This window comes from Clinocottus analis, unplaced genomic scaffold (assembly GCF_023055335.1).
Source record: "Clinocottus analis isolate CAN_PGR_092001 unplaced genomic scaffold, fCliAna1.0.p SCAF_16, whole genome shotgun sequence".
Lineage (NCBI taxonomy): Eukaryota > Metazoa > Chordata > Actinopteri > Perciformes > Cottidae > Clinocottus > Clinocottus analis.
The window spans coordinates 5,192,582-5,332,943 of NW_027175887.1; the positions used below are offsets into that span (position 1 = coordinate 5,192,582).

A 140,362-nucleotide genomic window follows, 5' to 3' on the forward strand; every position below is an offset into this window, starting at 1 on the left:
TTCTGTCCCGGCCCTCTGTCTCTCTGCGACGAGATCAATCTTTCATGATCTCGGTTGGGAGAAAAATGCCACATCGCAGCAGCAAGCTACAAAGAAAATGATTGTGAAAATAAGATCGGTATTAATAAAACAATGCTATGAATTTAGTCCAAAAATGTACGACATATGAAAAAAGGTGACCAAGCTAGGCCTCATGGGGGTGTGACAAACGGCCAAAGGAAATGTGAAAATGTGCTGCAGTGAAAAGCACACCGCAAATTGTGTGTAAAGCGGAGCATGAACGCAGACAGATAGAGATAGTTAGCATACGAGCATAAAGATTTTAATCTCTGTAATACTGGCTGTGTTTATTTATGTATGTCCCTCCCCTCAGGTCTGTTTCTTTGTGTGTCTCCTCTATCTAATTCTGTTTGTGTCCCCATCCTCTCATTCTCTTGACTCTGCCCTGTGTTGTTGTTTTTTTTCTGTGCGGCTTCATATCTTTTGTTCGCTGCCCTGTCACTTAGTTGCTTAGGGCTGCTTGTTCCAGCTCATCAGTGAAGTCAACGAAACGGCTCCCTGGCTTTTTACTCACATCTGAGAAAACACCCAAACTTTCTATAGACCATGCACCTTCTAATTGTATCCAACTTGAGCCACTGCACCACAGTTTGAAGGATTTTACGCACAATACATTTATTTTGAAATGACCATTTTACAAATATCTCCTCTGAACAGTAATTGTCTTATGTGACCTCTGAGAAATGACCTCTGTGTTGATAATGATTGGCACAACAAGTGTGATATGGGTCATTATGTCCATTATTTATTTATTTTTGCAAGTTATTTCATCATCCTAATTTTAGTGTTGTATAAATAAGATGTATTTATTTTAATAATCAGTATATTGTTGCTTTTGAAAGGAAATGAAGTGGATCAAGTTTATTAAACTAATTAAATATTGATTGGTTTATTGGTTATTGCAGAACACAGAAGGCAACGAGACGCAGCGTTTTTCAGCTGCTCTGGTTGCGTCAGAGAGTTTGTTTTGGATCAAGCGGAGGCTGAGAGGAGAGGACGGACCCTCTGGTCTATGTGTATTCATATGTATTCCATTGTTGTTGTTCAGCACTTGTAGCAAATCTTTTTGTGTCCGTCTATTTCTCACACCGCACTCAGCAGACACACAGGAGGATTGTGGTTTGCTTGAAAAAAAGACAATATTTTGAGCAACAGCAAAGTTCTATAACGCAACTTTCCTAACGTAACTTTTTGGAGGGGACATATCCTTAGTTCATGTTAAAAGAATTGAGCACAACAGACAGATGTTTGACGTTGTAACTTGAATGTTTGCCAGTTTCTGTGCACCCCTCAACTGCTAAAGCTTCTCTCTGTTTCTTCTTTTTGCTCCGTATTTGTTCTCTATTTCTTGTCACATCTCCATTACATTAATGCATTGTTTTTGACGACTTCTTTTTTTTATTTATGTTCTTCAACTCACGTTCCACTCCTCTGTGAAAGTTGTCTGCCGTTGTCCATGTGGTAATTTGTCCCACAAGATTTTAGAAACTTATCAGCATCTCACCTTGACTCCAGCTGTGTCACCGCCGGACTTCTTTCAGTTCTCTGCCAACCGTGTGAAACCGAGTCTGTCAGGATGCTGTTGTGTGTCCTGCCCTCGTCTCGCCGATGGGCAGACTCCAAACCGCTCCCCTGCCCACCTGCCCATGCAAGTCTTTCCCTTTGGTCCTCTGTGACCGACCCTTCTAAAGTTCAGTAATGTTCTAGTTGGTTTAATCCAAACAAAAACAGGAGGATAAAAACAAGTTGCGGTTTTCCAGTTGACAGTTATGTCTTACGATCAGGAATTTGTATACAGTTTGATGTATTTGGTGGATTTAAAGCCTTTAAAATACATATATGTGTAGCTCTATTTATGGATGTATGCATCTTCAGCATGAAGCTAGTTAGAATGACCTCATTAACGTTAGTAGGTATTAGGATTTAGGGTTAAGGGACCAATCCAGACTGCCAGGTTGGCATTAGTGCCAATACCTTTGGATCAACACATCCCCATTAGGCTTAAGGTTTATGTAATGAATGCAGCTATCCGGGAGTCCGAGTGCCTTCAAGGTCACATTGAAGTTGTAGTTTGAAGTGATTTTCCAAGCATCAACACAACGGATGTAAATTAGAAGACTGATGTTTTTTGTTGTGTGGAAGAGATGTCCATTTCTTTGTCCAAGAACATAAATGTTCAGTCTAACAAACAAAGATATACACACTGATAGCACACAAAGGTCACTAGTAAGTGCAAGAAAGTTTCACAAAGTTTGACAAACCTGGAGGTTTGTTTCTGTAATTGTTGACAGTTTGGTTTGACATAATGAAATATGTATTGTTACTCTGACAGCTCAAACTACTGACGAGGTGTTAACCACCAGATATGATCGAGAGTCAGTGTGAAATGTTATTTGCAGCTACTTTTTTCTGTTCATGACAACGAGAACAGTTCCCGTCACACAAAGCTATTGCGTGAAGTTGCAGTGCATATATGTGCACCTTCTAAAAATGACTGCTTCTGGCAGATGTGGAAGGAAGATCTGACAGCAAATGTGCTCTATTTTTGATAAGAGAGGTGCTGTGTGGATCTGTTTTTACTTTTTTATCTCATTATTATTCTCTTTGTTACGGTGTATTTGGTAAATCCTCAAATTATGTGACCTAATTTTGAAGTGGAGCTATATTTCCACTACAAATATCGTTGTAATAGTCCCACACTGTATTTTCTTTACACAGCTGATACTAAAATGGAAGAATTAGCACTAGCCATCAGAATACAAACTAATTGTATTCCTTAGAAATACGTTTCTCATATGTGCTCATGCTGGTGCCTCTCACCAAACAAACTGTTGTAATTACAGCTAGCAGACTTGGCATCTCTCTGAATTGGAGCGTTTTGGTTGCCAGTGTTTCTCGTTGATCTTGCAGGACAAAAGAGAATAAAGGGTGCCGTTGTGGATACTGATTCTATTTCGTGTGGCTTTTTCTTTTCTTTTTTTTTAACTATCTGGAAGGTTTTCTCTGAGGAGACATTTGTGGGACACGGAGAATTGCCATAAGGACTGCCAGTTGGCTTGAAACTCGTGTCTTTCTCTAAAACGTCCCAGCAGATTCTGTCCAGTCTCTGGTAGCTCCTTCCTGTCAGAGATCTGATAGCCTCCCAGTGGCTTTCTTAGCCCGTCTGCATCAAGCCTGCGCTCAGGAAACATCCTCTACAAACAGAATTAAAAAAAAATAAATTAAGATTCCACTGCATCAGTCAGTTGAATCGGCATTTAAATCGACATGCATATATGTGAATGACAGTGCAATGGGTTTTTGGGTCCGGTACACTTGTGTGCCCTCATTTCACAGATGAAGGATTAATAGTAAGTACTGTTGTATTAGATTGTACAAACTGTACAAAAAACTACAAGCTTTCTCCTCAGTTTCTCCTCTTTCCGCTGGACTTCGGTCTCACATTCTTACCCTTGGTGCGCCTCTACTCTCAGCAAATAAATCATCTTCACAGCTTACACTCCTGTGTGCGCGTCTCTGAAGCAGTGGACGCTCTAGTAGTGCCACGTCTTTTCACATGGTTTAAAACTCGTAGTGACACCTCTTAGTTACAGGTTTCATGAGTGCAAAGACACACAGCCTCCACACCAGAGAGCACATGCATGCTGTAGATGAGTCTGCTTGTTCAGTTTTTTCCTCAGATTTCACAAATTAATGGTCCAAATTATAGTAATAAAGATATATGTATTACATATAAAAACCCAAATAATTTGAAATACACTTAATTATAAGAGCGTATTGGGTCTCCAGCGTTATAAAGAAAAGCAGAAACCTGCTGTGTTGGAGTCTTGTTTCTTATGCAAGACTGTCAAGGCTTACATTGGAGAAGAAAACCCAAATAACATTTTAAAATAATAAATCTTTATTATACCTCCCAGACGAACAAGCATGTTCAGCTGTAATGACCATCCTCACAGCATATTACTTCTGTCACATGTGTTCTGAGCTGGTGCCATCAAGTGGAAAATGTGAGTATTGCAACATCACAAACCATCTCTGTTGCTACTGAGGAATTGTAAGCTTCCAGGCTTGTTCTAATTTTAGTGAGCCATACAAAAGTCTGAATATCTACGATGCCAACATGACTGAGACACCCTCGATATGACGTTGAGCAGTTGCGTTTAGGAAATGTGCAGCGTGTATTTTTTAAGAGGGAGTCCCTGTGTGCAGAACGACTTCTTATGCAATCAATGTAAAAAGAGGTCTTATGTTGCAACAGCCAATATGTCCATTAAGGACCCTTCAAGCTTTAGTTCTCAGGTAATTAGTGTACCTCCCTTTACCTCCTGCTCTTTTCACTCTCTCCTGACCTCCTTTTCTCCTCTCCACCCTTCATCACTCTTCTTCTCTTCCTCCCATTCCCCTCTCTCTGCCTGCAGGTCTGCAGGCACCAGATCAGGTCCCTGTAGGATCAGACACCACAGCTCTGCAACTACACACTTCTCCTAATGAGCGACAAAATGAGTTTGCAGCCCAGGTTCAACTGTAACATTGGCCTTATAGTGGTTACGACAGAACATTGATTGAAGTGTGTGTGTGTGTGTGTGTGTGTGTGTGTGTGTGTGTGTGTGTGTGTGTGTGTGTGTATAAAGGCAATTTCCTGTACAGGGCTATACAGTTGCAATGCATTGCTTTTTTTGTTTTTCAAAATAAAAGTGAGACTAATGGCTTATGCTTTTGGTTTGCATGCTGTTATGCAAACCAGTAATGTGCATATAAGTAGTAATAGTGTCTACTCAGGCAAAAAAGAACTCACAACCTGATAAAGTTACGTTTCCATGCTTTAGTTTAACAAGGCGATAGCTGAAAGGTGGACAGAGCGAGGCCAGCTGCCTCTATTGGTTTCCAGTCTAATGCTAAGCTAAACTAACCGACTGCAAGTTATAGCTTCATATTGAACAGACACGTTATCAGAGTCTTCATGTAGCTCTCAGCAATAAAGCAAAGACACGTATTTCCCAAAATGTCAAACTATTCCTAAGTGACCCCACTATGATCGAAAATGGAGGCCACTCAAAGTTCAAAATGCTATTTATTGGCACACAGGCCCAGATAAGTTGTCATTTTCACACTTACACACACATGTAGGAGGATACACATGAACTCACCGGCACACGCACCTTGATTCGGGGGGACAACCCAAGGGCATTGCAGGAAACGGCTGCCAATGGTGACTGAGGCGACAGACGGTCTTGTGGACAGTTAACATGTCTCCAAAGATTTATGCATCTATGTAATTATGCAAGGGCACGGCAGTTGCCTTGGCTTGACACAGACAGGGAACACACAACAGCTGTTGACCTGAGTCATTTTAAAAGGTGACCTGTCCAGCTGGTTGGCCGTCTCCAGTTGGTCGCCTGTGTGGAGGCTGACAAGTTGGAGAAGGAAATAAAGGAAGGGGATAGAGTTGGTCTTAAGGAAGGGTAGACAGTATTGAAGTGGGGGGAAGGGCAAAGCAAGTATTTCACACCTTTGTCCTCTTGCTTCCTTCTGCAAATTAACATCAAACTCTGGTTATGTTCTTTCATTAAAGTCTTAATCTAACACCCTAATAATAAATTGGTTTCCGCATGAGATGAAAACAGAGTAAACGCTAGTCATACATAACTCCCAAATTAATTCACTGTTTGGGAGTGTGCTTGCAACGTGACAAGCATTGTTTATACACTTTTACTTTGCATGAGAGCAATTTTCTTTTAGTTATCGCCAGAAAAACTCAATGGATTACTTTGTAAAAGCTGCACAGTCTAAGCCCATTAAGACTAGAAAGAAAAATGGATGATCAAAAATGATAGGAGTTAGGGAACGAGGTCAAGAAAGTCAGAAGAGGAGGCAAGGAAAGAAATGAGAGGAGGCCTGGAAAGCGGAGGGAGTGCAGCCAAGCAAAAACTCCCAGGGTAATTAAAGATTTTGAGAAAGGAGTTCTGCAAAAGAAGGATTTAGGGACGTGAGAGGAGAAAGGATTAGCAGAGAAAAGAGATCTGAGGTGAAACAGGTGATAAATCAACAGAATAGGAGATGGTAGGCACATTTGGTAGTGATGAAAGTGTTCGAAAGAGGTAGCATGAGAACAAAGATACAAGGAATGAACAAATGACAGATGAGCTGAAGTAGAAGATGGAGATGGAGGAGTACGGAAAAGAGGGAGAGAGGGTGCAAAGGAGGATATCCTCTTTTTTCCATGGATGCTGAAAGAGACCGCCGGGACAAATTGACAGTCATTCAAACTGACATCTACAGCAGAGATGAAACCATGTCGGAGCAGGCTTGATTGGACAAGAATAATTATCATATTTACTGATGTGGCATAGAACATTTATCCAGACCCTCATCAGACTGAACTTCATTAAATGTGGAGACAATTGCCGGTGTTACGCAAGATAGTCTGTGATCGTGAGCAATGCATATTTCAACACATTATTATAGCATCAGCAAAGTTTGTATAGTCTTTATAAAATAGGTAGCTCAAATGAAGCAATCTGATTGGTTCATAGCCGTTATCATGCATACAAATGCTATGACGTCAAAGTCCTTCACACTTTCATTATCACGCGTCACTAATAACTAATATACTGTCATGGTTGCTCTAGCTATATATCTATCTATCTATCTATATCTATATAGATATATCTATATTTTTATATATATATATATATATATATATATATCTACATATCTATCTATCTATATCTATCTACATATCTATCTATCTATCTATCTATATATATATATATATATATATATATATATATATATATACTTTTTTTTCTTCAGGCATGCAGATTTGTAAATGAGATTACATAACGTCTCCGTGCAAAATATCAGCTGCAGGAAACGTGACCAATTGCAGATTTTCTGTTCCTCAAAACTAAGAACCTGACACTCTGTTACTGTGGAGTGCAAACTTTAATTATTCGGTGCTCGGTGGCAGGGTAACCTTCAGAAATGGTACATGATTCCCTTAATTATGCATAACAGTGCTGAATGAAACATTAAGCAGTGGGAATGCAGTTCTTCCAGCAAAACCTTCAAGAGAACTGACACAAAATTCAGCTTTCAAACACTTAAAAGCTTCATCTTTTCTCTGTCTCTCACCTTCTCTCACACGCACAGTCATCAACACACACTTTGAGGACACTGCGTATTGAGAAGCACACATCAGAAGATTTTGAGAGAACTGACATTAAATCTACATTTTATTCATTTGCAATACCACAACCCATCTATGGTTGATTTATGATTTATCTCAGTATTGTCACTGCCAGTGTAAAGGTGTGTACTATTTTACCTCTTTAACCAACATTTGTAGGCATGTGAGCGGTAAAGCTCAATGGCCGAATGGTGCAGAGCATTAAAATTTTGAGATGATCGCAATCACAAAATGAAACTGGATTGATCAGCGCATACGTTTAATGTAGTTTAACTCTTTGTGTTTTGTGCTTATTTGCAAATGCTGTTATTCTAACACACCAAACAAAGATGTTGAACCTGAACACATTACCTGCTTACCAGCATATTAGCGTTGTCCTTGTTAGCATGCTCCAGTTAGGATTCAAGAACATTTTCAACAAATAAGCTCCAATATACTTAAAATACGAACCCTAATCTGAAATGCACAAAACAGCAGACGGACAAAGATGGTGACATTATGGAACATTTAGCTGCTAAAGAGCAAGAGAGTTCCCTCAGGAGTCGGTGGAGACCAAAAATGAGAGTTAAAAGGGGATTTTGTTAGGAAGACCAGGACCACGGGAGGTTGGACCCAAAAGCAGACACGAGAGACCAGGTTGTTTGTTGCGAAAAACAGAGTCTTTACTCTAAACGTTCGTAACATCACATGATACACTGGCACAAGACAGAGGGTAGACACAGACTAAATACACAGGGGAACGAGACACAGGTGGAAACAATGAGGGCGGGGCTTGCAATCACACATGAGGCTGGCACTCGAGGGGGGAGGAGTCTGAAATGAGAGACGCAGTGAGTGACAGCCAACACAACAAACATTGAACACAAAACTACCCAGGTCTGGGTGTAACAGATTTGAAATTAAATTCAAAATGTTACTTTGAGCCTGGTGCCTGTGTAAAAAACAAACTACTTGCTATCATGTTCACAATAGCAATTTCATCAGATGATGATATGATATTGATCAAATATAATAATAATATTTACAGAAATTAATTCCAGTATCGGCTTATCTTATTCCACCTGGTTTACATCAAAGTAAGATGAACTTTGCACCACAGAGCCAACAGGAAGAGAAGTCCAAGTCACCCCTGTGTGTCATGGAAGACTTTGTCACCGCAGCAGGAGGGTCGGTGTGACTTACTGGGTTTTGTCATGGAGGTATTGCAGCGCTAACAACTTTGGCCAGTCTGACAGTACCCTTGTAGGAGAGAAGGTTAACGTTTGTCAAATGTCACACGGACACTCATAATTGTGCTACTAACTGAGCTGATTCAGCAGCTGCAGGGAGCAAGGACAGGCTAGGTCTGTCTGCATTTATTATCCAGTCTCTCTGAGGAGGGGTGCTGATCTTAAGGCCATGGACCAAGTATGCTTCACATCTGTATGCACAACAGTTTTGCTGCACAGCGAGATATCCGCCATCTGGAAAAGTTACCTACCTGCTCTGCTATGATGCGCTGGCCCGTGCCTCCTGCTTCTAATCCATGTTTCCCTGACTCTCTCATAAAGCCGTCCTTGCATCCTCCACCATCTCCTCTCCTCGCCTCACACCAACCATCCCAAGCCCTCACTGTATTCACCATCTGGAACGCATGCCTAACTCTAACCGTGTGTGACCTTTGACCTCAGTTAATTTTCCACTACAAACAGTGGGCTGCACTCGTATCGCACGCGGAGAGTTAATAAGGTTCATGTAGCATGCTTTGTACAAGCATCAACACACATCCAGCTACATAGAAAACTTAGGATAGACATATTAATCTAGTGCAAAAGTTTTGTTAGTGAACTATTCCTTTAACATTGTCATAACATATTAATAACATGCTTTGTCTCGTGTTGGAAGAATGCAGCATTTCACATAAGTTAAGCCATACAGACTGGAGCCCACAGCATACTTCATATATATATATATATATATATATATATATATATATATATATATATATATATATATATATATATATATATATTAGTGTCTTTTTTATCACCCCAAAACTTAATTAAAAAAATAAAATAAACACTTTTTTCCCCATGGTATCAGGAAGATAATGGAGCAACATATCAAAATTAGACATTAGACAATTAGACATAGACATGTGGTGGTTAAATGCAATTCTCTTCATGTGTGTTTGTGCAAAGACACTTTGCTATTAGAAATGGTCAAGAATAACACCAGATATTGTCAGATTTGTTGTCAATGGCTTTATATGTAGGTAGCTTTACAAAAACAAAACTATTACACAAACAATCCAAATAATATGCATAAACATATCCACTATAGGTATATTACTTAAATAGATAACACTATCCATTACTATCTGTTAAAATTTCACATTACGGGCAGCAGCCAGCATCAACACAGACTATCAGAGCAACAAAGGGTGACTTGTGCAGGAATACATTTCACTGGTCTGGTTCAGCATGTCACTCAGTTGGTTAGCAGAAGGCAAACATAACAGAACCCAGATTCACCTGCAGCCTTGTAACCTCTCACAGGGAAATCAACCTCAAATAGCCAAACACTTACACATATTAGGTTTGAAAATAAATTAAGTTTTAAATAGATTGCACATCCAAAATGTATGCAGAGGCGCACAAGATACATGTGATGGCGACTGCTCGAAAGGTATGCGAGGTGTATTTATTGCAGGAGAACACAATGAAAGTTAATGCTGGTTTAGTCATTCTTTCAGACGTCTTGTTTTTCCTATGCTTCTTTGATCCTCCATTCAGCTTTGACCCGTGAGGCTCAATACGGTTCATTTGTGTAACACTGTCGTAATCAGATCAACCTGAAAACATGTCGTCCATGCATTATCTTGAGGGTGATCTTGTTCTTTCTGATGGCGGAGTGCAGTGAGAATGCATTGAGATTACAGACTGTGAGTGTTACAGGATCCAGATGTTTAATCTGGAATACTTTCAACTGCTTATGTTAACTACAGCTTCCTACAGAGTTTGGTTGAGGGTTCCTTACTACTTCTTACCCGTTTCACCTCACCTGTGTATAATTCGGACCTTCATACAATACACTAACTAATAGATTTGGATGCAGACTGCACGTGACGTTAGCATATGTGCTATACGATAACCATGCCAACTCCAAACAGGGTGACTAGCTAAGCAGGGAAATGAAGGCACAGAGGTGTATTGTACGCCCAACACACTCTGGTGGCTGTTAAAGGACTCGAGCAGGTTGGGATTAAGATTAAAGTACAGGGCATGGCCCTGATTATGGTCACATCTACATTTTAAAAAACGATGAGATGCAAGCCGTATGTCATATAACAGGGCTGTGGTGCAGTTCACTTTCAGTTATATCAGAGAGAAGATGTAATTACGTTCTTGTTTTTTTTTCTGACACAGAAAACTGTTTTAAAACCTTTAAACTAGGATTGTCTAGAAAAAGTAGACTTTTGTAGTCAGCCATTAATTTCATATAAATGGGACTAACTGAATTCACGATGAACTGATCCAAGTACTGCTATAGAGACACACACAACGTGTTTCTATATCACCTCTAATCTTATAACCTCAGTGTAAATTAGGCATCAATCACCTGCTCTACGTCATATCACAAATGATGTGACCGTTGAAATGATAATGTCAGGTTGAATTCAACAGAACCAGTTAAGACAAATGTTGCAGGTATAAAAGGATCACTGATGGGAATTTGACTACAGGCTAGCAAATAACAAAACAAATCATTAGCGCAAAATAAAAAATATGATTGACATTAAAAGATTTTCCAAACATCTTACTCCTATTTTTCATCAACCGGCATCCATAGAATTTGAATATATTAAACGCATCTATATATCTAATAGTGCACACAGATTAATTCCATTGTAGTCAACAGCAGATGATTTTTACTGCAGAAACCATGAGGGAAACCTCATATATTGGTAATAATAACATAAAAAACAGAATTCCTTCTTAAATAACTACACTGAAGAAATAAAATATATTAGATACACATTGCAACACTAAAATGGATTTGTACTTTGTGCCCTAGTACAAAAGCTAAAGCACTAAGTAAGCTGAATGCACTAATGTGCGAGAGGTATTTTAATGTTGTAGGTGGTTAAGTTACAGCCATCAGATACAGTAGTGGAGTAAAAAGTGCAATAGGCCTATGATGAAAAGTAAAAGTATAAATTCTTGCAAAATCGAAATAAGCCTTGCGATACGAGTATTGAAGATAACCGTAATAATAACTGAAGGAAATATTAATGTTATGGTGATAATACAAATATGATATTGTGTTAATAAACCAGCACCTCTTAAATCATTTATATACAGTTAATTATCCTTGGCAATAATTTGCCAAAACACACAAAGTTAGAGTTGAATTTGACCGCTAGCATTATTAATATTATTTAATTTTTTTAAATGTTCTGTAGATAACGGGATAATATAACTGTGAATTATTTTTGGCCCCATGTAGTGAACATCTGATATCCTGGCAGCCCTAAATGATGAATCACGCTGCGGTGCCAAGAAATAAGTAAACGTAGTTACACAGTTTCACAAGGCAACATTGATCATAATCAACTTTTAGTGTTAAAAAAAAACTATGTTGATTTACGGCTATGCTGCTAAACCCAAACGTGTGTGTTTTGCAAGTACTTTGCAGTGTATTGAATTTGAATAACCGATGCACCGTCAGACTTCATGAAGAGGGCTCCGAGTTCCCCCTCAGTGTAATTCATGAACCAACTCAGATTAAAGGAGGAAATTATATGTAGATGAGGATTTTTAAGGACTTACTGGTCAGTTATCAGTTATAGCTTACAAAATGGCCTTTAGCTTCAATGCTAATGTGTAGCTTATATACAGAAAGAAAGAAGGAAGAAAGACGATTAGTTTGACTGCCTGACTACAATAAAAGTGACCTGGTGAGCACTGCAGGAACTCTGCTGCTCCATCACATTACATGTTTCTTCCGCCGTTGATGACGTTACCTCCTGGAGGGGCGATGTGGATGGAGTCCAGAATGGGCCGCAGTATCTGGCCAAACGGTCTGAGGAAGAAAGGAAAAAATGTTTTTTAGACTAAAAAACAATATTAATTGCTTTAATTGCACTTTTATGTAAACCCATATAAACAGACTATCGTTTCCAGGTGGGTCAACAAGGTACAGTATGTATTTTACACTGTGAACAAGTTTAAAATGTAGAGCAGATTGACGCAGAAACCCAGGATAGATAGTTCACATCTCATCAATACATTTTCAGTGTACGTGAGAATATAAGCATATAATGAATATTTAAGCTGTTACGTTTCAGTAGAAAGACAGCATCTACTTTTAAGTAGAAAGACAGCATGACACAGCAGAATTGACACAGAAACCCAGAATAGATAGTTCAAATATAATCAATCTGTTTTCAGTGTATATAGAAGCATATAATGAACATTTAAGCTGTTACTTTCAAAAAGAAAGACAGCATTACAAATGTTTAGACGGGCAAAGACGACAGATTTGATTAAAGTCCTGGGCAGTTTCACACTCACGTGGAGAGGACTTCCGATGGAAGGTCGGTGATGTATGATGGGATGGACCTGCCCGTCATGAACTGGGCCACCTCATTGGTGAAGGTGTTGCAGTTGTGCTCAAACAGGCGATACCTGTCACCTCTGAACAAGGAGAGAACGGAAGAGAGTTAATGCATCAGGGAACAGCTTTCATGCATTGTGACTCGTCAGTAACAAGTGATTCTCGTTGTTCTGAGTTTGTACTCATGGTTGAATGCACGTATTGTAAGTCGCTTTGGGTAAAAACGTCAGCTAAATGAAATGTAATGTAATAAAGTAAGGTCAGACTCGTGAATTTAGCCACACATTAGGAAAAACACAGTTTGAAAACTTATTGGGAGTCCAAATTATTATTATTTTTTTTTTTTCGGTTGGAAAACAGCTACTCGACCTGTATGTGCTTTCTCCCAGGGAAGTGAGGTAATCCATGAAGATCTCCTCAGATACTTCTGTCTCGCCCAGCTCTACCACTGTGTCTGGAGGGCCCAGCATCGTCCCGCCCTGACCAACACACAGCAGGGAGATGGAAAGCGTTTACACATTTTATGAGAGCTGTTAAAAAGTTGTCCAATAATTAAAAAAAGAACATATACTTTAGAGTCTAGGCTCATTGTGTTGGAGGTGTTTCTCTGGTTTTCATGAATAGAATTTCATGAAAGATTGTTAAAGGTAGATATAAGGCTCGCAAGATTTTTTTACTTGTTATATTTTTCTTAAAAAAACCAAAACCAACTATGCATTTATCCTTTGAACAAGTATTGTCTGCGCTGCCAAAGCAATGATCAATCGCTGTACTTGGACAGCGGTTGATCATGCACAGACAAGATGGATTTTTAGAGGTTTAGTCTTAGCAGCACCAACGCCAAGTTCCAAACTTAAAAGTATTTTATTTTTCCCTTGTCAATTCAACCAATCATAAACACTCCCACATCAAAATGACATGTTTGGTTGGTTTGACCCCATAAAACATGGAGACGTAGCTGGCTGGCTACTTTGTATACTACATACACGCTTATTCTTCAACAGTGTACTGTACTGTACACTATTCCTTTTAGATAAAACAGCGGCCGTTTGAGCTCAAAGTCCAAATGAACACTGATATTAACACTCATTGGCCCATTCAAGGCAGTCGAGAATCAGCCTGCGACTGTAACTCTTGGTTTGCAAGCGTTCCCTTTATGAGCTTGTTAAATGAAACGTGTAAATGGAGTCAGTCCCCTTGTTACAGACTTACCGGCGAACAGCTGGAGATCCCCTCCCCTCCGAAGAAGAACTCATCACCGTATGCCACTATGGCTGTGTGCCTGGTAGAGAATCACAAAAGGAACACAGAACAACATTACCTGCATTTATTTAGAAAGTGTAAGTCTGTGCCTTTTTATAACAAACCACAAACTAGTGAGACAACATAATAACTCACTTGTTACACATTAATAATGCCTTAGTTACTTGATTAATGTGGGATTAGTTATTTGAGTTATACTTCCTTTACGGTTTCCTACATTTTCTGAAAGTATTTTATGCAAAATAGAAACCAAAAGCAATAAATGCATTACTAAATATCAACATGAGACTATCTTCAGACACGTAGTTTGTTGTTTTATCAGGGTTACATCTTATTGTTCATGGATTATAATGCCTATCTGCTCTGGGATCATAATTGGCTTACTGGTCTACACCTGATGGAGCCACACATGACATGAGAAGCAATGCTTTTATGACTTAGAAGATCACTCTTTTAGATCCAAATGCAGTAAAAGAAAGAAAATCCGTACCATATACCATCCAGTTGCTTTCCTGTAACAAAAAGGGAAAAAGTAGTGAGGTAGGTGATCTTCTCTGCAAGCAGCTCCGTGGAGCTGTAGATTGCAAGTGTATAGTTTCTTTATCAACACCCTTTAACATAACTCACTCACGCTTCACAGTATATTTTCAAAATGAATGTATTTAAAATAACTAGACCTTGGTGAGTTGACCAAAGACCGGTAAACTGCACGGCAACAACTGCATGAAAGCGACCTAACTATGCAAGCCACAGAGAGCATCTTCTGCCCAGTATGTATTGTTATCACTTATAACTCCCCAAGGCCCGGATGCATCGGATTTCTGTATCTGAATACTCACCTAACATGATGGGGCTGAGGCTGCGAGCCATCCCTCTCGATAGATCATAAATATAGAGTTGTACATTGTATTGCGTTGCATTCGTGTCCATTATGAAAACCACCAAATTGTTTATTTTTATTTTCTATCTTCGCTTGCCAAGCGACGGACATTGAACGGCACAGCTGACTGTGAGGTTCTCCGAATTATGTCATCACGTCTCAGAATACGTGGTCCTTTTCCGGTTCCACTGCCTTCAAAATAAAAGCTGTTAGAAGTGGCGTCCTCGACAACACGTCGTAAGGTTGAGCGTTCATTGTTTTATTCTGAAATCCAATTATATCTTTTCCGATTTTACATTCACTCTAAATTACTTGATATTTTAATTGTAGATATCGGCAATTGTGCCACGATTAAAACACTTGTCACGAAGAAATTAATATCACAAGCCCTGAGACTTTAGTTTCGATTGAGTTAGTGCCCTGCATTTTCAGCCCAGTAGAAAAAGAAGAAGAGAAGAATACGAATACAATTAAGACGTTTTTTGTGTGTTTTTTTTTAAACTAAAGACCATATTACACACACGTATTTATTTCAAACAAAGACTGCTTCTAAACATTATGGCGTATTGAACAACGATGAAGTCCTTATAGATATCGGGAAGCCCACACGACCCCTGGACATGTTGTAATCCTCGATGACCACTGGATGGCGCTAAACACACATTATTTTAATCTGCGGTTTACATTCCGAAACAGAGGGGCAATGATGCACCCAAAACTGGTTCTGGCTACCGCCGCTAAAACCCAAAGAAGAAGAGTAGTTCGCTACAACGCCTCACTGCCCCAGGACCAAAATAGACAGTAGAGGGCTGAGCAGCTGACATAAACCAGAAATGGCTTCCACCGGAGTTCTTCCCTTCATTAGGGGGGTAGACCTCAGTGGAAACGACTTTAAAGTAAGGAACTAAAGCAATATACGTTGATTTATACGCTAACGGTGTTGAGCAACTGACACGTTTAGCTAGCGTTAGCTAGCTCGCGTTAGCTCACAACAAACGGCTAACGCTAAAACACCAGCTTAGCTTAACGTTACTAGCATTGGGCGTCAGCCAGTTGTCAGATTTTTTGACATGGACAAAATTACATTCTGGTGTCGGCCATAAGCGTCCTGTGGTTTACAGATGTCTGTTTTGGGGAATGTTGTATGTTGACCTAATACAACACAGCGCTACTTCTTTACTTTGTACGCGGTTTGATACTTCTGGGTAGTTTGTGAAAACGTTGCTCTCGTTTCCAACGTCACGACAGACAGACAGATAGCTAGCTAATTTAGCTCCACTGTTTGCTAATTTTGGCTGTCTGGATTAACAAGAAGCACAACCTCCGTGTCAGAACATGTCATCTTTATTCAGCGTTTAAATTAAACAATAATAAGGCCATACACGTTGTTTTTTTTGACACACTTCGCGAGCTCAGTTTGGTAGACTAGAAAAGCACCACTAGTGCGCTTATCTGGCATTTATTTGAAACATTTGCGTAATGTTGCTCAACGCCACCTTCCATGTTAGTATGCCAGTAACGTTGGTAAAGCTGTGGAAATAACTTGTGTTAGTGAATGTTCTAATTTTAGGTAGTGTTCGATGACATCATTTCCTCGGACAAGTTGTGCCCAAGATTATATTGACTGGAACATTTCAGCTTTCTTATCCTGGCTGTGAAAGATCATATGCTGAACGTCACACTTGGCAAATATCTGCTGCACTTACTCATGTATTTTTTATTTTTTTTAAACAAGTTTTACTGTCGCGCCCTCCCATAATGACAATGAACATAATAAGGGTGATGTCAACTTCTAATTCAGTATGGAGACACATGTTGGATTTACTGTTCTCATTAGTCTGTATTCACAAGGTTCATATGCAGCGTTTTATACATTTGGGTAATGCCTTAGGAATTATGTTCAACTCTCTTTACCAATTCCATCACAACTGGACACTGATGTCACCGCAGTGGTCATTCTCGCTCCTCTTCATGTCTTTTTCCTACCTCTCACCCCTGTCTGGCTTCACAGGGTGGCTACTTTCCAGAGCATGTCAAGTGTATGAGCAGTCTGCGATGGCTGAAACTGAACAGGACAGGGCTGTGCTACCTCCCAGAGGAGCTGGCCTCTCTGCAAAAGCTGGTGAGACATTTGGGGGTGTTTGATATTCATATTGGCATATCCTCACATCTTTAAATATAAAGGCCTTGACTCGTATCATTTTGCTTCTGTTTTGGTATCTGTGTTCATTTTAATGAATGGACACTCTTCAGTTCCCTTTTAATATTTTTTTATTTACCACAATGGTAGTTATTTTGTTTGTTTTCTTTTTTTGCCATTCATAGTAACAGTGTTATACATGTTATTTCTCAAAGTTTATTGTAATTGCAGTCTTTTTTTTGTCTCAACCTATATTCATCTCATTTGATGGGCCATGTATTACTGCGTTGTTGATAACATAGTTGTTTTACTCTGTTTGGGTAACAAAGGAAATCAAATCATGAGATTGGTGCATTTCAGCAGCAAAGCCTCACTTGATTAAGAACCCACACAGACATACTATAATCTCTAATATATTTGATAGGATTTACTTATCTAAACCTCTAAAGCTGTAATCAGCAGGTCACATTTGAAAGCTGATTCATGCTAACATTCTTGAGCTTACCAGGTGTTGGTAAATAAGATTAGTCTGTTATCATGGCTAGGAGTCACATTGTCTAGGTTTGTTTATCTGTCTTCATATTTTCCTGTTTGCAGTTAGATCATTTTATTTGGCGACAAATGACTAATAAGTATATTGCACAGCAGGGCCAGGGCATTTTGTAGAGTGGTTTTAGATCATGCTTTGTTTGTGTCATGCAATGCATGACTGTAAACAAAACCTCTGTTTTTTTCTTGTTTTTTAGGAGCATCTTTCAGTGAGTCACAACAGCCTGACCACTTTGCATGGAGAACTGTCCAGTCTACCAAACCTTCGGGTAACTGACACCTACACATGTATAAGAAAATACACATTAAGCACATGCCGATTTCTTCCACTATCAATATGAATAAGCACTGTCATTTAATGCTTAGACTATGGCCTGTTTCTACTTGTAAAAATGTGCAGTTATGATAGAGCCCTAAATGTGTTTCCCTATGTGTGCAGGCGGTGGTAGCCAGAGCCAACAACCTGAAAAACTCTGGTGTACCAGATGACATCTTTCAGCTAGATGACCTCTCTGTGCTGGTACATAATCATTTATCACAATTTGTTTCAACAACGTTCTTCCTTTCCTTGTTTTCTGGTCTGCAAGCATCTTTACAACTATTACCGTCCCTCTTTTTCAATTGATTACAAAAACAATGCATTTCCTCCAGGACCTGAGTTTCAATCAGCTGTCAGAGATCCCCAGGGACCTGGAGAACAGCAGGAATATGCTGGTGCTGAATCTGAGCCACAACGATATTGACGCCATCCCCAACCAGCTGTTTATTAACCTGACGGACCTGCTGTACCTGGACCTGAGCGACAACAAGCTGGACAGCCTGCCACCGCAGATGAGACGCCTGGTTCACCTGCAGACACTCACACTGAACAACAACCCCTTGATGCACGCCCAGTTACGGTAGGAGGAATCTATTTAGTTTATTTTGTGTTTTCTCTAACCTTTAACCTTAAATCATAGGCCTCATGTTAGGCCGATAGGTTTGCTGTATGTTTATTTAGAGAACGGAAATATTCATGAATAGAATGCTGCTCTCCTTATAATATTATTATTATGATTTTAATTATCATTTTCTCTGTTTGTCTGACCAGCCAACTGCCAGCCATGGTGGCATTACAGACTCTCCACCTGAGGAACACCCAGAGGACCCAGAGCAACATGCCGACCAGCCTGGAGGGTCTGACACATTTAGCAGGTAACTCACTCACTCTCTCTCGTTTCTTTGACTTATTTAGGGATTATTTTCCTTCCTACATTGACTGAGCAATGCAATTTTTCACAAATGTGGTGCTTTGTGTTTGTTATCATACTTGTACTTTTTACGAACACCTGTCCTTTTTGTCTCTCTCAGATGTTGACCTGTCATGTAACGAACTGACCCGGTTGCCAGAGTGCCTCTATACACTGAGCAGTTTGAAGAGACTCAACCTGAGCACTAATCAGATCTCAGAACTGTCCCTCTGCATTGACCAGTGGACTCAGCTGGAGACGCTTAACCTGAGCCGCAACCAGCTCACCTCACTGCCCGTAAGGACTATAACAATTATGCGTCTTTCTCTAGAAGCCGTGCTGTTTTACTACCAGTGTTTAGAAAGCTGTGTAAATAGAGTTGTTTAAATATTAAACCACACATTTTATTTTGTTTGCGTGGTGGCAGAAATATGACGGATGAATATCTCAATTTGGATTTTGATGGTTTAAATTTGCTTTTCCATCTTCAGTCTGCAATCTGTAAGCTGGCTAAACTGAAGAAGCTGTATGTCAACTCTAACAAACTGGACTTTGATGGTGTACCGCCTGGCGTGGGCAAACTGTCCAGCCTCACTGAGTTCATGGCCGCCAACAACAACCTGGAACTCATCCCAGAGGGCCTCTGCAGGTGAGTTTAACAAAACGTTTGAGGTTGCTGTGATTGATGAGTCTATCAGTGGACATCATGCGATTTTCAGTCTGCATTGCTCGGCGGAATTTTTTTAAAATTGGCTGAATCAAGTCATCACAATGTTTTAAATCTTGATTTGGATTCGCACAAGTGTCCCTAAAAGGCAGAGACTTTATGAAGAACCATTCAAGGTTAATTTAACAGCTATATAAAAATGTATTCTGTGGAAGACACACTTTGTTACCACACAAGAATATGCTATCGTGTGAATATGTGGTTTTGTGTTGTTTTTCAGGTGTGGCAAGCTGAAGAAGCTGGTGCTGAATAAAAACCGCCTTGTAACACTGCCGGAGGCCATCCACTTCTTGACTGATTTAGAGGTACAATACTAAAGCCACTTGTAAAGTAATCAAATAATGCTGTACTTTAACAGCATTTATGTTGGTTAAATGTTGGATTAACGCAGGTTTGATTATTTTACTTGATTAGAAAAATAAAAGTAACGTGGCTGTAAGCTCCCTTATTACTGGAATGAAAATGTTGGACACGTTTTCATACTTTAGACTAAAACAATTATGTCACAATATATGTAAGAAAGAAACAATACAGTTATGTAAAGTATATGTAATAATATGTGACATACCATAGTAACATGATGCAGTTTTTTTGATAAATAATGTATAGTGATATTGTAACAGTACAGTACATTTGAAGTTTGTAAAGGAATATACAAATATATGATATACAGGACCTGAAGTGATATAGCAAAAAAAAAGTGGAAGTACTTTTGTCACGTCACAATGTTATCGATGTTTACAGAAAATATTAACACAAATGTTGATCTATTCATATATCTCTCTGTAGATTCTGGATGTACGTGAGAACCCTAACCTGGTGATGCCTCCTAAGCCAGTCGACAGAGCAGCAGAGTGGTACAACATTGACTTCTCCCTGCCAAACCAGCTCCGGCTGGCCGGTGCCTCACCTGCTACTGTAGCTGCTGCTGGAGGGGGTACGTGTATATAATATATTTCTGTAGGTAGAGTAGGTACATGAATGCATACAGTATCAGTGCCTTTTTGTTCTTCTGTCAGTAAAACTTGAGTATTTTTTAAAGGGTTAAATCTCTTTGTGTATGCACATGTGTCCAGGAGCCAGCACCCGAGATCCCCTGGCAAGGAAGATGAGGCTAAGGAGGAGGAAGGACTGTTCTCAGGACGATCAGGCAAAGCAGGTGCTGAAGGGCATGAGTGATGTTGCACAAGATAAGAAGAACATGGAGGTAAGAGAAAAGATAAAGAATGATGTCAACGCAGCCCACAGGAAGAATAATAAACACATTCATTTACATTTTATTTACTAAGAAATCCACTAATTTTGCAGGAAAACGGGGATTTGAAATATGCTGAATTAAAGGTCCGGCGCTGGGACCAGAGTCTAGAGAAACCTCATCTGGACTACTCTGAGTTCTATTTGGAGGATGTGGGGCAGGTAATCGCTTTCTCTCTCTCTCTCTCTCTCTCTCTCTCTCTCTCTCTCTCTCTCTCTCTCTCTCTCTCTCTCTCTCTCTTTCTCTTTCTCCCTGTGTGCGCTCTTTCATTTCTACGCTACAACCCACCAATGTGCTAAATTAGATTTTTCAGTGTACATGTTTCCCCTTCTACAGGTTCCAGGTGTATCAGTGTGGCAGATAGAAAACTTTGTTCCGATGCAAGTGGATGAAACGTTCCATGGCAAGTTCTATGAGGCTGATTGCTACATCATCCTCAAGGTAACTCCTCAAGTCTGCCATAATTTACAGGAGATACCTGTCTGTAGATTGTACAGGCTGTCTTTTCTTTGATTACAAATTGGAATAATCAAAACAACATGGATCATTCTTAGCAACGACTATAACATCTGTAAGTTTTCAAAGACATCTTTATTTTGCAATTGTAGACTTTCCTGGATGACAACGGCGCATTGAACTGGCATATCTACTACTGGATCGGGCAGGAAGCCACGCTCGACAAGAAGGCCGGCTCTGCCATCCATGCCGTCAACCTTAGAAATTTTCTTGGAGCGGAGTGCAGGACTGTACGGGAAGAGATGGGCGATGAGAGCGAGGAGTTCAGTGCTGTATGTATAAATAGATTATGCTAATATGTCAGGGTGCCCAAAAAGACATACAGAAAATAACCAACCACTACGTGCAGTTGTAAATGTATTTTTGGCTCATGTGCAGGTGTTTAACAACGAGATCTCCTACATCGAGGGAGGAACAGCCAGCGGATTCTACACTGTGGAGGACAACCACTATTCTGTCAGGTAAGCTGAAGGGAATTTATTTTTTCCAGAAAACTCATATTGCATCATTTCTATTAGTCTTCTTTTCTTTTAAGTTGTCATATGTATAATATTATTTATCTTTGCTTTAATTGATTGTAATCTTGTCAAAAGCACGTTTGCAACTTTGTTGAGAAAACCTGATGAAAATCCAGTTTATTCTGAGTCTGAATGTATTTTGTCTGCTGATATATTTCACATTCAGCTGTAATTGGTTCAAATGAGATGCTCTTTGTCTGGAAATATGTTTTAATTACGGTTTTAATAATGTTGTGTGTTCATCAGGTTGTACAGAGTTTACGGAAAGAGGAACATCAGACTGGAGTCTGTACCTGTGAAGGCCTCCTCCCTCGACCCACGGTAACTCTCGCACACCCTTTGTGTCTTCTACACCACGTGACGTACATTTGTATGGTTTGCCACAAACTCCCTGCTTTCTAATACTTTGCTCCCTCCTCTCTCTGTTTGGCATAATCACCACAGTCCACCAGGTGTTTTGTTCCTGCTGCTTTATTGTGTCCATGACATCCTGTCTTTCTTTTGGGCAGATATGTCTTTCTGTTGGACACGGGCCCAGACATCTTCATCTGGAGAGGCGCTAACGCTACTCTGAGCAGCACCACAAAGGCGAGGTAGGACACGAAGCAATAAGTAACACAAACTTATTGCCAATCTCAAGTCGTATTCCATGTTAGTCACAATTTAACATGAAGAAAAAAATTCACCTGCAGTGATGCAAAGTGTGTGTGCACATTGTGTTCATCCTTCAGGTTATTTGCAGAAAAGATCAACAAGAATGAGCGCAAGGGGAAGGCAGAGATCTCAACCCTTATGCAGAACCAGGAGCCTCCGGGGTTGTGGGAGACACTTGGAGGACAACCGGAGGAGATCAAGAGACACGTACCAGATGACTTTTCTCCCATTAGACCTAAACTATACAAGGCAAGTCTTTTTAAGTGTGTATATATATATATATATGCAGTATTGCGGTAGTGTAGGTGTAAGGCAAATTGGCCAGTGTGGTAGGCGGTGTTTAGGATTCACTGTTGAGCTCTCTGCTATAATCACAGGTTGAAGTCACTGTGTTTGTGTTGCTGGCCTGTAATGTGCATGATGTGGGATAGGCCAAATACCAAAAGTGCTTTCTGAAACATGGAGTCAAACCGGTGTAGTGATTGATCTGCTATCCCTGTCACAGACACTACCCACACTGTAGACATTTACTTTTCTTATTTTTAATCCACGTTATACGCAACAGTGTTGCAGCTGTAAACTAACCCAGACTGTCCGTGAAAACACAGACTGGACTCGTATGATCTTAAATTACATTTCGTTATCTTTTTTTCGAATTTGTGAGTGAATTGAACTAATTGTGGAAATGGAAGAGCAAGAATTCTAAACCCAATAATCTGATGTTTTCTTTATCATTGTCCTGTAGGTGGGCTTAGGGCTGGGCTACCTGGAGCTGCCACAGATTAACTACAAGCTGTCAGTCGAGCACAAAGACCACAAGATAAAACTGGACACTTTGCCAGAGATGAGACTGGTATGTTCATCTGCCGCCTATTCACTAGAACAGTGATTCCCAAAGTGTGGGCCGCGGCCCACTGGTGGGCCGCGAAGGTACTGCAGGTGGGCCGCGAGAGGCCATTTACAATAAATAAATAAAACGTTTTTAATTTTGAAAAAATAAATGGGGGGCTTTTACTTTGAAGGCAATGTATTAAGGTTCTCGCGTGTACTTCCGCAGCCTCACTGGACGATTTGCTGACGTGAAAGCACGTATTGTCATGTAGTTTCTGTTCTCAGCTGCCGCGGGTCGCAGAGTCGCTCCCCTCACAAAGCTTCACAGGCGCTCAGTCTACCTTCCCGCAGGCTCGCGCGGCAAGCTCATCGTTGGATTTAACATGAATCGCGCATGCGCAAATCCGCCGCTGATGCCTGTCAGCAGAAAAGCAGTGGTTTGTCCCTAACAGGGACCCTTACTACTGAACAGTACCAGTAAAATAAAAAAGAAAACTGATTTATAAACTATGTATGCAGGGCTCTCTAGTGTCACTAATTGAGCGTGACAGTCACTCATTTCGACCTTAAATCACGCCCTCCCGCCACACATCATATTCCTCACGCTGAAAAAAAAAACTCCAGGCTATTTAATGTGCCGCAACGCGCAAACATGACTTAGTCGCGCTGCCCTCACGGCGGAGGAATCAACCCCCTCCTTCCCCATGAGGAGCCACTCATCAGCCAATCAAAGAAAGAAATGGGCTACAGCCAATCAGAAAAATATATCTTTTGTATCCGGGTAAGATGTAATGACAGGCGGGACTGAAGCCATCCGGCGGCGCGTATTTGTCGTCGTCATGGTGCGTCCCCATGACGACGGAGGGAGGGAATAGTTGCATCAGGCAATCAGCGAATCAAACTGCTGCCGGTCACCCGGAAGTAAAAGAAGGAGCGCTGATAGCGGCTTCATTCAGACTGTTGTGGAACTACGGATACTACTATGAACCCAGACACCATGGAGTTTATGTTCACACGTTTTTGTGACTTCCACAACAAGTTTAGAGCAGACACTTGTAGATATTGAGCAGGTAAGTAAGGAGTTTGATGGCATTTTCATCAAAAGGTGTTTTGTTTTTTATTTTGTCTTTGTAGGCTCCTGAAGCTGTTCTCCCATCCCCAATTAAATATTAAAAAACAAACTCAAAGTTGGATAGTAGTCTCGCTCTTTCCTGTCCTAAGACCTGGTCAAAACATTAGTGTTGCAAATTTCTGTATTTTACTTAAAATGATTGATAATTGATAAGATACCAAACGCACATCTTTTTCTCAGTTTAAGTATTATTTGAACAATTCTAGCGTTAGTTATGTGAAACATTAATTGATGAAGCACAAACAATTTGAACAAACAGATTAATAAAACAATAAGGCTCTCGCTCGAAACGGCTGTTCTTGTCCGCCTGTTGTTATTCAACAAAAGGCACCGCCAAACAAAACAACGTCAAATAAGGCGCGGTTTGGGTGGGCCCCAGAAGATTTTCAGATTTTAAATTGGGCCTTGGCATTCTTGAGTTTGGGAACCACTGCACTAGAAGGCATGATCGTGCGACGAAAATAACGCCACAAAATGTTTACAATGTAGTTTTTCTCGTCTTAATTCCATCCCTCTCCTCAGGTGCAGTCTCTGCTAGACACAAAGTCTGTGTACATCCTGGACTGCTGGTCTGATGTGTTCATCTGGATCGGAAGGAAGTCTCCGCGTCTCGTCCGAGCCGCTGCCTTAAAACTGGGTCAGGAGATCTGCTCCATGCTGCATCGGCCCAAACATGCCTGCGTCACCCGCAACCTGGAGGGCACTGAGTGCCAGGTAATAACACACCACTTCATATATATATATACGTAGCAGCAGCAAAACGAGAGTTTAGTGCTGAGTATGTATTCATGATTATTTGTTTCAATTTGTTACAGACAGTTCTATATGTGTTTAGCTGTATGATGTAAATTGGAATTATATTCCACTCTCTTAAATCTCGCTGACTGGCATAACGTAACTTTTTTGCGACAGAATCGTGCAATCTCCTAGTGACACAATTAGTATTCTTTTTCTTTAGATATGGACTATACGTCTATATACTGTGTATTCCAAGCACAAGTTTGCATGTTTTGATAAGGTCCTCCAAATGTATAATCTGGGCAATAATGGAAGTGCTTTGTTAGTGTGTTAAGTGCTTGTTTGTAAAGTGTCTTGAGTGGTTTCAGTGTAATTGTTGAAGGCACTAGTTTGTCTATTTGTTTTGCAGTAGAACACACTGACTGTTGTAGACACATCTAGTTTGAGGCAGCACTCTTAAAGCAGTGATGTTGTGACCTGAGCCACTGAACTGGTGAGCTGAGCCACCATATTTGCTTTGGTTCTGCCTTTTAAACATATAACAGCATCGGCTACGTGCATTAGGGTTTCAACTTCAGGACAAACAAATAGAGGGTATTTGATGTTTAGACTGAACAGGAGGGGATCAGGTATGAAATGTGAAGTACTGCCTGCATATTGTTATTATGCATATGCATTCCAGTACAATGGTAAACACATTGGTTAAATGTTTGTATTTAGTTTACTTTATATTCTGCATATAGTATGATTTAATGTTAGTTACTCTTCTTCCTCTTCCTCAGGTGTTTAAGTCCAAGTTTAAGAACTGGGATGATGTGTTGAAGGTGGACTACACCCGAGCAGCTGAGACTGTACATAATGATGACAACCTAAAGGGCAAGGTCAGTGATACATGTTTGTGTTTTAATAAATCCAAATGTTAATGCTACCAGTCAAAATATACACTGACCAAGAACCAGAAAGGTGTGTGTGTGTGTGTGTGTGTCCTCCAGATTGAGCTGCTTGTGTGTGGTCAGCACAGTAAGTGTGTGTCTGTCTCTCTCAGGTGAAGAAGGATGCAGAGAAGAAAGACCAGATGAAAGCTGACCTCACAGCTCTCTTCCTGCCCAGGCAGCCAGCCATGCCCCTTACTGAGGTAACAACACACTCATGGTTACTCATGGTTGATGGGTAAAATAAGCAAACCTTTCACTTCTTATATATTCATCCTTTCTGTCTAGGCTGAACCACTGATGGAGGAATGGAATGAGGATCTCGATGGCATGGAAGGATTCGTGTTGGAGGGAAAGAAGTTTGCTCGCCTGCCCGAGGAGGAGTTTGGGCACTTCCACACCGAGGACTGCTACGTCTTCCTCTGCAGGTACGGATGTGCCATGATGTCCAGAATCAAACGTGTGGAAACCGTAACAAGAAAACATGCATACATTTACACAGAGAAGAGAAGTTGCGCTGCTGGCTTGAGACGGTCAAAGTGAGTCTCTGTCTTGCACTAATCTCATTCTGCTTTTGCAGATACTGGGTGCCTGTGGAGTACGAAGACGAGGAGAAGGAGAAGAAGGAGGGTGAAGGCGGTGAAGGACGACGAGCAGCAGCAGAGGAGGAAGAGGACAAACAGCCCGAGGAGGACTTCCAGTGCGTTGTGTATTTCTGGCAGGGCAGGCAGGCCTCCAACATGGGCTGGCTCACTTTCACCTTCTCGCTGCAGAAGAAGTTTGAAAGTCTTTTCCCTGGAAAACTGAAGGTATCTGGATGGATATTTATTTATGTTTGTACTTAAAGCATAAAATGTTTTTTTTATTTTTTTTAACAATGTTGTGTCTTTCTCGCTGTTTTTAGGTGGTGCGTATGACCCAGCAGCAGGAGAACCTCAAGTTCCTGTCCCATTTCAAGAGGAAGTTTATCATCCACAAAGGGAAGAGGAAACAGAAGACCGACCCCCAGCCCTCCCTCTACCACGTACGCACCAATGGCAGCGCACTTTGCAGCAGGTAGACGGAGTAATATTTTCACTATTTATCAGATTTGCACACACCTGCACCCAAGCTTCCTCCCGAGAAGTCTGATTTACAAGTTGTTTTTTCCCCCTATAATTTTTTCTTTTTTTTTCCCCTTTCATCTCTCAGGACCATCCAGATTGGAACAGATTCTGGCAATCTCAACTCAGAGTTTTGCTTCATTCTCAAGGTTGTGATTTTTAATTATCTTCCAATAATTTGTATTGAGTTCCACCAGAGATGTCTCCTGTGTCGCCTTCCTACTTTTGTACTTGCATGAATACCAACTATACCAAGTGTGCCACGTGTCATCGCTGATGAGCAGTTTGTGTTTTCTGCAGGTACCGTTTGAGAGCACAGACAACCAGGGCATCGTCTACACCTGGGTGGGCAGAGCTGCTGACCCCGACGAAGCCAAACTGGCCGAGGACATCATGAACTGCATGTTTGATGAAACGTACAGCAAGCAGGTGTGTGTGTGTGTGTGTGTGTGTGTTTTGAAATGCTCAACAAATACCAGTATAAATACCAAACTACCGCGTCACTCCCACTTCAAAAGTATATTTAAACTGATGTTGTTGCTGCACATCTATACAAAGTTTCTCACTCTTGACTTGACTGCTCCCTCTGTTCTCTTACGTTTCCGCATACAAAGACGCTGCGTTCTACACTTTCATATCAACAAGCAGTTTCACTGCTTTTATCCCATTGTGTTTGTTGTTGTTAATAGTTTAAACTATTTAAATGGTTTTAAAATAAATGTGAAGTATTTGCGCGGTTAAAATGCACTGACCTCTTCCCTCTCTCTGACGTGAGGTGAAAAACTATACGCTCATCCCGAGTCGAGTGGAATACTTTAGCTTTCTGTATTTTTTTTAAATTTCTCTCAATGGATTCTGCCTGAAAGCATATTTCGTCAAACTTCAATAAGTGTGTCTTCTAGGTAATTAATGAGGGGGAGGAGCCAGAGAACTTCTTCTGGGTGGGGATTGGCTCTCAGAAGCAGTACGATGAAGATGCAGATTATATGAAACATGCTCGGCTCTTCAGGTGGGTCAACGTTATCTGTAAGTAATATGTAGTAATGAAAAATGATTATGCAATACTAATACTAACTTCTTACCTCATCTTTCTGTATCCATCTCCCCTCTCTCATTGTCCCCACTATGCACTTCTATCTCCTCTTCTCCTCCCTCAGGTGTTCAAATGAGAAGGGCTACTTCTCTGTGTCGGAGAAGTGCTCCGACTTTTGTCAGGACGACCTGGCCGATGATGACATCATGTTGCTGGACAACGGCAAAGAGGTAATACTTTATCATAGATTCATCTGAACGTCCACAGTGAAATCACTATTATGTCATCATTTAATGCGTTACTGGATCATTGTGTTTTATCTTCATTTCTCCTGACTTATTTGTGTTCCGTCAGGTTTACATGTGGGTCGGCACTCAGACCAGCCAGGTGGAGATCAAACTGAGTCTCAAAGCCTGCCAGGTCAGTGACAGTTTGTGCACGTACATTTATTGCGTTTGTGTGTATATTTGTGTTCAAACATTTCTTGATGTATTTATGTTATGTGTCCATATCCACGTCTTACTAATGGATCCTTTTCCTCTCTAGGTTTACATCCAGCACATGCGCTCTAAGGACACTGAACACCCGAGGAAGCTGCGACTGGTGCGGAAGGGGAACGAGCCCCACTGCTTCAGCCGCTGCTTCCACGCCTGGGGGGCTTTCAAAACCACCCTTTCATAGATGAACACATGCACAGAACCGCTCATACGTGTATCAAATGTAACGCTGCCATGTCATTTTCTGCCAGTAGGATGGTGAGCATGATGATGTCTATGCCTAACGCAGCTTTGCCTGAGCTCAGATTCTCCTCCTCCCTCCCCTTCCCGCTCAGCGCTGCTGTCTTCCAGCCTCTGAACCAACAGGTTACAATCGGAGTTACAGAAAATAATTCAAGTTTAGCACAACATCCCAATCAGTGGACATTGTTCTGGTTAAGAAGCTGTTGGCTGTTTCCTGTCTTTAGAACAAATGACAAAATATCACTTTTTCTACAATTCTTTTTTAGCAGCAAGTCTGAATATCGTTGTTAAATGAAAGAAGAATATGTCTACGGTGTACAGAGGCTTTATATAAACTCAAGGGAGTTGAATGCCCGAACATATCAATCCGCTCTGCTGCTTCCACGGGGCTCGTGCATCACGGCCAATAGTTTTCCTGGAGGAGGGTTAAACGGTAACTTTGGTATTTATATAGTTTCCCTGGCTGACTAATCGTGACAACAGATTCTGAGTGTTGAGGAGAAAGTGCAGTCGACGGCATTGTTTGTCGCCATTGTTCGTCTCCAGGACGCAGTGTCATTTTAAGTTTCAGACATTTTGGAAAGAGTCAGATTCAAAGGAGAAGTCTTGTTCTAAACTCTTGCCTGATCGGCTACTAGTAATTCTGGATCAATTAAAAAAAATCACTTGGACTCAAAACATGAGAAAATAGGGTGCAGGTTGAAAAGAAAATACCAAATTTACCCGTTAAGTGCTGCGGGAGTCCCTCCTCCACGCTTGGCTCCATCTTGCACTGCCGCTTTCAGGCAGATAAAAGTTGATTTTAAAGTTTGTATTTTTTTTCCAGCATTTAGGGACTAATCAGAAAACGGCACTATATTATTTTTTTTCTGAAGAATGTTTGTTTATGCGTATATTTCCCTGTTGTGCGGACTATACAGCACATGGTATGTTTGTGTCTTTACCCAGTGCGCCTTCAGTGAAATAGGAACGGGCCCCTCCCCCACAGTCTGACTGGTCACTGTTCTCTCCTCGTCTGCAGAAACCTTTTTGTGCGTTTCAACCCAGAAAAATTTCCAGTTCCATTTATCTGGCCAAATAAGTCTTGAGCAGAGGTCCAGGTCCAAGTTATAGGCTGAGACGGAGCTTTATGGACACATAACGCACTCAGTAGTCAAAAGGTTTCTCTTTTTTTTTCTTTTTTTTTATCTTCACAAAAGGAGAGAACAAAAACATCTGAACAGCTTCCAAAATGTAATCGCTTTTTGAAAAAGTAAAGGAATCATATTTACATATTAACGGGAGAAGATATTTTAGTCCGAGATTGATTTCAATAAAGAGTTTTTTTCCAATATGTTTCTCGTTTTGGAACAAAACTACATTTAGTTTTTGTCAACAGATTTTAATGGGAGTTCCTATGCACCGTATGAGAGATGTATCTAAATGAAAGTGCTGGTCGGTTTAACTGCTTCTGGATCAGTTTCTCCAGGAACAGCTTCTAAGTACAGAACTGCTGCAGTGCTTCTTGGTATCATGTGACCTTTGTGGTGTCAGGCATTGGTCCGAGCGAGATCTGTCCATGTACTGTATTCTCAAATGGCTGCAGCGGCCATCCTTTGTTTTCTTTATACTTTATTTAGTGGGGTGAATTGTATGCCTGATGGTTTGAGTCCGACACATATAGTATGTGTATTTATGAATATGTGCACATACTCCTGATGCCACCTGCAGATGCTTTATTTATGTATTTTATATTAAAATGATATCTCACATCACATGTTTTTTTTCATCTTTCCTTCATATGGTGCTTTTCATTCAGGACTGCACACGGGTGTTTCAGGTGGACCTGTGCTGATAAAACAAACCTGTGAGCAGCACGGTGCTTCCAGCAGTCTGGAATTTGCTTTTCAAAAAGAAATTTCAAAGTCTTAATTATTTAAAGCGACGCCTAATGCAAGAATAATATCAACCCACGGAAGTCTGTTCACTGACCTATGATTCAGTACTTTGTACCTCGTTTGATTAATTATTACAAAAACGTTTAAGTTATGACATGTTATGTTTTACATGTTTATCTTTTTATTTTACATATACTATTTTTTTAAACCTTATATCCTTTAACTTAATATACCGTTCTCTGCTTTAGGAACTGTCTCGAGAGCTTCATCTGACTCCTGTCACTTGAAATAACACCCAAGACAGATTTAATTGCAAACATTTTATTCAATAAGATTTGCACATCAAAACATATCAAAACCAGTTACAGAGAAGAAGAGACACTACGATGTACATTACAATAACAAACCGACTACAGATCACTCGTACTGAGGAACGGACTCTTCTTGGAGCAGCAATGAGCAACATTCTGGTGAACTGAGGACCTTTTGTCAGCCTAAATATCCCAGCAAAGTCCTAAAAAGTGCACAATTATATCTACTTCACATCCCGAATGTGTCCAGCAGTTTGTTTTTATTGTGTTAAATATTTGCTTCTGTAATTGTCCTCTCAAAATATCACGATTAAAGTGAGCAAAGCACTTATTAAAAAGTCTCTTCTTATCTTAATAAATCTTGGCTGTGGCTTAAAGTTGGAAGTGCTATTTCCACAGTAAAGCATTGTCATACTGACATGGTTTGTCCACCGAACGGAAATCAGGCTGACCAGAACATGAAAGCCACATGAAACCTTTACGTACTAACACTTTAAAATAAGGATATAAGGATAACTTTCTATACCCAATTTTGATGTAAACAATGTCCTCCATTAAATAGTAAAAGATCTATGCATTGAAGAACATCAGATTTTTCTCTTAAAAAGTTCAGCATGACTGTCAACTACATGGACTAAAAACTTAAAAGAAAAAGAAACTTGATTAAATATTACTTTAGAAAAAAAACACACAAAGCTGAGGGCTCATTCAAGGTATTAAACATGACATCATATGCTATTGAGCTGTATTAAAAGGCAGGGAAATTAAAAATCTTCTGAACATACGTAGAAAAAAATAAAACAGACCTTCTCCTGGTTCATGAACACAATGAACGACAAAGTGTTCCTCCAGGTCCGACCACGTAAGACTATGATGGGACTTTCTTTAAAAAAAAAAAATCCCCGTATGTTCGACAGCAGAAAAAGAAAAAAGTAAAGAAAATCGTACAGAGAACTAAAATTTGTATGCAAATATTATAAGTTATGGAAGAGAATCACTGTCCAAATTCACAACTGCTGATAAATAAGGATAATTAAAATCTGTAAACCTGGAACAAAATGAATCTCTCAGATTGGTTCTTTGAAACTAATTTGACAAACAAATGAGGGGTGCACTCAGCTACATCAACTAGTCCAGTGGCTAAAGAAACTTTAGTCACGCTGTTCCATAGCGTTGTTATCAAAGTAACGTGGCTCAGCTCAACCAACAGGAATGTCATATTTGGTCCCATGTTAAAAAGCCCTGTATAGTAAAAAAGATTTTATGGGCACTGTTCTGTAGTTTTAAGTAATTCACAAGTACCCTCGTAACTTAAGGGTCTACATAATTACAAGACTGCAACACGGCTCAATGATGCTGGTTAATAGTAATGTCTGATTGTGAGTCATGTTTGTTGTTGCATTTCCTATTGCTCAGCCTACAAAGTAAAAGTCTGGATAATCAGGGTTTAAAAGTAAGGGAGGAAACAGCATGAAAAGGTAGAACTAAATAAATTCTTCACAGTGATGATCTGATGCCAATTAGAAGCCGAGCCGCTGGAACCTCAAGTCCTCTCACACAATCACAGCTCATCACATGAACACTGCCCGTGAAGTTGCCCTCATGCATGTACACACACACACACGCACACGCACACGCACACTACTGTGGTTTACCGAGCAGGCTAGACAAGAAGTTAGGCCCATGGCTCTCCCCCCTTCTAGTACTCCCTCCTCCCCCAAGGGGATCCATCTGGTTCAGTTCAGACTGATCCAGCATTTCAAAGTCCTCTACGTCGAAGTCTGTGTCCAGCTCGGAGCTGGACTGCTTGCGGTAGCCTCGGTGGGCTCCGGCCCTCGGGGGGCCTTCTCTGCGCTGGCTCGCAGGAGGCCGAGGTTGCAGCGCCCCGGCCAGCGCCGCCTGGATCATGTTGCTGGCGATGACTCCGGCCAAGTCTCCGGCGAAATCAGAGGCAGGTGGCAGGCCGCTGAGAGAAAGTTCTGTATCCAGATCCTCCTGATCCGAGTCCAGATGATAATCCACGTCCAGCACCGAGGCCCGGTGACTCGCTAGCCCAGACAGACCCAGGCTCGGGAGACCGATGCTCGTGTCGTCGTCGTCGTCGTCCATCAGAGTGGCATCGGGGTTTATGGAGGGGAAGCCCTGAAGATCTCGAGCAAATGATTCCTCAGCGTCACTGTGTCTGTCAAAATCTGACCAAAAAGACAGGGACACAGTGAGGGAAATGAACAAACAAGAAAATAAAGGAGGAGGAAATCTGGAATCCCTGCATACTCACCCTCAGAGCCCTCGGTCAGCGGGGTCTGGCCACGCGACAGGTTGAATGTTCCATTGTCGGTGTACACCTCAGCATCCGAGTGCTCAGAGTCAGTCATCGCGAGTTCTTTAGCAACGATGGCATCATCAAACTAGGAGAGACAGAAGGTTAAAAAAGGTTATATATTTTACAAGTTGCTGTAGGTACATAGGCATATATATATATATATATATACATATATATATATATATATATATATATGCCTGAAGCAATAATACGGATAATTCAAATATCAAGAGACTTTGGGAGTTGAACCGACTTACTGTTGGGCAGAAAGCAGCCAACTCCTCCTCCTCACTATCACCGTCTTCCCCCGAGGCTAAACCACGGAGAGGCCTCCGCAGGACTGCAGAGAGAGAGATGAGTCATATAGACAACATTTCTACATTTACAGTCACAAACTGTGCCGTGTAATTGGTTTCACAAGTGCCACCAGGCGGCACTTAAGCAATAACAATTTGTCAGTTCAGTTGAAATAGATGGGTTGCTGGCTACAAATGAGCAGCCTGAAGACATCACATATATATATATATATATATATATATATATATATAAACGCTGTAAAGGTTGAACTGTTCTTCGATCAAACATTGATGCTTAGTAGAATAACACGCTGTGAAAGTAATCTGCACAAGACATTTCTTCGAGGCTTTGAGTTCATTTCTATTTCATTTGCAGTGTCACATCAGCACACAGAATGTTGGGAATATAAAAAGGGAAGAAAAAAAAAAGAAAAAAAGGGATGAAATACTTACACTGATTATCAATAGGCTTTGACATCATGTAGCCACAATTGCTAAAGTCCAGTCGCTGCAGGACCGGATCCAGCTTCAAGCACACATGCTGGAAAACCCTGTGATAGAACCCCAGAGGAGCCAGGACCGTCGCCCACACTGGAGGAGAGCAGAAGAATACACGTCATTGGAAAACAGGTGGGACCTCTGCTGGGGTTGTTTAGTACAGTGGCTGCAGGTCTGCTGAGACCCTCAGCTCCTTTACATCCAGATTGAAGACTTTTCTGTTTGCCGTTCCCAGTAATTGAAGCAGATTCAAGGATATTAACTTCTGCATCTCATTAATGTATTTTATTTCTTAAACTGCACTGCAACTTTTCTTGTATTTTTGACTGTTATTTAATGTTTTAAAATGAATGTTCTTCATTGTTTTTTGATATGGTTTTCTTCTGCATTATCTTTTCATGCTTTTAACGGTTTTATGTAAAGCACTTTGAATCGCCGTGTTGGTGAAATGTGCTATACAAATAAACGTGGCTTGCCTTACAAAAATGGAACGACAAAAGCTGTGTTTATTAATGTTCGGTACAGATTCAGTTCCTAGTTTACTGTCATCAATTAAGACACAAGCCTGTGTGAGCTTCAGTAGAGATGCAGACATGGTGGCGTAAAGGGAGCAGCTGTGGGTAGTTTCAGACGTCAGTAGAAGGCTTTAGCAGCTCTTGCCTCCCGGGTTCACCAGTCTACACTACATTAGAGGTTCAGCGATTAACCCGATCGCAGTGTGACCTCCTTAGCTTTCTGCCTGGCTCCATTCCCTCCCTCACTCCTTCCCTGTGTGCCTCATCCCGGCTTTAATCACCACAGAGGCGAGGCTCTGGTACTGGGGCACCACCGATCTGGTTTCGCCACCCATGTATTTTTAACAAGGACAAGTCACGCAGAGTCCCCCCTGCCAACGTGGCCCTGTGAAGGAGCCGGGATCGGTAGTTAGAACTGAATAAACTGCTGGGACTCACTAGCGGAGTAGGAGAGCGCCAATCCAGGAATGTAGCTTCCAACCACAGCCAAGCAGGTGAACACTCCACAGGTCAGGAAGCAGAACTGACGGAGCAACGACACACAAGGAGTCAAGTCAGCACCTAGAAGGCATGTCAACTACGGTCCAAGTCATATCTGATGCTTACAATCAGAATAGGGCTGGATAGCATGTTGACGTTCACTCATTCATTCATTATTATCATGATCACAAAAACAGTAATTGTATTGTGTGTGGTCTTCACCTTGCCAGGGTTATGTTTCTTGTATTGCATCACACTGGATGCGAACACTGCTCCACTGACCCAGGCCTCAGCGATGTGGTGGCACAGTTCAGGCACACTGAGGATGCCAGGCTGCACCAGACCCCAGCTAGAAAAGAAAAAAAAGAAAGAAGGGAAAAAGAATAATACCTTTATCTGCATTCTACTTATTATATAAGTATTATTGTTGCCCTTATCTTTTAAGGCGGTTGGTTACAGTAACAAACCTTTCATTATCCGATTCATCCAGGTTTCTGACTGTGGAGAGAGAGAACATTCATAACTTTAAGTACCGATGTGCAACTTATAAACAGTTTTCAAAATTGTGTTGCATATACTTCTTTGACTTTTCGAAACTCTTTGATCTCTTATACACGTGGTGTGTAACACAAGTTCAAAATGTTCCCGGTGAAACAGAAATCCTTCGCAAAGTCCAGAGGGCAGGACTGATTACACATCTATTCTGACATGTCACAACGGTTGCGATGACAGCAACTTGGGGAATAACATATGGTACATTTAATGCAAAAGGGAAGGAAAGTACAAGTGCAGAACATGCAAGAGTCGGCTACAGAAAGATATAAAAACAACTTAAATCACCTCCAATCTCTGGCCAGATCTTATTTCTCCAGGTATCAACAAAGACAACCACAGCCAGACCAGAAGCCAGCAGGAACAGCAGGTTCAGTGAGGTCAGGGCAAAGAACCTGCAGGGCATCAAAACCAGAGCAAACACATGACTGACTGTACCAGACAGACAGTAGTAGCAATATCAATAGATAGTTGTATACTTTATTCATGCCCAAGAGGAAATTTGTTTGTGGCAGCAGCAAACAAGGTTACAAAGAAGACACAAAAATATTAGGTATGAAAAATACTCAATATACAACGAAACAGCAGAGTGTTTTAAATTTAAGAAATTGAAGATTAAAGAAAGTGAAAAAATGCAGAGTATATGCCGTTAGTATGCAGCTTGTTAGAAATCATGAAACCACAACACCTGCGAGTTGTGACCTCCTGTTTCCTTTAATCAGAAATAAGAAACGGGGAAGATATAAATAACATTAAAGCAGAACCAGTAAAGAAAGTATTGACTGTTAAACCCCCCTTACACCTACAACGGAGAAGCCACTAGCTGCATCTAGATATCGCAGCTACTGTTTATTGTGGTTCTATCTTTGAAGGAGTGTGGTCCACTTTCACCTCAACAACTACAGTCTCGATGAGTTGCTCCACTTTCAGATCACAAGACCTCGAAATATGTTGACAACAACAATAATGCAGGATTCTGCCAATCAGCAGGATTAACAAAACAAAGAGTTAGTTGGCACAGTGAGGTGTGTTGGTATTAGGGGCAGCAGGGCAATTAGTACAGTTAGTTAAAAAGATAAACGGCAAATGTCTTCGTAAAACTAGCCCTATACAAACACAACTATATGTTGTTGTACTACAAATTGATGCAAAACAATGAAAAATACCCTTTGACTTTAACTCTCTTAAACAGCACTTTTTGGAGATGTATTTCATTGTGTATTTATTTTGTGCGTTATGTCCATTTTGTTTACAACTTTAAAAAGGAAAAACAAGACAATCTCAGTGAGAAATGCCTCCCTGTCTCCATGTGACTTGCTATCGGCTTTCAGAATCAGAGTCACCTTTATTGGCCAAGTCTGTCTGCACAAACTAGAAATGTGACCCTGTTTTCCTCCATTCTCTCGATATGCACCGACATAACAGGGACAAAGGAGAACAAAACTGGATAAATAAAAAGGTAAAGAACAGACATGCCTATAACGCACAAAGGTATTTGGGAGAAAATAATGTGTATATGTGATGTGTATATTATATAAAATAAGTATTAGATCATAAGCGCATATCTTAACATAATAAATGAAGGTTGAATGCTTGAGAACCAGGCTGGCCAAACCAGCTTCTTCTCTCTTATTTTCCAAGTCAGTGATTCTCAATATGCAACAATAACAACGTCACCTAATTTAGCCAAACCTTGACCTCACCTTGTCTTGTCTGGTAAGTTTGTTGTCAGAGTTAAATTCTGGTTTTAGGGCTGATCACACATGGTAAAACAGAGACATGCCGCATAGGTGTGTTGTTCCTCTCACATGTAAATCCTCTCACTTCTGCAGCAACAACACCCTGACATGTAAATGTGGAGCCTCGCACGCTCACAGCAGCGACCCCATGTTGTCAAGATCAGACCAACGTTACGGATGAAATGTGTCTGGTGTCTATAAATAGTGCCGCTAGTCGGCCATCTGCCTGGTCTTCAACTGACAGGTGAAGCGGTCGCGTTGCGCAAAGCACCAGCTGCTCGCGCCACAGGACCAAACACAGCAACCTGCATTTAAATAATATTGACTAAACACGGGGGGAAACACAACGAGTGCAACCTCAACATGTACAAAGTGTCAGGTGAAACTCACCAGAACACCACGTTGACCACCGTGTAGAGAAGCACACACTGTAGAGGTCTCTCCCACACCAGCACGGACTGTAGGTAGGTCAGGACGGGCTCGTAGGGCCCCAAGCTGGACTGGAGAGCCGCCTTGACAGCCCGCACCTGGCCGTCTCTTTCGCTGGCGCTCGGTCGACTTCGCAGGCAGACATCGGACCCTTGCGGGACAGAGCGGTCCTCCGCGGCTGCGTCTTGCATTGCGCCAATGTGCGCCATCTTTGCGTCGACAGTCGATAGAGTCCACCTGTGAAATAAAGCCATCAGCGGTTAGTAGAAGCAGTTAACGACATGAGGTGAACCACAGCGCCGCTCACAACAGCATCGGCTAACTGATACTAGCTTAGCTAGCTAGCGAGGCTAGCTGTGTCCTCCTGACATCGTTTCAGTCAGAACGTCTCATTACAAGTTTTGCATTATCAAAAGACAGCGATGAAATGTCTTACAGTAAGATGACACGTACTATTTGGGCATTTTTGAAGAAATAGAGCGGTCCCTTCGGCAGTTGACAATATGGCGTAACCTGTTTTTCTGAGTCCTCAGCGGGCCAATCAGAGTCCCTCCACGCCCCGCGTCATGCTGCGTTCAGGTGGAATGGGAATCGGTTGTTTTTGTTTACTTTAAAGCAGGAGCCTACTTTGACAAACGTTTTCAGCAAGTCATCAGTACAGCATATTTTAGGTAAAAATAGTAATTGATCCATTTTATTTTTATTCCTGTTTGTCCTTCATACTTTCCATGGCTGAACATGTGTATTTGGTTCAGATGCTCTGTTGTTCAATTAAATATAAAGCAGTTTTTTGTGCAATACGTTTACATTCTACGTATTATAAATCAGTCAGAGAAACGTCCATTAATCTGTGACCCATATATTTAGAGATGTGGTTACAAAATGATCTTCAATGTAAAAGTGCGCTATTGTGTTAATTAAAATATTGATTTGACATATTTTGGATAGTAAATCGAAAAAGATTGCACGCTACCGTGTCTGCTTTTAGATTTGGCACCATACAATGTGTATACCAAACATGGTACTGCAGTTTATGATTTATTAAAAGCGTTGAATGTATGAATAATCTGTCTACATATAGTAGTCACACTGTGTGCGCTTTATGACCACGAGGGGGCAGAACAACACTTAACTATGAATGACATATCTATAGTTATGACTCTCTCTCTCTCTCTCTCTCTCTCTCTCTCTCTCTCTCTCTCTCTCTCTCTCTCTCTCTCTCTCTATATATATATATATATATATATATATATATATATATATATATATATATATATATATTTGTATATATCATATCATTGAAAACATCAATACTTCCGGCAAAGACTTTCAAAGTAAAACGTTCATAGGGCACACATTCAAACAAGATAATGGGCACTTCCTCCATGGCATTTATCTGAAGTTGGCTTGTAAAAGCAAGGAATTTGTACATCTTGCTTGAATTTCCTGCCTGTACTATGTTTTTTAATGTGTTGAAAAGTCTGCTTTAAGACTCGACAAACTCCGAGACATGCTCATACAGCAGGTGGCGGTAGTCACTTTATCACCGCGAAACTACCCGCGAAGAAACAGCAGAAGAAGAAGACTCGGAGCGTCACATCAGCACCAAGCGGGAAGCAGCGGGCTGGTGGCGGAGCAGTTAGAGCAGTAGTGTTTTTTTTTTACCTTGTATTATTTAGCTAGCGAGCAGGTGACTAGGCTAGCTAAACAAGGAGCAACATGCCGCGAGAAATCATCACGCTGCAGCTCGGACAATGTGGGAATCAAAGTACGTGAACCTTTAACACGTCTCAGTTAGCTAGCGAGGAGGATGATCCGTCACGTTACGTTAAAGGCGTTAGCTAGCCAAGTGCTCGTATCTAGTCTAGCTCAAATAAACACAGAGCTAACGTAAACAGCGGATGCGTGACCGAGCGGACTGGTATCTCCACATAGCGAGACAAAAACACGTTAAGTGACGTCACCTGTGTGTTGCCAGTCAGGCTACACTGCAGGTTACGAGAAACCTAACGCGACCTCACCTGCTTCTGTGTGTGTGTGTGTGTGTGTGTGGGTGTGGGTGTGTGTGTGTGTGTCTCTATAGTTGGTTTTGAGTTTTGGAAGCAGCTGTGTGCGGAGCATGGCATCAGTCCAGAGGGGATTGTTGAGGACTTTGCAACAGAGGGGACCGACAGGAAGGACGTGTTCTTCTACCAGGTAAGCTCGTGCACGCGGTGACTTGCCTCTCTCTCTCACTGTCCGTTACCGCGCGCATCTTGCGTTACAAAAGCAGCATCATGTTCTGCTCACCAGGAAGATAGAAGTTCAGTCTGTGCAACAACGTTTTGTGCCACTGGGGGGAGTTGTTGCAGTGCAAACTGAAGTCACTCAGACTCTGAGTGCATGCTCACTTCAGAGACTGTGCAGTTCCACCAGCTGACTCCTGGTTCTTCCTAAACCCCCACAGGCCGACGATGAGCACTACATCCCCCGCGCGGTTCTCCTGGATCTGGAGCCGAGGGTGATCCACTCCATCCTCAACTCTCCGTACGCGAACCTTTACAACCCAGAGAACATCTACCTCTCCGAGCACGGAGGAGGTGCCGGGAACAACTGGGCTAGCGGATATTCACAGGTGATTGCTGGGAATGACGCGTCTTTTTGTGACCCCTGAAAACCAAAAATCAAACGCGTCTAACATTCCGCTCTGTTTTTTTTAAACTTTCCCTCCCAGGGGAAAAAAATCCAAGAAGACATCTTTGACATCATTGACCGGGAGGCAGATGGCAGCGACAGTCTGGAGGCAAGTCTGACTGTCCCCGGGGCAGGGATCGGGCCTGTGTGGCATTTTAAAAACTGATTTAAAAGTCATGTGATGGTGTTGCATGTCAATTTACACTCTTACCCCAAACAGAGCCCCCAAACACTTCAGATTTTACATCTGTTGAAACGGCCGAATAATGGACACAAACACGTAACAAACCCACCTCTCCTACAAAGGAGCACGGTGCCCAGACTGAAAGCGGCTCAATTACTTTTTGAGCGGCATAAGGGAACACTTGTTGGTACTCAAACATGACTTTGTTTGGCAGGAGGTGTCGTTATTGCGGTCAAATATAAATGACTGACTTGATCAAAACTGTTAAAATAGTGCAAGCGCCTGACATCTATAAACTAGCAGAGAACTCAGCCACGCCTCACTATTATTCTTAGCCTCTTTTTTTTTTTGGTAAACTTAATTTTGCTGCCAGCCTCCCATTTAAAAAAAAAAAGAAGAAAAAAAACACTTTCATTTCCTCTCAAGGTCTGCAATTTCTGTAACTCGTTCACATTATGACCCCACATTATTATTTAGTGTGTGCATTCCCGTGTGCAACGGGTAAGAAGGTGGGCCGAGCTGCCGTGAGCGTGTGTATGTTGGCAGGGTGTGGCGTCTCGAGTGTCTGGTGATAATAGCCGGGCGAGTGAGGAAGGCAGGTATTACAGGGCTGCGTTGGGGGGAGAGGGAGCCTATTTGTGAGGCGGGGCTGCACTCCCATTTATATAACTGCCAAGGCCGAGAGGCATTGGCTCACCCACACATTTGGCTTTCTGCACCAGTGGAGTTTACAGTAGGCTTCATACACACGTGGCACATACTGCAGCGGTAAATGTGACCCGTTTGTCTCCGTAGGGATTCGTCCTGTGCCATTCCATCGCTGGGGGGACGGGCTCGGGGCTTGGATCCTATCTGCTGGAGAAACTCAACGACAGGTCCGCAAACACAAATGCAACTTGTTGGAAAACGTTTTTGGAGGGAAAAACATTTCTTCCTGTGTGAATAATATACATTCTGATCTGCAGGTACCCAAAGAAGCTGGTGCAGACGTACTCCGTCTTCCCCAACCAGGATGAGATGAGTGACGTGGTCGTTCAGCCGTACAACTCGCTGCTCACGCTGAAGAGGCTCACTCAGAACGCCGACTGCGTGGTGAGCCGCAGCGCCCATGAACGGATGCTGATTAATCCCATTGCAACATTTTTGCTTCACAACGCGGCCACGGCTCTAAATAACCTTACAGGAAGGCGTAAAACACACTTTTATACAAGCCCCGGGTCAGCTCGTGCTTGTGACACTTGCACTTACAGAAGTAAAACAAAAACACGGTTGCTAAACTGCTTCACTATCAATGAGCTGAAACAGAGACATTTTTTTTTTTAATTTCAGGGACGGGAACAATAAGCTGCATGTAGGCAAGTTACACAATTAGACATCAAACAATAAACAGAAACGGTAATACACGTAGATAAATACACAAGTAGCTCTTCATGACATTGTGACCACGTTCATCCAAATGTATCAAAACTACTAGTAAAAAAAACTGTCCGCATTAAACGATAACATATCTAAATATCTTCAGTGCCACTCTCCTAATAAGGAACTCCTTCTCGTTTTGGAGAGCATCACATTTTAGGCCGCCCCAGTGATTGTGTAGCTCAGTGGTTCTCACATAGGGTAAAAAAAAAGGCACTCCAGGGGCTAAGTAAGATTTAAAATTAGCATCCATTCAAAAAATCCTTTTTACATGGGTGGTACATCACTGAAAAAGGATTGAGAACCACTGGTGGAGCTGGCTAATAAAGAAGCAAACTGCAGTGCCGGCAATCAAACTTAATAAGACTCAGTCTTACGTTGCTGATTCTATTAGTCCGAGATGCTCGAGCAGTCTAATGGTGTTTTCTCTCTAATACCTACTTCCTCCAGGGTCTTGCATACGACCCTCAAGTTGATTAAGTTAGCCAGAAAGCTAATAGAATCTGCCCCCCCCCCCCTGCTGCCCGTTGTAACTGTACAATGTGTGTTTTACATTCAGCTCTGCTAACAGCAGCTCACTGTGTCACTCTTTAAGAGTCCTTCACTGATACATTCTTCACTCTTTTTGACCTACGAAGTTGTTTTGCTGGGGGAAATCTCTCCCCTCTTTTTTCTTTCTGTTATTATCCATGTGTCTAATATTTGCCCTCCGTCTGCATTTCTTGCACATCAGGTGGTGTTGGATAACACGGCTCTAAATCGCATCGCCACCGACAGGCTGCACATCCAGAACCCCTCGTTCTCCCAGATCAATCAGCTGGTGAGTGTTACACACCTCCGCTTGTTTTCACAGCTCGTCAGTCAGCAGGTTGTAATCGTGCGTCTAGATGGGCCGACTACCACACAGGCAAGACGGGCTGCACTAGACACTCGTCACTCACGTCGAAATTGACGAGATTCATGAACTAGTTTGGCGAGTCGGTTGCACGTCAGACTGGATTTCAGCTTTCTTGGAAATCGGTCGCACAAAGCCGCGCTGAGCCGGTGCGTCAGCCGACTTGGCGGGAGCCACACTTTGAAATCAATGAATTTGCCGCCCAGCTCTCGCTCCTTTTTATAACTTCTGTGGAAGCTCTTACCAGACTGTAGTACATTTAAACCTCTGTGTCTGAGCTGAACCTTCATACACGCAGGTTTCCACCATCATGTCTGCCAGCACAACCACGCTGCGCTACCCGGGCTACATGAACAACGACCTCATTGGCCTGATTGCGTCCCTCATCCCCACACCCCGCCTCCACTTCCTGATGACCGGCTACACACCACTCACTACTGACCAGTCGGTGAGTGGAATGAGAGCGCCGGCAGATTGTAATGGAGCGCAATCTTGCAATTCGCAGCTAAAATGAAAAACACTGAGATGTTGTGACCGTGTTTCAGGTTGCGAGCGTGAGGAAAACCACAGTACTGGATGTGATGAGGCGGCTCCTGCAGCCCAAGAACGTGATGGTGTCCACGGGACGGGAGAGGCAGTCTAACCACTGCTACATCGCCATCCTGAACATCATCCAGGGGGAGGTCGACCCCACGCAGGTACGAGTGCACACGCACACGTTTCAATCTACGTTTTGTTTGAATTTCAAACGACTTAAATCCCTTTTTTGTACTGTAGGTGCATAAAAGCCTCCAAAGGATCCGGGAGCGTAAGCTCGCCAGCTTCATTCCCTGGGGTCCCGCCAGCATCCAGGTGGCTTTGTCCAGGAAGTCGCCGTACCTGCCTTCGGCCCACCGAGTCAGCGGCCTGATGATGGCCAACCACACAAGCATCTCCTGTGTAAGCGCCGCCGCCGCCATCTGTTCACTGACATTCTCCTCCAGTGTGTATTCATACAGCCGAGACCTGTGTTTGCTCTGAGCCAATATTTGAGGATATGTATTATCCTAAAACTGAAGTTGAGCCACCACAGCAGCAGTTGGAGGGGAATTCCACCCCAAAAAAAGTTAGGTTTTGGATTGTCATCCTGTCAAATTTCTCCGCTTCCGCTTTTTAGTGGTTTAAAACATGAAGTATGTAGTTGAGGGAAAATGCAGCCTTGTGATGTCATTAAATGACTTACTCTCCGTACAGACAAATTATAATGCCCAAATTTAAGTATGTACAAGTAAGGGGAACTGCAATCATCCAAGGGAGTTTCAGTGAAGTCATACATGTCATTTTCCCTTCTGGTAAAATAGAAGTTCAAAACAAAACAAAAAGGGTTTAGGTTTCAAATAAGTCAAAGGAAGAAACTGAAACTCATCACTTGCTTTCCCCTCTGACGTCGTCTCTGTTGCCGGCCCACAGCTGTTCGAGCGGACGTGCAAGCAGTACGACAAGCTGCGTAAGCGCGAAGCCTTCCTGGAGCAGTTCCGCAAAGAGGACATCTTCAAGGACAACTTTGACGAGCTGGACAACTCCCGCGAAGTGGTCCAGCAGCTGATCGACGAGTACAGCGCGGCCACGCGGCCCGACTACATCTCCTGGGGCGCGCAGGAGCAGTGAGCGGACTCGTCTTGTACCTCAACTACAGTTGAGGCGGCACACATGCGTAGATGGTTTATGCCAACTCAAGTTCTTCCACTTTTTAAAAGTATTTTCTCCCACATTGGTGTCCTAAAAGACAAGTAGTTGGCTATAGCTGCTTCTCTGGGAAATAATGTATTGGCTTGTTATGGCATTGAATAGTTTAGCTTCCCATTTGAAGAGACTGATGGATGAGTGTTAACAGCCACTATTATATTAACCAAAAAGTCAAATGGACTGAACTGTATCACATTCTTAAACCGCTCTCATACAACAATCCTCAACAGTCAATGTATCTTGTACAAAACAATCTATAAATGTCTGTTAATAGTTTTATTTTTTCCTATATTCAGCTTTCCTGCCTTGTAGCTTATTGTTTAACAGCACTGTCAGACAACCTGTTGCCTTGTTTGTCTATTTTTGTACAGTAAGTTTTTGTGCATTATATTTACAGTGAAACGTCCACAGCCTACGACATGCTTGCCTTGAAAAATGGGAGTGAGCTTGACAGACTGTTGCATGATGGGTAATGCAGGCACCCCAGGCCTTTCTGTCTTGGTGCTTTGTGCTGTCTGTCAGCTGCGGATACACATTACTCATTTGTTACCGCTGTACACGACCAACAAGAATGTCAAGTTGAAGTTGGGCGTGAGCCAAAAGTGATGTTGACATTTCAACGGCGTTCGTCAGGTACAATGGAGAAAGTAACAGTTTGCACAGCTGAACATGATGTACAAGGATGGATTTCATGTTGACACTTCATCTCTATGCTTGTAAATATACTTTAAAGAAAGAGCTGGTTCACTGACTTTCTCTATTACATTAATGTACCGTTTCACGTTGCTTTGCCCATTGGACCTGTTTTGAAATGACGAATAAACACTTTTTTTAAATAACATTTTTTCCATTTGTCAAACCCATCTACAGAAAGATAAACCACCACCTTCCCTTCACCTCGAGCTGCAGTGTTCTGGTGGCTGTTCATCCAGCTCAGTTAAGGCTCATTACCACAGGGGAACGTAACGGCACTTAGCAACGTTTGCTCAACCGGTATTGTTTTTTAACCAGAAAAGCTTCGGGGGAGGCGGCTCTCGGCTCTGCTGCCGGCGCCAAACTTCAGCCCTCCACAAAGCGTCTGGTTGAAAACAATGGTCTTGCACTGCTTCACCGCTCGAGACACAAGAAAGCACATTTTCTGAAAATGGAACGAAAGGAAATGAGGGCCGAGGCCAAACACTAGATACGGTAAAATGGTGCTTTTTTTATTAATTACATACAGTATTTATAGTTTTTATTGCACTTTCAAGTTAGTTAAAAACAAACAATAGTGCAATTAACTATACACACACACAAACTTACATTAAAAAGGTACCATGCAGCGTACAAACAAGCTTAATACAAAGCAACATGGGCAGTTTGATTTATTTGCTTTTCAAACTCGGAGCTCGGAGCTGCCTGCAGCTGCAGTAGAAAAAGCAAAGGCCCGCTTGTGAGCAGGAGACGGGGCTGTGCAAGGACTCGGCAAGGCCTTTCATGGTGAGGCGGGTTATCACATGGGCTTGTGTAGCAGACAGTACTCTAAAATCATATTTACAAAGCCTATCTATGGTATCAAATTCTCCAAAAGGTAATCTACGACATTAAAATAAGGCGTACAACGTATACAACAGGATGTCTTCATATCTGTCTGACATTTGAGTTTAAAGGAAAATAAGTAAATGTGACGACAGTCTAAAATAGATTGGGGCGATTTTACTGCTTTTGGATCATTTCTTGTTATAAAAGCTTATTTAAAAAAAACAAAAAACATCTTTGGTCCATGCTCAAACCCATGACTGGCAAAACTTTGGCTTCACAAGAATACCTAAACAGTGAACACAAAGACGGAGCTACACAGGAGTTACACATCTGAACTGCTTTTAAGGAGCAGAACCAACAGCACGCATGTCTCTTGGTTAACTTTATATCAAAACACATCTGGGTCGGCATTAAAGACAAAGAACAGTAAAAAAGCAAAAAAAAAAAAGCAAAGTGTGCATAAATAATACTACAAAAGCACACATGGCCTGATTAAAGAGGTGTCTGTTTAAATAGCAGGGGACTGGTGTGGTGGTAAATATGGCATCACTTCTTTAATGATCCAGATCTCTGACTACGGGTTTTAGGTTTAATTCCTTTCATTATATATATTTTGTGAAAATAACAATAATAAACAGAGAAGCACCTGTTATTTTCAGCAGAGCAGAGCTGGATTAGGAGGATAGTAACTGACATAAGCAAAATGATCCAATCAGTCAAGTGTTAACCAAGTTTCGTGTCGAGGATTACGGCCAAGACGAGCAGCACGACAAAGGACACGAGGGAGAATTTCATGGAAACAACGTAGAAACGGCTCCACAATCCTTTGGTTTCTGTGAGACAAAATAAATCAGGTCCTGAACGTGTAATCCAGGAAACGGTCTTCTTGATCAAATAGACACACACACACACTGATAATCCCCTAGGTAAGAGTCTCGATGGCGATGGCAGCCAAAGTGACTGAGCCACAGAGTCCAACATCTGTTTCCAGTTCCAAGTTCACATGGCTGACTGCATCAACAGTTCCAGGTAATGCAAACCGGGCTGAGACCTTATGAAAACTGACCCGTCTCTGATGAACATGTCAGCATAAGGGCACGTGAGCGAGAGACAGAGAGTGTGTGAGTGTGTGTACGAAAAAGAACGAGCGCTAAAGACAGGGGTGGGTGTGTGTATCAGTCACTGAATGTTCTCAACACTATTCCAGCAGTGCATGAGGGACGACCGCCTTCTAGGAAAGGCAATACAAATATGGCACACTTTGAGACAGGAGAGAGAGAGAGAGAGAGAGAGAGAGAGAGAGAGAGAGAGAGAGAGAGAGAGAGAGAGAGAGGGAGTAGTGTTTTCACGCTAAGCCGTACCTTCATGAGCTTATTGTCATCATGAGGCCTCGCTCTCGTGATGCCATCTCTTCCTGATGCAGCAAGGCTCATGCCAACGTCTCACATTGTCGAGGGGGAGGCGGGCGGGGCCGGGGGGAGGAGGGGGCGTCGCCGTGGAGGGTAACAGAGGCGGTTGCGTGACAGGATGGGGTGGAGGGTGTGTGACAGCTCATCAGCGACCACATTGGTTTCTGTGGGTTTCTGACCTCACTTGCAAAACAGAACCCCCTTCGCCTCCCGCCCCCCCACTCGTCCCCCACCGCCCTCGCCCTCCCTCCTCCATCGGCCAGCCCCTTCAGCTGGAAAGCTCAGCAAGGGTTTATTTTCACGGATGGGGAGCGAAAACAGCCCTCTCTTTGTTTTGGCTGCCGTGCCGTTCACAGCGGAGGAGGCGTGGTGTCTTGAGGACCGGGGCTGGGCCTCATGGGGGCCACGTGGAGGAGGAGGAGGAGGAGGAGGGTGGGGGGTTGGGAGGGTGTCCGGGTGTGGGTCTCTTTCAAACTGGGTGCGAGGGCAGCTCCAGGAGGGCGTGTTTCTGTGTCAAGGCAAGGTGATGGAATCCCACCTCTGTGCTCTCCGTTACGGCGATGTCCGCATCTTCCCCTTTCCCTCGCTGGCGACGGATGGCACTGAAATACGCATTCATCAGCTGCATGATCTCAGTCAGCTGTGACAGAGAGAGAGAGAGAGAGAGCCAGAGAGAGAGAGAGAGAGAGAGGTCAGATTGGTGGCAGTCTCAGTGTCTGTCTGGCACTGTCACATGAGGGTGGAGACGGATGATGTCATCCAGCTGGATCCTCCAGAAGCCAAGGATGATGCTGTTTAGCAAATTTTGGAGGAACACGCTCACCTCTTGATCAGAGTAAAATTACACGGACCTGGATGTTTCATTACTTTGACATATTCTCTCCAGCAGCTGTTGCAGAAAAAGGGCACTGCGGAGGAGTTCATGTGTCCCTCCGTTAGTTACTCTGACCTTGGTGGACATGACCACCAAACCACCGTGACCATTACCCGTACTTTAGTCCGGCTAATGCTCGGCTAAACATGGTGTGTGTGAGAACACAGAGTGAAACAGTCTCCAAGTTTAAACCTGCACCTACTCTTCAACTTTAACTGTCACCCTCGAATGAGCAGCACATCTCGCCCTCTCCCTTAACTCCAGGCCCAACCATAATCACCCCCTGCCATTCAGTTCTCTCTCTCTCTCTCTCTCTCTCTTTTCTCTCTCTTCTGCCCGGTAGCTCAAAACGCCTGCACATTCATGTCAGGGCAATATGAGACCTTAAGTTCATAAAAGTAGGAGCCGTACTGGGCTCCGCTTCAATTCGCCTGTGCGTCCAATAAATAAATAAAAGCCACTTTTGTGCCCCGTGAGAGATCACAGAGGGATTTTTTGTTCCGCGTGGGAAGATGCAAGCAGATCTGCCCCGTGAAAGGCTAGATTTGTTCTCTGCTGAAAAAAAAAAAAAAAAGGCTGTTTGGAAGAACATCCATGTTTCTGAGAAATGTTGCCTAATATTTTAATCCAACCACTGCAATAAAACTCACCCCCCAGTTGCCATTTAATGCCAGGAAGTTAGACTTTTGGTGGTTAGCATCGGTCGGAGAGCGGGGGCAGGTTGTGTGCTCTCTATTTAGACCAAATTAATGAGTGTTTTTAAAGTGGGTCGGAGAGCTGGAGGCAGGAGGGGCATCATGAGCAGACAGCGTGCTTCTTTCACTTACTCTGCAGAACATTTCATGGTGATAAGGTACTTGGCCCTGCACTGTACACAAACTGAATCCTGAATACAGCGATGGTAGATTTCACTTCCTTTAACTGTGAGATTGTATATAACGACCTCGGGCGTGAGCCGCCATACCTTGGTGGTTTCAAACAGCAGATCCCGATCCCCAGCCGTGATCTTGAAGGTGTTGCTATCAGACACGCCGTAAGAACAGATCTGGCAATAGGGGAAGGACTCCAGGGCCTCTGCCTCTCCCTGCCGATACAGAGACACGGATGTAGCGGCAACACCCAGCCACAACTTCTGGGAAAAACTCCCCGTCGAACTCTGGGTGGAGGAAAAGGTAAGGAGACGTCAGGAGAGCTCACGGTTATGCTTTGATTCATCTCAAGTGACTCTTCAGCACTGCGGGAGCACAACTGACGCGGGCCGCACAAATACTCACAATGTAAAAGTCCACTTCGTAAAGAGTGCATCCAAAGCCCGACCACTGGCGTGCGATCGTGAGGTAGGCAGCCATACTGTCCCTGCCGCTGTAGCCGGCCAGGCCTTTCCAACGCTCCAAGATGGAGCCCATGACAGCCGCCGCCTCCTCCTTCAGCCGGCTGCGCAGACGCATGTCCTGCTCCACCTTCTGCTTGTGCGCCGCTATCGCCGTGTGGCTCCACAGCGTCCCCGCCAGGAGGCCCGTGGAGAAGCGCTGTGCCGTGGGGCAGTCCTGAGCCGCCAGCGGACAAGGCGGCAGCGCTTGGGGCGCAGAAAGGGACATGACCACGCGAGCTTCGAGCATGTGACCGGGGAAAAGCTCGTCCAGAGGAGGGCAGGGGGCGTGTGTGCTGAAGTCCCCCATCAGACACTGAAGCCGCAGGGAAGCCAAGGACTGCAGGTCCTCGTCACAGGCTGGCAGCTGGCCACGCACCACCATCTCATGGCACTGCAGAGCAAAGGTGATCGTGAGGACAAGCAGGGAGAGACCCAACGAGCCGGGAGGAAGGCACAATTTGTCAGTTATCGCCTCAGTCCTGCCATCAACCCTTTCTACCCCACCCTGTTTTATTTTGTCCCATAACTCTTTTATGGGAGTCCTCGGGAAAAATGTTCTAATGAAGCCGGTGCTGGCTGCCTTTTGCCCTCTCTGCACTACAGCCAGTGTTCTTAGTCATGCTTTTTTATTGCAATCACAGCCCATAAGACATTAATGATTGTAAAAGCATAATAATCCAATGAAATGCGAGGAATGAGTCACTGCAGAACAATGAAGTACATCTCATTATCAGCACTGGAATGGCCTCTCATACGAAAGGCTCTCTCCAAGGAGGACTCTGCCCTTTCACGACTCGTGTTCTGCTCCATTACCTGCTCGAAGAGGAAGAGATACTCAATGCTGTCCACTGATATGCTGTCAGCATCCAACAGGCAGTAGAGCTTGAAACACAGTTTCCATTGGGACTTAGACTCCGACTCTTTAGTGGAGAGGCTGCACAGAACAGACAGGAAGGGAACACGTTTACAAACGGCATAGCACGATTTAAAAGCCTCAATGCTAATGTTTCAACATGTTGCCTCCACACTGTGTAGTACTGTTGTGTAGTAACTTTGCGGTTCACTTGTTTGCATGTTTCCTTTGTCCACCATCGCAGACATCCACCAAAAACAAAAGGTCCTTTCGATTCCAGCTCCACCATTATCGTTTAAATTTAGACTTTGCCTTGTGCAACCAAATGACATCAGCTTCACCTTTGCGATCCGGCTACTGGCTGTCTTGTCTGAGAGAAACAGTGACCCAAGTCCAGTTTCCCAGTAGGGTGTCATGTTTGACCAACAAGACCAGACAAGGTCACCAGTTATCAAGGATACTGGATAACACCCAGCATGGGAGCTGGACTAGCTAAGATAAATATACAATCCAGCGCTCTGTTGGCATTCATCTAACGGGTGACACATAGATAAGAGATTCCAGCCAGACGGAGACAAGGTGTTTTGATAGCGTGTCTGCTAGGTTTTTATTGTGTCTGACTTCCTCTGGGTGTCTGTCTGCTCTGGTTTGCAGGCCGAAGACTGACTATCGCTTTACAAACCTGGTCAGGGTGTCTGCGATCAGAGCGCTGCCAGCGACCGTCTGCTCCCACAATGCACTCTGCTCGTACAAGGCAAACGTGTTATTGCTCTCTTGCAGGCCGAGCTTCACCTGCATCATTCGAACCACCTGGCGAGGGGCAACAGGAAGTGCGTTGAGAAGACGGATGCACACACAAACGGTTACATTTTAAGAAAGAGATACGATTTCTGTAATGTCGCTCGACGGCAGGTCGCGCAAAACAGTTTTAAACGGGAACGTGTGGGAAGCTGAGAGATTGAGAAAGTTGTGCTAGAAAGTAGAATGCAGTGAAATGTGGCCAGACCTCATTGGCTGTAGTGTGCGAGCTGATGTTGAGCTGGCAGGACAACGGGCCAGGATAGTGCACGGTGCACAGCATCTCCTGTCGGCTCATCAGCATCTGGATCTCCTCCCAGGATGGCACACACTCCCGACACTTGGTCTTCTCCAAAGCCTCGCTGATGAAAGACGCATAGTTCTCCATTTCAGACTCAGGACTCTGGCTCTGGATCCTGCGAGAAAGTGTGGGAGTGAGACGGGTGGATACACGTTGTGTGTGAGCACATTTAGACGTCCTAGAATTTTTGCCAGCAAAAATGACATTTAATACTTAAAAAGGGAGAACTTGTTAATGCTCGAAATGTTAACAGCGATTCAAAGTCAGTGAAGTGTTATGCTATGATTATGGCCTTTACGTCATCCTTTTGATTCAACCGACTTCTTTATTTTCTTTGCGCTGGCAGTGCTCGAAAGTCAATGGGCCGAGGTATGGCAAATGTTCTCACTTCAGCTCTTAGGGACATAAAAGGCTCAACATCCGTCGATCCTTCAAAGAAAAAGGAAAACGGGAAAGAAAACATGTTGGACTTTGGGGAGCGCACGGAACAGGAAAAGGTGTTTCCGCTCCTGTGAACCGGAGTGACCTGCCACTTCCTCCCGGTAGAGTGTCCAGGAGTAGGTGAGTGTTTTAAAAAGAGGGGACACAACACACTCCGACTGCAGCCTGAAGTGTCACACACTTTGCACAGCGTGAAAGGTGTGAAACACTCCTTGATGGAGTACTGAGCTCAGTCCCGTGTAAACAAAGTGGAAATAGGAAGGAAACAATCATACGACGATCGTCTAAAAAAAACAATGCACAGGACAGGGAGAGGGAAGCAGGAGGGCCCCAAACTTTCTGCCAGACATAGAGAGAGGCCCTCTCATTCCCTCCAACGTCTCGCTCGCTCATAACTATATGGCCACAGGGTGGGATTTGCCCTGCTGAAACATAATTAGGAATGTTCCACTGGGTCTGCGTGATCCTTCCTATACTCTCCTGTCTTTGCCCCTCTTCCTTTCTTGCCCCCGTCCTCTGCTTTCTTTCTGCTGGCCTGTTCTCTCTGACAGCGGACATTCCCCGGGGGGTTTTCTCAGGGGTCTCGGGCAGCGGAGGAGGGTTTCTGGGCTCACTTCCCAGCTCCAGTCTTAGTGCTGCCCAGCTGCAGCCTCACACAGATCCAGAGAGTGAGAGAGTGCGTGAGAACGACGGCAATACGCATCCAAACACACGGGCAGCGAGTTCCACGGCGTCATTATGAATCGCCGTCGCATGCAACGGTTACATTAGCTAAAGGGGGATACCCATTACAGACATATAGATAGAAAATTGTCGTGGTTTGATGGTATGGCGTGAGACAGAAGGTTTGCAGCGGGAGATTAGCACTGTTGATAACTTAGATTAGCATGCTTGACAGAGAGGCTAATTCAGACCTGTAAATCCAGCCCTAAAACACTGGATCTGTCTGGCGAACACGCTAACAATGTGAAGGCATATCACGCTACTATATCTAAACTGGTGGTCTGCGGTGCTGGCGCCTGCTGCTTGTCCACTGTCTAGACCCCGCGCTTTCTCTGCTACTACACACTACTGGTTCACCCAGCATTCAACCTGTTATAACCGACAACTGAGTCCCGGGCTGATGCACCGTACTTAAGGAACTGGGATTGCATCTTGTGGCTACAACCTGATTTGGATCACGATCATGCAAACATTATTTTCATTCATGTAAAAAACTAAACACTGCAACATTACAACTGTGGTTTCCATTACTTAAAACTGGATTCACTGTTGTGTTTTTTCACCTGTCTTCAACAAGTCATTTCTCCCATTTGGATACATCTGAGCCAGAAAAACAAGAACGGTTTCCATTTTTAATTACAAGTAGGGGGTGATATTAAACCTAAAACTCCAACCTAAAACTTTATCTTAAAACACATCAGACTTAAGCTGTGGCCAGTTATTGATCGCAAAACTGACACACATGCATGTCAACTGTATTGCCTCCTCAACAATCGAGGATCCCTTTAGTATCTCACCTCTTGAGGTGGAATCGCAGGTACTTGAGCACAGTCTGCCCGGGCAGGAAGGTGCAGCTCATGCAGGTGAGGAGCTGCCAGTAGCGGAGGTGTGCGGCAGTGTACGGGGCCGGGGTGTAGCTGGTCTGCTTCACGAGCTGGCAGTAGACCTCGTCGCGGAGGGGCCGCAGGTCCAGGCAGGTCTGCAGCACGCCCTGGATGATGGGAACCGGCTCCCGTGCCGACTCCAGCTGCTGCAGGCAGTTGAAGAGCTTCACGGCCTCTTCGCGCACCGAGCCGTAGCCTTTGTCACTGTGGTCTGGAGAGAAGAGGAAGAGGAGCAACATTGTCACTGACTGCCTCGGGGTATCAGTGTGATACTGACGTATGTTGTTAACATTAAGTCGCAGCAGACGTTTTAACTATAATACCATAATTTATCACATAATACAATATCGTATTACATAATATGCGCTTTTTAAATCTTTTTGTTCTGTGGGGGCCCTGTTTGCACTTGTTTTACTGACACAGACGAGCCAAGAAAGGTCCTGCATTACATTGTGCTGAAAGCAGTGAATACACTTAAGGAAGCTCAGTTCCAGAAAAGGGTTGCTAACTGCATATACATGCAGGCTTTAGTGGTCCGTTTCTGTCTTTAGTCTGACAACTGCTTCAAGTAAATCTATGTTTCTCATTATTAGCATTTTTACGTGCAACGATACTGGAATTTCTAACGTCGATACAATAACTTCAAAAATCTTGATATCTGTTTCTGTGTTCGACACCATGGGGAAAAATGGACTCAACATTGAAGCCATTAAATTTGACGTTTTTACGAGAAGTTGAATAACAGGAAGGTGACACACGCACACAGACACACACAGTCGGAAAGCATAAAACGCAGGTGGAACCCGTCTATCGTTACGCTGACATTTTTGTTTTGTAACCGTTGCAAATATTCAGTGCTGATACGTATCAATATTTTTTACAACACTAGTGCAACGTCAGTCATGCTAGCCTGGATAACATGGGATGGGACAACGTTAACTACTTACATGTGTGCTCCAGGCTGCCGTAAGGGAAGGGCAGCAGAGGGGCGTACAGGGGGCCCTGGGTGTACTTCAAGATGGGGTTGTGCTGGTAGATGTGCTCCACTACCTCGGGGTTGAACTTATTCTCCTAAGAGTGGAAAAAAAAAAAAAAAAAAAAAAAAAACGTGACGATGACATCAATAGACACAGTAAAGCGCAAACTTTCATCTGCACTCAATGTGCTTGCAGCCAAGTCGGAAACAAGTCAGTGAGCGGGTGATTGAGTATGTGTGTTTGTCTGTCCGGGGTGACTGGGGTCGATTCGACCAGGGTCACAATTTAGCTCTGGCAACTTTCAAAGCAGCACGAGGGTCAAGTGATGACCCGGCAGACCGCACTCGCACGACCGACACGTTATATTTTATCTGCTGGTGTCAATGAGTTTAGTGTGCGTGTGTGTGTTTGTGTGCGTGTGAGGCTGCCTATGTGGAGAGATGCCTTTCAGCGGTACAGATGGCTTCCATGCTACTGCCCTCTAGCACCTGTTGCTCATTAGTAACGTCGCCACTGCTCTGGCTCTCCTCTGTCTCTGCACACCCTCAAACCAGCCAGCCTTTCTCTCTGGCTTCAAGACAAGCCTGCTCTCTCCCCTTCCTCCTCCTTAGTGGGGTAAAGTTGACACATTCTTCTGAAGTGGTTGGTGCACAATAGTGACGGACTTGTCTGTTTGCAATGTGGGAATGAGACGCTGCCCTGTTGATCTTGTGTAGCAGGGATACAGCACAACAGATTAAATGCATACACTGTACGCACATGGTTAAGCCCAAATCTCTTAGTCCGTTATGTCTTCTCCTTTATTTTTGAAAATATGCAATGATGAGGGGATTGATGCCACTCTCAAGTCTGCACGGTAGATGAAGCTACAGCCAGCAGCTGGCAACGTTAGCTTAACACTATAGCACAAGGCCTGGAAATAGGAAAACAGCTAGCATAGCTTCATACATAGCATGTAGATATATACGAGTCAGCCTTCTCATCCAACTCTCAACATGAGTGAATAATTCTCATGTATTGTGTGTCAACTGTGATGGATACGGACAACGGACAGTGTAGGTAGGTTTATAATGTTACACTGTGTTTGTCCTTTGTCTTTGAAATGTGACGTCAGATTCACGACCATCGGTTCACTCATCTAATCTGTCCTTCAGATCTTCTCCTCTTCTCTCTCTTTCACACATGGTCTCTGGCTGGACGTCCAAAGCTAACACTGCAGTCCTTGCTCTCCCTTGTGTCAGTGGTTGGAACATGAATCTACATTTGAAAAGATAAGAGGGCAGTCCTGTTCACACAAAGCCTCTCCTGTTCCCTCTCTCTTTGATGTTGGCTGCAACAGTTCTAATCTCGCTCCTCGAGAGGGGAAATACGCCGCCTGTTTGAGAAAGTGTGCCTTTGTGGCAGCTTCTCACCTGCATGTAAAGGTGAGGGAGTAAGAAAGCAACGGCCTGAGCGACAACGTGAGAGAGGAAGACCAATGAAGAGACTTCAGGTGGGACAAGCAAAGCAATGAATGGGGTGCACTTTAAAAGCCTCCTCCAAAGGACAAAGTTGGCCCTTTCTGGCAAAGCAGACAGGGGGGCAGACTGAGGCAAGCAGATTAACCACTTTCTTTGAGATTAGAGACTCTCGTTGGGAGATTACCGAGACAGGAGGCCCGGCGAAGGACTGCTTATCCGGCCCTTCTGCTTCACGCCAAGCCCTCCTCCACCTCCTCTGCCTGAACTGCCCCTCTCTCCTCCCCAGAGGCTGCAGGTCGAGTCATCCGTCTGCTCAATGAGATTCCAGCGTGCTGTGTTCTCTAGCAACCGCTGGTCTAAAAATATGGCCGTGCGTTATAAATACACTTCACTCTCCTCGCATGCGAGAAGGTAAAAGCAAAAAAGCATCCTCTCAAATCCCCCTCGTCAAACATTTCGGAGCGCCCAACAACTGGAACTAACTTTATCTCGAAATGACCTCCCTGCTTCAGGTCTGTTATTACGTCCTGTCCTGGTTTGGTGGAAATAGGATGAGATCATTCAAAAAGAGAAAGGCGAGCAGAGGAAACTTTGGACTCCGGGGCTAATGAGGCCGTGTGGTTTCCATGGTAACCGGACGGAGGGGGGAGCAACAGCAACTGTGTGTGTGTGTGTGTGTGTGTGTGTGTGTGTGTGTGTGTGTGTGTGTGTGTGTGTGTGTGTGTGTGTGTTGCTCACCTCGATGTCTCGAATCAGGAGCTGTGTTGGTGTTTCCACTGGCGCTTTGGTATCAATGATTTTCTGGATGGCACACGCCCAGTGCACTGCCTCGTTGAAGTGCTTGGTGTACAGCCTGTAGCAGTGCTTACGCCCGTAAACCGTGATGCTCCAGTGGCCTGGGAGAAAGGCACACACACACACACACGCACACACACGCACACAAACAGAGCGTTTGATATGATTGCCACTTGAAATTCAACCTGCACTTCATCTGAAGTGTTGATGTGAACAGAGAAGAGAACAGTGAACTGGTCTCTCCATGGGACACCCCGCACATCGGGTGTGAATCCCTTTTCCCAACTTCCTCTTTCGGTTTCATTAAAACTCAAATGTCAGCCTGAGAGAAACGTCAGGCCATGACATCGCCAAACAACATCAGATATGCCATCGATGAGCTCGAATGCAGGTGTTCAACCCCTGAGCGGTACTCCTCGTGCACAAAAAAAAGGGAAAAAAGGCGCACTTCCTCCCCGTGCAGAGGAAGTATTAGATGTACTGTTGGCAGCCTGGCCGGGTCTGCAGGCCCACGGCTGTTATCGGCCTTTCCTGCTACGTGACGTGGCCCCGCGTGCGTCTTTGTCTAGGTTCTTGTTGAAGTACAAACCCCAAATTAAGAGGTTTTACAACTCAGATTATGACGTGGTGATGTTGCCGCTGCAACTTTGAACCTGTTCGGTTCCCTGACATTAAGTCCGCTGTAAAGTTTCAATAATGCTCGAGATGTAACCCTGAAGGGGAACTAATATTTTATGGTAAGAACCTGAAAATACACAGAGGAAGTAAATGCTTCATGCAGCCTTCTCCGTGATTTAGGAGGAACATAAAATCATTCCGTAGTGAAACATCCAACAGTGCTCGTGACAAAGCCACTATTGATAGTGCATTTCTGTCCAGAAAAGTCCCCTGGCATATCAGTTAGTTAAAACTAAGTTTGGGTTTCGGTTTATACAATGGTTTAAACATTTTAAGCGGTTTGGGGAAATCAACAGGACATAATGCTCTCCATTGATGGGCAGGCCGATCATGTTTGACTCATCCCTGTGTCTCTTCCTCTAGAGAATATACTTTTCCTCTATATTCTCTACATGTCCTTTATTTCTTTCATCCCAGAAAGGGAAGGGGGAAGGCCCCGTTGATTACCAAGATGTGAGGTTTCTAGACCGACCTTGAGCCACATCTTGGACCAGACACAGCTGGGGCTTCCCACACTTGCTCAGAATTACAGCACTCACGCCACATGAAGTCACTTACATACAATACAAACAAAATGTCTCTGATACAACGCATAGGGAATTACCACAGAGGGGCCTACTGGAATCTACAGAGTCTGCGGTATGCATGAGCGCGAGTCAGCCGTCTGAGTGCTCCTCACCTGTTTCCTTGTACGTCTGCTTGTCTGGCCAGATGACAGAACACAGGCTGGTGAGGACCAGCGTTCCCAGTCTTCGGGCTCCTTTCTCTGGCCCGCTGTAGTAGTCGAGGGAGTCCTGGCTCAGTGCGAACCAGTACCGACGCTGCTTGATCCAGTTTCCTCGCACCTCGCGCAACAGCCACCCTTTAAATAAGATACACACGTGTATCATGTGACAAGCCGACTTCAAACATGGAATAACACAGAGGCTCTTGGCGGTTTCAAATTCTTGCCGTCGATGATGGTGAACCAAATATCTGTACGTCCTGTACTGTAAAATACGAGGCATTTAGACACTTCAGACATCCGACTTTGGTATTGGTTTTCACGGTTTTATAATCTTTTGTAGAGAAAACATCTAATCAAGAAAATAACTGGAAGATTAATCAACTTGCTGGCAGGATATGCGTCACTGGGTATAGACTGAAATGGATCAATGCTCACGCAGAAACCCTAGTTGTGGTATTAATGACAAAGACTTTTTCCAAACGTTACTGTGAGAAATATACTTTACACCCGTAGTATATTTAACAAAATAAAGCCAAACTTATAGTAATTTATTGCATTTATTTCCACCTGCTTTACGTCTTGGTGCATCAAGTAAGTTGTAAAGAAAATGCATTTTAATTCCTCTTAAAAAAAAAGGTGCTGAAATCCAAATACAGAGCACATTTAAGACTGTGGGTGTTACCGCCACGCGGCTCTCAACATAACGAACCACGACAATGCTGACAGAGCCACCGGGGTCAACCTGAGCGGCAACCGGATAGTGGGCATTACACTTCTGCAACAAGTCAGGGGGTTGGGACGGCGTTATCAGCTGTAACCGCAAAATGAGTGCAGTGTAGAGCGATGGCTTTTAGCTATCCGGTGGGACGGACACACACACGTACACACACCTGGACCGGCTACATACAGACAAAGCACAGAAAAACTTGAATTACAACACACACACAGGGATCTCTGCTCAGGTATACATTACTATATCTTCACTGAGCAAATAGCTGTTTGCTTCGATAGCAAATCTGGATTTCAAATATAGCACCTTTAACCCATACCTCTGGCACGCCCTCTACTATGCCTTCAGACAAAGGCTCATGTACACATTAACTACACACCAGGACAAGCATTTCCCTTGAAAGGGCTGGGTGGTAGGTGGGCTAGTCGCGGAGCTACTAAACCAGTGCTGCCACACCATGTCTTCACTAAGAATAATCCCCAAGGCATGTAATTGTCCATAAGGTTTGCAGCAGTCTGGATGAGAGTGCCTTGTTGGGGTAAATACTAGGGGATAAAAATACAGCCAGCTAATGGTAGAGGCATTAAAGCCTGCATGCAGCCAACATAATTACCACTTTAGAGGTTGACAAAGTGAGAAAATGAGAGAGAGAGAGAGAGAGAGAGAGAGAGAGAGAGAGAGAGAGAGAGAGAGAGAGAGAGAGAAGCAGACATGCCTAGTTCATAATAAATATTTAATCTCAGAACAAATGAATAAACTAGTTTGAAAGAGCTCTGTCCGGATGGCTTCCGGAGAGAAACCATACGGAGGAGCGTTGAAGAGTCCTGTAGGGGTCACAGTTCATCCAGAGGGCTATGGGGGAGGACGGCACTAGCAGGTCACCTGGATCCCTTCTAGGCACGGCGGGACTATCTGCAGAGGCCGGGCACCGCAACACACCGGCAGTGGGCTGCATGTGTGTTGATATGGCCGTGGGTTTTAAAGAAACAATGAGGCAATGTACCTTCAGCTTCCTATCTGTGAAAACGACAAGGACGCCGCGCCAGCATCGCAGCTTCCTCTGTGGCTGGCAAGCTGCGCGCCACCTGTCAGACAGCGCTCACTTTGTCTGCTCCTTTCTTCCCTCTGCTCTCACTTACTTCTCGTGTACTTTCATCTCCCCCTTTTCTTTTCTCTTCTCTCCCTGTTTTCGTCCTCGCCTCAAATAGGTTTTCCCAGGCCGTGCAAATCCTCCACCGCCCCACTGCTACTCCAAAATAAAAAATGAAGAGAGAGGAGGGGGCCGAAGGCTCAGCCTCTCAGGCCATGTTTCCTGTTTAAGAATGTGTCTATATGATGCAAGTGGAAAGTTTAAACCCACCCAATATAGCCTAAAGCAAAACCCCTGGGGGCATTTAACACCACATCAGAGGGGCAAAGCATCAAAACCCACCGTGAAACGGATAAATAAAAACCATGAGGTAAGTTGGGCTGAGCTTGCTGACAGATTGAATGTGCGATGGGGGAGGCAGACAAGCTGACTGGGCGAGAGACATGGAGAGAAGGGCATGCCCGCTACCGTGACGCCTCTGTCACAGACATGGGACGTCCGACAGACGCTGCTCTTCTCGGGAACTTTAAACAATACGATAAGGAAAGGCAAAAAAGGAGAGAGACAGGAAGAGAGAGAGAGAGGAGCACAGTCCCCTGTACACCTCTCCCATGGTCTCCCATCTGGATCTCATCTCTGTGGCCTGCTAATGTCTCCCCTGAGGGCCACGGCTCACATTTAATTTGTTTCATTTGTGACCCCTGACCCCAGATGCCCTGCCCCCGCAAAAACACAGATTGTGCAAACAATCTCTCTCTGTGCATTTCCATCTCTTTACAGCAAACCTCCTGTCACGCTCGTCAGTATTTAGTACAGAATGTTTGTTCCATTAATTTTGATATGATATTTTAATGAAATATTGCAACAAAAAAAAGTCACTTCACTTCAAAGTTTAATGCTAAAGTTTGATCATGCACAAAGTTGCAGGCATATGCATGCTGGCGTTTTAATTCAGGCAGTTTTTAGTTTTGTAGATACAGTTTAAAATCAGACAGAAAGTCTAATTCTTTACCTTGTCCTGTTAAAGTCTACACTTTGTTTTACATCACTAGTGGTGACAACAAAAGATTATTAGGTCTGCTAATGTTGTTGGCTCCTGACAAATTTTAATTTGGAATTCAACATTTTCCTTGTGCATATTATGAATTATAAATTGGATCTGAACTCAAATGTTTTGGACAAGAAACTCTGCTTGGCTTCCCCTTTTGGATCCAACAGAGCATGAGAATCTCTGCATCATATAACGAGCAGCTCATTACAACTGTCAACCATCAAGGATATGGCAATAACCCCCCCGTCTTCTTAACATCTTTTTCTGTAAGCGCGCCATGGCTTTCACAATTCATCCTCCCATCATTGGTCTATATCTGCAATGTTTGCAGCCTACATTACATAGTGGGGGCATATTAACCCTCATGTAGCCTCAGGATGTCCTGCTGGGAAACAAAAGAGGGATTATCTAACGCCCCGAGATGTTACGGTGGCTGTGATAGCGTAGTCAGCTGAAGGAGAAATCCCAAGTGACAGTGTAATCAATGGCCCAAGGAAAGTATCTGCCCACTGTTTTGGAGGGAAACTCTTCTCTTCCAACAGCGAGAGGGGGGCAGAGAGGGGCCAGCAGTCAGGGAGGGGCAATAGCCAGGGGCCCATAGTAACTGCCGTCAGAATTAAGCAATCTGACTAACGCCATTCCAAACAGGACGTAATTTATCCAAGTGCTGGCATTTTATTGCTGCCTTTCAGAAGCAGGCCAAGTAAAAAGAAAATAAATTCACACAGAAATATCCTATGAGATCATTCCTCAAAAGCACCAGACACCCAAGATGGCGCTCCAGATGCCAGTAGCAATTATTTCATGAAGACCCAGTGGGACGAGGGGAGAGAGGCAGCAGCTGTGCCACATGTGGTCAGATAGGAGCCGACTTCAAGGCGACAGCCCAGCATGTAGCAATAACAGTACTTATTAGGAGATTATTAGGGTAATGAAATCTATACTTTAATTAATGTATACAGCCGGGACCTGCAGGCCCTCATTTATTAACTCAGGGAAAAAGTAGTAGTATTACATGTTTAGTCTGCAAAGTGTAGAAAGAAAAATGGAATGACGTAATGGATTATGTAATGTATTGTAAAATGCTTAAAGGAGTCCAAGCTGATGTCCTCAAATTGTAGGTTGTCTCACTAACAGTCCAAAATGCAAAGATATTCAATTTGCATTTCTAAAATTGTATAAAATTTAAATAAAAAGTCATTTAAGAAGCTGGAACCGCTGAATGTTTAGCATCTCAGAAACAAAGTCTGTCGACTGAGTGAGTCATGTTTTCAGCTGCATGACAATGCTCCCCACAACTCAACATGGCAGGTAGATGCGTTCAGGCGACGGAAGACCAGAGTAACGGTGGTGTCATGTGACTCACCTTTGACGAGCAGTTCAGGCTCTTCCTCCAGGCCCATCTTATTCTTCTCGATGATCAGACTCTTCATCTCTTCAGACACGTCTGAGACCGTGTGCCTGTGTGGAGGAGCAATAAGAGAATGTAAATAACTCTGCTTCCCTCTCAACTCGAGTCTTCCCCTGACTACTCCCTCCTATTGGATAGCTAATTGGCCCAGAGACACACAGTTGGCTGTGAACCCCCCTCCCTATATGTGACACAGTGCCAACTACAAGCCCCTCAGATACGCTGAGGTGGGGGTTACACAGGGGGGACTGGAAGAAGTGCCATGAATATCTGTCCTCCAGCGTTCTCCCACTTTCCCTCTCTCGCATGCAGCGCGCGAGCACACAAACACACACTGATACATGCCACGCCACCGTGGACAGCTCGTCTCTCTTTTATCACTTTGGCCGCCACGCAGAGCGAGCGGCTGAAAATAAACGTGACAGAGCGACGCCGGCCTGACTCGCGGCCAGCCAGCTCTCACCGGTCAGAGGAAGGCAGACGGTTCAAGAGGTCACAGCCTTGGATAGTTAAAACCAGAAACATCTGAAAACATCTGTAAATCTGTTGAACCGCTGTCCTTTCTTTCTCCTTTTAGTGCCTCACAGACACATCTGCAGCTACCTCCATAAACATGATGCTTCGACATCTGGTCAGGCAAGGTTGTGGACTAATTCAGACTTTGTTATCTCAGGGCAAGGACCACGTAAAGTTTTTGTCGGTTTTATCTCGACTCATTTATTTATCCAATTGCTCATTTATTTTCTCCATTTCCTGGGTCTAATTAGCATGTGAGGTACAAGTGACAAACCCCTCCTTCCTTCCTTCCTTCCTTCCTGTCCTCCTGCTGGGATCATTGCTTAGGAAATGAATCAAGGCCTTCCTCGTAGGGGTATTTGGCCTCCTGTTACCTACTGCTTCGCCAGCTGATTCATGTCCTTATTGATCGGATAATTCCAGAAGGTTCCTCCTCACGGAAGCCAGCAATAATCAATGAGTCCAAATATAGCCTTATCTTTTTTGACTCAGCTTACATGACTGCAGAGGTCCATTTCCTTTTGACTTTGAGTGCGCCGACCTGATCCTGTCCATACTATGGTGTATCACATTGACCTCTTTGACATGCCACAGTGCCCATTATGCTTGAACGCATACAATTTATGAAATGTACTTGCTGTTGAAGATTCTAACTGATTGGCATCAACTTCTAATTCAGGCTAATGTTCAGACACGGTGAAACTCTATATTGTGGGCCATTCATCTGCATGTGAAAGTGAACTGGTTCACAGCGTCACATTATACTCAGTCAGGCTGTTTAACTGAGCCGGCTCGCCTGCAGCAGCAGCAGCAGCCTATGGGGACCTCCGACAGTCCCTGCATCAACAGAACCCACTAATAGACATTAAAATAAACAGATATGTGGCGACGTCTCTTATTTGAGGTTATTAAAAAACCCCGCTACATAACGGAGACACACAGGCGGAGAAAATCTAAGTTTGGCCCATATGAGAGAGGAATTAGATCTAAAGAAAAACTAAGCCTTGACTGGAGAATATAGCCTGCTGTGCAGGTGTTTATATTCCTTGGATTATTGCTATTGTCTGGGATGGGCGTGCATCCAAAATGTCAAGAGCAATAAAAGCGTAGCCCAATATCCCAAATTAGGCTTTCTTAATTTCAAAACTTGTAAACCAGCAGTCTTGCAGCAAATAAAGAGGTGACTTTTTAAATGTACAGTCAGTTTATTGAAGAGATCATGTGGTACACAGGGTTATACATCCTGGGGGAATTTTCTTGGAGTTCAAAATTGAATTTGGCTCTCACGTGTGCAGATTTCTACGAGTTAGAGGCATTTTGCCATTCTGCTCAACAGGGCCTTAACGAGCCTGCCCCCATCTTCAACCCTAAATACTTCTATACTACTTCACTGCTGCTTTTAGGCCACGTAGAGAAGGAGGAGGGATTAAAATACAGCGTTTGACCTTTAGCAGCACAAACTAGCCTGACCTTCAATATAATGCTGCCTTAGCAGAGCCAGATTGATCATTGTGCTCAAAACCAGCCTAATGTTGATGTGGGGGCTTTAGATCTCCACAGCTGTCCAGCAGCCCTCCAACTCCACTCAGCCCCCATGCTACCGCCCCCACATTCCCAGAAGCCCCAGCAAAGGCTGTGACGGTGGGGCCTTTCGTGGGCAACTTCCTGTGGAGTGCAGGAAACAATTTGACATGGGGATTAAACTGCACGGAGAATAGGGCTCTCTCAGAGAGAGACAGAGGAGCAGTAAAAAGAAGAGTCGGAAAAGAAGAAAGGAATATTTCCCCAAAGTAAAACCACACAAAACTGACTCTATAACACATCTGAAGCATATATTTACAGCCTGTGCAGTTGTGTGAGCGTAAACATCCTCGAGCTGCTGTACAGAAGTGAGAGACTGAATGCTGTGAAGCAAGTTGTGTGATATGTGGCTGAAGAGTTATCATCAATAATCACTCAATGTCATCACTACTGGTTTGTTTGTGCCTTACTTTCTCGATTTCACACATACAAAATTGCATGTCTTTTGTATCTAAACAACACAAAAACAATGTGGAGGGGACAAAAGACAAACACGGTACTTGTTGGAAAAAAAAGGAAGCGAGAGCAACACAATACAACTATTTAAAGGACACACACTGAGGCCCAGTGTTATACGCAGTAGCTTCAGGTATTGCTGGACTCCCGTTGTACATATCATTTTAGAAAAATAGGTTCCTTTTTTTCTCTTGTGCAAACCTAATTACTCATTGTCACGCATGCTGCATGGTGGGAGTAGGTGCAAATTGTCAATTGATATCGATATGCCAAAGAAAACTGACTTGCATTACACGGCAGAACTACTGGGAATTACATGAAGTCACCAAATCCCATGGGTACTTGAAAGAGTGATTAGGTGTACATTGTCCCGCCCTAACAGGTGTGACAGAATCAACAGTAGAATAGGAGAGACGTCAGTCAAGCACGGTGCGTACACGCCCACACAGTCCCGAGCTTTTTATTATTGCAGTAAAGATTTTTGCTACTTCTTGTTCATCATGTCGGCCTTGACCCTGATATGTCTTCCACCGGGAATGAGTGAGTAATACATGCAGTTGTTGTTGAAAACAGAATCTTCAATCATCAAAAATATCTCAGGAATCAGTGGGTTTCCTCGCTTATGCTATAATTGCAGTTCGCACCAGCCTATACGTAAATCACAGATCTGAGATATTGGGAATATCTGACATCAATAATATCTCCCTCTTGGTGTAAAGAACTATTTTACTGAAAACAATCCTTTGGCAAAATAGAGGCTCAGCCTTCACAGCAAGCAGCTACAACAACACCAACACAAGTGATTCACCTAGGGCTGCTACTCTCTTGCAACTCTTTTAAATGTCAGATAATAGTGAAATATGCCAGCTTGGATTTCCCCTAGCTTTGTTTTGGAGTCCAATGCCCAAAGATATTCAGTTTAAAGCACCGAAACTTCACATTTAAAAAAGGTGGAACCAGCAAAAGCTAGGCATTTTTGCTTAAAAACAAATGGAATAAATCAGTTTCTCAAAATAGTGGCAATAGTGTTTTTTTTAATATTGTACGATTAATCAATGAATCGTTGCAAAAGGATAAATAATAAGTGTATTCATTATACTTGTTTAAGAATGTGTAACGGCACAAAAGGCAGCTAATGCTCACAATGGGCTAACCATATGTAAATGCACGAGTCTGAATAACGGGAGGTTCTCCTGTTCTTCCCATCTTTATAATTTTGCGTGAATGCAGCATTAATTAAGCTGAAGATTGACACAAACCAACAGCACATGGACCTCCTGTACATGTTGTAATAAGGTCACCACAGCTGATAAGCATATTGTCTGCTGCCCGTTGTGGTGACAATGACGGTGACACACTTAAATCCACCAAGTGTGAGCGGCACAATGAGTTGATTAGTTTGCGAGTGCCTGTCTGGTGGTGGCTGCTGGAGCGATGAGTAATTGATTTCAGTTCGGGGTCTAATCAAAATGCCGAGACGCTAATTAAAGTCAGAAAAGTTGTGTCCTTGCTCTCGGGCTTGCATGACCGCAGTGGAGACATGTTCAGGCACACAAAGCGGGTCTTTGTAACCAGAAGAACATGCACAAGTTGCAACAGTGACCCTCGATGTGTCACTGAACTACTTTAAGATGTATGTGATGGATGCAACATGTTTAGAAGGCATTAAAACAAATCAACTCAAACCTCACCAGGAATTGATGAGCCCTCATATATCAATTACACAGTTTATTCGACATCCGAGAAACAAAAAAAGAACAAAGGCTAAATAATCTGAGACGACCTTCATTAAAATACATTGGGTCAGACTGTAACGCTAAATAACCAGTTCCTCTTTGCAGAAGTCCATTTCTCTAAAGTCTTGATCTCCTCCTCCACATTCAATGGGCCTCTGGCTGACGCTGGTGGGAAAATGGGAATGTGGTGATTAAGACTGGGCCTATATGACCTCCCAGCTAAAAATACGCTGTTTACTCAAGACCACTGCCAAGAAACTCTGGACTAGGCAGAGGGGAGAGGGAAAAAAAGCAATGTTTTGAAAAAGGAGGGGGTGTCTGTGACAGGAAGTCTGAGTTTGTGACTGAAGGAGCGTGAGCGTTGATCAGCAAGACATTTCATGATGGAGAGTAAGTGACTTCTTAGTTTGAAGTCACTCTGATGGTGTGACTTAGTGAATTCAACCTTCTTAGACTTGCTAATGTTGTAAACATGGCCAGTGTGTGATGGTTGGATGTTGACAGACGGACAGACAGGCAATTACTAGGGCCCCACTTCTAAGCTTTTTCAATGCAAATATCCACATGGTTCATGCGTGCTCACACTCACGTCAATTTACACACATGAAATGTATTCTGAAACATTGGTCTCTTTTAGGAATTGCAGCAACACCAAAAAAAAAAGAGACTGTGTCAAGCTGTCAAAGCAGAAGGGGGGCTAATGTGAAAGAGGACGGCGCAAATGGTGAGAAAGGGAGATTAGAGAAGTTCTCAAGTGTCTACATTCCTTTTGGTACAGTTTGTACTCTGTTCTTTGCCCCAGCTAAGAGAAGGAACTACTCAGAGTCAGGAAAGCGGGGATGAAAAAAGTGTGATGATGTAAGACAGAGTTGAATGTGAGCACAGCAGGAGGGAGCAAGCTGCTTGGCACTTTGTGCTGGCTGAGAGACAGACAGGAGGGACCACGAGTGGCCCGCCTGAAGAGAAATGTCCATCACCCTCACCCTCAGGAAGCTGCCTGCGACTGCGAGAGGTCAGAGCAAACACAACATATCTATTACACAGGACTCCTGGCATCGGCCAAACTCATATTATCATTTGAAAACTGGGTTTCCCGGCACTCCAGATCTGTGTCTGGGTGGGTCAGCTTATAAAAATCTTATATTTGTTCTCTTTTACGACCCATCAAAAATCAATAATTCAAATGTTCTGACAAAAAAAGAAAGAACATTTACCGGTATCTCTGGCTGTTGCTGGATAATCATTTAATTTGGCTTATTTCCTTGACTCACCGATGTCAGAATGGCTACCTGCATAACCAGGTCGTGTTACTTATTACAGCCCCGTCCAATCTGTTGAAGCTAATAAAGTCCAATGGCAGTCATCACAATGATAAAAGTACATCTCGTAAAATACAAATCTCTCAATAAATGTGTAACTTCCCCCTTGTTCCTGAACATGTACCCTGTGCCACATACAGTAGATAGTCAATAGAGTTGACTGTGCATGTGCCCTGCAGCTGTGTTTGTGTACTATAAATCCTGCTCGAAGCCTCAAAAAGGCATAACACAGACAACATATGGTCTGTTCAAAATTGAACGTGACCCAATTTGAGCATACGGTCTACAAAATACATTGGTGATTCTCCCTTATAAGTATTCTGGGTGAGCCCTGAAATGGCTCACACTCACATCTGCCTGACTCTGTACCCACCACTCATTATGAACAGAGGCCGGCCTCGCACCTCCCTAACCACATCACGCTGGCAGCACCATGAATTATCCAAGCATTACCATATTAACCTCAGTCTAGTCTGACAAACATAAATCCCTCCGATTCATCACCATCACATCTGGGCCTTTATTTAAACTAATAGTTGAGATTATTTTATTAAGCTATTGAATTAAACATTAAAGAGAACCAGAGCTGCCTTGTCTGTGACATGAGACTGAAGATGAAACGATACGGGACCATTTGCAATGTCACAATGCCAGACTTATCAGAGCCCGGCTTGGCTTTCCCTCAATACAGTTGAACTTCTGGGCGTGACCAGTCATTGGTCAGGTCATGACCACGCACTACGCTCTTTAATCTCGGCACTCAGTGTGATAATTACAGCCAGGCTTTTAACACACTCCTTCAAAACCAGTAGTTAATTAGGCCATGTGGCCCGGGGCCACCTCCACTACAATGTAGAAGTGACACACATCCGAGCCACACCTCTTCTAGGAGCGGTGCTAAGGTAGGACTGAGTCACCCTGTCCAGTAAGCCTGCTTCCCTTCTTCCCTTCCTTCTTTCCCTTCACGATGGAGAGACAGCTACTCCTGTAGGACTGCCACAAAATGTCACACCTTTAGCTCCCCTACGCACGTCCTCATGCAGCTCTTCTCCTGCTGAGTATTGTTGCAGGCCCTCGTCTATCCATATGTGGTGTCTGCGATAGTCCCACAAGTCGAGCTTTGTGACTCACTGCCTGTGAATCGGCAGATGTACAGGAGAGATTGCAGATGAGGGAAGTGGGGAAGGGGGGATGATATGGGCATGATGCCAGCAACAGAGTGGAGCAGAGCCTGGCTACATCACTGTCTGAGATCACAGCCCTGCACTAATAGTCTGGATCTAGCCTTCCATGAATCACTCCTTTTCATTGGCACTAGCCTTCACTTGTCAACCACATGACTATTTGAATTTCATTATTCATGAGACGCATAGTGGTTCCTTGTAACGAGCAGTTTGAGCATACAGTATTTTAACTGACCAAGCCATTGGATATATCGATTTAACCTATAATTGATCACACTATTCTAGTTTGAAGATTGGCCAACGTGGCCCCGAACTCATATCTGATGTAGCCCCAAACGTAGCAAATCAAACAGTCAAGAGGTTAATGAGAGAAAACTGACAGCGGCAGAATCCATAAGCAATCAAAGGTACCCCTGCCAGTACCACAGCGAGCTCAAATGACTGTCAATATACATGCGAGTCTGTATTGAGCATATAGGGGTGGACTTGTGGTGAGGCACATATAGCATGACTCGACACATGAGGAGAGCCCCGTGAGAGAAAACACACACTGCAGATGAAGTCAAAAATCAAGTGATTGGCCTCACGCATGTGCCTGTCGGCTGATACAGAACTCCCCAGCACTCAGAGGAAGTATACCAACAGAATAAGGAACCATGACTTCCTAAAATTCAAGTTCAGAAAAATTCTGTTTCTGTTTCTCCTTACCCGTTGGTTCCGTTGGCTGTGCGCGTTGGTTGAGAGACAGTCACTTCAGCTGGACTCTGTCAACAGAAGAGAGAGAATAGGTAAATAGATGGGAATGCAATACAAATAGCAGTCTGTGCGAGGAACTAGTCAACAGGTTGGAGGGATCCCTCAATAGTTTGCCTTCAGTGGCCATGTTACAGTAGAGCGTGCAGCCGTTCTTGGCAGTCTCAGCACATAGCTGCTCTGTTCCTGCAATGCTTGGCTTTCACTTGCAAGGGGTGAGCTGGTGGGGAGAATTATGGCATTCAAAACAGGCTCATTTAATATAGGAGTGGGGAACAGAGGAACCATTTGTGTAATAGCTATGTGCACCCCAACCAGCAAACCCCAATAGGCTTTTTATTCAGTTAAGTCATTTCTCTGAGAGCGTTGTGAACCTAAAAATAACCAGAGTCTTTACGATTGCACTCATAACAGGAGCTGTTGCCTTCATCTTTTCTATACACATGTTTATAATGTCACAAGTTGGCTTTAGCGTGATGAAAAGCAGCACTTTGTGAGGTCAAATTATGGCGTACTAATGCTGATTAGCCAATGAACACAGCCACAAGTTCAAAACCTGTTACGAGGTAAGTGTTAGATAAATGATCTCAACAGTGCGCCAGCTGCTCATATCAAATCACATTCCCGCTTTCTTGGACGTCAGTTTTGCTCGGAAACTGGGTTTAGCGCGTCTACTGACTACAGGGGCTGCCACTGGCAGACACGTAAAAATCTAATTTCATGGCTGGAACAATTCACTTTTCATTCATGGGTTCCCCTGTTGAGCAGAGGATCGGAAAGGATGTTTCCTTTCACGGCACTCAGGCCCCTGGATTCCCGACCTGACCTTGGAAAACCCCATCAGACATCAGAGCTCGCCTGTGTGCATTTTGAACAGAATCCCTGGTGTGCAGGCCACCACTGTGTGTCCTGACTTGTTGTCTCTGTGAGCCACAGCCTTGAGCCAGCTCCTGTGTCTAACCCGGTCCAACTCAGGGGTGTTGGCCTACCTGAAACTCTATCCAGGTCAGCTGTGGGCCCCTTACAGTTCACACACCACACTTTACTACTGGGCAAACCAGCCTAAGTATAGCCGCTGCCCTGCAAACAAAGTCTACTCCTTTCCCGATTGCTCGGAAATATCAAAGAAAACATGAACTGCAAATTGAAGACGAGTATGGAGTTTGTGTTATAGTTATAAAAGGCAAGGAATGAAATTTCACTAATGTTTAACTCAAACCAGACAAGAATAACTTAAGAGTGTCAAAAAGTGCCTTGTGAATGGAATAGATTGTTTATGGGAACTCTCCCTCGCCATAAATTATTTTACTAAGCCTACAGCCTCAGAGAAGAACATTCACACAGGCAGCCGTGACTGAAAACAACACAACAATACTAATCACGTCAACAACTGCAAAGTTGTAATTCCATGATATAAACTAATCAGTCAATCAATAAACTAATGGGTCAAGGAAATCAAGTTAGAATATTTTAAATAAGTCCCCACAAGACGTGCCGATTTAAAGAAAAATAGCTTTCCAATGGAGTTAATGGGCTGTGGGATGAGGAACAAGGATAGCGTGCGATGCAGAGCCCTGGCAAAAGCTTTCCCTTTGGCCGGGAAGGGGATGAATCACTCCAGACTAGAGCAGAGCATGGAGGGAAAGATGCCGTGATGTGTTCGTTCCGTGGCCGACTTCCGCTCTCGCTCCCCCCCACCCTCATCGACTCTCTCCCGCTCTCTCTCTCTCTCTCTCTCTCTCTCTCCCCCTTCAGCTCTCCTGGGAGGCTGAGTAACCAGGAGGAAATGCTTGGGCTTAGCCAGTGTCGGCCTGAAGACCAGATGTGTGGCCTGGAGGTGGTGAGGCAGAGACGCAACGGAAACCAAATATAAACCAGCGTACCGTGACACCTCTGAAGACAGAGGGCAGTAGCGACGTTTAACAGGACCCGTTCCAAAAAGGCCGGACTGTGCCCATTTGTTCCAAGAAGCAGGATGCGGAGCTCATGCCCACACTCACAACTGCGCAGGCCTCAGCGCTCAGGTGGTGGTAGTTTACGGTTAACGTGACTTAACGTTGGATAAGAACTGAATAAAGTTTGAGTGGAAACATGGAAAGAAGAGAGAATGACGGATGTCCTGTCCTAAAATTAGTTCCTTGCTGTCCCAACACTGGAAGCATTCAGCTCAGTTTGACTGTTTGGGCAGCTGTTGGAGAGCCGTTTCTTTGAATGAGGACTGTAAACATGCAGCGGATTGGTTCTGACATGGCCCCGCGCTCTCGAGGGCCAAGCCTACACAAACGTCAGCACTGACTCATGATTCCAGCCTTGGTGGGACAGAGTCCTGGCAAAGAACAGGGTGTCTTCTATGGCTTTGGCGCTTTGGATGCTACGCATCGTGGCATCCTCTGGCAGCTTGGAGGAAAACGACGCAGGAGATGGTGGTGAAGGTTTTGGATGTCTTCAGTGAGGGAGACTCCACCAGACCTGTGGGTTACTGCGGTCCACGCTGGCAGGAGCTGGAGCTCTCTACTAAATGGAGTATTTTAATGTTACAAAAGCCCAAAAGAGACACACACACACACACACACATACACCCAGGGCGGTCTGACCTGATCTCTGAAAATGTGGCTTCAGAAGTGAAGCTCTCTGGTTAAACGGTGGAACGTAGCCTTGAGGGGCTTTCCCTGGGACATTGTAGACCATCTTCAACCCTACGCTCCACCTCCTCCGTTGCCACCATGGAAAGCCAAACAGTTGCACATGGTTATGTACATTTTGAGGGCAGGGGCTGAGAGGTGTGTAACAAATTGCGTCGTTTAAGAGTGGGTCAGCTGATGATATTGGCTTTGCTGAGAATGGTTCAGCTGTGGTTTCAATTATTGGCTAAGCGTGAACTATTGACATATCATTACAACACCCAGCATGAGTCAGTGACAGATCAAGAGGAAACAGGATTTGAGGAAGTGGATTGATAACCTGTAAGCGAGAATCAATAATCAATAACTTAAGGACGCTTACAAAAAACACTTAAGAACACTCTGGGATCCAAAAGTGCAGTTTACTTTGGTTACCAGAAAAACTGAACAGGCCTTGTGATGGATTAATAGTAATTAATAATTAGTTTATCAAAAGGGAAATATGTCATATTAGTACAGGCAGACTATTAGTGTATAGCAGTTTAAGTCAATTTCATAATCAGGAATATTTACGAGTAATACATCTATAGAAGCAACCCTGTAATTAGTGATGCAACACCACAGTGGGGCAGAGCAGCTCCACAGACAGAGACGCCTTATGAGCGTCACATGAGTCAGTTGTGCACTGCCACACATAAGCACTGCCAACCAGCTTTGTTTAAGGACATGTTCTTGTGTCAAAATCAAACCACTTCAGAAATTTGAACAGTTCAAATGCAACATATAGGACTCATCTTCGAGAGAAGCGAAAGGCAGACCAGAAGCCATCTCTCAATCAAAGTCACAATCTCGTAGAGCCACACTCTTCTCCAAACAACACAACAAGTTAATAGACCGAGCCACCAAGAAGGAGCAAAAGTGGAATTTGAATCCGGCATCGGGTAGGAAAGTTACAATCAAGGGAGATATCTGTCTCGCTTTAACAGGCCATCAGGCGTCTCCATTGAGACAGGTCACTATGATCTCATATTGATCAGGAACCTGGAGCGCAGTTTGCTGCCTTTGACTGCCAATTGCCAGGCAGATGGTACATTACGACCAAGGCAGGGATGTTTGCCAAGAAGAAGGGTGCTCCACACTATCACCTCTCTGGATACCCCCGAGCAACAGATGTTTCTCTTATCTGGCAACTGCTGGTACGGTTAGTTTTATGTTGAGGCAATAACTGTGTAAAATGTATTCGTTCCCAACGTTTTCATGCAAATCTCTGGAGGTATCGTACTGCTCTGGTTGCAAGCTGGCAAAAATGGCCAGTTAATAGATAAGCGGGCTTTGCAAGTTATGACTCTAGGCGCCATTACTTTCCTCTGCCGAATACCTAGGCCCATGACACCATGTAACACATAATGCAAATTAAAAGGCCAACATTCTGCAAATACAGAGTGAGTGTTATGTGAGGAAAAGCACACAGCTCCAATACATATTTAAATGGTGGATTTTTACATAAGACTGTACATAACGATCTGTACGTTGGGTCATACAGATAGAGCCTACCTCAATTCAAGGCAACAATGCCCCCTCACAAGTGGGTGGACAATGCTGAACTCTCTGTGCCTGATCAGATGACTAACATTACAGAGAAGACAAGGCCGCAGTCTTATTTGCAATTGAGCGGACGGAGGCCAAACAGACAGGATCACTTCAACACACTGGGTTTTTTACAGCTTGCATCAGTGTGTGCGAGAGTTTGTGTGCGAGTGTGTGCGTGTGTGATTGCTCAATGTTGCCCAAGCCTCTAAGACTGTGCAAACCTAAACGTCAAGCTTACCAGCAGCATCACAGTCTCTATTGCATCAGTAATAAAGGCGAGTATTTTAACAAGTGTATAACTACCACAAACAAACCTAGCACAGCTAACATGTGGACACTGTAGCTTGTAACTTCTAAATATTGGCAACAATAAAACATCAGTTGGCATGTCTTATGATACCCTGGGGTTCAAATGCATCTTTACTATTCAAAAGTTATCATTCATATAAAAAACTGAAACCACATCCGTTTGTACACAACTTAAATGATGCTCCTGAAGTTGAGCCCACTTGAGAAAAAGTTCAAAGTATAATGTGCAAGTTGTACATGGCAGTTCTAAAGCCATAATTTACTTAAAATCTATACAATTATGCATTGAAGTGTGTCAGTAAAGTATTCATTCATGCACAGTCGTAGTCTACTGCAGGTGGAGATTTTTTTACCCGTCCATTGGGAGTCAAGTCCTCCTTGTTGCGCAATTCAAAAGACTCTTCCTCCTCTTTCTCCCCATAGTCTCGTCCGAGCAAACTGAAGCCCTGCCTGCAGCACAGAAACCAGCAAACTCCTTGCAAAGGCATTCAAATTAAGTTAAGTGTGTCGTCTTCTGCTATCCAGGTCGGTGAATTCAACATTCACCGTGCTGGCTCGGCCGCAAGTCACTCCAAGAGCTGCGTGAGAGCACACAGGACAGCCTCTCCATAGATATCCAGCGAGGAGGATGAAGAGCAGCATAAGCGTACTCTCTCCTTTCTGGCAGAGCAAGTCTAGTGACTGGACATGACAGCAGTCATACTCCAGCAAAAGCAACAGAGAACTGGTTCAAGGAAAATCCACCCAGGACACCTTTGCTGTGTGTCCCTGTGTGAAACAACTTCACACGACCAAAGTACAGCAAAAACAAATGTAGTTTCCGAAAGTGGCACTGTGGGTTAAAAAATGCATGAAGTTGAATGCGCCAGACTAAAGCGACGGTGCTGATGTCAGCGATTCAGAAATACGTTTGAGAAACGTAAAGCGCGCACCTCTGTGAGGGACCGACTGTCTGACTTGTGAGCTTGAACAAAAGCGTGCTGCAGCTGGGACAGGGTAGTGTGGGCGGAGCGGCCACGCCCCCAAACCTCACGTTCAGATTGTGATTGGCGGAGAGGAGACACTCCTCGGAAAGACACGCCCATGACACACGCCCCCTCCACACTGACAAAGCGTCACATGTCCTTCATTACAGTGGATGGTAGTAACGCAACACATCTCTATAGTGCTCATTATTAAAGATTTTAAAAAAATAAATCATTGCAGTAGTATTCACACATGCAGGAAGTTATTATTATTTAATTCTGTGCATTGAAGGAAGGCTAAAAAACTAAAAACTAAAGAAAGTATTATTATTATAGAGACATTTATTAAGTAAAAGCAGCAATGCTAGAGCTTATTAGAAGTAAATCTGCATTAAAAATTCAGTTTCATTCACTATAGAAGTTTGTAAATATGAAGTAGTGTTAGTAAGCAGAATGCCCCCTGCATGTGATTATTGTGCTATTTGGATCAGTGCTTCAATGTAGAAGTAGAAGAAGTAGAAGTAGCTGATTACTTTTGTTGTTAAATATGTAAAATGATCACATGTTTAAATTTTGATTGAGTATTACAGGACTTGACATTTAGTTACTTTCCACCATTATATAGCTATAAATATTAACTTTTGCTGTCAGATATTTTGCATGAAAGATTTTTAAAGTGTGAAACTAAACTTTAAATCATTCTCCATCAATGGTGAGCGAACACTAGCATGACAGACTTTAAATCAAACTGTAATTGAAGGGTAGATCAGATATGACTGTGTCACAATATCACAAATCACCTCGAGCATTTCGTTACAGCCCTTTCATGTTCCCTCTTTCATTTTTTCTGCATATCTCATTATTTCTTGTACTTTACGTGTTCTTTCAAATACACACACACACACACACACACACACACACACACACACACACACACACACACACCTCCCCCTCTCATTCCTCTTTCACTTTGCTGAACAGCCTACAAAGATATGGCAGTAGGAGGTAGGAGGACTGGTACTAAATCCAGACACGTGATATATCAGAACCCTTGTATATGCAGCCCCCTCGGCGCTCGTGCTTATTTCTCCCTTAATATCCCTTCATTTCCCCTTCTCTGCTCAGTGCTAACTCCCCCACACACATCTCAGTCAGCTGGCTTTAACTCGTTCCTCACCAAAAGAGCTCTTAGCTGCTGGTCCTCCCACTTTAGCTTGATGGATACGCTCCTCTGATTCAGTCACACACACACACACACACGCACACACACACACACACACACACACACACACACACACACACACACACACACACACACACACACACTATGCCTTTGCCATGTGTATGCATAAGCCCAGTGCCCCTTCAGATACTTTTAACCCTTATCCCTACTTGTTCCCTGAGGGCTTTTGTAAATCAATAAAAGGCCTCATGGCTGCACCTTTTCAGATGGGGTGTGCTCTGCATTATGGACAGTAATCCTGACCGCCCCTCACCCCATCAGAGCACTCACTCAGACACTTTCAAGTAACACACATACTGCCCCACATACCTCCAACGGCTACAGGAGAGGAGAGAAGGCGATCTGCACCACTGAATTGAGTTCACTTTATTTCATAGTTTTCTTTTCTTTTGACATGTATTCATCTGCAATAATCTTTCAACTCTTTTCATGAAAGTCTAGCAGCCCTGCCCCCTCTGCCTGTACTCTGCAGTATCTCTCTCTAGGCCAGATCTTCCCTGTCCTCCCCCATATCCCAAAACAATATGCTGGGGCCCCTGCTTCCACAGACCTGGAGGAACATATGGTATATTTTTAGAGCTCACTCCCTCAGCCCACGCTAGTAAAGTGAAAAAAAAGAGAGAAAAGCCCTCCCTCCACGTGGTTTCTGAAAGAGCTGAAGTCAGTTCAAATAAAAAAGCACAATCTTAAAAAGGCAGTAACCGTCACCCAAACACCGTCTGCGATTGCCTGTTTATCATTTAGTGAGAAAAGAAATTACTGACGATAGTTTCTCTTATAAACTCTCGTCTTTCAGTCTTAGTCACTGTCCTCTTCCCCTTCCTCTGCCATTCTCTTCCTCTCTTTCCAGGAGATGACACATGACTCTCCATTAACACACACACACACACACACACACACACACACACATTTGGATGCACACAAGACAACCTGATACAGTGTGTCAGGTGGAGGCACCAGATCAGGAAAAGGGCAAATTATTTGGTTGGGCTCCCAGAACACAAGCCAGACTGGAGAGACTCAAGCTACATGAGAGGGAAGTGTGAATCTGAAATACAAGAATAGTTATTGAAGGCTTATAAACATGATGGGATGTGGATGCTGGATGTGGTGAAGCGGCAAAATTCGGCAACGAAAACGAAACGAGAAGAAAAGGCTTATTTTTTCTTGCAGATTGAAAGAGGTTGACATTACTCTTTCGCTTTTGATATCGTAACTGCGGTGTGAATGCAACTTTGTCCTTCATCTTTTATCTTACGATATGTTGGTCCGACCCACATCCTGCCTGCCATCACATGACACCCCTTGTCGAAGTTGGCGTGCAGGGATTTCAACTTCGACGTAGAGTAGACACAAGTTGCACATGTCAACTTGATCGGAGACAGAGCAGAGCACTGCTCTCTCTCTCTCTCTCTCTCTCTCTCTCTCTCTCTCTCTCTCTCTCTCTATGTCTTCCACTTTTTCCCCTTTGAGTTTCTTCCTGCAGGATCCTGTTTCACTGCATCCCGCATCACAGTTGCACTCTTATGTTGGTCAGCCAGATTGATTGTTATGAGAGATCTAGTCCGCCGAGGAGCTCCCTGCATGGTTCACATTCGGGTGTGTTGTGCTTTTCTTTCATTTGTTCTCTGGGGGATGATTGATCATATCTTTTGAGATGTTTCAGGAGTTCTGTGGCAGTTTTGCATTTGAGGTTGTATTTGAAAATGGGCCAATGTGGTCTGCTGGCACACACGATAAAAATCAATAACAAGTTCTGCGCCTGTTCAAGACAGCTGCTCTGTCTTTGGTGAGCTACACAAATGTATTTTCAGAAGACCGGTCCAAGGTCAGAGTTTATCTGACAACCCCAAGCTTAGGATTTAGGATAGGAACTGACCTCCGGCGACCCCTCACCCAAGAGCCAGACAGGACATCCTCCCCGCCGAGTCCAGTGTTGGACTTAACCCTCATCCTGCCGTGCCATCGCCCCCTTTACCACCAGCCCAGTGTGTTTAGGTCCAGCAGAGATTTAGGCTTTGGGTTAGTGAACAGAGGACTGCTGTTTGACGGCTGTTGGCTCATGTAATGGGATCGGGCCTCTGCGGAGGCCTTTAACGCCTGCATCACTTGACCCGAAGTTCCCACTGTGAAACATCCAGCTGTGGATGTGGATCGTTTGTGACCGACAGGCTTTATACGCTCAAAATAGGAAAAAAATGATGATGGAAGATTCGTCTAGTTGAATGAATTATAAATAAATTGGGAAGATCTGCTTTCAAACACACACACACACACACACACACACACACACACACACACACACACACACACACACACACACTGCTACAGACTTAGACTCTTGTTACACAATTAATAAAAAAGACTGTGAAGCACGCATCGCTAGCTCGTCCATCACCTTCGGTCTTCCTGTCCCTTCCTGTGCCTCAGAAGCAGTGTTTACCAGACCAGGGACAACACGGGGAGGTGTGTGTAACCCTGTGGGCACATCTGTTCCTGGCGACTGTGTGGCACACAGGCGTATGTCAAGGAAAGGCCAGGCTGGAGAAAACATTCCCAGCTTCAACTTCTGACCCTCTCGCCCCAGTTAACCCCTCGCATTCCCCCTTCCCCGCCTTGCCTGGCTTCATTACAGTACCCCTAACTCTCCAGACTCTTGCACACTGGCTCAGTCTGTCAACACATAAATTGCCTGCAGAATTTGTGCAATGGATGAATAATTGTGTTGGAAGGAGGCATCTCAGGTTTTAAGAGACTGGGTGATATTCTATACCTGAGGCATCTGTCTTGGTTACCATTAGACTATGGATCCATTATTGACCGCATATTACAGCACCAAGCTATTTTTCTACCACACCATGGAAAAAACACACAAGCAGCACTGACATATTAGCTCTTGCGAGGTATTTTTTGAAAGTCCTGGTTGTTTGTTTAGAGCAGCTGTTGGTGGGCAGCAACTTGCAAATGTCAATGAAATGCATCCTATCATCACTCTTTAAAAAGATTCAAGCCTGCAAGCATTTGGACATGCCAGAACCATCCATTAAATTAATGTTGTTACATAATTCACATTTGCATAGCTCTGCACCACAATTCATTTGAAAAGCAGACATTCCTCTGCGTGGGGGAAAAAGAAAATGAGAGGAGCCTCGTTATCTGTAACCGTCATCAAACGCCAAAGTACGGAGGAGTTGTACTGGAAGCAGAAAGGCCGAGAGGAAGATGGGGGGGATTGTTGGCGATGGATAGTCAACCAGAGCAGATAAAACAACAGGAGAGCTGAGACGAAAAACGTGCAGAGGAGACACAACAACTTACAGCTCAAACAAACAGCAGAGATATGCCCTCATGCTGTCTGGCATTTTCACATCAAAGAAGGAAGAGAACAAAAACAGATAGTCTTCCCCCGAAACAGCAGTGCAGAACAAGTCCTGTTAAGGATTTCTAAAAGGCAGTGAACAATAAACTTAGTCCTGATTCCCTTCATTCCTCATGATTTTAGGGAAACTTGGATCATCACATACTTTAGGCAGTTTACAATTAACTTGTGTTGTTTCAGAAGGTTAATGGTTGTGGTACTGTAGCTTCTAACGTTGAGCGTTCGTGCGAGGGAGATAACTTATTGACAGTTAGGGAGGCTGGGCAGAGAGCCAAAGTCCTTCAGCTATTTTTAGGATGCTGACTGTGTGAAAGCCCGCTGAATGCAGTATTGATGTAGCATTGCCAAAATCTGAACCTGTGCTGGATTAGAGGTGTCTGTGTGCACTTGCATTTAGAAATGTGCACAAGAGCTCTTGAAGCACATGCATGCATCCAAAGATAAGAATGCAACACTGGTTGCGTGTATCTTTGTGTGCAATTGACGGCGAGGTTGTGTGTTGGATTTCCCCCATTTCACACTGAAAGATGGACATGTCAAAAGGATTTGTAGAACCATTGGAAATGGTCTGCTATTTGTGAGGGAGTCTAGTCCTGTGTGTCTGTGCTCGGTCTCGCTCTTGTTTCCTGTGTTTAGATATCAGCCTTGAGAGTGGTTCTTAGACGTACAAGCAGTATAATTACTGAATATGGAAAAAGTGGCCACTGCTTTACCTCAGTCTGGGCTGCAGCCCTTCACAGAGCAACTGAGTAAACTGCTATCCTTTTGGTCCAATTTGCGAGTATGTAGATCTGGGTGTCTTCACAGGGAAGACCCATCCAAAAACATAATAGTGCACGCCTGTGATCTTCCACACGTCAAACATCATTGTATACAGGAACGCTCTCGGCAAGAATTAAAGGTGGAAAAGCAAGGCGTCGGTGACAATGAACGGGAAGCAGATCTCCTGCATAATTATCTTGTTTGATTTGATTGCACTTCAATTAGCTTGGTTCAAAAGTTCAAAAAGGCAGGAAATCATATATGTGACCCTGCACACAATGAAACTGTGCCGTTCATAGTCAATAGGTTTGCTATAAGAGACTATAAAGGAGACGTAGCCTTTGAGGCATTTAGGCTTCATAGTTTAGTTCAAAGTAGAGAGACAGGATGGACAAAATAATTTAAAATCTAAGCAGGACGTTCAGTTAATCTCATACACCTCCAACACTCTTGCATTGGTCGATAGACCAGTCTCCTTTTCAAATGAATGCTCTTCTTAGCTGATAATACAATTCCTTTATACAACTGCCATCTTCTCAAATTAGCCCACACAGTCTCAACTATGCTCATTGTCTGAAGGGTAACAGGTAGGGCCGTGAATAGACCAAACATAAATAGTGTTGTGCCTTCTAGATGAGCAGCGATTTGATCTAAGACAACCAATCATGCTGACACGTTCACAAAACAAAAGGAAACTTGTGTCCCACACTTTACTCTAACAGGTTAAATCATATAGCATGTCGACAAAGTTAGTTTAATCTTGATATGTTTAGGAAAATGCATGCTACTATATACAGTGTGTGTGTGTGTGTGTGTGTGTGTGTGTGTGTGTGTGTGTGTTTGCCTGTGTGTTGTCTCATGTTTCTTTTAGGACTTGATCCAGGCTGTTGCTAGGTGCCGTGACCTCCAAGAGCAACACTCACGGATGCAGAGGGTGAACCCTGCAAAGGAGTGGAGCTGTATTTTATTTTTGCACCCTCCCCCCCACCCCTAACACACATCCTGACCCACACACTGTACACCACAAACTCTCCATGGGCCTGGCCTGTTCACCAATGGTTCATCATCAGGCACAATATCCACTCCAACCACAAACTAATGATCTGTCTTTCTCTTTTTCGACCACAGGAAGCAGAGGAGTTTCTGATTTTACGAGGTAGGATATTTCAGTCTTTTTGAAGAAAGGTTTATGCATGACATCATTGCAAACTGGTCTTAAACACTTAGTTCCTACACTACAACTGTTGGAAGGAGTAGGTCTCCCCTCCAGTAGCTGGATGGATCACTGCCCTCCTGAGGCCTTAACCCGCGCCCCACCTGCAAGCTGGGAGTGGACTGGGGCCCAACATGGAGAGAACAGGCCGTTCTGTTGCCTCGCTGCCAAAGGCACTCCACTCCAAGGAACGGAGCTGGGGAGGGGAAAGACACAGTTTGTCTGGCCAGATATTTTGTGTGTGTGTGTGTGTGTGTGTGTGCATAACACAGCACACTGGAGTGAGCCAGCAGAACTTCGAGGCCTGCTCGCAGACTTGAGAACCACTTTTGTCCACGTTAATTTGTACGACTTCCCAGTGTCCTCCTGTAACTGGATGAGAGAAGCAGTCAGCTCTTTGAACCCAAGCGCAGACACTTTCTGGACACCTTTATGCTCTGTCACTTAGCGTGACCTTTTTCATCCTCACTCATCATCCTCCCAGCTGCAACTGTCAGTTGCTACAGTCAGCAGTTCACATCAAACAAAGCCCAAGGCAGAGCAACAAAAGAGAGAAGACAGTGGGCAAACAAACTGGAAGGCAGACTAAATAACTGCGGCTTGTCTGCTGCGTGAGGGAAACAGAAACCAGTGGTGTGTGTGTGTGTGTGTGTGTGTGTGTGTGTGTGTGTGTGTGTGTGTGTGTGAGCTTTTCTGGGTTGTGCGGTCGTGTTGGCAGCAAACAACAAAAAAAGTGCCTCAGCTCCATGCATCTCTACTACGTCGCAGCTGTTTTTGGTCTTTAAACTTAATGCAGGTGTCCGTGCCGTAGTCTTTGTGGAGCCGTCACTGTGTATACTGTGTAAACTGTGCACACTGTGTATTGTGTGTATATTGTGTATGTATGTATGTATATCTTCTGTGTGGGTGAATCCACTTCAGTCACAGCAAAAGGTGTCATAACTTGTACTTCACACACATGGTTATTTTACACGGTGTAGTGAAATCTGATGAGATGTCTTGACCAGGAACTCACGCAGGAATAACCATTCAAACTGGAGGCAGGACGAGGATGTCTTACTGACACAGCTCTTGTATTCCCAAAAGAACAAATAGTGGAAACAATGTTGCTAAATAATACGATTACAAGATGGGTAAATATGAATCTAGAAACTCAGATTAAAGAAACAAACATGAAATTCTGTTTTGAGTGCGAATCATTTTTTCATAAACCTCTGATCAAGGAAGCAAACAAACAAAGTTCCCAAAATCTCAAACTGTTCCTTTAAACAAAGATATCCAGCAAAGGTTTCTGTTAAGTCTGGTAATTCTTTTGATTCTTTTCAATGTTTTGCCGTTTTTATTTGTGCTCTAATGTGTTTTATACTTTCTTGGTCATGACTCCTTTAGAATAGATGTCACACCTCAATGGGACTACGCTGGATAAATAAAGGACATGGTTTTGTAACATTCCCATCACTCCCGTCCTGTGTCCTGAACCAAGTTTGTTTGTTTGTCATCCCTGAAGAGTGAGAGGTCGAAGCAGCTGTCTTGGACACACCAGTTGAGCTAACATTGGCGTGAGATCTTCCGAGGTGGGATCCCAGTCTGAGCTTCTCCAGCTGGGCTTATTTTCAGATTGGCCCTCGACAGCAGGAGGCCATACCACTGTATGGACACCTGAGAGCCAGCTGCTGGAATAGCCCTGTTTACAGCCGATCACCTGCCAGTATTCAGCGAGGGATGTCAGGTTCCCATAGGTGGTGGCCAAAATAAACACCTGTCTTTGAGTCCAAGAATACAATCTTGCTGAATAACCCATTTTCTAACACCCCTTTTCAAACCAGCGACAGTCAGCGTTCCTCACTCCTGTTTTGTGTTTGACACGTCGGATACACATAAATCCGGCGCTCGCCACACACAACTTCATTCCACCATCCATCTTCATGACAGGTAGCACTCGGCCATGATAACACATCAGCAGCCGCTATCTCTTGGAAACATCTGGCCATGAGTCAGGACTTGACCCCTGTTGGTGAGTGTGTACTGGTGGTTGTGGACTTGGCGGTTTCTGTCTATGTGTGAAACAGCTCAGTGTAAATGTGTGTTGTCGTCCCTCAGCACATGTCCTATGCAATGTAGCCTGCAGTGGCGCCCACATGGAAAAACACACACGATGCTAATGGGGGCAAACCAAAGTACAATCTGATCCCACAAAAAAAAAAAAAAAAAATCCCTGTGTGAAACAAAGCCCTCACGGGTCTTCACCTGGGAGTTTGTTTGTGCGTGTGTGTGTGTTTCGAAAAGAAGTTAGAGGAAGATAAAGAGTGTGACCTGTGTGTGTCTGTGTGTCAATGAGTTCAAAGTGGAATGAAAACAAAAAGTAGGAGATCATATCTCTTAGTGCATGTGCATATTTTAAGCCTTGCTTGGGGAACTCGTAAATGGCTCATTTGGCTCGTAAATGATCTGTCAGACTAACTTCTGAACCCAAACACAGCTATTCATTTATTATTTAACGTACAGAGATTAAATATAGCTCATTAAATGTGCAGGTTCAATGCATTTTGGTAACAAGAAATGCAGTTTAACCTGCAGAATAAAGTTAAGTGATGAATAGACCACAGAGAGAGAGTTGGACCTCAGCAGCCGGGTGAGAAACAGAGATCCATGTGTGAGGTCAGTCTGACATCTAGTGGTCAGTTCTGCTTCAACGCTGCGACGCCTGCAAAAGTGCCAATTTAGTTCAAATAATAATAATGAAAGATATATTTATCGATAAGTTTTTATTTTAATAACAACTCATTGAGTGAATCTATGTTTCCATTCAACTTAAAGTATTAGTCTCAACAGGTTATTTAATTCTGTCGACTTTATGGGGAAAGTTAAAAAGTCATTTAGAAATCAAAGTGACAACATGATGTGAACTTATTTTGTGTTGTATCTTGTTTTAAAGGATTTGAAGGGCTTTTTTTTATTTTTATTCTTTCCTTAAAACAAGTCAGCTTCATTGTGAATAGGTGGAAGGATTTCACCCCATTGGCAGAACTACTCCTCTAATGAAAATAAGAGGCTTGTGGTTTGTGTTACACTGTTGTACAGCTAACACAATAACAAAATAACTACTACTTTGTGCGTGAGGTTTGGCGTTGAGAAGCCTGAATTACGTTTGCCAGGAATCCTGCCCCTGGTTGCTCTCGTTAATCAGTTTATCACTTGAGCTTTTGTGTTGCCCCCCACACGTGAGGTTTAACCCCTCACAGACCTCACGAGGACTCCTCTCAACCGGTCTCTATGGTTACTGTAAGGTCAAATATAAAAGGTCAACGAGGAGGCAGATGGTAATCCAGCCTAACCACAACACACACATATAAGGTGCAGATGTGTGGGAGCATAACAATCTACGTGGTGTGTGCATGTGTTTGTGTACCACATATGTTGTCTGAAGAAAACAGAGCAACAGAGCATTTATTTAAAACACTTTCCCACGTTGTCTAATCGTCTAATAGAAACATTTTACTTTATACCCGAAAGTTATGCCATGTTGATTTACTTTTTAAATTGGGGAAATTAGTCTTTAATAATTTACATGGCGATCTTTTGAAATAATAACACTTGAAAATGTCATTGCACCTTGTTTTGTGTATATTTATATTAAATAATACGTCTCACTGTACAACAGCAATAAGAAAACATCTCCTTTATATCCAGAATAGTATTAATTTCCACTGCAACTGAGAAAAACACTGTTTGAGTCCATCTCTTGTCAGGTAAAGGTTTGATGTGCGACTTTACATTCTCGTGTGTTTGCCATTGTTGTCTCTGCAGATACAACTCTATACTCTTATGGTATTTCAGGGGGAAAGCCAGTGGCAGGGAGCTTACAAACCACCAATCTGATTTGATTGAAAACACGGTAAATCCCACGCTGGCCCAGGCATTCAATCTCGCATCATCACTGACACACTGCCGTCCCATAAACCCACTTCTTAATCCCAAAGCCTTTTTTATTTTTGTGGTCAATGTGCCACCCATTGCCACAAATCCCCCTCTGCCTCAGTCTCACCCCGCCCCCACCCCACTGTGTGTGTGTGTGTGTGTGTGTGTGCATGGGGATGAGTCTGTGTTAGGCACAGCTGGCATCATCATCCTGTAACCTGTTCTTCTCTGGTTTGTGAAAGCACTGGCATGAACAGAGTACCTGCACAAGGTCAGACAGACGACCCGCATGAGCTTTGCAGCCTGCTGGTCTGCCGTGGTTGTCGTTCTACATGGTTCTGCTGCTGATGCAGGATATCAAACTTCCATTTTGGGGTTCCGATCTGTTTTCCTGGAGGACAAGACTTCTTAAACCGTCTCCGTGTGCAGTGCACTCCTGTTAGCAGCCACGAAAAGTGAGCCGAAGGACGATTTGAGATGTCAGGGATAAAGAGAAGATGACTTTTTTGTACATTGGTGATATGATTCATCTCAGGTGATTTTGTTTTTGACCAGTTCCAAAAGACTTATTTGGAGATTGAAGACGACCTTCTTCTTGATTGTTTTGGAAAAATACTGTCACTGCGTCGGACCGCAAAAGTTTTTTTCATCCCATCCCCCCTTCCAGTCTCCTCGTGCATCCAGACTCCTGCAGGAGAGGGGCAACATAATCCTAATTCTACCTGGCCTACAAGGACTCTGCTAGTTAACAAATGATATAATGCAGGAGCCACACCGTTACATGACGGTCATGTGAACTAAACAATTACAAATCTCATAAAAGAAGAAGTGCGCGCTCTCGGCGCAGCATCAGCACCAGCAGCCAATGCGCGTCCCCGCCCCGGTAGAGGCTGCCCGAGATCCCGGGAAGAGGAGTTGGAGCTGCGCGAGTTAAAGTTGGGCTAAAGGGGGGTGAGAGGATGCTGCAGAACAATCTACGATTTGATTGACATAGCCTATTCGGAGAAACGTGCACTAAGTGAAGGATGACTTGCAAAATACTGAGCATATGCCTCTTATTTTTGGGTTTTCAACATTGCTCATCACGTAAGTCTTGTAAAACATAAATTGTTCCTCTATTATCGATTGCTAGAATATGATTAAAATATGTCAAAGTGTATGTACATGCCTTATCTGCATATTGTTTATTGTCTGTGAGAAAAAAGTTGCAAGATACCATGCGGGTTAGAAGTGGAAAATACCACTGGAGGGCAAAATGGTGTTGAGATCGTTGAAGGGCATCGCACGTTGCGATAAAACCAGACAGCTTTTTAAAGCACAGGTCGTTACATTTCACTGCTTGTCTCGGCTGCTGTAATTTCAGAAAGGCATTGTTTTGTGGGATCAAAAAAAAAAGAAGTGGAGCTGCACGCCGCGTGGGTCCTGCGGAAGGTGCGCATGGTTCTCCGCGTCGCACTGTCTGCATTGCGGTGCTTTCGCTCAGCCAACACGCAAGTTTCTGCACCACGAGGTGCAGAACTCTCGACTTCTTTTCAAAAGCACGTTGCTTATCTAGAGCCTGTTATCGTTTCTGAACGTAATCTCCAAATCGCTAAAGCCGTGTGTACATGTGTGTGTTACGGTCATAAGGTAAAAATCCGCTGAACACATCAAAGTGGAGGTGGCAGGGCACAGCGTCCTGACCGGGACCAGCCCACTGCAGTACTTTTTATTTTAGGGGGGGAAGCCCGTTTTCCCTCCACCTCTCCATCCTGCATCCATTCCCACCACCTCTCCATGGATGCCTGCATCCTGCGTGCAAACGACGCGCGTGGATTCACCTGGCAGGGAAACCATTCCTCGCTGTTCATTAAGTGAAGCGGTCATGTGGCGGCTTTAGTCCGAACAGAGGTGGGGCTGATGTGTTAGGGGCTAAAATTAGGCTCGGGAAAAAGGTGCCATGTACCTTTCTATCATAGAGAATGTCTGCATATTAATAAGCTGCATGTGATGTGAGTGTCAGGATGACTTCACAGGGCCCTGCTGTTAATGAACCCCATAAGCTTTGCGTGACTCATTCCTTTTTGATATCAGGGATCAGGGGGAGGGATGCTTTGTCATGTGACTTCCTATTAACTGTGTTTTCAAGCTGAGCCAGTTTGAGTTCTGGGTGTTAATGGGGATCCACGTAACACATTGTGCGCCTTTCTGAGCTCTTTCTTTCATGTTATTTCTAGGGATCCATAAACCGTTTTACATGTGATGCCATGCTGTGGATTAGAAGCTCTGGCACATGCTGAGAAGTGAATGTTGCTATTTTTCTGTGGTTATCAATAAGTGAACAAACAGAAAAAGGCTGCCATAGAGTGGAAGTTTGTAAACGTCATGGGATCCCAGAATGCTTTAAGTGTGGGCCTGTGGGTTTGGCTTGTTCGGTGGAAGCCTGCCAGATTGAAATGGAGGGCAGTGACCCAGCCCGGGGTGGGGCTGAGGTTCACTCAGTAAGTAGTGTGTGTGTGTGTGTGTATGTGTGTTTGAATCAGGACAACGTGATGCATGAATCTCAAGTTCATGCTTTGTGCATCCTGTCATGCATAGCAGCACGAGCGGCAGGAGACTGTTTGCTCCATGTGACGGGATTTGATACCTAGAAGGAAGAGCATGTTGCTTTGCGAGGAAAGTTAGCTGATTTGTTCTTTCGGACAGAAAATAAAGCTGTTCGAGGTCTGAATTGAAGTGAATGATTCTGATGTGCTGCATGGCAGTCGCCACCCACTGTGATGCCGGCCAGAGTATGAATGATTTATTAAAACCCCTATAACAGAGCATGATATCGTTTGACATCCCCAATGTGCTCTTCTGCTGCAGTCTTTGCAGCAGTGGTTTGATATATTCTTGGTGGACATCCGCATTCAGTTGACATCTGCACACATACACAGGATGGCTGTCTGAATCCTCAGCTGTCACGCATCACAGGCGAGCGGCAGGCAAAGGAGGTGCCCCTCTGCATCTTGCAGCAGTAATGATGTGTCAGAGCGGCCGACACTTACAGCAGACTGATGACTCAGCAAGAGTGGTGCTGGAGCGCTGCACAGCCACACTGCTCCCCACAGCTCCTTAATGATAAATGGAGAATCAGACTGCTCTGTGTGGTGCAGAGAAGAGGGGGGGGGGGGGTGAAAACCTGGTGGCTGGATGCTCAGCACTGGCTTCAGGTACACTTTTGCTGCTGCATCATGACAACGCCCACTCGGTTTGAGAGAGGCAGAGAGAAGTAAAAAATAGCAAGATGACGAGCGAGAGTATGAGGTAATGGGGCAGAGTTTTAACAAGAGAGACGGTAGGATTTAAATGGAGGTAGGAAAAGAGAGAGAGAGAGAGAATCCACAGTGAGGCAAAGGAAGCGACGCATGGAAAAGGGGAGTGTCTTGTGCGTGGCAGTTTTGCCATGAGGAGGAGCTGAGGAGCTGCATGGCCTGGATTAACCTGCAGTCGTCAGGGATGGAGCCGCTCACCACGTTTAAAGTCAAATTCCCCTCCTCTACTCAAAATGTAGAGCTTAAAGCACAATCAACACACCTTCAGGCATTAGCTGCAGGTACGTTTAGCCTGCAGCATGTGGTGATGAAGTGTTTCGCGTTTGAACAGTGACTCATGTGAAATGGCTCTACAGCGTAGTAACGGAGTGATGCATCATCTGCAGCGTAGCAGGGGATTCTGTATGATGAAGATGGAAAGAAATGCTCTCCGTGAGGCAAGACACAGAGGCAGAGAGTCAAGGTCACATTTCACTTGCTCAGCACATTTCCTCCACCTGAATGAGCAGCGTGTCCTTGCATGAGAGGTGACAGAGCTCCAGCTCATGTGACAAAGAAAGAAAAGAAAAACGGTGTGTTCACGCCGCATAATGGCTCTCATGTTTCATCTGTTATTTGAAGCAGTGTAAGACAGAGGGTAAAAGCTCTCCACTTTCTTATTTCTGAAGGATTTTCTGCCTTCTGCGTAGTTATTTAAAATGTGAATCTGCAGCACCTTCCTCATCCTGCTCCATCTGCAGCCTGCATACTAAATCTGCTAACGTCTCCTGTTTCCAGCCACTGTTTACTGCCCATGACCTCTGGGATCGTGAGATCAGGAATTACAATTGCAGAACTCCTGTTTACCAGTGACCAACTCCAAAAGTTTAGAGGGGATGTTTATTAATTAGGTAGAAGGGAGAGGAAAGGAGAGGAAGGCCAGTTTGGATCGGCTCCCATTCTTATTTAAGTTGGTTCTTTCACTCAGATTCAAACTTTCAAGCAACACCGATAGACTATCTATGGTATATATACATCTTTTGAGAGTGTCAAAGAGCATATTTTGACACTAAGAATGAGACAGTGTTTCTCTTGCAGCTCGAGGTGAGTGCCTCGTGCATTTATTCACAGCAGTGACACAAGCAAGATTAGGTGGAAATATGGTCAGTCTTAATAGCCGTTGGCTGCGGCGCGAGCCTGAGCAGATGGGTGTTGGTCCTATCAGTCAAATAGCCTCATGCAGAACAGCATCTCAACATGACAAAGACACATTTGGTGTTTGCCTTTGACTTTACTGTTTATGAAACTTCACACGTTTCCCAAAAAAAAATAAAAAAAAATTGACAGACACACAGGCACAGACACCCACTAAGAAATTCATGTGACGCAGCAACATTTTTATTCTGCCTACTACACAGGACCAGACCTCTTTTGAAATAGGGAGCAGGTGCAACCGCATGACTTCCACAATAGTTTATCTCAAAGGTAGCGTGTATAACTAAGCTGTCTCATATTTCTCCATCCTGTGAAGAAATGAAAGATGATAACGCTCAGGTGTAGATGCCTGGACGTTACGTCTTAATAGGAAGTCATTTAGGGACTTTGCTTTACTGTGGAATCTGAATCAGTGACCTCACCATCTGTGAGACTGAGTGTGTTTTTCTATGCTCTGAATTTAATTGGATTGATGGGTCCAAATTAGTATTGTATGTCTAATGGAGCGTGAACTAGCCTCTAATTCAACTGCAAATGGTTGGGTCTTATCAAGCTGTGCAGCTGTGCAAGTCTTTGTTGCTCAGAATTACATCATTTTGAAAGTGATGTGAATATTATGAAAGGTCCTTTCTTTATTTACTCCTGCTCTTGGTGTCTTCCTTGTTGTTACTGCAGGAGAATGTGTTGATCCGCTGGTCTCCAGCCTCTACGCCTCCTCCTTCCTGGCCTCCTCCAGATATAACTTTCTTTACTCTGCCAATTTTGCCAAACTGTATGGTAAGTTCCTGATTGTACTGTTTTTGAGTTCATCCATGATTTTACACCATTCACCTGACAGACCTTTGTAATGGCAGGTGGTTTATCTTATCACTGCAGGAAAGGCCCAGCTGTACAGTAACTAAAACTATTAAAACAGCTCTGGTCCAGTTAGGTGTGCGTCATGCATGCACAGTAATGTTATAAGTTGTGTTTTACAAGTCAAAATGCACATCGTGAGGATTTTCACCATGACAACATTCTTTGTCTTCTTTATAGATCCTGCAATATGCGTTTGGGGCTCTTGAAACTCATTGGGGATCTTTAACTCTCTTTATGTAACCTACTTTGACTTTAGCACAGAGAAGAGGAGCTCGGATGACATAATCTATCAACTGAAGGAGCACTTATGTGAATTTATTTGGGGTATCTGCTTGTTAGTTAGCTTTCAGATAGAGGCCAACGGTATAGTTGGCCTCAAGGTAAACACATTTGCGTTATATTGAAGGCCTGTCCAATCCCTAACAAAACAGTACAGTAGATGGACTTTACTATCTTATTAGAGTCCCCCAACCCACATACACACATTAGTACACGTTAAAATGGCTGCCACAAGTTCAGTTGAAGCTCATGTATCTGTCACCCGTCCAGTCAAACTCTCTTCATCTCCCCCTCAGGCAGCAGTGGCTGGTCCCCCTCCCAGAGGGACAGACAGCCGTGGCTGCAGGTCGACCTGGGCAGGAAGTATCGTCTGGTGGCCATCGCCACCCAGGGGACCTTCAACTCATATGACTGGATCACCAAGTACACCCTGCTCTATGGAGACCGACCGGACTCCTGGACACCGTACATCATGGATGGAGGCAACTCTGTAGGTGTCACTGAGCCGGGGTGGTTGGGACGGGGTGAGGGCCATATCGGGGACGAGGCGAGGATTAGCTAGTCAAACCTAATCTTTACAGACGATTCACTGGGCGTTCTATTAAATTCATTGTCACTGGCACTGGAACGAAGACGGCGCAGCATATTAGCTCTCTCAACAATGACGAAGCTAATCTCATCATCAGTTCATCTCCAGTCCCTTGATAAGGCGCTAACACCATTGCGGTGACTCAATAACTCTCTCCCCTGTTTCCCGCTCTCATTTGTTTGCAGACGCTGCCTGCGAACTGGAATTATTATCAGGTGAAGAGAAATGTCTTCCATTACGCCTTTACTGCTAAACACATCCGTCTGCTTCCTCTGGCGTGGAACACAGAGAATGGAGGGAAGATCGGTGTGAGGCTGGAGCTGTTTGGCTGCTCTTACGGTAAAAATGACTGGTGGACTCTACCCAGAGATTTACAGTCTTTGATTCAATTCCAGGGACATTCTGCAATCCCAGTGTTTAATCGTATTTGATAACATGCCACTAAATCTGAGTGCCAAATATGTTACATATGTTCCTAGTTAATAAATGACTAAGCACAGTATCACCTGATGCATACTCAGAAACATTATACAATAGTTGGACGCAAACACAGATCTGATGAGCTCCAGGAAATGTGCCATGAATCATTTCCTCCGATAATCCTTAAAACCTCAAATAAACCCCCAATGCTACATGAGACTTATATGCACGCCATATCCTCTCTTGTGTATTTTGAACTGTTGAACCCACTTTAAAATGTTGTCTGCAGATTCCTATGTGCTACAGTACAACGGGGACGACTCAGTGGTCTACATGTACCCCGAGAAGAGGTCCCGAACACAACACGACCACATTGCCATAAACTTCAAGACTCTGGAGCAGGACGGCCTGCTGTTACACAGCGAGGGGATTCAAGGAGACCTCTTCACCTTGGAGCTGAAGAGAGGCCGTCTTTACCTGCACATCAGCTTAGGTAGAGCCCGGGTTGTTTGATGGATGAATTATGTATTTTAAAATTATTATCAATACACATGCCCAAGTTGAAATTTACGGTATGGATCTTTGGAGAGTTATAAGAATGTATTGAGACGACGATGTCCATCTCAGTGGGTTTATCTTAATCTTGTAAGAGCCGAGTTGTCTGTGGGAGACATCTTCGTAGGTTGTTTGATTGGTTGACTTTAAGTTGAGTTAATTTAGAGTATTAGTCAAATGATTTTACTTCCTCCTGTCTTTGGTTTTGTTTTTTCCAGGAAGTAGTGTGATACACAAAGTGGATGGTCGGACCACACTGACAGCTGGCAGCCTGCTTGATAATCTGCACTGGCACTATGTCACCATCAAGCGCTACGGCCGACAGGTGAACTTCACCGTGGACAGTCACACGGTCACAGCCATCTGTAAAGGAGAGTTCACACACCTGGATCTGGACACACAGGTACCTCATAAACGGATCACATCTATGTGTAGTTACAGTATAAATTGTAAACTGAAGGCTATGACAAGTGACATAAATGATCAATGAGCTGCATGCTGAATACATAGACAAAATTCCTCTTTAGAGGTTACTTCCAAATGCATTTTTCTTACAACTTGAAGGCAAATTGTTTCATGCAAATATTCATTTTTGCATTTATTTATACTGCGGATACATTTTCTTGTCAATGATGATGATGATGATGATGCCTTTATCCTAGTTATATGTAGGAGGGGTCATAGAGCAAAATCTGCCTCACTTGCCCACTACACCAAATTTCCGGGGTTGCCTCGAGAACGTCTTCATCAATGATGTCAACATCATCTACAAGGCAAAGAGGGAGGAGCCTGAAATCCGCATTCCACGAAAGGTATCGGGCTTCATACACAACATATGTACAGTATATACAGCTGCCAGTAATATTGCTGGTTCTGAGAATCTCCATGAATTAAAACTGGACGGATTTACATAATCTGTTCCATGTTCATAAAACAATATACATTTCAAGTAAAGAATTGTCACTGTAACTCGTATTTCTCGTTTTTTTTACCCTCAGAAAAAGATGCACTATGCCTGCAGGGACATGCTGCTCAAACCGATGACTTTCGCTGGGCCCAACAACTACCTGCAGGTGCCGGGCTTCTTCAGGAGGCCGCGCATGTTTGTCAAGTTTAAGTTCCGCTCATGGGACTACACCGGGCTGCTAATGTTCACACGATTTGCTGATGACCTGGGCGCCCTTGAGCTGGGACTAAGCGAGGGACAGATCAACGTCACTATATTCCAGCCCGGGAAGAAGAAACTCCAGTTTGCTGCAGGTGGGCTAATCGGTTTTTGGACTAGACAGGTTTAATAGAAAAGGTAACATGTTTAATGGTTCATTCTATTAATATGTCTCTAAGCCCCTTAGTTACCGCTAATATCAGGTAGATAAAAGCTCACTTCTCATTTCTAGCCAACAGCAGTGGATTTTGTTTGTTGAAATGACAACTGTCGCTAACAAATCTTATCAGCTGTGTAGCTAGCTAAGCTAATGGTAACTCTAAAACTCAGTAAGATGTCTGAAACTGTTTCCAGCTGACAGTTTAAGGTTCCCTGATTCAAAGGCCCTCTAATAAGGGTCTTAAACAATGCTACATCCATAATAGTGTCCTAAAAAAATGAGATTAAACTTGTCAGCCAGGCTGCAGTTTATGTTATGGAAGATATAAAAATACACAACAATTTTGCTTTTGTCTTTGGTTTTGCATAAGTTAAAAGGGTCACCTACAAACTCATTCGATACTCAACACAGCTACAAAGTCGCCTGCCTTGACTTGGTCTGGCTGTTCGGCTGTGATTGGACAATTATACGTTCATACAGCACTGCAAGGTGCAGCCAATGATAAGATCCCTGTACTGAATCTGATTGTAGAAGCAAACCATGACAGACATTTCTCCCATTTTTAGGCTACCGGCTCAATGATGGTTACTGGCACACAGTGGATTTGGCAGCCAGAGACAACCTGATGACCCTCACAATTGATGAGGAGGAGGGCTCTCCACTTAAGATCACCAATCCATTCACAATTCGGACAGGAGACCGCTACTTTTTTGGAGGTGAGGGGATGACGAAATGTTGAAAACTCCTAAAATCAAAGTACAAATCCGCACTGTCCAATACATACATACATTTGTTTTCCTTAGGTTGTCCAAAAACCAACAACACAATACGAAAGTGTGAGACCAAGCTGAACCGCTTCCATGGTTGCATGCAGCATATCTTCATAGACAACGAACAGCTTGACATTGACATTATTCTGCAACGACAGTGGGGGCGCTATGCTGAGTTGTTGTTGGGCACTTGTGGCATCACTGACAGGTAGGAAATATCACCAAATGTACAATACGCAGCATAACGCATCACTGATATGACTGATAGTTTCATTGATTGGTGGAAAATGGCACCAGGAAACAGATAAACATGACGCAACATTTTCTCGTGTCATCTGTTGACAGGTGTAGTCCAAATCCATGTGAACATGAAGGCAGATGCATCCAGTCCTGGGATGACTTCATCTGTCTGTGTGAGAACACAGGCTATAAAGGAGAGGTGTGTCACATGTGTAAGTGCTGGCTGGCCAATCTTTTCAGTTTAATCACTATTTCTTTGCAGTAGATTACACTTCACCCGTACCGTCATAATGATAATAACAATTTGATCATCTCACTTCTCGAACAGCGGTTTATAAAGAGTCATGCGAGGCCTACAGACTCAGTGGCAAGTATTGGTCTGGAAACTACACCATCGATCCTGATCTCAGCGGCCCGCTGAAACCATTTGAAGTGTACTGCAAAATGAAGTGTAAGTATTCCCTGTCACAAATAAATACAGCTCCATCAGCACTGTGGGTTCAGTGTTTGCTCGATCCTCAACGGGATGTTAATGAAAAGCTTGAGTCAGGTTATCGTGTTTCAGTAATGAGAAATGTCTGCTGGAATTCAATGGGAAACTAAAAGACATCTCCATCTGTGTGTGTGTGTCTTGGAAAAGTGTGCATTTTCTATTTCTTACCTTTCTCTTCACATACAATTGCTTGTCCTTCTATTTCTTTTTTTTTAAACATTAATATTCCCTCCATTTTCTCCTTTAACATTTAATTACCACACCATACATCTGTTGTGCCTCTTCACAGCATATAAAGCTTGGACAGTGATTCTGCATGACCGTGTGGATGGCACAAAGGTGTCTGGGAGTTCAATTGACCAACCGTATATAGGAAATGTCAATTACTGGAACGCCTCCTGGGATGAGGTCACTGCTCTTGCCAACACCTCGTTGTACTGCGAGCAGTGGATCGACTACTCCTGCTACAAGTCCCGTCTCCTCAACACCCCAAGTACGTCAGCCTGCTCATTTGGGAGTGTGCTTAAGAAAGAAAAAAGAAATATGGTAAACTAACACACCATTTATTTTTCAAAATAGACGGACGACCTTTTGGTTACTGGATTGGTCGTAACAACGAGAGTCACTATTACTGGGGTGGAACATTCAGAGAGGTCCAAAAGTGTGGCTGCGCTATCAACCAAACCTGCACCGATCCCAAGTTTCAATGCAACTGTGATGCAGACTACAGGCAATGGTGAGAGAGGGAATGGATACTTTAAACAGGTTCAGCTTGTTTCTGTGACCCTGAAGAGGAAGTCTTAACATCCCCACTGTGGCGTTTCAGGTACTCAGATAAGGGCTACTTGGACTTCAGAGACCATCTGCCCGTGAGGAAGGTGGTGGTCGGGGACACCAACAGGACCGGCTCAGAGGCGCAGTTCACCGTCGGGCCCCTCCGCTGCCATGGCGACAGTGAGCTTAAATATTATGGGTTGTGTTCACACTGGGATGTTCTGCTTTGTTGAAGGGCGAAGACTTTTTTTGGGGTGTTGTATATACATTCACAGTATACATAACTCAATGTCTTCCAAAGGAAACATCTGGAACACAATAGCCTTCACCAAGCCCACCTACATCACCTTCCCGACCTTCAGGCCCGGCGCCAGCGCTGACATCTCCTTCCACTTCAAAACCTATCGTGACCACGGCGTTTTCCTGGAGAATTCGGACGACCAACTGCGAAACTTCATTCGGATAGAGATGAACAGTGAGTTGACTCATCTGCTACCAGGGAGCGATTCTCCTCATTCAACTGATGCATCTAACAATTACTAAATCCGTCCCATGTCATCCTTTCTCTTCCAGCGACCCATAACCTTTTGTTTATATTCATGGTTGGTGATGGCATCGTTAATGTGACACTAAAATCCCCTGTGCCACTCAATGACAACGAGTGGCACTTTGTTCAAGCCGAGATTAACGTGAAGCTGGCCCGAATCAAGGTCGACTACCAGCCTTGGGCTGTGACACGATTTCCAGGTCAGACTTTCGTCACCATGAAGTTCACGCATCCTGTCCTAGTAGGTACGTTGCCTGAGGTGAACTTGGATATTTGCCATGACATACCGTGGACTTATCCTCTCTAAACTTTGAATAAAGATGAAAACCCACTGATAAATGCATTCTTTGTATTAGGTGCAGCCAACCGTACCCTGAGACCTTTCTTGGGGTGTCTTCGAGGATTGCGGATGAACGGTGTTCCTCTTGATCTTGAGGGGAAAGTAAATGAAGAACAGGGTATAAGGAGGAACTGTACAGGGCAGTGTCTCAATGCTACCATACCATGCCGACACAGCGGCCAGTGTATTGAGGGCTATGCTGCCTACACGTGTGACTGTAACAACACAGCTTTCGATGGTTTCTACTGCCATAAAGGTGAGCTCATGCATGTTTCTGACAGATACCTTCACACAGTAACTGTAATCATCGACACGTCAATACTTCGCAACTGATATCTAATTCCACAATTATCTTTTGTGAAGACATCGGAGCCTTCTTTGAGATTGGCTCGTGGCTGAAATACAACATTCGGAAGAAGCCTATAACGGATGAAGCAGCGTGGGCCAACTGGATTGACCCGCATTATGACAACTTCAGCCTTGGCTACAATGACACAGCAGATGACATCGAGTTCAGTTTCAGTACGGTTCACACACCAGCCGTGTTGCTGTATATAAGCTCCTTCGTCCAAGACTACATCGCCATAATCCTCAAGACTGACGGTAGGGGAAGCTCAGGAACCATCTGTCTGAATGTGAACGCTGGAGTATTTTGAAAGGGTCATGATAAAAACCCAGTATATGTTATTGATGTATTGTTCCCCCTCTCTCTCTACAGGTAGTGTCGATCTGAGGTATAAACTGGGGCTCATAACACACAAATTCCAGCTGACTCACCGAAACCTGGCAGATGGATACCCCCACTACGTCAACATAACCAGACACAACCGAACCATCAAAACACAGGTTTATGATGATCTGTGGTTTGTTACTTTCATTGAAGTAATAGACTGTTTAGCATGAAGACTGACAACAGCTGACTTGGCTTGTCCACCTGCCCACAGGTGGATTACATGGAGCCCATAGTGGAAAAGATAACCTTAGTGGAGGACGCCAGGTTTGACTCTCCAAAGTCTATGTTCATGGGCAGAGTGATGGGTAAATATCCAAGTTGACAATTGTTGATTAAAACACGTGGGCCAGTGTTTTCATCTTGTTGCCAGTATTGATATTATCATTATTTTGAGTCGGACCTATGTTTTATTTTTTTCCGTTTCCACTCTCTCAGAGGTTGGTGACATTGACTATGAGATCCAGAGGCATAACGCTCCCGGCTTCATCGGCTGCATCTCCGGTGTGAGATACGACGTCTACGCCCCGCTGAAGGCCTTCTTCCGTCCAAATGAAACCGACCCTCCGGTGACGACACAAGGCTATGTATCGGAGTCCAACTGTGGAGCCTTCCCTCCTGTCCTGGGTTATGTACCCTGGGAGGTAGACCCCTGGTTTACCACCATAGGTTGGTATAAATGTCCCAGAATGCATCTGTCCAAAAACCTAAAAAATATTATTCTGTGTTCATCCGCTTATGTTTGTACCTCTCCCTTTCAGAGTATGTGTATATCCACGATGACCTAGGCCTGTTTTGGATAACAGGTAAGATCTGCTTCATTACAGAATGGTTGCATACAAAAAAAGTTTGTTCATTTTGAAGCACTGCTCCTTTCCCTCGTTTCGGTTTCGCTCACTATTCCCCTCTTCTCCCAGATGACACAAATCAGCCGTTTAAATGTCTCTTTCCTTTTTTCCTATAATCCTAAATTAGAGCAGGGTTGTCAAATTCCAATGTGGCTTTTTGAATGTTTATTCAAGAGTCTGACTGCTGTCTCAAATGTATTACATGTGGGACAAAACTGAAAAAAACTAAACAAACAAAAAACAGCCAGATTTCCGATGCATTATCATCATACTGGAGATTTTATTTAATTGCATTTGGTTGAGGTCGGATTATCTTTTTAATCTATATGAAGCAAATTAATTAAAATAAAATAGATCTATATCTCTTTGCAAGAGAAAAACCTAACCATATCTCCGGATTTCGAGAGCGGAAAAAAACAATATTTAATATACTTATTCCACTCTTTAATCCCCGAGATAACTCTGCACCATATTACAAGAGGAGTGTTGGGACCAGATGAACGGTTTGCTGCACAGTATTACAGATGATGAAAAAAATTAGAGCAGGTCTCTCTGATGAGCAGGAGAGGCTGGAGTCTCAGGATTAAACTGCGGCACAGAGACTGTCTGCTCCATCCCCGTCTGAGACCTTTACCGGATCAGCTATATTTAGTCTGCATGGGCACAGCTTACTGTTCATCATTGATAGATGATTCAGTTTTATAGATCGTTCCAGATTCCAAGGTATTATGCTAATGCAGAACATCAGCATACCATTAATAATCATGCGCTTTTCAATCCTCCCAACAATGGTCTTGCTTGGTTATCAGACATCCTCGGTGTCTGGGATACGGTGCAGGATAAAAGGTTATAGGACTGGACTCACTTGATAAAACAAAATTACCAGTGAACACATTCTGTCATGACGATATTGAAGACATTTATTTTTCCTTCATCTGTCCTGTGACAATATCACTTCAAATAAAATGTTTGTGTCGTTGCTCTTCTGAGCTCTGTGTTGGCCGCTGTGTGTCTTCAGCAGCATCGATCCATTCTCTATATATCCATTAATTGAGGTTATGAACCTGAAGCGCTGAAGCCTTTTCCGGGCAGAAAGGATGGAAGAGGCTGTGGACTTTCTGCCAGTCCATTACACAGTGAACACACTGACAAACAAAGAAACACAATTACAGCCAATTTAACGTCTGCAGATCTGACCTGCATGACTGTGACAGGAAACGCAAGCAAATGCAGGGGAGTGCATTAAAACTACACAGAGAGTAGGGCTGAGGCCTGTTTTCAGCTAGAACTACTGAACAATAAGTCAGTCACAGTCTTATAAAACAAATTTAGGATACATTTTGGAAGCTGACAGGATAATCAAATTAGGAGCGTCTGAACTATTTTTAAGATCAGTCTCAGCGTGATGCTTGAGACAGACACAAAGATCAGAGTATATCCTCTCAGTCTTCACAAACCTCACGACTACATACGATCCTCATCCCGGTGTAAAGGGCCTGGCCGGCTCGTATATCAGATGATGCTCTGAATTTACAAACCCGGCAGACGTCTCCGGTCACACAGTCACCAATCTCCCTGTTGTCCCGAGAGCTTACTCACTCTGAACTCTATGAGATTGCCTTCAGTGAGTCATTTATAACTTGCGCTCACTCTGACTTCACTTACGATCAACCTTCGGACATTTCTTTTGTTCATTGTCAAACGACCAAACTGGCCGACAACCAGGGTAGTGGTCCCTTCACTGTGTTCACTTCACTATACAGACCTCGACACACCCTGCAGACTGGTCGTTTGTTAAACCTTAAAATGACCAATTGTACCCTGTTCCCTTGAATTCCTGAAGAAGACTGTTTAATATCTCACATGCCTCCACGGTGATTGGAGAATCTGTAAAAAGGTTTAAGTTACATCCTAAATGGAGGCCGTGGTTAACAACAGCAAAACTATATAAAACCATCGCTTTACAAACTGAAACACGACTCATGCAGTAGAATCCAAGTCGTATGCTCACTGCTTTCCGAAAACGCCTTTTTGCCAAAATCTTACCAGCGCAAATACTTCAGCCGCTGCCGCCTTGAGTTTGTGCAGGCAAAGCGAGTCCGTGGATGAGACGGAAGTGCTGCTCGGGTTGGTTGGGAGGCACGTGAGGAAATCAGTTCCCTTCAATAATTCAACTAATGTCAAACGCAGAGAGAAAACAAATGCTCATGCTGAGGGTTGTTATTGTTAGAGCTACTTTTTTTTCCGGGCCGACTGGCCTGTCTGCGACAACGACTGATGAATGATGCATTTTGAAATGTGTGAATGCACAAACGAAGTGAACACAAGGCTCACGGCCCCAAAGATGTTTGCAGAAATATACATTGTTGGCTTCAGTAGACACTGGACAGACTTCCTGGTGGAAAGCAGCCCTGCTTGATATAAATCAATAACACACAAATGAAGTCAAACAGAGCCTGTTCCTCATCAGTACCTCCACAAGCCCCTCTTTGCTCATTGTGTTAGAGATGCACTCTGACTGCGATTTTCATCTTTTAGTCATCGTCATCCTGGCGCTGCTGCTGCTGTTCGGAGGCCTGTACAGCATCTATGTCTATGCGTATCAGCAGAAGGGCAGCTACCGCACCAACGAACCCAAGAACCTGGAGTCCCCCAGCAGCTCCAGGCCGCTGACGGAGACCCTGCGGAGAGAAAAGAAGAACCTCCCGCAAATTGAGGAGGAGTTCAGGAGCGACTAGCGCCACAGGACCTTTGGGGCAGTGGGTGGGGTTTGACCGGGGGTTGGGCAGAGGGAAAAGCACTTAAGAAAACCACAGATACCTGTATTAAGTTTTGTAATTCTTTCATTCTCTCTCTTTTTTTTTTTACATCTTGGTTTGTGTTTGTTTCCCAGGGTTGAGTGGGATCAGATGCCTGGTGCTCTACATAGTCTGTATTTTGGTAAGGCTTAAAAGTTCTCATCGAGCCCCATGTTGCGTGAGTAGCCGACAAGTCGCACACTGTGTTGCAGGGTGAAATACTGAAGTGCCTCATCTGAGCGAGCTTGATCTGAAGTAACAATATAGCGTCTTCAGAAAGGGTATAGATTAGACACTAGTGGGATCAGGATTTAAGGGGTGTTTAGTTACATTTAGAACATCAGTTTACTATAATCTAACCCTTTTATTGATTGATTATTCTTTTCCTGAGCCACTTTCAAGATAAATTAAGGCTGAAAATATCTTACTGTATAGATATATTGCCATCTAAGATATACCTTTTGATGACAATCTCTAATGGAGCCATTTTGGGGGATTTGAGCAAAAAGCACATCTGTGAACTAAACCAGTGCATAAAAAAACTAACTCAAAACTAGTGTTCCTGAATAAAAACATCCAACCGAAGGGAGAGCGCACTGACAAGCATGGAGCTTTGAGATGATGCATATAGAGATTGTAAAAGGTATACGCGCTTATGTTTGTTGTATCGCAGCCTATAACAGTGCATTACCTGTACAGAATGGCACATGTAAGTGGTTCAGAATTGCCATAGTCTCAGTATATATTAACTTCCTAACACATTCTCAGCTACGGCGCTTCGGACATGAGAGTGTGACGATATGTAGATACTCCTCTTGGTTTGAGAGCTAACAGGCTGCTGGGGTGCTGCAGAAATCCAAACAATGAGGCGATGAAGCTCGGCAGGGACAGGGCGACCTACATATCCAAGCTCTCATTCCTTCTGTCTTACTTCTAGTCGCTTACAATGACGGTCAAGCTGCCAATAGCTCGGTGCTAAAGAGAGTTTGACGCGTGTTTCACAGCGGTATAATAAAAGGATCAGTCTTCTCACGGTTGTATCGTCCATGATAATGAGCATCTTCCAGGAAACAGCTGCTCCCGGTGGCCATGTGGAGAAGCACACACACGAACACACACACACACAGTAACATATGTACAGAGGACCACAAGAGTGTAAATGCTAATCTTTTACTTCCAACTCATATTGCTCCACTATTTTTGCATATTGCTGTTAGGACAGTGACTTGACCACGCCGTCACCGCCACCGCTGCTGCTTGTTTAGATGCTTTCAGTGGAAAGTCTAAAACTCTACCTGTATTGTCCAATGAAATGTACTTCTCAATTTTGTTTGATGTGGTGCAACCAAAGCTTTCAGGCTGTCATCACTCACCGCAGCGCTCCTCGATACTAAAGCACTATTGTGTAGGCCCGTGTGGAGAAATAGTAAAACATTTGTAACATATCAGCTATGCATTTGTAGAGCATGACCGCACTTTGCAGTAACATGGAATAATATGAGCTTTTTCTAGCCACCGATGACGTTAACGTTTCATTTGCAGATGCACAATAGCAAGTAGGATGTAATGAGTGTATACGTGAATATACGAATAATGTGTTAAGCAATTTTTTTTATTCCTGTGGTTTATACAAAACAAGTTGAAAACAGTGAACTGGAGTGCTTTGAATGTAAATCCTCTGACTGTGTAATGTATGAGTCAGTGAAGACCTTGCTCAAGGGTTTTCATTGTCGGCTGCTTCGCACGGAGAGTAAACGTATTCATGGTAGCTCTTTGGAACGCTCAGGATAAAGAAAGTACAGAACAGGTTCTCTGTAGCACTAATACACCTCCAAAAGTCTACATCATTGTTTCTTCCAATATATATATATATATATATTTGGGCAAAACTGTGCAAAATTGTCCAGTGAAAGGATGTAAAAACTGCAATGCAATTACCGTAAAGGCACTACTTCCTAACTGTGTATGAAAATGTATAGATTTGCCCAAAACTGGCGTGTCCAGGCTATATTTTTAAGAAAGATGCAAAGTGGTGAATGCTAATGAAAAGTGAGCAAACGGAGTGAAACTGTTGGTTTGTGATCGACACCAAGAATAGTTTGTGTTTTTGTTAAATAGACAATCGCCACGTGAAGTTCATACGAGGCACAAGCCAACAAACTTGGGCCAAATATGCTTTGTTGTCTCTTCGGAAAGAGTTCACTTGTGTATCATATCAATGTATACACCTCACTCTACTCATCGGTCAACGGACTATAAATAATCAGCCCATAGTGTCACTTCATTGTCACTCACGAGTTAATCCTGCGTGGTCCCTGGAGCGTGTGTGTGTGTGACTGACTGGATGTTTACATGTTTGTGTATTCGTAGTTTGCCCACCAAGATACTGATTTTAAACAACAACTCTCTTTAAAAAAAACAAAAAACAATCATGTGCACGGATGCCAACTAGCCAACTCCCTCATTGTCGTGCACCGACCGTAGAGGAAGGAGACAGAAACGAGGCCTGCGTGTGGCTCGAGCGGCTTCTCCGTGTTCAGGCTTCAGTTGCTTGTAGTTTTCCAGCACATTCAATCTGTGCTGATCGGATCCCATAGAGGGTGTGAATGACAGGGATTACGATGACATGGCCTGTGGAGGGAGTAGGTCAGAAAGACGTCGCTATCTCAGACAGGCTATCTGCTGATTTCACCAAACGTGTAACTTTTTGAGGGCTGCATATAAGCGTCCTGGAGTTTAACCTCAGATTAACATCAGAATGAAATGATGAAGACACTTAAAGGGGCATGAAGGTAAATGGGGGCTATGAGAAAGTTGGGATTTAAGACAAACTTTATTTCAAGTATATAGCCAATACGATACTTATAAAGGCCTTAATAGTTGTACATACGCATGAATCTGCAGATAGCCTGTGATGTCATGTGTAATCTGAGGATGAAGCACCAGAGTAGAGGAGGCAGGTCAGAACACTTCTCTGCACCATCAAACCAAATCCTTCAGAAATGATCATTACAGTTGTGTTTGTGATCACACTGAAATGTAGGAGTTTTTTTTTCTGTTCTTAATCTGCTTGATTTTGTTTTGTAATACTTCCACTGTAAATGACCATTACTGTGTAAATCAAGGCGAAGCCAAACTCAATAAAAGAAGCTTGAAGGAAATTGTCAAAGTGTAATTTAAGACAAGGTGATTTTTTTTTTGCACAGACACACTCAGAGACATCATATTTTAATGTATAAAGTTAAACTTTTATTTTTATAGGCAGACACTGTACATAGCAGTAAACTCCATTTTGTTCGTCCCTTTTGAGAAAGACCTCATTTCAAAGTGGGCTTTAATGTTTTTTAAATGAAAAACAGGGTGGATAACAAATCTGGACATATAAAAAAATAAGGAAGATGATAAAAAGATATTTTACATTCACATGTGGGGACTTGAATATTTGGTCAAACACTGATAATTTTGCTTTTCTCACGGTCATAACCTCGCAAAGGTTACCTCTGTAAATTATGCAACACATCCAGACAATTTCAGCCTTTTTCTGTGTGGAATCATTTGGCACTTGAATGTTTTTTTTTTTTAAAAAGGACAACCTTTACTGTGCGACTTGTTAATCTATTAATAATTTCCTTCACAAAATGTGAAGTCCTGGAGATCATGTAAACATGATGATACACGTTTGATGTGCGTGCACGTTGCTCAGAGTACCAACAGAATGGTTTAATGCGTAAAATGAAAAGAGGGATGAGATCTCTTCACCATCATCACCGCAGGTTACATTCAGTCAGTCGGTTTCTTGTCTGGTTGCCTATTTATTTTTTAATTTTTTTTGCAGAACAATGATATAAATGCACAATAACTTATCCCACCATAAAGATGTGGTGGTGTGGTTTGCCGCTGAAAAGGTTCACAGAAGAAGAGACAGAGCTGTCCAACCTGCTCAGGTTCTTCTGAAGAACCGGCAGCGGGTACCATCACACTACAAATACTGAGAGACCGCACGGAGCAGAATCTGACTGAAGCTAATGCTGTGACGAACATCGTTTATTGGTTTGCTTATCCAAGAGACAGCACATGCATTTCACTGATCATCATTAGGTACGATGTAAAAGCATTGCGTTACGTATTGAGAGGTCAAACAAAAAGCCGGTCTATAAGCACAGTAACAAAACTGCTTGGAGGGTAACACACTGTATGATGGGTAATCACAACCTCTTTGCTTTAACGAGATGAAGAAGAAAAAAAAACAACAAAGAAAAACATGTGATCCTCTTGGTGCGGTAAGCGATACAGATTAATAGTATTTCCACTTTAAATAGTTTAGGTTTATAAGCTTGGCGTATACACTCTTGCAGGTAGGCGGGTGGGTGTGGGCACAGGAGGAAGAAGGCTGACTGCTGCCACAAAAAGGAGGAGGCATGGTGTCTGCGGGGAGGGAGCACCAGCAAACAGCCGAGAGGGACTCTCTATTTTTAGAAGTGCAGCAGAGAGGGCACAAACAGCGACTGTTTATTGAAACTCGTCAGCTAGATGTGGCGCTACAGAGAGGGACAGAAGCATTAGTGGGTGGCTGAAGGGTATGGAGAAGGTTATTGATGAAAGGCAGCAGGTGTAGCTAAGACACGTCTACCTCCCTTTCTATTCCCACGTATTTGAGGGCATCCGCTTGGCTGTATCTGTGGGAGGAAAGAAAAGCGTGTGAGAAAGCATACAGGAACTACAGAAAGGTGTAAATTAGTCCCAAGGTACCGCACGGCCTGGCTTTTCATTTTACTTTGAAGCTGCTGGAGTCACTAAAAGGCCTGTGACTCTACCTGTAGTCGAAGAACAGCTCCTCTCCTTGCAAGATAGCTCGTTTGGCAAAGATACCAATGCGGTGGTCTCCATTCACCATTACCACTGCGATGGGAAAAGCATAGCGTTAGCCAACAGAGGACTCGTTTCCTCCCACAAAAGTGATCTCAATTCATGTTTGACTGTAGCAAAACACACTGATTCAGTCGTACCTTTTGCGTAGCAGTTTGGATTAACTGAATGATTTGCGAACCGGATTTTGTTCCCCTTACGAGTGGCATCCACAACAAAGTCTACAGAGACACAATGAGGAACACGTCAAATAACAGTGCTGTGGTTATGAGCGGTGGAGGATAGGGGAATACTTGCCATTGTTCAAGTTGAAGAGGAAGCTCGACATGTATTTGTCATAGATCCTTCCGCGTCGGTCTGCCTCATCCTGGGAGATCAGCTGCTCACACACACACACACACACACACACACACACACACACACACACACACACACACACACACACACACACACACAGGAATATTACAGTCAGTACAAAACTTCAATCGAGCCTAATATATATAAATATTCTTTTGAATCTGACTAAACTGCGTGGACTTGCCTCTCCGCAGTATTCAGAGATGAACTCATTCTTCTGAACAGGCTCCTTGATGAAGGTGCCCCACCCGGCGACATCGGATGGAGCCAAAAGCAGGTGCTGAGAGAAGTCACATGTCGGTTAGGACCCCACAAGGCATGCACGAGCGAGCTAAACACCGCCCACTGCTCTGTGGAACAACAGCACATCTGGTTTAGACCTTCAAGTGTCCTTGTCTACCTTTTTCAGGCCTCTCTGGATGCTGCAGTTCTTGCAGGAGATGGCTTTGCTGTCCCAGTGCTCTGCAGTGCCACAGGTCATGCACAGATCTGGGTCACATTCCCTCACGGCCAGGTAGCAGGGACACTGTTTAGTGTTGCACTGCGTCTTACACCTGCAGCCCGGGAAGCGGTTCTGGCCTGGAGAGCAAGGACACACAGCTGCTCAGAAAGAATAGACATCATATTCTTGGACACAGGACACCACAGTATGATTGCGATAAATAATTCCACGTCATAATGCAGCCGCAGCACAGAAACTCAGAGGCTGAGGAAAGCTGAGAAGCCCATCGCTCAGAGACCTCTGCTGGCAGATATGCTGAAATGCAATTTTGCAGAGGAAACACAACACCCTCTGGGCAGATGAGTGGAAGGATCAGGCAAGAATAACCGAAATGTCTTTGCAGCAGTCTCCGCTTGGGGAAAACAGTCAGTACGCATTTGGCGTTTCAACCTCCGAATCCCCAGCCAGTGCGGGCTTCATGTGACTGTACCATGGAGCATTGTTTAGCTGGAGCGGCCTGACTCATACTGATGCTGCATGTGATGTTGTATATCAAGCACCGAGCCTGTCAAATCCCTTTGATTTCTCTCCAAGTCTTTAGAGCGCACACATGTGCAACCGGGGGCTGCTTCCTGTTTGGCCCCGACTCTCCTCTGCTACGGGAAAAGGCGAGGTAACAGTCGGGCAGGGAGGAGGAGGAGGAGGAGGAGGAGGAGGAGGAGGAGGAAAAGGGGGGAGGTGACCGAGCCTCAACAGCTGAACAACTGAGGCAAAGCCATCTTTTCCAAACCGTTGCAAAATATATTCTTCGCACGTCTCATCCCCGTTGTTTGTTGTAAACCTTTCACAAAATGAGCTCCTCCACCATGAGGCCATTTCGTAAAGCACTGTTCTCGGTCTTTGCCGCTGCAGCGAATGCCTGGTCGTGAACGCAGCTCCGTATTAAGCAGACACCCACCTACCCCGGCCAGAGGACACTTTCTCCTCTGACCACTGCCAGAACACTGCAGGCTCGTTTTACATTCTGCTGCCGCGCTCTAATGCGGCCTGGAAAAATAGCTTTCAGTGGAAAATGTGGTTCTGACAAACAATTTCCCTTCAGCGTTACAAGGCCGGGAAAGCTACTTATGTCTTGTTGTTTGTGTTCGGAGAGCAGACGCATTGGAGTACACAGGAGAAGGGTCACGCTGTTTGAATAGGAAAAAAGGTGACACTCACACTCGTGCTCGCACTGGCAGAACTTCTCACAGAAATTCTGGGTCATCACACACGGGCAGGAGCTGTCGCACGGATGGTCGGGGTGATCACATGGCTGGTATTTGAACACCTGATTGGACGAGTTATCTGGAGCAACAGAGGACAAAGCCCTCAGACTGGCACAGGGAGCTGCGTCATATTTCAGAATAAATTGTTCCCAAATATGTCAAGGTTTCTTCAATGTACTCGGTTACGTCACTGTCTCTTCTTCGCTTTTAGTTTCCTTTAACTTGTTCTGTGTTTTCTGACTATGTGTTTCTTATGTTGCTGCCTGTCTGGACCAGTTCTCCCTCGAAAAAGAGATTTTTAATATCAATAGGACTGTTCTGGTGAAATAAAAAATAAATAATTGTGATAATAGTTGTGCTGTGGTGCCTTTCTTCTTCTTCTTCTTCTTCTTCCCCGGTGAACATACCTTTCTTGAGCTGAATCTTTGCCCATAACCTGCCACATTAAACAAACACAAAGACAGGGTCAAAACTCGTCTGACTTGTGCCACACCCGTACCGCTCACTTGTCATGGCTTATTAAATAACAATAATTGAAACTTGAAGACTTAATGCAGCATCAATACTAACGCAACAGTGCAGAATCCATTTCATTCTGCATGACTTTAAATATTTATTTGAACCATTATCTATTCAGAGAGCTTTCACTGAGGGTCGAGCTCCCTTCTGCAAGCGATCCTGTTATCTCCATGTTTCTATCATTCAGCAAAGAGGTGGCCTGTGAGGGCGAGCAACACGAGATATCATGCCTGTGTTTCCGTTTCTTCTTTTGGGGCGCGATGCCTCCATCCACGAGCGGTACGCGATGGATCAGGACTTCCTTCACCGCAAACTCATACACCTGTGGAAAGTGACAATGACATGAACAACAACAACAACAACAACAACAACATGGCTTGCGTATTAATCGCAAAATAAACACTACTGTGAAGAAATTCTGTTCTTTCCATCGTAAGTACATTGTGTCATGTTCTTGTGTCATGTGATTACGCTGGACAACATCCGCTGTTACACACACACACACACACACACACCCCCACGCACACACACACAACCCTTCTGGAGGCCAAAACTCAGATTTGGCTTCCTCCCTAGGACACAAACATACACAGCGATGCAGCTGGTCTCAGCGTTTCCACTCTGCGGAGCGGTGGGCGGGGCCGTCTGGACACCAGCAGGGCCGTGACAGACTACAATACAGATTCTGGACCGTTGTGCCCATGTGAGAAGAGGCGCTCCATGGCTGACAAGGCTGCGTCGACGTTTGTTTGTTGTTGTTTTTTTTTACCTGTTCTTCACTGCGTGTATTGTTCATTTCAGAAGTGGGAGTCTGTTTTCTACAAGGCTTGTCATGCACAGCCAACATGACACTTTTTTGACTTAAGTCTGGGAATGTCTGAGGCTGACCGACGGCATCATGAGGGAATTTGGGAGACGTCACATCTGGTAAGCGTCCGTGTTTATAGTGCCACATGCCATTCTCTCTGTAGTCAGCCTAATTATCCACACCACAAGACCACAGGCACAGGATGCATTAGTTATCATACTCACACTGGCCCAAGCACGGATCTTATGCAATAGTTCCAGAGAGCATTTGTTTGTTGATTATTTAACATTTGAAACTACAATTTATAGCTTTTATAGCTAGTAAACAGATGAGACAGCTAACAACACACAATTGCTCTCCAGAAATCCTCGAGCTTCTATTTCCTCACCGTTCGCTTTCCATGAGTTTGTTTTATGTGCGTGTCTTTTTGGCTCCACTAAAGTGTTGGGAGTTGTTACATCTATTTTTAGCCTTTATCTTATTCCAGCATCTGGCATTTTAAAGGGAAACTCAATCTGGTTTCATACATCAAAATCTGATTCCAGGTTTGTGGGAGTTTTACTGAAATAATAAGTTGCAGGAAGCATTTTGTGCCTGCAGGGGCAACATCGCTTGGGTCGGAAGACGACAAGTTTGAAATAAAAAATAATCTACATTTGGTAAGAAATGAGCTTACCACACCTCATCTTTACTTGCTGAATTAGCCAAGAGTCTGCGGTTTAGTTGCTATGTGGGTCACGCAGGTGGTTAGAAGAATGGGGGAATAAAAAAGATGAATATCTCTGGTTTGCCTGTTAAACTATCCACTATGAGTCTGATATGTTGTGCAGTAGAGTGTGATGCTAAATGCGACTATTCTTTACTTATAATTATATTACTTATAGGATGAACATTCAGATTTTCCTCCTATAAGTAACATCATTTAGATTTGTCATGAGCTGTCATGAGTCAGTAAGAGCACGTTACATTTTTTAAGAATAAATGATAGTTAGCAACACCTGCATCTTTGTCATAACCCTAATATTTAAAACACAGTCTCCATTTACTTCATTTCATAAAGACTTTTTTTTTTTTTCCATTTCGTGGTCCTCTGTTCAATGTGGAGACCCGCGGGACAAGAACAGTTTCAAGGTAACTCAGGCCGAGCTGATATGCAGATGTCATTTTTTTTGGGAGGGAAGGTGTAAAGTATTCCTTTAAGTGTGTAAACAATTTTACCTCCTTGCAGTTTTTGGTGCCGATGAGGCGAGCAATGGAGCAGAAGTTGTTGAAGTACGTGCCGTGGAGCACTCTGAACAGGGACTCCTCCGCCCCGCTCCACTGGACCACACAGCACGCCTGCTGCTCCCCGTCATCATCCCCTGGACGCAGCTTTGTGGGAGTCTGGCATCGTGAATTCCCCTCTGTTACACACACAGGAAAACCTGTTTGCTTCATAAAACTCTTTTCTATTACTTTGTCTTGGTTAAAGGTTTTTGACAGCTTTTTTACACACACACACAGTCATGCTACGACAACCCTACGCTGACACACACACACACACACACAGACATTTCTGGGTGCCATCTTTGTTCATCTGCATGTGCACACACGTGCGCACGCACACGCACACGCACACACACACACACACACACACACACACACACACACACACACACACACACAGGGGGACCAGGCTGTGATGAGCTTTTTGGATATTCAAGACTGATGCTTGTACTCCCACAGCTTGAGGCAGAGAGCCGAATGTTGCTTGGCAACAGGCTGAATGCAGCATTGCCTCGGCCACATGCTCCAGCACCAAGTATTTTTATTAATCTGCTTAACAATCTGTTTCCTCCCCCCCACACACATTATCTCAACACGTGCGAGAGAGAGAGAGACTGCTGAGTCACTGGCTGAGCACGAGCGGTTTCAAGAAGTAACAGAGAAGCCCTGTTGGCGATGAACAACAACCTAAGAGGTCCAGGGGAGGAGGGGACAATAAAGAGCCAGAGGAGATTGCTCCTATTGCCCTCCCACAGCGCTCCACATGAAGACGACACACCACCACAGAAGGAGGAGGGGTTGAGAGAGGGAACAATGTGCGTATGTTGGGGTCGTAGCATGGTTTATTTTGCTTGGCAAGAGAGAGCTGATGTTGAGAGGAGGTGGAGGGAGGAAGGGAGATAGAGAAGGGAGCCGGTTATGACTTGCAAGCTCTCATCTTCGGCCAAATTTCACTTTTCTAAAGGGCAGACAATCTCCAAGAAAGGGAGGGATTTTGGGGGAGGTTCTGGTAAAAGACGCTTCCTGCGACTCGCAAACAAATAACTGCGTGTGTGTGCTGAATGAGGCCTCGACGATGCTCTTCAGAGTATCTGAGGAAATGTTAAACTCCAAACAATAGGCATTGTACAGCAATAAGCGAGGTACAAATGAAAACAACACCGTTAAAAAAACTCATCTAAGATCTGAACCTCAAGCCTAGAATAACACCTTTGAAACTGCTTGCTGTTAGAGCGACGTCCTACCTGAGGAGGAGGTGGTTTCATGGTCACTGCCGGCCTCTGGTCCTTCCTCAACAGACGCAGACGGCCCAGGACAGCTGGAGCTGGTGGGACGCTGCTGCTGCTGCTTTCCGCGTCTCCGAGACCTTTGTGACCGCAGCATATTCTGATCCACAAACTCTTTCGCCCCTTTCTTCAGAGGAGGGCACGCGCACCGAGATATAAAACACGTATGACAGCAGACAGAATGCACGCACAGCTGCGCAGTCATTGTGAGCTCGGCATACCTGTAGCAGGAAGCAGTCGACGCCACACGGTTCGGTCTCTATGCGGATCTCCTTGCTCTTCCTCTTGTAAACATTGGGTGTGGCATGGAAAGCTTCACGGACGGAAAGAAAACATAGTTTGACTCTCTATTGTGCATAAGTCATGTGTCAGAATCTCACTGGGAAACATCACACCGCAGGATAAATAATAATCAACATAAATCAAGCCTTTACGGTGGAGGAAACAGTCGTATTTGAAGCAACGTCTGCAGAAGAGCGTGTGGAAGGAGTGTAACGACTGCTCCCGCTGTACAGACTTAGCAAAAGGTCCGTCCAGGTTGGGGGTGCAGAGCGGAGGCAGCTTCACCGGGCGGGGGGTCTCCAAGAGGTCCTTGTACCTGTGGAGGGTTTTAGGAGAAGTAAATCACCTTGTGTAAAAATTCCTTTCCCACAGCACCGCTATGAATTGAAGTCGTAGGTGTTCCTTTCTAAAGCTCTTTCAGGATCCTGACGCAACCGCTCCTTTGACTCAGAGCGCCTGAGAGGGAGCCACCATTATTACTTTGCTCCCTGACAGCTTGCGTCTCCATGGTGAACACTAAGCAACGGCCGGTTCGGCATTGTGCACACAGATTCACAGTTTCACTGCACTTTTCGTACTTTTCCTTCAGCTCCTCCGTGGTGCCCTTGTAAGGGAACATTGAGGCGATGGCTGAAAATATCTTATCGTTGGGGGCCTTCTTGGTGCTGGACAAGTCCCTCACTTTGGGAGACAGAAAGGAGAGAGAGGCGGTCATTCAAATAAAACAGTTTGACATGTCACGTTTGGATACAGATTCACAAATAGTTCTTATGTAATGTGTACAGAAGATTTCCCAATGATCAAGGCCAGTTGGCAAAAATGTGTGCGACACAAACAGTCCCCTCCTTCATGGATGTATTTGTGCACCAGTGCTACTGTTTAGCCAGGTGTGCTTCCCGTTCACTATCACTAAGTTTCACACATAAAGCTCGGTGCCAGAGGTCATTCGGTTCTGTAACAGGAGCCGGGCCATATCAGTGTCACGGCCGAACAGGTTCCCTCACGCACTGCGCCCTCGCCGGCACACAGAGGCAGCTTTAAAGTCAACAATGTCCGCGCTAGCGCTGCCGTGGCGGGGCGACCTTGCGGCAGCTGCGCGGTGCAACGAGGGGAACAGTGGCGGCCTTGTTTACGCTGCGGCCCCCTTGTTCTCTCACAGGACAGAGTCTGAATGCCGCTGACGACTTGCTCACCCTCAGTGGTGCTCCTCCTCTTCCTCCTGATGAAGGCCACGCCGCCAGGTTTGGCGTCTTCCGAAACCTCCACCGAGCTCCTCCTCATCACTCTCTCGTCCTCCTTCTTGACCGTCACCTCCGGCGCTGCGTCCGGAGCCGCCAGCGCTGCCTCTTCCTCTTCCTCCTCCTCGTGGTCAGAGTACTGGCTCAAGGCCCCCACCAGCTCTTTAAAGACCTCGTCGCTGATAAACCCCCCCTCTGGGGCACAGGTGACATGTCAGAACAAGTGACCAGTCCCTTCAATATGTATTTATGCTTTCCACACGCGTCCAGGCTGCACATGACAAACAGAAGCTAATGTTGCACTGGTATGAAGGATGACAGGTGCTACATTATTCAGTCAACACACACACCTCTGTCACCGTGGACGCCGTCGTAGTTGTCGATGAGCTCCTCCAGGAAGGCCTCGTCCTGTTCCAGCACCTCGTCGCCCATGTATGGGATGTTGTGAAGGAAAGTCTCATCCTCCACCTAAGAAGCAGAAAAACTTCCATCAGGACCTGAGATGCTTTGGAAGAGACACATACGAAAAAAATGCCAAAGCAACGTTGTGATTTAATGTCATACCATGAAGTTGTGCTGCAGAGGCGACCAAGAGTACATGAAGGGGATCCCTGCCACTGTTGACAGTGGTCTCATGGCAATGGCTTGAGCTTTGAATTCTGGGAAGCCAAACTCCACTGTGCACATCTGTAAGAGGACCAGAGTGGAGTTGGGGTTGACAAGCAGTCCTCCGCATTATTGGACAATTTCATAACTGTATAATCGAATACGCGTGCTGCTCGACACCCCAACAGCGAAAATAAACCCGGTAAACACAATAAAGGGGACCCTGACAGTACGGGGGAAGAGAAAAATGCTGTCATGCCCACAGGCTGTGTGTATTATGAGCTCCCACAGAGCTAGAAACCACTTTTAGGCTGCACATCATCATCCGTTTCTGGCACACTTTGTTCTGAGATATTTTGGTCACACCTGACAAGCAGGTGGGAATCAGAGCGGAACGCGGGTGCTGCTAAGGAGGACGCAACACGATGGAGATGAGGAGTTTTCTCTCAAGACATTCACTCAATGATATGAAATTAGATTACTTGTAAAGCCAGAGCCGCCTGTGCAGGAACACAGTGCATAGAGGACGGTGTGTGCAACGTTATGATTGTTTCAATTACATTTTGTGCACCTTTCTGTAGTTTCAGTTTGGTTTTGTTCGGGCAGGTTTGATCCAAAGGTAAGGCCATAATGGATATTGTTTGCAGTCATCTTCGCACTACTTTAGTGTCCAATGTGAAGCAATTGCAGCGTAGTGCCATCTCCTGGAATCATGTCAGGTCTGTTCAAAGTATGTTTTCCTTAAACGCAGTCTTTCTGCACTGTGTAGAGGAAAAGCTAGATATTCAAAGTGTGTGATACATGACAGGTTGTTTCTTCACGCTGCTTTATTTTAGGGTTTTAGTGAAGGTGCGTCATTTTTAACCCTTCGGACCAGTGGTGTGTACCGAAAGTTAAGACACAAAGGTTAAAGGATGTGCGTTTTTTTCTTTAGCTTCAGTTTGTTAACAATATTTTTGTCTGCTTATTTTCGTTTCATAAAAGCCCCCGAGGTATATCAAATTGTGTGGTGCGATAGCTGTTTGACTCTCTTGAGCACACTCACATCCTCACACACCTTGGTGTTGGCCAGAGCTCCACCAGACGTCGACAGAGGGATGGACTGAATCCTGAGCCTGGACCACTCTGCATTCAGCACATTTGTCTGCTGCTCAATCTTTTGCCTGTTGGACATGAACAGGGCCTGGAATCAAACAGAACAAAGAGCATGTCACACATCCTGTAAGACACACAAACACACACAGTACGCGAGTGCTGCATTTATAACACGCTCACACCGCAAGCCCGTGGCACCATGCATCCAGTACGCAGGCATGCATTTAACAAACATTATTTTTTAAATGTTCATAATTGTGTCGACCCACCTTGACCTCCTCTACTTTTTTAATGCGTTTTAATTGGCGGAGGCGCATGTACTCAGACTTGACCCTCCGCCTCCACTCCAGCAGGCTGCGGGAAGGGACGCAGGAGGAAGGCTGAGGTTTTGGGGCTGATGGGGCAGCATCAGTGTCGGGCGCTGCTGGAGCTGCAGCAGCCGTTTCCTCCATAACTCTTTAAAAAAAAGACAGAGATGCTATTTAGTGCACTAGTCCTATAATGTCCCTGGGGCGCATGATGCATCATCCGCTAAATAGAATGGATTCTGTTCTCAACTCAAGCCCTTAAGCCCACACAGGTGTTTGAAAGGTGCACAGGACACGATCAAACGAGTGATTGCATCTTGGACATTTATTTCAGGAATGTCCAATAAAATTCCTACAAGGCTTTACAATGTGTCTGTGGGACTCAATGAGGAATTTATCCGCTTTCACCACCTTTTCTATCGCAATAATCCTCAACAATACAACCAATGGACAGGTGTTGGAAATGATCATCTATACACACTCAACACAGTGCATCTGGTTTTCTTTTGTGCATAGATATGTGCTATAATGCCATTGTGATGTCCACATCAAATACATAAAGTCAATATATACTGGTAGACACATAGTTTGGTGTAACACTTTCCTTCTGTAATTTAAGTTATGTTACTAAGTCTTGATTACATCAATATATCCGTTTCCACAACCTATTCTATCACAATGATGCAATAATAAATACTGGTATGCTCATAGTCGATAGTTTGTTGTAACATTCTGTAATGTTTAGTTATATTACTGAGTCTGCATGACATTATTACACAGTGAGTACAACACTCCGTCCCTCCGCCTCTCACAGACACAACTTCCCTCATTCGCCCTCACTGAAACGTGAAGTCTTTCAGAAAGAGTGCCCCCCTCTGTTTGCAAAACAAAACTGACGTTCAATTATTTATTTTTTTAAAGGGTTCGTGCTTTAAATCGCTTCGGGCAAGACTGCAACTGACCAGATAACGAACAAACAGACGCATTGTCTGCGAGCTAATACATGAAGTCTCTACTAATTTAGCAGCACGGGACATGATCCACACTGCTCAGGAGTGGGCGTGCCTCTTCCGAAAAGCAATAAAAGTGCGTAGTACAGTTTTTCTGTGTTTCACAAGCACCGTATAGTGCACGTCAACTTCCCCGTCTGCGCTAAAACGAAATAAAAAACAACAACAATTCAACGCTGAAACTGCGCTCGAGGAGCTGCTACGGTGCATTTCTTTTTCTTCTTCTTCTTCTTCTTCTTCTTCTTCTCGAGACGTGCACACGTTTCAGCCTCAGCTATGAAGCGCGCTCCGTCCTGCCGCTGCAGCCCCGCGGAGACACCGCCACACCGTCTCCATTTCAATGTGCAACACTTTACAGACGTGCGCACCAAGCACCGCAATGACAGCACACTATCCCGGCGCGCGCGTGTGCACGCGTCTCCCTCTACACCCAGTGTCGCAGTTATTAAATACCTTCAAATCCACGGCTTGCGTCCTACGTGCTGCGAGGAGATCGCAACGCGATCAAGTCCCTGTCTGTTTGTGTGTGTGTGTGTGTGTGTGTGTGTGTGTGTGTGCGTGTGGTTTTTTTCAAAGCCGAGTCGAGATATCCGGAGCAATTCAAAAAAAAAAAGAAGCTATCTTTGCTATGGATCTGACGCAGATATCGTATCCACACGGCGAGGGGAGCTCAGAGAAATCCCTGCGTTATCCATGGGCATGGAGCTGGAGGTTGTTGTTGTTGTAGCTTACAAATAGCTGCGCACCGTCGAGCCAACCCGAGCAAAGGAGGGTGACGTCTTTATTATGATCGCAGCCGTTCCTCGCCGAGGAGGATTTATGAGTATTCTGCGTCCTGGGAATGAAAAGTAGCGTGGAAGCAGCAGCCACGGCACAGCCATTTACACGCACACACAGGAACTGATGCAACTGTCCAGAGTGCGAGATCGCCATCTAAATGCGCGCGGGCATGACGCTGTGTGGGCTGCGATCATACAGGTTTTGATCGGCATATTACTGCGATGGTTAAAATGCTGAAATACATCTCACAGGAATTGTTGTGTGTGTGTGTGTGTTTTTGCTGTTGTAAATAGCATAACAAATACAGTGCTCACAACATCGGAAACATATTCACATAATAGTTCTAATTACCCGGATTGTGCAGATTGTGTAGATAAAATAACTGTCCAGAAATATAAAGGGTGAAAAATGATCAATAGTTGAAAACTCTTCCAGTGGACTTCCACCGAGCGAAAAACAGTTCAGCTGTTGTTCTGCACTCCTCCTCCAGGGAGAGCCCGACGCATTTTCTCATCCGTTTTTAAGGAGAGGGCTGGATGACGGTCCTCTGGCCACTGATGCCTTCACGTACTTCACGTAAAACCCTAATTTGCTTAAGTTGAAAACATGCCAACAAGCACGTTTCGGGTTTGTGTTGAGGATTCATGCTCAACCTGGTTAGCTGAAGGAGCTGCGTCGGTTAAAGCCATCATTTATGAAGCATTCATTAAACAATATACACATATTCAAACTTACATTTTTTTGTGAGAGTGTGAACAACAAAATGTGTACTTATTTTTCAGCTAAGGTAGTAACATACATTTTTCTTTTTGATATTTAGTATTGAGTCAGGGCTGTATGTAAATGCTATCCTGCATCATATGTTACCGGCTGTAAATATATGAACACTATTCTGTTCATATTCAAACAGGCTTTTCAAAATAAGCCCTAAATGGATAAAAAGAAACCATAGAAATGTTACTCCTGTGGCACCCAAGATGGCACTGTTCACCTACTTTTTATCCTATGGCACAACATGTGCTCACACGTCTAATTTGGAAAAAGAGTCATGGTCCAAAGTGGTCTCATCTCACGCTCTACCAACGCGACTGCCTCGGCGTGTTGCACATGGTCAGTGTCCAGCTTTAGATCCTCGCTGCTCTTCTGTGGACGCCATGCATTCCTCATCACAGATGATGCATTGAGTGAGCAAAAGTCTCTCATATGATGTGGCATGTTTGTTGTGTCTACAGTTGTATTTGAAGTAAAGCTCTTGCCATGTTGATACCGACATGTCAAACAAAAGCAAACACACACAGGAAGATAAGTTTGGTGTAGCATGGCGGCTATCAGCAGGACGTTTTTACATTCTGTATCATGTGAACGGTGTGTGTTGGTCTTGGCACATGTCATTGTGGGACTCAATACGGTGCAGCTTTTATGAACTTTGACAAAGGCCTGGAGATGAAAAGAGTCACAATGCAGCTTGTAAGACCCCCGTCTTTTAAAATATTATATGTATTATACGTACCAAGCATTTACTTGTCAAGCTCCTCATCTATTCAGCCATTTAAGTTCACATTGAACGTTTGATGCAGATGCATTTAATTGTGTGTCTGAGGGATTTTTGAATTCCAGTTGCATACGAAAAAAAAGTGAGGCCTCCTTTTCCTAAAATGAAATGTGGAAGCAATTTTGGCCCAGCGCTAGCTGGCTCTCCTCCAAGTCCAGCAGCTGAGAAAGAGCACTCATCCTTCGGTGACGTGGATGAGTGCATCAGTTTCATCCTGGAGATCCCTGCGTGCCGCCTCTCTTCACCACAGAGGCTCAGCGTGACGTCAGATCCTGAGGTGGTGGGGAAGGGTTGCTTGTCATCACTTCTGATGGTGTCACACAGCACAGACACAAAAACACACAATCCTCACTCACCAGCAGTTACAGTAAATACATGCTCTACGCTGTAGAGACATAAACCCATGAAGGTCTGTTTATGAGCTCGGGGGAGTATTACTGCATATGTGAATTAAGTTACATGAAGCTTTGTGTGGATCCAGATGGAGCCATGAAAATCTTTGTTCAGCTGATTTTGGCCGTAAGACATTAAGGAAGTTACCTTTCCTGTATCCCGCCTCTCCATCTCGGCTTAACACTAGCTACTCAAAGCTATACATTAGCCTCTAGGAGCTTAACACACCCAAATCTCTAACTGAACTCTTTACAGTGGAGTGACATTGTGGGAGAAAATGTGTGCAACACAGAAGCGATGATATCTCTGGTTCTCCTCCAATCCTTTTGATTTAGTACTCTTTTAAATTGTCATACGCCTTTTGGTTTGCATTTTGGGCCAAAAAGAAAAAAATCTCATTATAGATTATTCTGCATGTAAACGCACATTCACCCATTCATCCGTTCTTCCGTCTGTCCATTCGTCCAGCGTCTTTCGCTGCAGCAGGGTATTCCTGACGTCCGTCTCTCCACCCTGAGGCATTCCCAGGACAGACGAGATATATAATCCATACAGCGTGTTCTTGGGGCCTCTTGCCCATTGGACATGCCCAGAAAACCTCCAAAGAGAGGCATCCAGGAGGCATCCTGATGCAATGACCGAACCACCTCGGCTGGCCCCTTTCGGAGAAGAGGAGCAGCTGCTCCACTCCGAACTCCCTCCGGATGCCTGAGATCCTCACCCTATCTATGAGGCTGAGCTCAGGCCTCACACGGAGGAAGCTCATTTTGGCCACTTGTATCCAAGACACTACCCAAAGCTGACGACCAGGAGGGTCGTAATGCAGCTGGACTGGAATATTCAGAGCTTTGCGACCGGCTCAGGTCCGTCTTTACCGTACCGGTCTGGGTAAACGCTTGCATCACTGTAGACACCCCACCAAACCGCCAGTCCATCTCTCACCCTCATTCAGAAACAAGAACCTGAGATACTTGAACTCCCTCGATTGGGGCAGTGACTCACTCCCAACCCAGAGGGAGCGATCCACCATTTTTCCGTCAGAGAACCATGGCCTCAGAGTCGGAGGTGCCGACACTCATCTCGACAACGTCACACTCTGCAGCGAAGCGGCCCCCAGTGTGTGCTGAACACGGTCCGATGGAGCCAACGGAGCCGTATCGACAGCCAAGGAAAGTGGTTTCGCTGGCTTCATCGGAAACAGTTACGAGAAGCAACCCTGGTGGTTTAGTTCCTGTTGCGGATGACATCAGCTGACAGGAAGTACAATTGCACCCGAGAAATGACCAAGCAACGCATGTCTGTTCAAACGTCTACGGCAGGAACGATAAGTAGTTGCAGCATGAATCCTTGTAGTCCAAGACTGCTCACATGCTATTTGTCCACATGTGTACACCCATTATTGCCAAATATTTCACGTATTGATGAAAGCATAAATTAAAGGAAAAGGTAGAGGCAGAGAGAAAGAGAGAGAAAAAGAGAGGGTGGGGCTTTCCTCAACTTCTCTCCTTCTGTTGTAACTCAGAGGGTGGGATGAGAGAAAGAAACAAATAAAGAGAGAGAGGGAGAGAGAGAGAGAGAGAGAGAGAGAGAGAGAGAGAGAGAGAGAGAGAGAGAGAGAGAGAGAGAGAGAGAGAGTGATGGTGGTGCACCGGTGGACCACAGTAGTTTTAACCTTATCACAGGCTCTCTGTCCCATTGTTGTAAATCCGCCCATCCTAGGAAATGAGGGCTTCCTGTTGTTTTATAGAGCCTTCCTGCAAAAAGGTTGAGATATGTAATCCCTACCCACCAGGGAAGACGAACAGAGCGTTGTCAGGCAGAATGACAGCCACTAGTTTCTCACTTATGATTTCTGGGTGTTTTTTAAATCTTCTCATCTGGGGTAAGTAGACAATTTGTACTGTCCGTTTCTTTACTCTTACATGATATGACTTCTCTCTTTGCCCTCTATCTCACCTCTCAAGAGGAATGCTCAGGGGCTTTCAATGATTGAGTGGCTTTTAGAAAGGAGCTTAGCGAGTCTTATGATTGAGTTTTATACTTGAACAGTTTGGTTTAAGGGCCAAAGAGTGATTTTAAACCAAGCTGCCTCCACACATTTGTTCTTAAAGAAGAGTTTGTGTTACAGTATCTGTGGAGACTGTGATCACCAAATCATGACAGTGGATTTCATGCTTCAGGTTGTTGTTATTATTTGCTCCTATTTGTTGAATATAATCTTGTGAGGCAAATGTAAGGTACGTTTATTCGTCCTATGAGTTTAATTTATTGAGATTTTCTCAAAAGAGTGACAGACAAAGGGAGGATGCATTGACCTCTTCACTCCCTACAGCGTACTCCTGTTACTTCCTTCGCCTCCTCTACTTTCACAAGATCTAATATTTAGATACACATGCTTATCATATTTCAACTGAATACATGTACAAATGTTTTTAGTTTACATCTTTAATTCAATATTCTGTTCCCCTGTCATTGTATTTCTCTTATATCAGGATGCACACCAGTTGTTTGCCTGGTTGATGAAAAGTTGGCGGCGCAACCGGCCACAACGATAGGTACCGTATGTGTATTTAAGAAACATTTTTCACATGATCGTGCATACTTTGACTGACATCATCTTTTTTCTCTACAGGGTATCACTCAACAGAGATGGCGGTTGCCAGTAAGATTATGCCTGTTATCTTTTACACTTAATTATAGACTGTAAACTACATGTCTCCCTAACAAATTACATCTGTTAATAATCCGGTTTTGATTTAATCTCACTTTTATTAATTTAGCAGAAATACATGAAAGTAATTTCCCTGTTCTATGTTTTACAGTTACAAACAGGGATTATATATTTGAGGGCCCTCGGGGATTGTTTTGGATCAGTTCTTTAAACTCATTTATTTGGCCTGAAAGTGACACAGAGAGCAGAACACAGAGATCCTGGCTTCTGCCAAGATCTCCTCGTGTGAGACAAACTCCCGGGGAGGTCTCCACCAGTGAGGGGTCAACAGCAGTAGACACCAGGCCCGTAGTGGGTTCGGGTCAAAGGTTAATTCAAACCTCATTATGAAAAGACCCCACCTGGCTCAACTTCCTGAATTTGTTCGTCATTCACCCCATGCAACGTCTGCGATCAACGCATGAACTCCGGGTTGTGAAACAACTGCAACTTTGGAGCGGCGCCCCGTTCACTGTTCCTCCTCTTGTGCCTTCCTTTTTTTTTTTTTTCTCCTCTCCCCTGACTGTCCCCCCCTCCTTTCCCTGCCAACTCCCCCTTCCCCCCCCCCCCCCTAACTCGGAGCTCCTCCTCTGCTGAAAAGACACATTTCCTGATGTCATTACTAAATCAAAATGCTGCTCTGCAAACAGATGTTGTGAGAGGCCCAACATGTGGATTCAGTGACATAAATTAACAAGTTGATCGTGAGAAAACCACCGCACATTCCATTTTTCCTTCAATCAATGAAACCACCTCTCTCATGGAGCTCTTTAAAGTGGTGAGTGATGACAGGGAACTACCGCACAGATGTAGCCCTCATCGGATCTAACACTTGTTTTGGATGCATCAGTTAGTCGGCTTTTCAAACAGCTGGTCAGCTGACTAATAACTTCTTCTTTCTTTATTAATCAAGCAAAACAGGAAATCATCGCTGTCTGCCCAGCACACCGTGCAGAGTCATGATTACATCCACCCCAAAAAAGCAAAGCCCTAAATGTTTACTTATGTTTCCTATTTGGCAGAGGCAGCCCAAAAGGCAAATAAATCACATGCTGTGAGCTGGCCAGGCCTTCGACTGTGAGAAACTGAGACTAAAAAGCAGAACAAGAGTTAAAGAGTAAAGGGTTTTCAGATGTGAGTCCAGCCCAGCTTGGGTGTGCTCCCTTTTATTTGGGAGAATGGAGAGGACAATCTTCGTTGCCTCCACCCCGTTAAAAAAGGAAGAAAATCCTCAGGAAACGTGTGTTGGAGAGGGGAAGAGCGGCTGCCAAGGCGCAGGGCCGTCACACAGATCTTCGGAGAACATCTGGTAACCGCGGGTAACACTGTTTGGACATCTGGTAACCGAAGGTTACACTGCGACTCGTCCATCCTGTCGGGTTTCCTGTTATGCCTCGCTGTACACAGTCTAGGAAGTTTAGCTTTATTATATATGGTCACCGGTTGGGGAAAACGCACCTTTATTCATTTTTGTCTGACATGAAGGGAGCACTTGGTTTCATTGGGGTATTCCTCTCCTTTCTCTGCGGTGAGTGTGTGGTCTCCCTTCTACAGCTGCAAATGCCTCAGTATCAGACATGTGAACTCATGAGCTACTACAATACTCTTTGCCGTGGAATTTGCTAGGATGTGTGTCTTTGATGGACTTATTTATTGAACTGCGTTAAAGACCTTACAAGACAGATTTAAAGAAAGTTTATGGCAACTGCCTTTTACTTCTTGATGTAACGTTTTCAATCTAAACATCTCTTTCTTCTCTGTTCAAGATGCCACTCACGGAGACTCGACCTTGTCATTTGGTAGGTGGCAGACTTGACGACATACTACATTGTCACATAATAATGTCCCTCTGTGTACACATCTTCTTTTGAAAATGTCCAGCACAATTTCTAGCGTCATTTTCTCATCTCAATGTCTCTTTCTCTCTCTAACTCTTTCATTCAAGCAGCATGTGGGAATAATTCTCACTATTGTAACGACTACTGCAGCCTCTGTGACGAGTTTTACGGTGCACCAACGATGAGTTGCCTTTCCACCCTGCTCAAACGTTTATGTCTCGACAATTTTTACACCACGATGACATCACTGAACAGCACTGACTGGTGCACTTGGAGCAATGTGAGCGGGTAAGCAGTGTGTGTGTGTGTGTGTGTGTGTGTGTGTGTGTTTGTATTTGCAGTTAATTCATTTTAACATGAACAACATTGTTAAATATTTGCTGATGTCTGAATCATCTTCTGCACACTCCCTGTCTCCACACTGCAGTTTGTACAGTAACCTCAGCCTCTGCACAGAGGAGATATCCGACTGTCTCGAGATCCCGTGGCCCAACCCGCTGATGGAGCAGATCTTTGTGAACATTCACTCCAGCTTCTTCAAGGATTGTCCCTCAGAGGAGCTCAGCGACCCGCCGCCGGTCATCGTCTTTGCCCTGGTGATAACTCCCATCTGCCTGATCCCGGTCATGGTCGGCCTCGTGGTGCTCAAGACCAAGAACGGGGACGGAAGCTCCTGAAAGTCCCGAATCTCTCGACTCTTCTCAAAATCGGCAAGAACGTTACGTTTTCCCCTTTTCCCGACCTGAGGGCCACAGCCCGTTCACACACTCGCCGCAGCTGCGTTTTTTTTTTTTTATCTCACCAGTGACCTCGCAAAGCACTGAGACATCTGAGATACGAGCCACGGAGGAACCCCGCTTCAGGAGATGACGCCGATTACTAAGAGTGAACGTCATAATCGGCGGCATCGCGATGATTGTGTCAATAACAACCTCCCCGATGCTAACGGAGACACATCGTGACCAAATCTACGTCACTCTACGTTCCTGTGACGTGCTGCGAGACAAGCCTTGTTTTCGAATCACTCCTCTCCAGATCTGAACATGGGTCTACTGGTCACGTCCAATTTGCAGACACTGCATTCATTGTTACTGGAGAACCCAGTATTCAGGGTTTTGACGACAAAAGCTGCGAAGCTTGCAAAGGTAAATGTAAAATGTGTATGTGTTGACTCTCCTCGTTGTGTTGGACAGTAGTTGTGTTGCTCAAAGACAAGGTAATGTTTTATTACCGAGCCCCTGAACTCTCCTCAGCCACTCAAACTTAACCTGCTTTGAGCCACTAACTCGACAAAGTGCAGCTCGTACGCAAAGGACATGTGCAACCTCGACTGTTTGTCAGTGTGAAGTCGATCCAGCTATGTGTCCATGTTTGGGTCCTCTGTGTGTGCACAGAAAGCACAGGAACATGAGCGCAGCGTGATGCATGGATCTGGTTATGTGAGTTGTGGCGTTTGGGGTCAGAGGTCACAGATGGGACACAATGCCCAGAAAGGGAGATTTCTTTTCCTAGTATTGTCTATTTTTCGAAACACAAGAAATCCTTCAGCACTTTTTCCTCGGTCCAAACGCCGACAATCCTCATGATCCCATGATGAGCTAAACTCATTAAGTTGTTTTAACATCTCTCTCTAGGTCAGACAGTCAGACACAGAGATGTCTGTACATCCTCGCGATAAACACTGAGCAACGACAAGAAGATATAAGTGTTGTCTTTCGCCTGAATCATGAAAATGTGTTTATGTTCCGTTCAGTTTTGAATGACGATGAAGCCATTGTGAATTGCTTTCATTTTTGTCTCAAAATGTGTATTTATAGAATGTGTTATAATTATGCCGATGTCAGAACTTAGTGGACTTACTGTACCGTGTGAGACAGCATCTTCTGGCTGTTCTCACACCATTTACTGTATGTATTTTTATATACCTTTTTCATATTTTCTACAATTAAATCTGTGGTTGGATTGTCGACTGTTACTTATTCTTACTCACTCAGACTGTCGGAGGAATGAAAGCCATTAAAGTTGTTTCTCATTTTGTTTTAAGCAACCATAACACGAAAGCAGCAGATTGTGTTCAGTTCTGCTCTTTTTCTTCACTAAAATATATGAACTGCGTCGCAGTTTCATTCTGGCAAAAGTACCCTTTAACCTTTGTCAGCATTTGATGAAACACTCCTTCCCCTGGAGTGCAGTGCAGATGGCATTGCTTTGAGCCTCAGGTAGTGTTACGCTGGATCTTCAGTGAGCAGTATATTGTGGTGTAGTTGCTGCGCTGCACAAGTGCTGGTGTAGTAAAGGAAGCAGTGACAGCAGTCATGTATCACACCCTCATCTGGCAAAGACAACACTGCAGGGTGGGCCTGTGGTTGTGTGTTTGTGTGTATGCGTGTGTGCGTCTGGCAGGGCTGGGTGGGAAAGTGTGTTCGGTGACCTTCTTCCTCTCTGGATGTCGGGTCATCCTCGTCCCCACCCCCTCCTGATCTCATCCAGTTTGTTGTTACTCCTTTCTGTTGCAGAAGGCCAAAAACACATTTCTGATGACATTATGCAAGATATGAGCTGAAAAACAATCTCCATCATGTTTCTTGAGACACATTGCATCCAATGTTCCAGGAAACAATGTGTTTGGGTGTTCAGTAAACAAGTTGAAGACCCACAGTCAATATACAGTGCATGAGTTTGTGTTTGGAAACACTGCCCTCTAGTGGCTCGATGTGACGTAGTGACCGTCTGCTTTGTGCCTCAGTAGCAGCAGAAAATAAAATTGCCTCTTAATTAAAGGTTAATTTAAAGTTTCCGTTGTCTTCTGAAGCAACAGTGTTTTACTTTGGTTGATCCACAGTTTATCTTTGTGTGCAGACAAATAGCTCATCTGTAAGCCTTTATGTGTACATGTGTCGCCTGAATGGGTAAATCTGGACAAAGCAACAGTACTGTGTATACTACTGCTAGGAGTCCTCTAAGGGAGTACACGAGGCCAATAGGTTATTCTCCTGTCCCTCAGCAATGCCACAGCACAATTACACAACACGTTGAGATGCATCAAATTGTATATACATCAGCGGATCCGAACTCGTTGCCACTGGCCTCACTTTCAACGATGTGTGCTGACACTGAAGATGGATGACTCGATGCTGTGGGCTCGGTACAGCTCCCTGAAATGGACGTGGCAACATATGGGATATCTGGAGTTCTGCAGATATATATATTGTGTAATGTAAAAACTGACAGAAGTTAGTTTTGATTGACAAATAAGGAAGTTTGGACACCAAATGAATCATCAGATGAGTGTAATTGATGAAGTTAATTATTATATTTATTTTAAAACAAGGACAAAGACACAACAACATAGAAAAAACTAATCAATAACAAACGCAGTCATACATCGATTTCATTATTGCTTAATGATTTAACAATGATGATCATGAAAAGAAACTGAAGCCAAACAGTGTTTCAGTTTTACTTTGTGGTCATCGTGCCTCAAATATCACAAACAAATAACAAACTACCAATGCCAAAACGTCAATTTTACATGTGTTAAATACATCCCGTATACGTATGTAGACACTTCAGAGACCTGTCTCTCTCTGCAGTGGCGATCACACCTGAGAGCGTCTCCAGCAGCAGCTTTTGGCTCTGCAGCCTCTGCCGGGGCCTCTGGGTCTGCTCATCTTAGGGAGCCGATGACCGCTATGGCCCGGAGATCTGCCAGAGTGGATGGAGAGACAGCAGGGCAGGGCATCTGCACATGCACTGCTGGTCCCTTTGGCAGACTCTGTGGTGTTGCTGGGGACTTTTGGCTGAGGGAGTAGGACGTGGCGGACAGCGTCAGCTTCACTGCTTCTTACGGAGGCGCATTCATCAGCAGCATCCATGGTGTCCGCTGGTCAACCTCCACACGTGGCCAGAGAACGTCAGCTTCCTGGAGTCTGTGCCAAAATATCGATGGGTTATCGATTTGTTTCAGACTTCTTTCTTTCCAAAAATCTGTTTATTTTCTTGTTTTGAACTTACCGACTAGTTTACCAGAGCACTTCCAGACTTGACTTTTGCCAGACTTGACGAAAATTAAAAGATCACGTCCACCGATGCGAGTCATTCAGTGTGACACGAGTAATTACTTTGTTGTGCGGGATCCAAACAGCTGGCACTGCTGTGTCAACGCTGACCCTGCAGCTGGATGACACCGAGTAGGTTTGACATCAGCTGCTCCATCAGTCAGAATGAACTCAAAGAAATACGGAGCATGAACAACCGTGTTCCCCTGCCAGCTGATCATTTACCACGGGGCAGTTCTTACCTCACTTCTTTTACCATAATGGAAAAGTATCAGGACCTGCGGCAGCCTGTGAAGGTCAACACAAAGATCCAGAGAGATTTAAACCAGGGAAAAAAGAAGCGAGGCCAGGAGCTGCAGCTGGACAAGTTGAAGGAAGAGTTACCTGAGAAACAACCAGAGGGAGCTGGGAAAATGTGAATCAGGAAGTTGAAACATTGCATACTGCTCCGGGAGATTACCTCAAAGCTGGTAACAGCAACAAACGATATCAACAGCAGAATACTTATCATGTTCATGATCATTTTGGGGGATTGACTTTAAAGGGACTGAAGGGACCTGAGAAGAGAGCATGAGAGCGAACAAAAAGACCAGTGAAGTTGGAATATGGAGACAAAGAGCTGAAGCTCGTTCTAAAGCTCTGGAGCCGGAGAGGAACCACGTAAGTCTTCTGTGTGGGTTCATCAGACATGTTCTCAGTAACGTTGTGTGGTGTTTGCATTGTTATCTTGGATCTTCAAATGAAAAACAACAGCTTCATTTCCATGACATCATGTGACCACCATTGCTCTTGTCCTTTCAGGTGACATGCTTTGACTCACTTGATGCTCTTGTCAAATGAAGTACAATCTCAAAGTCATTTGGGGTTGGGTGATGACATGAAGGCCATTTACTTTGAATTGAATTAGGGTTGAAAACAATATCCATTTCAGCCTTAGAGGCAGTGAGAAAGACGCTTTGTGGCAGATCATTTAATATAATGAAGTGTAGAGTAGAGAACTGTCGAGTTCTCCTTCACGTTATCTTTATGGTTACATGAAACACATCTGCACAATGAGGATTTACAAAACAACAAAGTAACATGAGGCAAATTCCAAAGCCTGCGAGGAACAACATGATCTTCAACCCTCACATCTCATCCAAACTAATTACGGACAGTCCGCCAATAAAGGACCCACTGAACCTTTTGAAAAACAAAACAAACAGAGCAACTCCATCTGATCTATTTATTGTTTTTACCCAGGACTCTCTGGTGGGGAACCTGACCGAGGCCTGTAACTGAGCTCCAATGACCCGGCTGCGGGGGCCTGTTGCCAGCAAGACACAGAGGGAACTATTCAAGGGCCAGGACCCTGCTGGATGTCAAGACCTGTTGAGGGCCAGGGATAGCAGGAGAAGAGGGGCGGACACACCTTAATACCTGTCTGCTAATAATGAGGAGGTTTCTATGGACACAATCACAACTTTTCAACTTGAAGTCAGTGAACTCTGTATGTTCACATTGTATTTGACTGTCACTGTGCTATACAGTGCTTTTATCACAGCATGCCTTGAGTGCTGTAAACTGTGTGAGTCCACTTGATATCCGACATCTGGGCCTCTAGATGGCAGTGTTTGAGAGCACATTCAGTAGTTGAAAGCAGTCACACAAATGGCACCTTTTGAGTATACTTCCATGAGAGAAGTATCTGTGTTATACTGCTGATGTGCGGGTGGTTGTGCGGTGGTTTAGGCTGTTAAAGGGCTGCAGCTCGCACCCAAACCCCAGGTTATTCAAATTCTCTCGTTTCAAGCTCCTGTTTGGATACACCCAGTTTGAGCCGACGTACAATACAATAATAGTTCTCGGCTTCGTTTCAAAGCAAATAGAAAGACGGGAATTCAAACTAGCTGGAAAAGAATCTTCCAAGCTAGTTTTTCTAATGCAGCTAGATTACGATCGGACCCAGTTAATGCACTGCTCGGCTTTGAGAATCTGAGAAATGATCTGAAGATCAGCCGCTGTGCAATTTGGTGGTGATGATAAATAAAGACTTAAAATACAAAGAGAGAGAGATGCTGGCTGTTGTCCACTCTTCTACTCAACTACAGCATCTATTCAACACAGTGTTTTAAGAATACAGAAACACCAAACAAAATGCTTGCAAAATCTGAAAGGGCTGGAAAAGGATGTACAAGTTAAAATCTGTATATCATTTTTTCTGTTTTTTTCTTCTCTCCTCTGCTCATCCCCTCACAGTTGCTTTAGCCGGGGCCTCACTGTTGTTTTAGTGGGATCCGCTGATTGTTGTCTCGAGAAAAGAGAGATTGTGTTGGAGAACCTTCACTCATTCACCTCCCTCCCTCTTCTCATCCAGGAGGGCTTTAGACAGACGCGTTTGCCATGACAAACAGCTAGCGTCGTCGCTGTTTAGTGGTAAAAAGGCTTCAGATTCAATCCACCAAAGCTGCGCTTCTTAAGTTTATCTACACTGGAAAATACATTTTGCACCATTTTTTGTATTCCCAGTTTAAGAAGTCTAATTCCAATTTATTCAGATCTGCTAAAAAGAAATTGCATAATGTACAAAATAATGCATTTGATATATAAAAAAAAGAATCCATCTCTGTATGCATGGCGGCACGTTCCCCAACACGCAGAGATGCTCATCAGAAAGCGTACAGTACACACATTTACTGTACGTACAAACGCAGACACAAACACAAAAGCACTCCCTCACAAATGCACACGGGGAACAATTTGATCCAAAACATGAAAGAGGACTTATGCGCAGGTATAGGAAACACAGAGAAGAGATCGACAGAGAAGAATGAAAGGAATGTGTGGGAACTTATCATTTTAAAGCTGTGACGAACAAACGTTCCTGCTTAGTGTCCCTCATCTGTTTATAGGGACCGTCTTTCATTTCCGTGATACACTACTCAACAATGCTTCAGGCGTTGAGCCCAAACAGGCCTAGTTTATGCCTCTATATTATGTATGGCTTTTATGCAAATCCAGCGGCGGTGGTGGGTAAAAAAACCTTTGATCTGGGCTGCTTTGTGGCTGGAACAGTTAATGCAGCAAAGGCATCAAGAATCTAACGGGAAAACACGATCAGGAGCGCCGTGTTGAGATGCTGAATAGAAGCAAGGGAACCTGATCGCGCTGCCTGTGATGTAAATTATGAGCCGACGCTGCCTCCTGCCTCGGATCCCCACCAGTCTCCCGAGGTTAATGACTGTTTCTCCTCGAAATTGGCTGTGCCGCCGCCGCAAAACAAGTTGCTAGATGATGAGATAACGCGTCAGGATTGTCCTTTCTCACCAATTAAAGAATTATAAACGCGTTCAGGAAGCGTAATGAGTTGCTGAGCAGTCCAAAAATAATGGGGTTCGTTTACCTGAGTTCACTTATGTCTCTTTCACCACGACATCGCAGAACCTGCCAGGATCACAATTGCAACAACAACAACAACAACAACAACAAAAAAGCTAACATATTTATTATTTTTTTCCTTGAGGATACTGTTTCATAAAAAGTTTGGAACAATAACCAGATAACTGAAGAGGTTTCAGTGTTTCCTCTGGTCCTGCCTGGATGGCCGAGCCCTGGATACAAAACACTACTGAGTGTGTGGAAAAGGTTTATTCCCCCAAGAATGTAATTTAGATTTGTTTATGTATGTGCTTGTTGAGACATTAGTTAGGATATATTATTATTATTTCTGTATGAATAGTACAGATCAGTCCATCCTTATTGCTGAACTCGCTACTCTGATCTACAGTTTAGCTGCAAGTTACATAAATAAAGTCAGAGCAGGCAGAGGAATATCTTAATAGAAATCCACAGCAAGGATGCAAACATATGTCATAATCATAGGCTCTAAAAATTAGATATATTTTAAAAAGAAATGGCGATCATGTAACTTTTTGGCATTATAAAAAGCTATTTGAATATGATGCATGTTCCACCAACCTCTTTAAATGTGATTAGAGTCTTATATTTTCACATGTAATGGTGTTTGCTGTACCATGAACGCAGTATTAGCAATAAGGGATATACGAGACCGGGCGTGTCCCGCGCTGCTCTCATACTACGTGGAAACATTGCACTCTTCATCTCTTTCCAAATCTAAAACTTTTGAATCACATTTTCGCAATTTCCGAGCTCAACACACAACCACAGAGACAAATAGCTTCAGCAAAAAAAGGTTTCTTTTATTCCACAAACTATAGTGTCAAGGTAAATACAAACAAGCTCTCGGTGTGTTTTATTAAGCTATCTGCCCTCGTCCTCCGGTGAGTCATCCTTTGATTCTCATTTCTAAAGACGCCATTTTAAAACCTCATGCTATAAAAACAGAGAGAGAGGCTTTGGCTATAAAATGAGGTTATTGCCTCCTGGATTTATAAACAAAATAAACTCTGATCTTAAGCAGATTTACTGAGGGGTAATACCCAGGTATACAGACACATGTCAGCTGGAATACATCGGTTAAATCATGCATGTTGTCTGCTTCAGGTGGAGGGATAGATTCTGCTGCTGGGACTCATGACAGGAATACTGGTTCGGGATCTCTAGTAGGATTGGCCCGCGGGTGTAAAAAGCTTATCCCACACCTCCACCTTCATGATGGCATTGCCCAGGGGACACATTGTGGCCTTGATATCTAAGTATTGGCCCACATAATTGATTCCTGATCCAACGGCCTCCTCCCTGGCAAACCCGTGCTCGTGCTGTTTCTTCTCGTAGTACATTTCTTTGAACAAATCCTTATCGCAGTTGCGGCCCTTCTTGTAGATGCCCACTGCAAACCAGTTCTTGTACAGGTTGTAGTCCCATGGGATTGAGAACATGATGGCCAGAACCTCAATGTAGTCGTTCTTTGACCTCTCCAGTAGGTCGTAGGTCAGCACACCGATGCTGCCGGTTGCTTTGCCTCCGGACTTGGAGAAGGTGCAGACCTCGGTCTTTAGGGGGCGCACTGTGGGTTGAGGTGGGTTGTACGTCTCCCCATTCTCAAGGTACACCCTAACCATAAGTACACACACACACACATATTACACTTTTGTATCTGTATGATACATTGCATGCCTTTAAAATAAAAGACAAGCCAGGGCTTACTTGGGGTTGATGAGGCAGTAGTTGTTGGTGACATTCCCGATTTCAATGGTAACACTTCTCTTGCTCTGCACATCGGCTGCTACAGCTTCAGCGGACTCTGTCATGTTGGAATGGGCGTTGAGATGCGCTTGAAAAACAAAAAGGTAATTTAGGTGTTAACCATCTGAACCGAACGACATCACAGCTGTGACTGCGCCTCGAAACACACTGAGCGTCACAGCTCCAATACGTCATATCTTCCTGACCGCTGCTCAGCTGACATGCTGTATTGGCATTACATTGACCTTCAAAAGGTGCACATGAACCGGCACTGGGTATGAATGATGCATTTCAAAGAGGCTAATGAGCTTTCAAAACAGTTGTGAACAATCAGAGAATAACTGCACACTCCCTTTGCCTCATTAGAGTGCACTTCTTCAATTACAGCCCTAAGTAGCATGCGATAATGAAGTTAGAGTGAGAACACGAGAGAAAATGATCACCACTTTTATCACCAGTTAGAAAGAAACAAATCAAACAAATACCCCATCAGGCTGCTCTATGCTTCTACAAATAGTCTTTTATTTCCAGCTAATGAGCCATTCTCTCTACTGCCTTTTATCAAGCTCTTTATTTAAAGTCTTTTTTTACCGAATGTTCTCTGTGACTTACCTGCTGAGAACCTCTGTTGGTGCTCCCAAGTCCTAAAGTGGGAGAAGTTACCTGAAAGGGAGTTGCCGGTATTTTTTCTTTTTTTTTAAACAAGGATGTATGGCATCATCCAGGAAAACCCTCCCACTTTGTAACACAACCCCATGACAGCCACACCCTCTTTCAACACACATTTATCACTCACACAAAAGGCTGAGAACCAAGATTCCTGTATTTTTCCCTCTGGGATGAAACCGCCACACCCTTGTTTGTGGAAGAGTTGAACAGTTTCCAGCACACCCATTTTCTCCTTTTGGATTCAGACCATAAACTGAGGTGGTTTTGTTATCTCATTCCTGTGGAATATTGCAAAAGAGTCGAACACTAACAAGTTGAGACAGACTTCGCTGGAGATACTTTACTCTTCATCTTTCTTTCTCTTGCATTCCAACCCCACACTATCACGACACACTGATGGAGAGCGTCACAGCCAGTGAAGAACAATACTGTCATCATGCCAATTAAAAAAACATCTATGCAGATATTCCATCTGTTGCTACTCATTAGAATTGGATGGATCTAGCGAAGAGATTAAGAAATGATTACTGTTTGTCAGTAATAATGAAAGACATATCCCACACAACACAAACATTGAGTCTGAATGTTTTATTGCCATGATCAAAGAAAAAGGGAGTGTACAATGCACATAAGCCCGAGAAATTAGCTAATGGAGAATCAATGAGCTGGCTGTCAGATATTGATATCTTTCAGTGGACACAAAGTACAGATGACAGCAAAATCAGTCTTTCTCTCCTTTTGGCTTTTTCTCTAGATGTCAACATGCAGCAGCAGTCAAATCAAATTAGGTTTATTTATTCTGTTGGGTACAAAAGCAACAAAGTGCAAACTACTGACCCATTTTATCATAGAGCTCCACTTTAACAATGGCTTTGCCAATAGTAGACATTGTCGCCCTTAAATCAAGATATTTAGTTTGGTACACCAGCCCACTGCCGTTTGTCTCGGAGCGGGTGAAGCTGCTGAGGTCTTTCCCATCATACATCTGGTTGTACAGTTGTTTGTCGCAGCCACGAGAATGCTCAACCACGCCCACGGCCAGCTGGTTCTTGTACAAGTTGCGGTCAAAGGGCACAGAGAACATGATGGCCATGCGCTCAGAGCAAACCCGGCTCTGCATATGGAACAGGTCGTAGGTCAGCAGGCCGACAGAGCCTTTGGCAGTGTGGTCGTCCTTGGTGAAGGAGCACACTTCAGTCATGGTGGGACGAATCGTCGGCTGGGGCGGGTGGTGACTGAAACCACTTGACATGTAGACCCTGTACAAGAAAACGGGGAGTCAAATCTTTACTATCAATACCGGTCAGCTGATAACTTTCATGTCAGACTTCCCAGACTTTTGATGGAAAAACAAGAGTTTTGCAAGTTTTGTAAAAGATTGTCGGAGTACTTTTCAAGTGTTGGGCTTCCCGGGGTACCTGAACTATCTTATGCTGATGGATGGAGTGTGACTGTGCAAGTACTGCTGTGGACTTCCAAGCAACAGTGAGTGTACCTGCATGCGGTGTGCAATGAGGCAGTGTGTGTCACTGCATGATGGATAGGTGGATGTTCTCAGCAAAGTGATGTCACACATGAAAACCACCCATCCAAGATATGGTCTGTCCTGCCACAGCGAGATAAATGTATGGTAGAAATTCCCAGAGACGTGGGTCATTTCTATCTACTTTACTGTTTTGTTTTAGTTATTTCCCCTTTTTTTACCCGCAGAGGTGGAAGAAACTGACAGGCGTCAATGTTCAGCCAAATCCAATAATTAATGTTAAAGAAGACAGGATAATCACATTGAAATACCAAACTTGTGCTGGAAAGTTGTAATTTATCTATATTACGAGAACAAAAGTTGTGGAGACGACTGCTTACTCCTATTACTATTTAGTATCAAGACGCTGATTTAGAGCTGTGATCAGGTATCACGATCTCAAGGCACTTCAAAACATTGTGCCTTTTGAAAAGGAAAGTGTGTACTCAAAGTTGTCGAGTACACACCCAAGCTGCTATCTTATGTCAAAAACAATGTTGGAGAAGCATGAAGCTAATTATGTTCTTCTTCATAATTGCAATCGTCACATTATTTTTTTTCATGCACTGTATCAGGTCACTCGTTCATTTGTACTTCTGTTACAGTGTTACATTGTGCGTCTTGGTAAATACAATTATGGACTTACTTGGGGTTGATGAGGCAGTGACCACTGCTGACGTTGGATATTTCTATAGTGCAGTTTCTGTTGGTGGTGAGAGTGGCTGACGTAGCTTCTGCGGTTTCTGGCATCTTGACTGCAAAAGGATCAGAAGGTAAAGTTTACAGTAGTTCCACAAACAGGTTACAACAACAACAAAAAGCTTACAACCGACAACATTCAGCAGGTGCTGTGCAGGAAATAGATATTTTCCTTTTGTTTAAAAGACAAGACAAACTATTTCGGTCACAAGTCATATTTGGTCAAAAGAAAAATACAAATCTTAACCAAACTTATTTTCTTCCCCTCAATGGCAGAACTCCTGAGGCATATTTACAAAGCTCGGATGAAACTGTTGTCATCTTGACAAAATAGGATAACCAAGAAATCGATTACAGGTAAAGTTATAATCTTGCTGTAATTTAAAGTAATGAAATATTTACCTTTTGGAGTTAAACACAACTTGTGCGAGACAGCAGCGTCAGGTTTCCTTTTTCTCAGATCCTGCAGAGAGGTGAATGGAGTCTCCCTCGTGTGATTACACCTCCACAGTACTTGTTCCAACACAAACACGGGCGTGTCCACCGTGCAGCGTGCATACATTATCCCACATGAAACAAGATCTCTCACAAAGAGAGGCCATCTAATATCACATACATGGACAAAATAGTACAAACTGCATCAATAGTGCTAATTAGCAAAATCCTTTAAAATAATTAATTTATTAAGTAGACAACTTTGTCAGCATATTTCACGTCAGACATGGTATTGATAAAACCTCTGCATGTGGACATACCCCGCAAGGTTGCATAATCGATGAATGGATGTTGAAGGATTAAGGATTTAAGACGATTTCAAGAAAATGTATTATGCTTTTAAGTGTAATTTAAGGCAGCACATTGTTGTGAAATCTTTTTTTCAGACTGTCTACTTCGTCACAATTGCTGTTCTTCCGTTACTTTTATTAGGCGCATGTGTATAATTATATCATTTTGTCATTAACTCCCTCTATTCTTTGCTCTTCTGGGACCCTTTGCAGCTCAGTACATGTACATGTATTTCGTAAAGATCCTGATGGAACATTTCTTGTTCTGACTCGTGAATGTGACTTCATTCCTTCAGGCATTGCTCAAGGTGTTTATGTTATTGTTGCAGGTGATGGCTGGCGACAGATTCCCAAGGGAACCTCCCAACATCAGTCACACATATCCACGCACTGTATGACTTTTGTATCCCTAATTCTTTCACTGTCGACTGCCCCCACTGGAAAGTGGAGAGGAGACACTCCCTTTTTCCATGTCGGAGCAACTTAGGAGCACAATGTATTGTAACACAGCATGGTACAGCATGTACAGCATGCAGTGTTGTATTCGCCCATAAGATTTTAGGGCTTGAGGGTCTTCCCAATTAAGTTTGTTTTGCAAACTTTGTGTGTTTTGAGATGTGTTCATTATTCCACCGACCGATTCAAGTAAAATTGTATGGCAGCTGTTCTATATCGTGCATCGAGCGCCTTGAACTTAATTTAAATCCTTCAACTCCAATGCTTGAAGTCACCAGATGGCACCAAACATGCATTTGTAAAAACACATTTGCACTACACAGACTTTGCCAGTTAATGTTTGCTTTCTGATGGTTAGCCAGTGACCATAGCAGGAAATCTGTCAAACATTACATATTCTGCATGCCCTTCATTATATCCTGTGAAAATGGGCATAGCTGCATTCAAATAGTCGTAGGCGTAACACTAATTATCCAGAGCTATAGAAGTCTAATGGAAAGGAATGGAAACGAGTTGTTGTTTTTTGGATCATTAGCAGAAGAAAACTAATCTAAAAAAAGGTAAAGTTAACAATGTTTTACTTTATGGAAAGATCTGCATCACAGGGCTCCTAAAGCTACAAAACTACGACTTAAGCATTATAAACTGCACACATACAAAACGCCCCAAAAAAAATACTCTATTTACTTTTGTGGTATAGTTCCGCTCTAGTCGGTGTCTTGGAAATCACATTTTGAACATGATGACTCACACAGACTCACAAGGACTTTATTTGATTGGTTATATTGAATATTGAAGCCTTATTGTCAGTGTTATTTCCAAGATGTGTGTCAAGAAGGATGACTTGTCTGTTCCTGAAAAGCAAAGAGGTACAAATGAAGTAACCTGAACCTGTAAATGGATTGTAGCAGCTACCAAAAATCCCACACCTAAGTAAAGCTGAACAAATATTATGCAAATACCATGCTATTAAACAATATGTTTCTATTATATTTTTTGTTTACTGTATATTTAGTCTTGATTAAACTAAATTAAAGTCACGATTTGTCAGCATGTTGTCAAGTTAAAAGAAAATCAACAGTATTTAGCATGTATGGTGTGTTAAGAGAGTCAATTCTGTCACAATACCTTGAAAATAGCTGAGCCTTGGACTGTTTATTTTCACAACAGTAATGATAGCAATCAACACCTTGAAGAAATAACAATGTTTGTGTTGGCTTTATAACTACTATGTGTGATAAATACGGTACATCACTGTAACAATCAAAGAACTAGAACCAGGAGCATGCTTTATTGAATACAAGCTAAACAGTCAGCAATACAAAGTAAGGAGGACACATGGCAGTGGATTGTCATCAGGACTAAGAAAAAGACACGAACAAACAAGCTGGCACGGAGAAAATTGGCAGCCACACCGCAAGGTGACATTTTCTCATCTACACAGAATAGGTGTGGCTAAAAGCTTGGTGACATTGTGACAACTCACAGGGCTAGTTGGTGACTTGCTGTTACCGGCATACAAACCGTCAACTCACTGTCATTAGATGAGGCAAGCTATTGCTAGTCAGTAGCAACAACTCACTGTAGTTAGCCTGGGCAGGCTATTGCTAGTCATTAGTAATAGCTCAATATACTGTAGTTAGCCTGGGCAGGCTATTGCTAGTCATTAGTAATAGCTCAATATACTGTGGTTAGACATGACAGGCTATTG

At 43.9% G+C, this 140,362-nt stretch overlaps 10 protein-coding genes and 1 long non-coding RNA gene across 19 annotated transcripts; 5 read left to right on the top strand and 6 right to left on the bottom strand.

Moving 5' to 3' along the window:
* Nucleotides 1-3,087: 3,087 nt before the first annotated feature.
* Nucleotides 3,088-15,130, bottom strand: LOC137787187 (desumoylating isopeptidase 1-like). Of its 3 annotated transcripts, none has more exons than XM_068579484.1 (7): nt 14,950-15,130; nt 14,601-14,622; nt 14,060-14,129; nt 13,217-13,326; nt 12,805-12,927; nt 12,255-12,313; nt 3,088-3,254 (listed from the first exon to the last, which is right to left on the bottom strand). In XM_068579484.1, the coding sequence occupies exons 1-7, from the start codon at nt 15,038-15,040 to the stop codon at nt 3,241-3,243; spliced, it is 489 nt and encodes a 162-aa protein (XP_068435585.1). In that variant the 5' UTR covers nt 15,041-15,130; the 3' UTR covers nt 3,088-3,240. The 3 variants fall into 3 exon arrangements, with proteins under 3 accessions (XP_068435585.1, XP_068435584.1, XP_068435583.1); XM_068579483.1 differs by having other exon boundaries at nt 3,089-3,254; nt 12,186-12,313; XM_068579482.1 differs by lacking the exon at nt 3,088-3,254 and adding an exon at nt 8,000-8,062.
* Nucleotides 15,131-15,350: 220 nt separating this feature from the next.
* Nucleotides 15,351-30,841, top strand: flii (FLII actin remodeling protein). Its single transcript, XM_068578729.1, has 31 exons — nt 15,351-15,886; nt 17,002-17,112; nt 17,877-17,948; nt 18,119-18,199; nt 18,331-18,578; nt 18,770-18,873; nt 19,030-19,205; nt 19,400-19,557; nt 19,856-19,940; nt 20,425-20,572; nt 20,712-20,842; nt 20,944-21,051; nt 21,227-21,331; nt 21,499-21,678; nt 21,785-21,867; nt 22,171-22,245; nt 22,434-22,517; nt 22,656-22,827; nt 23,324-23,431; nt 25,064-25,255; nt 26,062-26,160; nt 26,325-26,414; nt 26,500-26,639; nt 26,792-27,020; nt 27,116-27,267; nt 27,403-27,463; nt 27,615-27,743; nt 28,217-28,323; nt 28,472-28,577; nt 28,702-28,767; nt 28,894-30,841. The coding sequence occupies exons 1-31, from the start codon at nt 15,824-15,826 to the stop codon at nt 29,026-29,028; spliced, it is 3,798 nt and encodes a 1,265-aa protein (XP_068434830.1). The 5' UTR covers nt 15,351-15,823; the 3' UTR covers nt 29,029-30,841.
* Nucleotides 30,842-32,903: 2,062 nt separating this feature from the next.
* retreg3 (reticulophagy regulator family member 3) lies at nt 32,904-38,588 on the bottom strand. 2 transcript variants are annotated; one of them, XM_068579499.1, is made up of 10 exons: nt 38,561-38,588; nt 38,069-38,344; nt 36,228-36,334; nt 35,855-35,885; nt 35,610-35,736; nt 35,346-35,430; nt 34,348-34,485; nt 33,856-33,938; nt 33,554-33,683; nt 32,904-33,467 (listed from the first exon to the last, which is right to left on the bottom strand). In XM_068579499.1, exons 2-10 carry the CDS (start codon nt 38,314-38,316, stop codon nt 32,917-32,919), a joined length of 1,500 nt encoding a protein of 499 aa, XP_068435600.1. In that variant the 5' UTR covers nt 38,317-38,344; nt 38,561-38,588; the 3' UTR covers nt 32,904-32,916. The 2 variants fall into 2 exon arrangements, with proteins under 2 accessions (XP_068435600.1, XP_068435599.1); XM_068579498.1 differs by having other exon boundaries at nt 38,544-38,577.
* A 1,112-nt stretch (nt 38,589-39,700) lies between these two features.
* tubg1 (tubulin, gamma 1) lies at nt 39,701-45,839 on the top strand. The gene is made up of 11 exons (XM_068579492.1): nt 39,701-39,875; nt 40,191-40,303; nt 40,554-40,721; nt 40,821-40,889; nt 41,760-41,839; nt 41,930-42,056; nt 43,114-43,200; nt 43,574-43,723; nt 43,821-43,973; nt 44,053-44,214; nt 44,725-45,839. The coding sequence occupies exons 1-11, from the start codon at nt 39,827-39,829 to the stop codon at nt 44,920-44,922; spliced, it is 1,356 nt and encodes a 451-aa protein (XP_068435593.1). The 5' UTR covers nt 39,701-39,826; the 3' UTR covers nt 44,923-45,839.
* A 345-nt stretch (nt 45,840-46,184) lies between these two features.
* On the bottom strand, nt 46,185-76,101 carry plekhh3 (pleckstrin homology, MyTH4 and FERM domain containing H3). The gene is made up of 13 exons (XM_068577832.1): nt 75,514-76,101; nt 70,596-70,651; nt 63,051-63,145; nt 58,766-58,948; nt 57,352-57,509; nt 55,124-55,247; nt 54,090-54,387; nt 52,036-52,243; nt 51,712-51,839; nt 50,990-51,110; nt 50,079-50,567; nt 49,769-49,960; nt 46,185-48,570 (listed from the first exon to the last, which is right to left on the bottom strand). Exons 1-13 carry the CDS (start codon nt 75,646-75,648, stop codon nt 48,400-48,402), a joined length of 2,358 nt encoding a protein of 785 aa, XP_068433933.1. The 5' UTR covers nt 75,649-76,101; the 3' UTR covers nt 46,185-48,399.
* Nucleotides 76,102-86,883: 10,782 nt separating this feature from the next.
* cntnap1 (contactin associated protein 1) lies at nt 86,884-105,865 on the top strand. The gene is made up of 24 exons (XM_068578410.1): nt 86,884-87,726; nt 91,806-91,907; nt 92,564-92,757; nt 93,042-93,195; nt 93,566-93,769; nt 94,050-94,234; nt 94,494-94,643; nt 94,830-95,091; nt 95,723-95,872; nt 95,960-96,134; nt 96,272-96,378; nt 96,495-96,617; nt 96,949-97,152; nt 97,239-97,395; nt 97,486-97,613; nt 97,735-97,908; nt 98,007-98,225; nt 98,337-98,576; nt 98,684-98,923; nt 99,039-99,166; nt 99,265-99,358; nt 99,489-99,719; nt 99,812-99,856; nt 102,437-105,865. The coding sequence occupies exons 1-24, from the start codon at nt 87,666-87,668 to the stop codon at nt 102,634-102,636; spliced, it is 3,927 nt and encodes a 1,308-aa protein (XP_068434511.1). The 5' UTR covers nt 86,884-87,665; the 3' UTR covers nt 102,637-105,865.
* A 57-nt stretch (nt 105,866-105,922) lies between these two features.
* ezh1 (enhancer of zeste 1 polycomb repressive complex 2 subunit) lies at nt 105,923-119,339 on the bottom strand. Of its 4 annotated transcripts, none has more exons than XM_068577852.1 (20): nt 119,176-119,339; nt 116,996-117,182; nt 116,677-116,814; nt 115,590-115,712; nt 115,376-115,493; nt 114,981-115,220; nt 114,366-114,468; nt 113,940-114,103; nt 113,727-113,818; nt 113,464-113,632; nt 112,172-112,356; nt 110,376-110,467; nt 110,034-110,062; nt 109,580-109,705; nt 108,320-108,498; nt 108,104-108,199; nt 107,860-107,941; nt 107,703-107,783; nt 107,511-107,595; nt 105,923-107,372 (listed from the first exon to the last, which is right to left on the bottom strand). In XM_068577852.1, the coding sequence occupies exons 2-20, from the start codon at nt 117,176-117,178 to the stop codon at nt 107,312-107,314; spliced, it is 2,346 nt and encodes a 781-aa protein (XP_068433953.1). In that variant the 5' UTR covers nt 117,179-117,182; nt 119,176-119,339; the 3' UTR covers nt 105,923-107,311. The 4 variants fall into 4 exon arrangements, with proteins under 4 accessions (XP_068433953.1, XP_068433955.1, XP_068433952.1 ...); XM_068577854.1 differs by lacking the exon at nt 119,176-119,339 and adding an exon at nt 118,498-118,970 and having other exon boundaries at nt 107,471-107,595; XM_068577851.1 differs by lacking the exon at nt 119,176-119,339 and adding an exon at nt 118,498-118,968.
* Nucleotides 110,859-112,366, top strand: LOC137786183 (uncharacterized). Its single transcript, XR_011077561.1, has 3 exons — nt 110,859-111,072; nt 112,059-112,084; nt 112,182-112,366. It is a non-coding gene; the product is annotated as an uncharacterized lncRNA (long non-coding RNA).
* Nucleotides 119,340-121,786: 2,447 nt separating the features above from the next.
* ramp2 (receptor (G protein-coupled) activity modifying protein 2) lies at nt 121,787-127,243 on the top strand. 3 transcript variants are annotated; one of them, XM_068577858.1, is made up of 6 exons: nt 121,787-122,029; nt 123,262-123,324; nt 123,402-123,431; nt 125,246-125,278; nt 125,428-125,605; nt 125,745-127,243. In XM_068577858.1, exons 3-6 carry the CDS (start codon nt 123,419-123,421, stop codon nt 125,992-125,994), a joined length of 474 nt encoding a protein of 157 aa, XP_068433959.1. In that variant the 5' UTR covers nt 121,787-122,029; nt 123,262-123,324; nt 123,402-123,418; the 3' UTR covers nt 125,995-127,243. The 3 variants fall into 3 exon arrangements, with proteins under 3 accessions (XP_068433959.1, XP_068433957.1, XP_068433958.1); XM_068577856.1 differs by lacking the exon at nt 121,787-122,029 and adding an exon at nt 122,565-122,651; XM_068577857.1 differs by lacking the exons at nt 121,787-122,029; nt 123,262-123,324; nt 123,402-123,431 and adding an exon at nt 123,773-125,007.
* A 6,322-nt stretch (nt 127,244-133,565) lies between these two features.
* Nucleotides 133,566-135,173, bottom strand: apnl (actinoporin-like protein). The gene is made up of 3 exons (XM_068579195.1): nt 135,133-135,173; nt 134,482-134,608; nt 133,566-134,388 (listed from the first exon to the last, which is right to left on the bottom strand). Exons 2-3 carry the CDS (start codon nt 134,583-134,585, stop codon nt 133,935-133,937), a joined length of 558 nt encoding a protein of 185 aa, XP_068435296.1. The 5' UTR covers nt 134,586-134,608; nt 135,133-135,173; the 3' UTR covers nt 133,566-133,934.
* A 599-nt stretch (nt 135,174-135,772) lies between these two features.
* On the bottom strand, nt 135,773-137,887 carry LOC137787055 (bryoporin-like). Its single transcript, XM_068579267.1, has 3 exons — nt 137,813-137,887; nt 137,358-137,466; nt 135,773-136,448 (listed from the first exon to the last, which is right to left on the bottom strand). Exons 2-3 carry the CDS (start codon nt 137,459-137,461, stop codon nt 136,019-136,021), a joined length of 534 nt encoding a protein of 177 aa, XP_068435368.1. The 5' UTR covers nt 137,462-137,466; nt 137,813-137,887; the 3' UTR covers nt 135,773-136,018.
* Nucleotides 137,888-140,362: the final 2,475 nt, after the last annotated feature.

What these genes read in the sequence shown, in the direction of transcription:
- LOC137787187 (XM_068579482.1), bottom strand. Translation starts at nt 15,040, where the DNA reads ATGGACACGAATGCAACGCAATACAATGTACAACTCTATATTTATGAT. An exon ending in AAGCAACTGGATGGTATATG is followed by an intron (nt 14,130 to 14,600) that starts GTACGGATTTTC and finishes ATTCTCTACCAG; the next exon opens with GCACACAGCCATAGTGGCAT. An exon ending in CCACATCGCCCCTCCAGGAG is followed by an intron (nt 8,063 to 12,254) that starts GTAACGTCATCA and finishes CTCTCATTTCAG; the next exon opens with ACTCCTCCCCCCTCGAGTGC.
- flii (XM_068578729.1), top strand. Translation starts at nt 15,824, where the DNA reads ATGGCTTCCACCGGAGTTCTTCCCTTCATTAGGGGGGTAGACCTCAGT. An exon ending in AGAGCGAGGAGTTCAGTGCT is followed by an intron (nt 21,679 to 21,784) that starts GTATGTATAAAT and finishes GCTCATGTGCAG; the next exon opens with GTGTTTAACAACGAGATCTC. An exon ending in TTTTCCCTGGAAAACTGAAG is followed by an intron (nt 27,021 to 27,115) that starts GTATCTGGATGG and finishes CGCTGTTTTTAG; the next exon opens with GTGGTGCGTATGACCCAGCA.
- retreg3 (XM_068579499.1), bottom strand. Translation starts at nt 38,316, where the DNA reads ATGGCGCACATTGGCGCAATGCAAGACGCAGCCGCGGAGGACCGCTCT. An exon ending in AAAGCCTATTGATAATCAGT is followed by an intron (nt 33,939 to 34,347) that starts GTAAGTATTTCA and finishes CTCTCTCTGCAG; the next exon opens with TCCTGCGGAGGCCTCTCCGT. An exon ending in TGGCTGCTTTCTGCCCAACA is followed by an intron (nt 33,684 to 33,855) that starts GTAAGTCGGTTC and finishes TGTCTCTCCTAG; the next exon opens with TTTGATGATGCCATCGTTGC.
- tubg1 (XM_068579492.1), top strand. Translation starts at nt 39,827, where the DNA reads ATGCCGCGAGAAATCATCACGCTGCAGCTCGGACAATGTGGGAATCAA. An exon ending in CGGACAATGTGGGAATCAAA is followed by an intron (nt 39,876 to 40,190) that starts GTACGTGAACCT and finishes GTGTCTCTATAG; the next exon opens with TTGGTTTTGAGTTTTGGAAG. An exon ending in ATGGCAGCGACAGTCTGGAG is followed by an intron (nt 40,890 to 41,759) that starts GCAAGTCTGACT and finishes TTGTCTCCGTAG; the next exon opens with GGATTCGTCCTGTGCCATTC.
- plekhh3 (XM_068577832.1), bottom strand. Translation starts at nt 75,648, where the DNA reads ATGCCTTTGCAAGGAGTTTGCTGGTTTCTGTGCTGCAGGCAGGGCTTC. An exon ending in CGGCAGCCTGGAGCACACAT is followed by an intron (nt 54,388 to 55,123) that starts GTAAGTAGTTAA and finishes TCTTCTCTCCAG; the next exon opens with ACCACAGTGACAAAGGCTAC. An exon ending in ATCGCAGACACCCTGACCAG is followed by an intron (nt 51,111 to 51,711) that starts GTTTGTAAAGCG and finishes TGTTCTGTGCAG; the next exon opens with CCTCTCCACTAAAGAGTCGG.
- cntnap1 (XM_068578410.1), top strand. Translation starts at nt 87,666, where the DNA reads ATGACTTGCAAAATACTGAGCATATGCCTCTTATTTTTGGGTTTTCAA. An exon ending in ACCTGGATCTGGACACACAG is followed by an intron (nt 94,235 to 94,493) that starts GTACCTCATAAA and finishes CCTTTATCCTAG; the next exon opens with TTATATGTAGGAGGGGTCAT. An exon ending in AGGCCTGTTTTGGATAACAG is followed by an intron (nt 99,857 to 102,436) that starts GTAAGATCTGCT and finishes TTCATCTTTTAG; the next exon opens with TCATCGTCATCCTGGCGCTG.
- ezh1 (XM_068577852.1), bottom strand. Translation starts at nt 117,178, where the DNA reads ATGGAGGAAACGGCTGCTGCAGCTCCAGCAGCGCCCGACACTGATGCT. An exon ending in GCACCAAAAACTGCAAGGAG is followed by an intron (nt 110,468 to 112,171) that starts GTAAAATTGTTT and finishes CACTTTCCACAG; the next exon opens with GTGTATGAGTTTGCGGTGAA. An exon ending in CCTCTTCAACTTGAACAATG is followed by an intron (nt 107,784 to 107,859) that starts GCAAGTATTCCC and finishes GTGTCTCTGTAG; the next exon opens with ACTTTGTTGTGGATGCCACT.
- ramp2 (XM_068577856.1), top strand. Translation starts at nt 122,591, where the DNA reads ATGACAGCCACTAGTTTCTCACTTATGATTTCTGGGTGTTTTTTAAAT. An exon ending in AACAGAGATGGCGGTTGCCA is followed by an intron (nt 123,432 to 125,245) that starts GTAAGATTATGC and finishes TCTCTGTTCAAG; the next exon opens with ATGCCACTCACGGAGACTCG. An exon ending in AGACTCGACCTTGTCATTTG is followed by an intron (nt 125,279 to 125,427) that starts GTAGGTGGCAGA and finishes TCATTCAAGCAG; the next exon opens with CATGTGGGAATAATTCTCAC.
- apnl (XM_068579195.1), bottom strand. Translation starts at nt 134,585, where the DNA reads ATGACAGAGTCCGCTGAAGCTGTAGCAGCCGATGTGCAGAGCAAGAGA. An exon ending in TACTGCCTCATCAACCCCAA is followed by an intron (nt 134,389 to 134,481) that starts GTAAGCCCTGGC and finishes ACTTATGGTTAG; the next exon opens with GGTGTACCTTGAGAATGGGG.
- LOC137787055 (XM_068579267.1), bottom strand. Translation starts at nt 137,461, where the DNA reads ATGCCAGAAACCGCAGAAGCTACGTCAGCCACTCTCACCACCAACAGA. An exon ending in CACTGCCTCATCAACCCCAA is followed by an intron (nt 136,449 to 137,357) that starts GTAAGTCCATAA and finishes TTTCTTGTACAG; the next exon opens with GGTCTACATGTCAAGTGGTT.